The following is a 144179-nucleotide window of genomic DNA, read 5'->3' as shown; positions in this document are numbered from 1 at the left end:
ATCATGCTAGCTATCTTACGATCATGCAAAGCAATATGACAATGATGCTCAAGTCATGTATATGATGATGATGGAAGTTGCATGGAAATATATCTCATAATTGCTATGGAAATGCCATGATAGGTAGGTATGGTGGCTGTTTTGAGGAGAAGGTATATTGTGGGTTTATGGTACCGGCGAAAGTTGCGCGATACTAGAGAGGCTAGCAATGGTGGAAGGGTGAGAGTGCGTATAATCCATGGACTCAACATTACTCATAAAGAACTCACATACTTACTGCAAAAGTTTATTAGCCCTCGAAGCAAAGTACTACTACGCATGCCCCTAGGGGGATAGATTGGTAGAAAAAGACCATCGCTCGTCCCCGACCGCCACTCATAAGGAATACAATCAATAAATACCTCATGCTCCGATTTCGTTACATAACGGTTCACCATACGTGCATGCTACGGGAATCACAAACCTCAACACAAGTATTTCTACTAATCCATAACTACCCACTAGCATGACTCTAATATCACCATCTTTATATCGCAAAACTATTGCAAGGAATCAAACATATCATATTCAGTGATCTACAAGTTTTATGTAGGATTTTATGACTAACCATGTGAATGACCAATTCCTGTCATCTCTCTAAATAGATATAAGTGAAGCAAGAGAGTTTAATTCTTTCTACAAAAGATATGCCCATGCTCTACCAAATATAAGTGAAGCAAAAGAGCATTCTACAAATGGCGGTTGTCTATGTAAAGAAAAATAGGCAATCCAAACTTCAAATGATATAAGTGAAGCACATGAAGCATTCTATGAAGCCATACTCAAAAGATATAAGTGAAGTGCAAAGAGCATTCTATAAATCAACCAAGGACTATCTCATACCAGCATGGTGCATAAAATAAAAATGAAAACTAAATGCAAAAGATGCTCCAAGATTGCACATATCGCATGAATGAAACGAATACGAAAACATACCGATACTTGTTGAATAAAGAGGGGATGCCTTCCGGGGCATCCCCAAGCTTAGACGCTTGAGTCTCCTTGAATATTTACTTGGGGTGCCTCGGGCATCCCCAAGCTTGAGCTCTTGCCTCTCTTCCTTCTTCTCACATCGAGACCTTCTTGATCATCGAACACTTCATCCACACAAAACTTCAACAGAAAACTCGGTAAGATCCGTTAGTATAATAAAGCAAATCACTACTCTAAGTACTATTGAAAACCAATTCATATTTTGTTTTTGCATTGTTTCTACTGTCGTATAACTTTTTCATGGCTTAATCCACTAATATAAATCGATAGTTTCATCAAAACAAGCAAACTATGCATCAAAAACAGAATCTGTCTAAAACAGAACAGTCTGTAATAATCTGAACATTTACCATACTTCTAATACTTTTAAAATTCTGCCAAAATTAGGAAAAATAAACAATTTGTATATAAAGACAGTGAAAAAAGAATCAGAACCATTTGACGTTCCAACTAAAAATGTAAAATCGCACACTACAGCCAAAGTTTCTGTCCTACACCGTACAAACCATCAAGCAAATGTAAACATCCTAAAGGCAAACCTTGGCACATTATTTTTATAATACAATGGAATTGTACAAGTGGATAATTATTTTTGTTGAAAAGTTTCTGTAATCAAGATTCACAAAGTTTCAGTGAGCATGAACAAAGTTCAAGGAGCTCTCCCATTTCAACAATGCTTGTCTTTCTCACTTTCACTTTCCTTTTTGAAAAAGTTTTGGGTTCCCCTCTTTATTTTTGTTGTTTTTAAACTATATGAAAGCACTCAACAGAAATAAATGACTCTCTAAAACTTCCAGGTTGTCTCCCTGGCAGCGCTTTCTTTAAAGCCATTAAGCTAGGCATATAGTGCTCAAGTAGTGAATCCACCTGGATCCCAAGGTATATCAAAGCCAATTTTAATTAACAATGATTTATAATTTAGTAGTGAGCACAAAGTAACATATATCATGCAACAACGAAGTCTAACTCTCTTCCTATGCATCGGCATGTCATAAAAGAACAATTCATGCACACAAAGTAAAGGCCAATGCATAGTATAAATAGTTTCTTGCAATTTTATCATATTGGAAACATAGAGAGGTGGAGATATAGTTCCTATCTCATAATAATTGCAAGTAGGAGCAGCAAGCACATGCATATTATATTCATCAAAATAATCATGTGTAATAGTAAAACACAACCCATCAATATAATCCTTAATAAGTGCAAACTTCTCCGATATATTGTAGTTGGGATAATTCAAAAAGATAATAGGACTATCATGCGTGGGTGCAATAGCAGCAATTTCATGTTTAACATAAGGAACTATAGCAAGTTCATATCCATAAGCATAATTCATATTGGCATCTTGGCCACAAGCATAGCAAGCATCATCAAAAAGGGATATTTCAAGAGAATCAACGGGATCATAATAGTCATCATAGCAATCATCCATCGGTAAGCACGAAGGGAAATTAAACAATGTATGAGTTGAAGAGTTACTCTCATTAGAAGGTGGGCACGGGTGATCAATCCGCTCTTCCTCCTTTTGTTCTTCACTCTCCTCCTCATCTTTTTCATCCAATGAGCTCACAGTTTCATCAACTTCTTCTTCCATAGATTCCTGCAAAATATTAGTCTCTTCTTGGACAGCGGAGACTTTCTCAATAAGTGCATTAATATCGGAATTGTATTCATAATTCTCATAGCAATATTTAAGGATAGCTAAATTTTCAGGTCTATAAACCGAATCATCAAAATCTTCAAACTCTTTAAACATAGATTCAATTTCATAAGCACCCATAAAAGCAACAAATTCTTCTATTTGTTCCACATCATAGTAATCATATATACCATTGGCATAAGAAGCTAAGGTTTTATTATCATTAAATTCACATGAAAAGGGAAGGTGTGGAGCCTTCACCTTAGAGCAACAAGTATAATCATATCTCAAGAATAGTTGCCTAGCATACCAATTCAATATATGAATTTGATCCCATAATAGTTTCCCTTTTTGTGTCAAGCGGTAATCCCTAAAGTATTCACGTTGATCCAACGTTACTCCCACTACATAATTGAATGGGGTTTTCTTAGGATTATTAAAGTAGTACATAATATCTTTCACATAACTAGCATTGAGGGTTTTAGGAGGTTCCCCATCTCCATGAGAAGAAAGTACACCTAATTTTTTTTGTATTTCGTGTTCCATATCCATAACTAAAGATAAAGAAAAACTAAGAACAGCAAATAAAAATTACTTAGTAATAAAGCAAACAAGCACACACGAGAATATTCACCCCATGCTATTGCTCCCCGGCAACGGCACCAGAAAAAGGTCTTGATAACCCACAAGTATAGGGGATCGCAACAGTTTTCGATAAGTAAGAGTGTCGAACCCAAAGAGGAGCTAAAGGTAGAACAAATATTCCCTCAAGTTCTATCGACCACCGATACAACTCTACGCACGCTTGATGTTCGCTTTACCTAGAACAACTATGAAACTAGAGGTACTTTGTAGGTGTTGTTGGATAGGTTTGCAAGATAATAAAGAGCAAGTAAATAAAAGGTACGGGCTGTTGTAAGTAAATAAGCAATAAAGTAAATATAGCGAGTGTGGAAAAGTGGTGGTAGGAGTTGTGAAATTGCCCCTAAGCAATTGACTACTTTACTAGACCGATAGCAAGTATTATGTGGGAGAGGCCACCGCTAGCATGTCATCCCCGACTTGGAATTCTATGCACTTATGATTGGAACTATTAGCAAGCATCCGCAACTACTAATGTTCATTAAGTTAAAACCCAACCATAGCATTAAGATATATTGGTCCCCCTTCAATACCGTATGCATCAATTTCTATGCTAGGTTGAAGCTTCTGTCACTGTTGCCCTCCAATACATAGTCCTATCAACATACAACTAACCCTATGGTGTGATCCACGCGCGCGCTCATATGATGGGCACCAAAGGACAGCAACATAAACACAAGCAAATTAAATCAATCATAGCAATTCATCAACCACCGATAGGACAACGAAAATCTACTCAGACATCATAGGATGGCAACACATCATTGGATAATAATATGAAGCATAAAGCACCATGTTCAAGTAGAGGGTACTGCGGGTTGCGGGAGAGTGGACCGCTGTAGATAGAGGGGGGAAGGTGATGGAGATGTTGGTGAAGATGGCGGAGGTGTTGGTGTAGATCGCGGTGATGATGATGATGGCCACGGCAGCGTTCCGGCGCCACCGGAAGAGAAGGGGAGAGGGGGGCCCTTCATCTTCTTCTTCCTTGACCTCCTCCCTAGACGGGAGAAGGGTTTCCCCTCTGGCCCTTGGCCTCCATGGCATGGGAGGGGCGAGAGCCCCTCCGAGATTGGATTTGTCTCTCTGTCTCTCTCTGTTTCTACGTTCTCAGATTCTTCCCTTTCACCGTTTCTTACATTCCCGGAGATCCGTGCTACGTCTTGAACTTGCGTTGGTTTTCCCCGAAGAGGAAGGGATGATGTAGCAGAGTAGCGTAAGTATTTCCCTAAGTTTTTGAGAACCAAGGTATCAATCCAGTAGGAGCCCATGCTCAAGTCCCTCGTACCTGCACAAAGCGATAGCTACTCGCAACCAACGCGATTAGGGGTTGTCAATCCCTTCATGGTCACCTCCGAGAGTGAGATCTGATAGATATAATATTTTTGGTATTTTTGGTATAAAGATGCAAAGTAAAAAGTAAAAGCAAAATAAAGAGCAAAGCAAGATTAAAGTGATGGAGATTGATATGATGAGAATAGACCTGGGGGCCATAGGTTTCACTAGTGGCTTCTCTCAAGAGCATAAGTATTCTACGGTGGGTGAACAAATTACTGTTGAGCAATTGACAGAATTGAGCATAGTTATGAGAATATCTAGGCATGATTATGTATATAGGCATCACGTCCGTGACAAGTAGATCGAAACGATTCTGCATCTACTACTATTACTCCACTCATCGACCGCTATCCAGCATGCATCCAGAGTATTAAGTTAAAAACAGAGTAACACCTTAAGCAAGATGACATGATGTAGAGAGATAAATTCATGCAATATGAAATAAACCCCATCTTGTTATCCTCAATGGCAACGATACAATACGTGCCTTGCTGCCCCTTCTGTCACTGGGTAAGGACACCGCAAGATCGAACCCAAAGCTAAGCACTTCTCCCATGGCAAGAACTACCAATCTAGTTGGCCAAACCAAACGGATAATTCGAAGAGACTTGCAAAGATAACCAATCATACATAAAAGAATTCAGAGAAGATTCAAATATTATTCATAGATAGACTTGATCATAAACCCACAATTCATCGGTCTCAACAAACACACCGCAAAATGAAGATTACATCGAATAGATCTCCACAAGAGAGGGGGATAACTTTGTATTGAGATTCAAAGAGAGAGAAGAAGCCATCTAGCTACTAACTATGGACCCGAAGGTCTGAGGTAAACTACTCACACTTCATCGGAGGGGCTAGGATGATGTAGAAGCCCTCCGTGATGACAACCCTCTTCCGGCGGAGCTGTGGAACATGTCCCAAGATGGGATCTCGTGGAAACAGAAATTTGCGGCGGTGGAATTAGGTTTTTGGCTCCTTTTCTGATCGTTTGGGGGTACGTGTGTATATATAGGAGGAAGAAGTACGTCGGAGGAGCAACGAGGGACCCACGAGGCAGGGGGCGCGCCCTAGGGGGGCGCCCCCCACCCTCGTGACCGCCTCTTTTGTTCCTTGGAGCAGGGTCCAAGTCTCCTGGATCACGTTTGGTGAGAAAATCACGTTCCCGAATATTTTATTCCGTTTGGACTCTGTTTGATATTCCGTTTATCCGAAACACTGAAATAGGCAAAAAACATCAATTCTGGGCTGGGCCTCCGGTTAATAGGTTAGTCCCAAAAAAATATAAAAGTGGAAAATAAATCCCAATATAGTCCAAAACAGTAGATAATATAGCATGGAGCAATCAAAAATTATAGATACGTTGGAGACATATCAGGCATCCCCAAGCTTAATTCCCGCTTGTCCTCGAGTAGGTAAATGATAAAAAGAGATTTTTTTTATGGGGAGTGCTACTTGGCATAATTTCAATGCAAATCTTCTTAATTGTGGTATGAATATTCAGATTAGAAAGATTCAAGACAAAAGTTTAGATTGACATAAAAATAATAATACTTCAAGCATACTAACAAAGCAATTATATCTTCTCAAAATAACATGGCCAAAGAAAGTTATCCCTACAAAATTATATAGTCTGTCTATGCTCCATCTTCACCACACAAAATATTTAAATCATGCACAACCCCGATGACAAGCCAAGCAATTTTTTCATACTCTAGCTTTTTCAAAACATTTTCAATCTTCATGCAATACATGAGCGTGAGCCGTGGATATAGCACTATAGGTGGAATAGAATGGTGGTTGTGGAGAAGACAAAAAGGAGGGGAAGATAGTCTCACATCAACTAGGCATATCAACGGGCTATGGTGATGCCCATCAATAGATATCAATGTGAGTGAGTAGGGATTGCCATGCAACGGATGCACTAGAGCTATAAATGTATGAAAGCTCAACAAAAGAAACTAGTGGGTGTGCATCCAACTTGCTTGCTCACGAAGACCTAGGGCAATTTGAGGAAGCCCATTATTGGAATATACAAGCCAAGTTCTATAATGAAAAATTCCCACTAGTATATGAAAGTGACAACATATGAGACTCTCTATATGAAGAACATGGTGCTACTTTGAAGCACAATATATGAGACTCGCTATATCATGGTGCTACATTGAAGCACAAGTGCGGAAAAAGGATAGTAGCATTACCCCTTTTTATTTATTTTCTTTTTTTGGGCCTTTTTTTGGCCTTTCTATTTTTTTTATTTTTTTATTATTTGGGACAATGCTCTATTGAATGATGACACTACTAGGAAAAGGGCTATAGATAATATGGACACTAATGGCGCACCACACATGTGGTGCGCCACTACTATATACTAATGGCGCACCATGTGTTGGTGCACCATTAGTGTCCAAATACTAATGGCGCACCACATCCACGATGCGCCACTAGTAAAAAAATTATTTTTTTATTTTTTTTCAAAAATACTAATGGCGCATCAGGGGATAGTGCGCCATTACTAGTTTTAACTAGTAATGGCGCACCAGTAAGAGATGCGCCATTGCTATCTATACGTATGGCGCACCCCTACCAGTGTGCCATTGCTATCACCCCTTATCCCCTCCCTCTCTTCACGTTCTCTCCCCTCACCTTCCTCCTGACACACCCACCCACCTCCCCCGACTTCGATTTAGATCGGGAAGCCCCGGCCGCCCGCCTCTTCCTCTCCCTCCTGACCACGGCGAGCCCCCTTCCCCCTCCCTCACACCAGATCCAGGGCATGGAGCCATGGTGAGCTCCATCCCCAACCCTCCTCACTGGATCCAGGGGAGAGCTGGTGACCACGTCCTCCGGCGACGGCGTTGCTCCGGGGTGTGGAGGCCGCCAAGTTGCAGGAGGAGGAGCTCCCTGCCACCCCAAGGCCCCAGATCCAGCCGCCACGGCCATAGCTGTTGTCGGGCTGCGGCAACCAGTATAGGAACGCCACCTTCTCCACCACGAAGCACGCCTCCTTCCACCTCTCGCCGCTGCGTCCAACCTAAATCCGGCAGCAGCACGGGATCCCCTCCAAATCTGAGGAGCATCTGACGCACGCGTGAGTGCCTTGTCTTCTTCCTCCTCCTCTACTGCTGCTTCTTCTTCTTCTTCCCCTGATCTGATGCGTTCGTGCGTGCGTGTGGTTGTGTGCAGGAAATGCAGTTGAAGGAAGGGGGCGGGCCATGGAGAAGCTGCTCCGACACTGACCATGTAGATTGGTCTCACACGGCCAGGCCCGCCAGAGGAGCCTCTCCAGCGATGGGGCTCCGACAAGGAAGGATTCCTTCCGCCTGCAACTATACAGCTAGGCCACATGAACTGCAAGTAAAACTGCACGGTCGAACCTAATAATTTGATTAAAACTGCAGTAGCAGCAGCAGCATAAAGCAATCCCTTCTCTATCTTTAGTTTATATTGTATGAGGTGTACTAATGAACAAGTTTTGTTCACCCACTCATTCTTGCTTCAGCTTCACCACTTTTGTTGGTGGTGCATAATCACAACCACCACCAGCAGACCCAGCAGACACTTGTTGGACCTACCCTCAAACTAGTTCCACAAATATGCCTCACTGTACCAACCTTGTACAACAGTGCCAAATTAGTTCAGTCATGCCAATTTTAGTATCATACTGAAGACACTGATTTCTATATGATTTAGCCAATCGAAATTCACATTAGATTGTGCCTGTCTCGCTGAAGCTATCAGTCTGAAAAACAGTTTACTGAAGTGCAGTTGATCGGCTTCAATTAGGACTTAGGACTTGATAATAAGTTCAGCCAATCTGCTTCATCAGTTACGAATGGTTTCATTAGATAATAATGAGTAAGTGAAGAAGTTGAATGGAAATAGTCGATATTTGCATTGTGGTTGTTGGATTAATCAGCCTATGTAGTATGTACAGATGCTTAGAAGGTGATCTGAAGTTTAGTTGGTTGTCGAAGAAGAATAAATTCATAAATCAAATGTGCAAAATTAGTCGAGTCATCTCAGTTTCAGGTTCATAGAGAAGATACTGATTTCTATATATGATTTAGCCAATTGAAATTCACACTGCACTGTGCCTGTCTCACTGAAGTTGTTAGTTACTTGGTCTGAAAAACTGTGTACTGAAATTGTTGGTCTGAAAACACTTTACTAAAACTGCAGCGAATCTGCTTCAGTTAGGACTTAGGATTTGAGAATGTCCTGAACCTCATAGAATCTGACACTAGCAAGTCTTCATTGGCATGCAAGTAGTACTTTTACATTGTCATGACAGGAACAATTAATTTGACATGTATCATTGGTACTGCTAAAACATTTCGTTCATGTTTCAACAAATTTGGTGAAGACCACTTCATATGTATTTTGCATATATGAATTATCTCCTGTTGCTTTCTAAGATGTTAGTTCTTTCAGTTCTAGCCCTCCTATCTTTAATTCCTGGCTGCTGGACTACCTGCAGGACAACGAGTTCATCTACGGCAGCTATCGCTGTGAGCAGTCCGTCCACGACACGCTCCGCAGCGTCTTCGCCGGGAACAACGAGATCCTCAACGTCTGGAAGTAAGTCACCGGCCATCTGTTTCCTGATGAATTTTCTTTCTAGCTCAATGTGATCAGATTTGACTAGTACGTTCAGATTTACTCTTGTTTTCTTTTCAAATAGTACTAGTAGTCTATATTCCAGCTGTGCGACAACCTATAGCCACTTGAACCGATGAGAATTCTTCAAGCCTACCTATAGCCACTTGAACAAATGTCTATCTCAGATCTGCTCATCTAAAAAATCCAAGTGGAGTAGTATACTGGTAGTACGGTATAATAATATTATCAAAAGGTAAATGCCCTGATTATTTAGCTTTGTCAGATAAATACTCGTCGAAAGTGGGCTCCTATCAAAATTCATTTCCATTATAATCTTACTCATACAATATTCACACCATGTAATTATGGAAATATATGCTCATATGTAGTTCTGCATAAAAATTGACAGTATTGACATGTTATAAATAGTTTGTTTGTGTTTCTATTTATTTTGTTACATTTTGTAGGGATAAAGTGAAGAAAAAGAAGAAAAGATTACTAGAAGATTAGTTTTAGGATTTTCTTTTATTTCCTTGCAATTTTACTTTTATTGGAAACTTGTAAAGACATTGTAATATTCTTACTATAATAAAAATTATGATTCTGTTTCATTTTTTGTTTTAAAATTATTTTTCCTTATAGGTTGTTTTCTGTAAATTTAGATTTTTTTGTTTTCCAAATACATTACTAGTGGCGCATTTAAGCCCTTATTAGTGGCGCACCTTCCTTTATTACTAGTGGCGCACCTATAAGGTTATTAGTGGCGCACCTAGAGGGAATACCAGTGGAGCACCGAATGGTATACTAATGGCGCACCACATGGTGCGCCATTAGTATCTGGTATACTAATGGCGCCTGTGGTGCGCCATTAGTATATAATACTAGTGGCGTGGTACTAGTGACGCACCAGTAATGCGCCATTAGTAGGCAAAACTGGTGCGCCACTAGTAGGCCTTTTCCTAGTAGTGTGATCATCACACTTTTATTTATTTACAACTCAATGATTACAACTTGATTCTAAAACAAAGTATGACTCTATATGGATGCCTCAGGTGGTGTACCGGGATATGCAATGAATCAAGAGTGACAAGTATGAAGAAATTATGAATGGTGGCTTTGCCACAAATACTATGCCAACTACATGATCATGCTAAGCAATATGACAATGATGAATGTGTCATGATGAACTAGATGGTGGAAAGTTGCATGGCAATATATCTCGGAATGGCTATGGAAATGCCATAATAGGTAGGTATGGTGGCTGTTTTGAGGAAGGTATATGGTAGGTGTATGATACGGGCGAAAGGTGCACGGTATTAGAGAGGCTAGCAAAGGTGGAAGGGTGAGAGTGCGTATAATCCATGGACTCAACATTAGTCATAAAGAACTCATATACTTATTGCAAAAATCTAGAAGTTATCAAAGCAAAGTATTACGCGCATGCTCCTAGGGGGATAGATTGGTAGGAAAAGACCATCGCTCGTCCCCGACCGCCACTCATAAGGAAGACAATCAACAAATAAATCATGCTCCGACTTTGTTACATAACGGTTCACCATACGTGCATGCTACGGGAATCACAAACCTTAACACAAGTATTCTTTAAATTCACAACAACTCAACTAGCATGACTTTAATATTATCACCTCCATATCTCAAAACAATTATCATGCTTCAATCTTTTCTTAGTATTCAACACACTCAAAAGAAGATTTCACAAATCTTGAATACCAAGCATATTATTATTAAGCAAATTACCATGCTATTAAGAGACTCTCAAAATAATTTAAGTGAAGCATGAGAGATCAATAGTTTCTTTAAAACAAATCCTCCACCGTGCTCTAAAAGATCTAAGTGAAGCACATAGAGCAAAATTATAACACTCAAAAGATATAAGTGAAGCACATAGAGCAAAACTACTACGCTCCAAAGATATAAGTGAAGCACATAGAGCAAAATTATCTAGCTCAAAAGATATAAATGAAGCACATAGAGTATTCTATCAAATTTTAATTCATGTATGGCTCTCTCAAAAGGTGTGTACAGCAAGGATGATTGTGGCATACTTAGACACAAAGACACAAATAATAAAAGACGCTCCAAGCAAAACACATATCATGTTGGTGAATAAAAATATAGCTCCAAGTAAATTACCGATGGAAGTGGACGAAAGAGGGGATGCTTTCCGGGGCATCCCCAAGCTTTGAATTTTTGGTGTCCTTGGATTATCTTGGTGGTGCCATGGGAATACCCAAGCATAGGCTCTTGCCACTCCTTGTTCCATGATCCATCAAAAGAATTCACCCAAAACTTGAAAACTTCACAACACAAAACTCGAAATAGAAAACTCATGAGCTCCGTTAGCTAAAGAAAACAAAAGACCACTTCAAGGTACTGTAATGAACTCATTCTTTATTTACATTGGTGTTAAACCTACTGTATTCCAACTTCTCTATGGATTATAAACTATTTTACTAGCCATAGATTCATCAAAATAAACAAACAACACACGAAAAACAGAATCTGTCAAAAACAGAACAGTCTGTAGTAATCTGTAGCTAGCGCAAGATTTGGAACCCCAAAAATTTTAAAATAAATTTCTGGACGTGAGGAATTTATCTATTAATAATATGAAAAAATAATTAACTAAATAGCACTCTTCAAATAAAAATGACAGCAGTTCTCGTGAGCGCTAAAGTTTCTGTTTTTTACAGCAAGTTCAATAAGACTTTCCCCAAGTCTTCCCAGCGGTTCTACTTGGCACAAACACTAATTAAACACAAAAAACACAACCAAAACAGAGGCTAAATAATTTATTTATTACTAAACAGGAGCAATAAGCAAGGAATAAAAATAAAATTGGGTTGCCTCCCAATAAGCGCTATCGTTTAACGCCCCTAGCTAGGCATAAAAGCGAGGATAGATCTAGGTATTGCCATCTTTGGTAGGCAATCCATAAGTGGCTCTCATGATAGTTTCATATGGTAATCTTATTTTCTTTCTTGGAAAGTGTTCCATGCCCTTTTTTAATGGAAATTGAAATCTAATATTCCCTTCCTTCATATCAATAATCGCACCAACCGTTCTAAGGAAAGGTCTACCAAGAATAATAGGGCAAGAGGATTGCAATCTATATAAAGAACAATGAAATCTACGGGCGCATAATTCCTATTTGCAACAATAAGAACATCATTAATCCTTCCCATAGGTTTCTTAATAGTGGAATCCGCAAGATGAAAGTTTAGAGAGCAATCATCAAAATTACGGAAGTCTAGTAAATCACACAAAGTTTTGGGAATAGTAGAGACACTAGCACCCAAATCACACAAATCATAGAACTCATGATCTTTAATTTTAATTTTAATAGTTGGTTCCCACTCATCATAGAGTTTTCTAGGGATAGAAACTTCTAACTCAAGTTTTTCTTCATAAGATTGCATCAAGGCATCAACAATATGTTCGGTGAAGGCTTTATTTTGACTAAAAGCATGTGGAGAATTTAGCACGGATTGCAACAAGGAAATACAATCAATTAAAGAGCAACTTTCATAATTAAATTCCTTGAAATCCAATATAGTGGGTTTAGCAACATCTAGATTTTTATTTGTTTCAATCCCTCTTTCATCAATTACAGCTAGATCTAAATACTCCGAATTTTTAGAACGCCTTCTAGGTAAAGGAAGATCATATTCAGTTTCATCAAAATTCATATTGCAAAATAAAGATTTAATAGGGGACACATCAATAAATTTTAGATCTTCATCTTGATTTTCATAGGTATTCGGTTTAGCGGCCATCTTATTAACTAAGGTGGCTTGCAAATCCAAAATTTCAGCAGTCATTTTTTCTAGACGAGCAATTTGGGATCTTATACCATCAAATTCTTTAGACATATCATCTAGCTCTTTATTCATATAACTCATAAAACTTTTTTGTTCCTTAAGCTCGTTTCTAAAGAAATTATTATGCTCAAATTGCAAAACCATAAATTTCCTGACGTTGGTTTCGATCTCCTCTAACCTTTTAAGGTGAGGATCACCAAATCTCGGTTGAGCCATTGCGACAAACAAGGAATCTAACACACGAGCAAACAAAAAGCAAGCAGGCAAAAAGAGGCAAATAGAGAGGGAGGATAGAGAGAGAGGGCGAATAAAATGGCAAGGGTGAATTGGGGGGAGAGGAAAACGAGAGGCAAATGGTAAATAATGTAATGCAAGAGATAGGGATTGTGATGGGTACTTGGTATGTTGACTTTTTGCATAGACTCCCCGACAACGGCGCCAGAAATCCTTCTTGCTACGTCTTGAGCTTGCATTGGTTTTCCCCAAAGAGGAAGGGATGATGTAGCAGAGTAGCGTAAGTATTTCCCTCAGTTTTTGAGAACCAAGGTATCAATCCAGTAGGAGCCCACGCTCAAGTCCCTCGTACCTGCACAAAGCGATAGCTACTCGCAACCAACGCGATTAGGGGTTGTCAATCCCTTCATGGTCACTTACGAGAGTGAGATCTGATAGATATAATATTTTGGTATTTTTGGCATAAAGATGCAAAGTAAAAAAGTAAAAGCAAAATAAAGAGCAAAGCAATATTAAAGTGATGGAGATTGATATGATGAGAATTGACCCAGGGGCTATAGGTTTCACTAGTGGCTTCTCTCAAGAGCATAAGTATTCTACGGTGGGTGAACAAATTACTGTTGAGCAATTGACAGAATTGAGCATAGTTATGACAATATCTAGGCATGATCATGTATATAGGCATCACGTCCGTGATAAGTAGATCGAAACGATGCTGCATCTACTACTATTACTCCACTCATCGACCGCTATCCAGCATGCATCTAGAGTATTAAGTTAAAAACAGAGTAACACCTTAAGCAAGATGACATGATGTAGAGAGATAAATTCATGCAATATGAAATAAACCCCATCTTGTTATCCTCAATGGCAACGATACAATACGTGCCTTGCTGCCCCTTCTGTCAATGGGTAAGGACACCGCAAGATCGAACCCAAAGCTAAGCACTTCTCCCATGGCAAGAACTACCAATCTAGTTGGCCAAACCAAACGGATAATTCGAAGAGACTTGCAAAGATAACCAATCATACATAAAAGAATTCAGAGAAGATTCAAATATTATTCATAGATAGACTTGATCATAAACCCACAATTCATCGGTCTCAACAAACACACCACAAAAAGAAGATTACATCGAATAGATCTCCACAAGAGAGGGGGAGAACTTTGTATTGAGATTCAAAGAGAGAGAAGAAGCCATCTAGCTACTAACTATGGACCCGAATGTCTGAGGTAAACTACTCACACTTCATTGGAGGGGCTAGGATGATGTAGAAGCCCTCCGTGATGACGACCCTATTCCGACGGAGCTCCGGAACAGGCCCCAAGATGGGATCTCGTGGATACAGAAAGTTGCGGTGGTGGAATTAGGTTTTTGGCTCCTGTTCTGATCGTTTGGGGGTACGTGTGTATATATAGGAGGAAGAAGTACGTCGACGGAGCAACGAGGGGCCCACGAGGCAAGGGGCGCGCCCTGGGGGGTCCCACCCTCGTGACCACCTCTTTTGTTCCTTGGAGCAGGGTCCAAGTCTCCTGGATCACGTTCAGTGAGAAAATCACGTTCCCGTAGATTTTATTCCGTTTGGACTCCGTTTGATATTCCGTTTATCCGAAACACTGAAATAGGCAAAAAAAACAACAATTCTAGGTTGGGCATCCGGTTAATAGGTTAGTCCCAAAAACAATATAAAAGTGGAAAATAAAGCCCAATATAGTCCAAAACAGTAGATAATATAGCATGGAGCAATCAAAAATTATAGATACGTTGGAGACGTATCAATCCGTAACTCCAATTGGGCTGAAATTTTAACACGATCTCTATCCGGATATTAGCTTTCTTGCGGCGAAAGAAGGGCACCAACCGCCTTACGGGGTGGCCACGAGGGTCAGGGGCGCGCCCCCTGCCTCGTGGCCCCCTCGGGCACCGTCTCGCGTGGATTTTTCTTCCCAAAAAAATCTCCATCAGTTTTTATCCCGTTTGGACTCCGTTTGATATGGATATTCTGTGAAACAAAAAAACATGCAACGAACAGGAACTGGCACTGGGCACTGGATCAATATGTTAGTCCCAAAAATAGTATAAAAAGTTGCCAAAAGTATATGAAAGTTCTTGAATATTGGCATGGAACAATAAAAAATTATAGATACGACGGAGACGTATCAAGGACCAGAGGGGAAACCCTTCTCCCATCTAGGGGGAAGGTCAAGGAAGAATAAGAAGAAGGGGGGCTCTCTCCCTCTCCCCCGGTGGCGTCGGAACACTGGTAGGGCCATAATCGTGACCGCGATCTACACAAACAACTTCACCACTGTCATCAGCAAGTCTCTCCCCCTCTATGCAGTGGTGTAACACCTCTTCTCCCCACTGTAATCTCTACTTGAACATGGTGCTCAGCGCTATATATTATTTCTCGTGACAAAAAGCTCTCTACTAAAACTAACTTAGTTGTGTCTTTATCTAAACAGCCCCTATCTTTTATTTACGTGCTCTTTATTATATTGCAAACTTATATTACAACACCTACAAAGTACTTCTAGTTTCATACTTGTTCTAGGGAAAGCGAACGTTAAGCGTGCGTAGAGTTATATCGGTGGTCGATAGAACTTGAGGGAATATTTGTTCTACCTTTAGCTCCTCATTGGGTTAAACACTCTTATCGAAATAGGCCACAACTGATCCCCTATACTTGTGGGTTATCAAGACCTTTTTCTGGCGCCGTTGCTGGGGAGCAATAACGTGGGGTGAATATTCTCGTGTGTGCTTGTTTGCTTTATCACTAAGTAGATTTTATTTGCTCTTCTAAGTTTTTATTTATCTTTAGTTATGGATATGGAGCATGAAATACCAAAAAAATAGGTGTCCTTGCTACTCATGGAGATGGGGAACCTCCTAAAACACTCGATCCTCATTATGTGAAATATATTATGCACTATTTTAATAATCCTGAGAAAACCCCATTCAATTATATAATGGGAGACACGTTGGATCAACGTGAATACTTTAGGGATTATTGCTTGACTCAAAAAGGGAAACTCTTATGGGATCAAATTCATATATTGCATTGGTATGCTCGGCAACTTTGCTTGAGATATGATTATACTTGTTGCTCTAGGATGAAGACTCCAAACCTTCCCTTTTCATGCAAATTTAATGATAATGAAACCATAGCTTCTAATGCTAATGGTATATATGATTACTATGACGTGGAACGAATAGAAGAATTCATTGCTTTTAAGGGTGCTTATGAAATTGAATCTTTGTTTGAAAAGTATGAAGCTTTTGATGATGATGTTTATAGGCCTGAAATTTTTGCTATACTTAAATATTGCTACGAGAACTATGAATACAATGCCTATATATATGTGTGTTTATTGAGAAAGTCTCTGCTATCCAAGAAGAATCTGGGAACGCAGAAAGAGAGAGAGAGACAGAGAGAAAAATCCAATCTCGGAGGGGCTTTCGCCCCTCCGACGCCATGGAGGCCAAGGACCACAGGGGAAACACTTCTCCCATCTAGGGAGGAGGTCAAGGAAGAAGAAGACGAAGGGGCCCCCTCTCACCTTCTCTTCCGGTGGTGCCGGAACGCTGCCGTTGCCATCATCATCACTGAAATCTTCACCAACAACTTCACCGCCATCATCACCAACTCTTCCCCCCTCTATGCAGCGGTGTAACCTCTCTCTTACCCGCTGTAATCTCTACTTAAACATGGTGCTCAACGCTATATATTATTTCCCAATGATCTATGGCTATCCTATGATGTTTGAGTAGACCCGTTTTGTCCTATGGGTTATTTGATGATCAAGATTGGTTTGAGTTGCATGTTTTATTATTGGTGTTTTCCTATGGTGCTCTCCGTGTGGCGCAAGCGTGAGGGATCCCCGCTATAGGGTGTTGTAATACGTTCATGATTCGCTTATAGTGGGTTGCGTGAGTGATCGAAACACAAACCCAAGTAAGGGGGTTGTTGCGTATGGGATAAAGAGGACTTGATGCTTTAATGCTATGGTTGGGTTTTACCTTAATGATCTTTAGTAGTTGTGGATGCTTGCTAGAGTTCCAATCATAAGTGCATATGATCCAAGTAGAGAAAGTATGTTAGCTTATGCCTCTCCCTCAAATAAAATTGCAATAATGATTACTGGTCTAGTTATCGATTGCCTAGGGACAAATAACATTCTCGTAACAAAAAGATCTTTACTAAAACTAATTTAGTTGTATCTTTATCTAAACATCCCCTACTTTTTATTTACTTGCTCTTTATTATCTTGCAAACCTATCCAAAAACACCTACAAAGTACTTCTAGTTTCATACTTGTTCTAGGTAAACGAACGTCAAGCGTGCGTAGAGTTGTATCGGTGGTCGATAGAACTTGAGGGAATATTTGTTCTGCCTTTAGCTCCTCGTTGGATTCGACACTCTTACTTATTGAAAGAGGCTACAATTGGTCCCCTATACTTGTGGGTTATCAAGACCTTTTTCTGACGCCGTTGCTGGGGAGCCATAGCGTGGGGTGAATATTCTCGTGTGTGCTTGTTTGCTTTATCACTAAGTATTTTTTATTTGCTGTTCTAATTTGTTCTCTATCTTTAGTTATGGATATGGAACACGAAATGCCAAAAAAATTAGGTGTACTTGCTGCTCATGGAGATGAGGAACCTCCTAAAACCCTGGATGCTCGTTATGTGAAGGATATTATGTACTACTTTGATAATCCTGAGAAAACCCCATTCAATTATGTAATGGGAGACACATTGGATCAACGTGAATACTTTAGGGATTATCGCTTGACTCAAAAAGGGAATCTATTATGGGATCAAATTTATATGTTGAAATGGTATGCTAGGCAACTATGCTTGAGATATGATTATACTTGTTGCTCTAGGTTGAAGGCTCCACACCTTCCCTTTTCATGCAAATTTAATGATAATTAAACCTTAGCTTCTAATGCTAATGGTATATATGATTACTATGATGTGGAACGAACAGAAGAATTAGTTGCTTTTAAGGGTGCTTATGAAATTGAATCTTTGTTTGAAAAGTATGAAGCTTTTGATGATGACGTTTATAGGCCTAAATTTTTTGCTATACTTAAATATTGCTATGAGAACTATGAATACAATGCCGATATAGATGTGTTTATTGAGAAAGTCTCCGCTATCCAAGAAGAGACTAATATTTTGTAGGAGTCTATGGAAGAAGAAATTGATGAAACCGTGAGCTCATTGGATGCAAAAGATGATGAGCAGAGTGAAGAACAAAGGGAGGAAGAGCAGATTAGCTACCCGTACCCACCTTCTAATGAGAGTAACCATCCAAATCATACATTGTTTAATGTCCCTTCTTTCTTACCAAAGGATGAATGCTATGATAATTGATATGATCCCGTTGATTCATTTGAAATACCCCTATTTGATGAACTTGATAATTTCTATGCTTGTGGAAAAGATGCCAATATGGATTATGCTTATGGAGATGAACTTGCTATAGTTCCTTATGTTAAGAATGAAATTGTTGCTATTGCACACACACATGATAGTCCTATTATCCTTTTGAATTCTCCAAACTACACTATATCGGAGAAGTTTGTTCTTATTAAGGATTTTATTGATGGGTTGCCTTTTACCGTTGCACATGATAATTTTGAGGAATGTTATATGCATGTGTTTTCTGCTCCTACTTGCAATTATTATGAGAGAGGAACTACATCTCCACCTCTCTATGTTTCCAACACGATAAAATTGCAAGAAATTGATTATACTATGCATTGGCCTTTACTTGATGTGCATGAATTGTTCTTGTATGACATGCCGATGCATAGGAAGAGAGGTATACTTCGTCATTGCATGATATATGTTGCTTTGTGCTCATTACTAAATGCCAAATCATTGTTATTTAAAATTGGCTTTGATATACCTTGGGATCCGGGTGGATTCATTACTTGAGCACTTTATGCCTAGCTTAATGGCTTTAAAGAAAGCACTGCCATGGAGACAACCTGGAAGTTTTAGAGAGTCAATTATTTCTATTGAGTGCTTTTAAATAGTTTAAAAACAAAAAAATAAAGAGGGTAACCTAAAACCTTTTAAAAAAGAAAAGTGAAAGTGAAAAGACGAGCATTAGTAAAGTGGGAGCTAGCCTTGAAGTCTGTTCATGCCCATGGAAACTTTGTGAACCTTGATTACAGAAACTTTTCAACAAAAATAATTATCCCCTTGTACAAATTCATTGTATTATAAAAATAATGTGCCACGATTTGCCTTTAGGATGATTAGATTGCTTGTTTGGTATGTGTGATGTAAAAACAGGAACTTTGGCTGTAGTGCATGATTTTACATCTTTTACTCAAAAGTCAAATGCTTCTGAAACTTTTTGCACAATACTTATATACAAATTGTCTATTTTTTCCTAATTGTTTCAGAATTTTTGGAGTTATAGAAGTATGGTTGATGTTCAGATTACTACAGATTATCTTTTTTAAGACGGATTCTTTTTTTGATGCATAGTTTTGCTAGTTTTGATGAAACTATCAATTTTATCAGTGGTATAAGCCATAGAGAAGTTATAATACAATAGATAAAATGCAAAAATGAAATATGAATGATTTTTGAAATAATAATTGAAGTGGTGATTTGGTTATTATACTAGCGGATCCCATGAGGGATTTGTTAAGTTTCGTGTGATTGAAGTTTTCAAGTTTTGGGTGAGATCACGATGGATGAAGGAATAAGGATTGGCAAAAGCCTAAGCATGTGGATGCCCGAGGCACCCCAAGGTCATATTCAAGGACTCCCAAGCAACTAAGCTTGGGGATGCCCCGGAAGGCATCCCCTCTTTCTTCTAACGATCATCGGTAATTTTACTTGGAGCTATATTTTTATTCGTCACATGATATACGTAAATCTTGGAGCATCTTGTGCTTTTTATTTTTCTTTTAATAATGCACCATGCTGGTATGAGATAGTCCTTGGTTTATTTATGGAATTCTCTTTGTACTTCACTTATATCTTTTGAGTATGGCTTTATAGAATTCTTCATGTGCTTCACTTATATCAGTTTGGATTGCCTGTTTCCCTACACATAGAAAACCGCCATTTGTGGAATGCTCTTTTGATTCACTTATATTTGTTAGAACATAGGAAATATCTTTTGTATAAAGAATTTAACTCGCATGCTTCACTTATATCTATTTAGAGAGTCAACAAGAATTGGTCATTCACATGGTTAGTCATAAAATCCTACATAAAACTTGTAGATCACTGAATATGATATGTTTGATTCCTTGCAATAGTTTTGTGATATAAAGATGGCGATATTAGAGTCATGTTAGTTAGTAATTGTGGATTGGTAGAAATACTTGTGTTGAGGTTTGTGATTCCCGAAGCATGCACGTATTATGAACTGTTATGTGATGAAGTCGGAGCATGATTTATTTTATGATTGTCTTCCATATGAGTGGCGGTCGGGGACGAGCGATGGTCTTTTCCTACCAATCTACCCCCCTAGGAGCATGTGCGTAGTACATTGTTTTTATAGCTAATAAATTTTTGAAATAAATATGTGGTATCTTTATGACAAATGTTGAGTCCATGGATTATACGCACTCTCACCCTTCCATCACTGCTAGCCTCTTTGGTACCGCGCATTGCCCTTTCTCACATCAAGAGTTGGTGCAAACTTCACGAGTGCATCCAAACCCCGTGATACGATACGCTCTATCACACATAAGCCTCCTTATATCTTCCTGAAAACAACCACCATACCTACCTATCATGGCATTTCCATAGCCATTTCGAGATATATTGCCATGCAACTTCCATCATCATCATATACATGACTTGAGTGTTCATTGTCATATCGCTTTGCATGATCGTAAGATAGCTAGCATGATATTTCCATGGCCTTGTCTGTTTTTTGATACCTTTTCTATGCTAGACATTGCACATCATGGTACACTGCCAGAGGCATTCATACAGAGTCATATTTTGTTCTAGATATCAAGTTGTAATATTGAGTTGTAAGTAAATAAAAGTGTGATGATCATCATTATTAGAGCATTGCCCCAATGAGGAAAGGGTGATGGAGACTATGATTCCCCCACAGGTCGGGATGCGACTCTGGATGAAAAACAAAAATAAAAATAAAAAAGAGGCCAAAAAAGAGAGGGCCAAAAAAACAAAAAAATGAGAGAAAAAGAGAGAAGGGGCAATGCTACTATGATTTTACCACACTTATGCTTCAAAGTAGCACCATGTTCTTCATAAAGAGAGTCTCTTGAGTTATCACTTTCATATACTAGTAGGAATTTTCATTATAGAACTTGGCTTGTATATTCCGATGATGGGCTTCATCAAATGCTCGAGGTATCCATGAGCAAGCAAGTTGGATGCACACCCACTTAGTTTTCAGTTTGAGCTTTCATACACTTATAACTCTAGTGCATCCATTGCATGGCAATCCCTACTCACTTGCATCGATATCGATTGATGGGCATCTCCATAGCCCGTTGATTAGTCGCGTTAATGTGAGACTTTCTTCCTTTTTGTCTTCTCCACACAACCTCCACAATAATATTCTATTCCACCTATAGTTCTATATCCATGGCTCACGCTCATGTATTGCGTGAAAGTTGAAAAGGGTTGAGAACATTAAAAGAATGAAACAATTGCTTGGCTTGTCATCGAGGTTGTGCATGATGAAATACTTTGTGTGATGAAGATGGAGCATAGCCAGAATATATGATTTTGTAGGGATGACTTTCTTTGGCCATGTTATTTTGAGAAAGACATGATTGCTTTATTAGTATGCTTGAAGTATTATTGTCTTAATGTAAAATGATAGACTATTGCTTTGAATCACTCCTGTCTTAATATTCATGCCATGATTAGATTACGTGATCAAGATTATGCAATGTAGCATTCCACATCAAAAATTATCCTTTTTATCATTTACCTACTAGAGGACGAGCAGGAATTAAGCTTGGGGATGCTGATACGTCTTCGTCATTTCTATAATTTTTTGTTGTTCCATGCCAATATTATACAACTTCCATATACTTTTAGCAACTTTTTATACTAGTTTTGGGACTAACATATTGATCCAGTGCCCAGTGCCAGTTCCTGTTTGTTGCATGTTTTTTGTTTCGTAGAAAATCCATATTAGACGGAGTCCAAATGGGATAAAAACTTATAGAGATTATTTTTGGGATATTTGTTATTTTTGGGAAAAAGAATCAACGCGAGACGATGCCTGAGGGGCCCACAAGGACGGAGGGCGCGCCTTAGGGGGTAGGGCGCGCCCCTTGACCTTCTGGCTAGTCTGTAAGGAGGTTGATGCCCTTCTTTCTCCGCAAGAAAGCTAATATCCGGATAAAAATCGTGTTAAAATTTCAGTCCAATCGGAGTTACGGATATCCAGGAATTTAAGAAACGGTGAAAGGGCAATATCTGGGAGCGCCAGAACAGAAGGAAACACACAGAGAGAGAGAGAGAGAGAGAGAGAGAGAGATCCAATCTTAGAGGGGCTCCCACCCCTCTGCCGCCATGGAGGCCAAGGACCAGAGGGGAAACCTGTCTCCCATCTAGGGGGAAGGTCAAGGAAGAATAAGAAGAAGGGGGGCTCTCTCCCTCTCCCCCGGTGGCGTCGGAACACTGGTAGGGCCATAATCGTGACCATGATCTACACCAACAACTTCACCACTGTCATCAGCAACTCTCTCCCCCTCTATGAAGTGGTGTAACACCTCTTCTCCCCACTGTAATCTCTACTTGAACATGGTGCTCAGCGCTATATATTATTTCCCAATGATGTATGGCTATCCTATGACATTTGAGTAGATTAGTTTTTTCCTATGGGTTAATTGATGATCATGATTGGTTTGAGTTGCATGTTTTATTATTGGTGTTGTCCTATGGTGCACTCCGTGTCGCGCAAGCGTGAGGGATCCCTGTTGTAGGGTTTGCAATATGTTCATGGTTTTCTTATTGTCTGCGTTGCATGAGTGATAGAAACACAAACACAGATAAGTGGGTTGTGTCGTATGGGAATAAAGAGGACTTGATACTTTAGTGCTATGGTTGGGTTTTACCATAATGATCTTTAGTAGTCACAAATGCTTGCTAGAGTTCCAAACATTAGTGCATATGATCCAAGAAGAGAAAGTATTTTAGGTTATGCCTCTCCCTCATATAAAATTGCAATAATGATTACCGGTCTAGTTATCGATTGCCTAGCTAGGGACAAATAACTTTCTCGTGACAAAAATCTCTCTACTAAAACTAACTTAGTTGTGTCTTTATCTAAACAGCCCCAATCTTTTATTTACATTCTCTTTATTATCTTGCAAACTTATCCTACAACACCTACAAAGTACATCTAGTTTCATACTTGTTCTAGGTAAAGCGAATGTTAATCGTGCGTAGAGTTGTATTGGTGGTCGATAGAACTTGAGGGAATATTTGTTCTACCTTTAGCTCCTCGTTGGGTTTGACACTCTTACTTATCGAAAGAGGCTACAACTGATCCCCTATGCTTGTGGGTTATCACTATGGAAGCTGGCCCTCATCGGGTAACGTGACAAACCCTGGGAATTTTTGCCGGCAAAGCACACCAAGGACAGTGTTGAGCGTGCGGACATCCAGAGCGTGGTTCCAACCCCTGCAGTATGACAAGGCCAACACATTATATATATTTGAAGAAACGTGAAGGCAAAAGGTACAAAAAGAGTAAATGCACTTACCTCTCCCCATTAGGGAAAATCAACCACCTCTGCTCGTAGGTCGCCGGCACAAGCGGGAGCCATGTACAACCACGCTGGTAGATGGTGGCCCCCTCAACCACCTCGCCCTCGCTATCATCTGGATCCCCGCCACCATCGGCATGGCCACTCGGCCCCTCAGGCGGATCCGGCCAGGTACCCCATCCACACGTCTCCTAGGACATACTCTGGTTCGGAGTCTCGTGGGCCAAAGGCCCGTCGACCCGAGGCTCATGGACCGGAGTCTGCGTAGCGTCCTCCTCAGAAGTGTCCACCCTACCAGGACTATGCTCGGGTGAATCAGCTGGGGGTGGCGGCGAGGAAGGTGCATGATCCTGCCTACCTCTCCCGCGACCATATCCTCCCTGACCTCCTCTCTTCTTCTCTCCCCGACCTCCTCTCCCTGTGGGCAATGACGCCGACGAAGAAGCGCCCACCGATGTCTGCATACTGTCGAGCAACGCTCTCTGGAGAGACTGGGTGGAATGTAAGTACCCCTCCCATCACGCGATGACGAAGAAGGAGCCCCGGAGCGGTCCGGACCCGCGCAGACCATCTTTCAACACCTGCCATGACAAAGAGTAAACGAAATTAGTACAACATAAAAAAAAATTAATACCGAGATGAATAATAATATGTATATAACTTAAGTGTATCATCATCAAGTACAACATAAAAAAATTGAATACCTAACATGAACTAACAATATATATATGTATATAATAGAAATTGAATAATTGATATGAACTAATAATCTTGATCGTCTATACATGCTCTGGGATCAATAAATGCATCATCATCACTATCATGAATGACGTCCTCATCGGGTTCTGTGGCATCAACATGTGGAAGGCCACCTTTATGTAATCGGTCAAGCATTGACAGGTCATCCGCAACAGTAACCTCTTCTTGTTCCGGCTCAGGGGTTAAGTCGGATTCACTGTCGCTGTCTACTTCAATGTTCTGGGGTGAAGCAGAGCGGTTCTTGAAACATTTTTTGGAAAGACGTGATCTTGGAAGAATTCTCTTTCATATGTGTCTGGGTTAATGTGAGTTTCATAATCCTCTTCATTGAGGGGATGTGGTCTAACATGTGGCGGCACTTCATAAACGACATCCCAACCATTCAGATTTGGATCAATTTGGCAGGCCCACGGTACATAGAAAACTTGGGTCGCCTGTTGAGCCGTAATATAGACACCAGGAACATCTAAATGGGTTCTTTGTTCGATTTCGACTAGCACTATATGTTCATGAGTCCTTCTGGTCTCCTTCAGCTGAAACCAATAACATTTGAAGACTACGACGTTCGGTGGATTTTCACCATAGAATAGAAGTTCATAAATTTCTTCGACTATCCCATAATACTCGGTACCTCCTTCGCTGATAGCAGAGACACAAAAATTTGTAGAGTTTCGGTCGGCCATAGATAGCTCTTTGCCGAAGGTACTAGAGGATACCCGTTGATGTCGTATTTGTCAAATGAACGGACCTTATAGTCAAAACCATTAGCGACTTGTCTCAATTTGGCGTCCATAGACTCTGAATTAGCCTACAAGTTTAATACGAAATGATTGTTGCATTACCCGCAAATTAGATGAAGAAATGAGAATGGTCTAATGGAAATTACCATTTGTTTGAACCAAGAGATGAAACCGGGAAAGCCACCTCCATGCTTTGCCAGAAGCTCATACTCTTCAATGGATTCCTTTTGGATCACCGCTCCATCCGAGAATTTGGCAACGCATCGACTGTATCAAATATCCAGGAATAAGAGTAGTTCAAAGGAATTAGAAGTTGCGAAATAATGTATCGAGAACTTACTCGATGTACGACCGCACTTCTGTTAGGTAGTCTAAGATATACAAAGAAATGGTTTGTCGTTCTTTGACATCCAGCGATATTGGTTTTGAAGCACCGAATGGTGCGAGATTCCCTTTGAATAGGATGAGGTTCGATCCACCTTTTTGAGGGTCAGCAACATTGTACCAAGGCTTCAGATTATGCAAATGACGATTTTTGGCTTAGTAGTGTGCTGTCTCAAAGTTTGCCGCCTCCTCGGTAATGAATGCCTCGGCAATCGATGCTTCAATTCTATGTTTATTTTTAAAATTTGCTCGAAGGGTCTTTTGTATCCTCTCAGTTGAGTAGCACCAACGATTTTGCACGCCCCCCCAATCTTGCCTCGGTCGGGAGATGCAAAATCAAATGCTGCATTGGATTAAAGAAGCCCGATGGAAAGATCTTCTTTAACTTGCAGATCAACTCGGGCGCCAAATCTTCCATTTCTTCTAGCACACCAGGCAATAGTTCTTTCGCACAAAGAACATGGAAGAAATAGCTCAGCTCTGCCAGTACTAGCCATTCATCCTCAAGGATAAAGCCATGCAACATCACCGGCTTTACTCGCTCAAGCCATATGTGCCAATCATGACTCTTGAGACCAAATATTTTCAAATTTTCAAGACTCGCTCCCCTCTTTAGATTTGCTGCATATGCATCGGGGAACATCAGCTGCATTTTCACCCACAAGATAATTTCCCTCATAGCTGGCCTTCCAAGATTGAACCATGCCTTTGGCTTCGTCCACTTCTGCATTCCTTTCGGTTCTTGCATGTTTGTAATGGTCTACCACATAGCGCCTCCTGGTCGACTCTAGCCTTAGTATTATCCATTGAATTCCCCTCTATGCCGAACAATGTACCAAAAAGGGCCTCGGCGATATTATTTTTAGTGTGCATCATGTCAATGTTGTGTGAGCAAAGGAGGTCTTTGAAATAAGGCAGATCCCACAAGCATGTCTTGTGAGTCCAGGCGTGTTCCGAATTATACACCTTGAAATACCCTGGACGCTCTGGATCTGGCTCGAGAGCATTTAACTGATCCAGGTTCTCTTGGCCTGTCAACGCATGTGGTGTAGAGTGTTTGACAACTCTACCTTTGATGAAGTTCTTCTTGTTTTTCCTGAACTTATGGCGAGGATGCAGGAACTGTCTATGCAAGTCGAAGCAAGAAAACTTGCGACCCACCTGCAGCCAACGAAACTGAAGAGCTGCATTGCATGTGGGGCACGAGAACCCTTCCACATGCACACACTAGCCAACGAATAGCGCATACGCCGGCAAGTCATGCATTGAGTACATGTACCACACAAATTATGAAGTTCTGTTGCTAGCTGCGTCGTATGTCTTGAACCCATTACCCCAAGCTTCTTGCAATTCATCCTTAAGCGGCTGCATGTACACATTCATATCCTTCCCCGGATAGTTGGGCCCTGGAATTATCAACATCAAGAAAATGTTCTTTCTTTGCATAATCTGTCCAGGGGGATTGAGTGGAATGACAAATATAGGCGAACAACTGTATTGGGTTGCCGTCAGACCAAACACATTGAACCCATCCGTGTTCATGGCGAGTCGAGGATGCCTTGGATCTACCACTTTTTGCTCATATAATGCATTGATGTGCTTCCACGCAGAACCATATGAAGTGTTTACCATCATCAGATTCCTATCTGCATCTAGTTCAGTTCTTTTTCCCATTTTGTGCCATGTCATCTGTCTGGCCATCTCTTCGACCATGAAAAGATGCTGAAGTCTTAGTATGATTGGCATGTACCAAAGAACGTTAACGGGGATTTTGGTCTGCGTCTTCTCACCCATACCGTTGTCTACCACAACATACCTGGAAGACATGCAAATGGGACAATAGTTCAAGTCCGCATACTCAAGCAAAAATTAAGGCACATCCTTTCTCACAGGCATGTATCTTCTATAGGGCATCTTAAGTGCACGGAGGATTTTGTCTGACTGGTACAGGTTTGCAGGCATTACATGGCCGTTGGGTAGAAAGCATCCAAATACTATCATTATCGTGTGGTAGCATTCGATGCCCAAGTTGAATTGAGCCTTAAGAGCCATTACTTGTGAGATGGCATCCAGCTGACAAAGCTCAGTGTGCTCGTGGAGAAGACGTTTTGAAGACTCCAATATTTCATTGAAGGTGTCGTGGAATTGTCACTGCAGATGTCCTAGAGCAAGGACTTGGTCGTAGGGCCATCGCACTAGGAAGCTTAAAGGGGTTAATCAGGACAAAGGACATGAGAGGGTTTTATACTAGTTCGGCCCCTTACGATGAAGGTAAAAGCCTATGTCTAGTTGGGATTGGTATTGCTGGGGTTTCGATCACCAAGAGGCTCAACTCGCCGGCTTGGTTATCGACTTGTTGTTTCTTGCCCTAAGCCGCCACCGGGTCGTCCCCTTATATACATGGGTTGACGCCTGGTGGCCTACAGAGTCTCGGCCGGCTCATAATCGTGTCCGGCTCATAATCGTGTCCAGCTCAGTGGCTTCCTTTACATGCCTTTCTTTACAAGTCTTTCCTTACATACGGCGGTTTACAATATCGGGCCTTAAGCCGCCTCCAGGCCCTTGGGCCTTCTATAAGGTTTAATAACCTATCGTCTTGAATGTTTACTGGGCTTCTTTCGTAACCCGCCATTGGGGCTGACCCGGCCCCTCCTGGGTGGGTCATGACTGATAGTAATATCCCCAACATTAGGCCCCAGGTTGACTTTGAATTTCATTCTTTGTCAATCTTCAATACTTATACAAAAATCCATCTTCTTATCTTCGTTAAATTTTTCGTAACCCGCCGTGACGTCCTCTCTTGAAAACGCAAAGAACTTTCATGACGTCATCTCCCTACGGATCTTTTATCTTTAATGCTTCCCGATAATCGAGGCGTCTGTGTAGCTAGATAACCATTATTCGGCTCTCCTCGATTTTCGCGCCCGTCTGTTCACATCTTTCCTTATAAATAGGCACCCTCGGCCTTCTCATTCTCCTCTCTCGCTCCATCTTCTTCCTCTCGCGCACCCCCTGCTGCTCGAGCTTCGCCGCCGCCGCGCTTCACCTCCGTCTTCGTCGACGTTGGCCGCCGCATCAACCTGAACTGATCCAGAGAACAGCGGCGATCTCCGCAGAAGACCTGTGTCTGTAAGTTCTCTTCTTTTCACTTCTCAGATCCGCACTTAGGGTTTCCAGTTTCTTCCGTGTCCGTCCGAGTTCATCGCAGTCCCTCGTAGTTTTTCCACTGCAGGCCTCTTCTTGATCCATATATATATATATATATATATATATATATATATATATATATATATATATATATATATATATATATATATATATATATCCTCGTGCGGTAGTGTTCTTGTGCCTTTTCTTGATCCACAAATTCCTTTCTCTATTTCAAAGGCTGCATTAGAACTTACATAGTCTTCTGCGCTGAACTTTTTTAGGTCTAGAATTTTTTTCATTTTGAATAGCCATTTGATCTGGAATAATACCAAAAAATTTAAGAAACTTGTTTGTCTCAACACTTAGCTGAAATTGCCTTCTTCAAATATCTGTAGTCATGGCGGCTTATCATGTCGGCTTAATTTTTTTTATATGTCATTAGCCCTTAACTAAGCCGCCATTACTTGTTTGCATCTTCATCACTTAACGGTCAATCTCACCATTAAACTGAACTGGCATATTGCTTTTCTTTTCAGTTCTTCTTTGCCCATCATGCCGTCCAAAGCACCAACCATCTGTAACTGGGTTCCCTCAACCGTAACTGAGGAACGTTTGAAAGAGTTCTTCACCATAGGATTTCTGCCAGCGAAAACTGTCATGTTTTACCATGCCCCTGACTCGGAAGAAGAATGGCCCAACCCAAGAGACGGCGAAGTGATCATTTTCACTGACCGTATGAACCGCGGCTTCTCACCGCCCAGCTCAAAGTTCTTCAGAGAGGTCCTCCACTTTTTCAAGATCCATCCTCAAGATATCGGGCCTAATTCCATACTAACATCTGTAACTTCCAAGTACTCTGAAGTATAGCTTCAACAAGAGCCGACTGTGGAATTGTTTAGAGAATACTTTTATCTTAACTGGCAGAACGAGTGCACCAACGGCCTTAGCTTAGAGCTTGGAGGCATATCAATTCAGCGCCGGTAGGGTGCCGTCTTCCCCCTCATTGTCTTACCAAGTCATCCAAAGGACTGGAACCAGACTTGGTTCTACCGCCAGGACACTTCACCAGCAAACGAGAAGCCACCGTCGGGTTATCGCCCCGATCATCTTGACTCCAAGTTCGCGCTTCCTGATAAGCTTACTGTCACTGAACGCAAGAGGCTGATACCATCCATCAAAAGGATCAATGCTTTGTTGGGGAACAGCTTAACTGGAGTTGATCTGACCCGCTGCTGGATCTCATGGCGGGTCATCCCTTTGAGCCGCCGGTCAAAGCTGATGTATGAGTATGGTGGAGGCCTGGATGACTCTCTTCGTCACAGCCTCGTTCAATTGACAGAAGAAGATATTGTCTCAATGTCAACTCTTCTGGTGAACGAGAAATACGAAGATTGCAGTGTCCTAGGGTTAAACCCCTTCTGCCAGCTTAACCCGGTGCCAGAAGTAAGGATATTGTTATTTCTCTCCTTTGTATTTTCCCAGCCGTATTGTTTTAATACTTGCCTGACTCTTTATCTTGTTTTTACCTGTCTGCAGGCCAACTCTAACTTCTAGAAAGTTAAGTATGACCATGAGGCTGCCAAGAAAGCGAAAGCCGCCGCCATAAATGCCAAGAAAACAACCCGGAGGTCGAAAAAGAAGAAAAAGAGCATTGCTGAAGATTTGATGAAGCTTGATGATACATCTGATTCAGAGGTAGCCCTTGATTCTCTTGGCCAAATTTTTAAAAATCTTATTGACACTGATCATTACCAGGATGACACTGGGGCCAGTCGGGCTATGGAAGCAGAGGTAACTATCATTTCCTCCGACTCAGAGCCCTTGCCAAGAAAAAAATTCGACGAGTGATCCGTAAAGTAAGGTTTTCTAACCCTTTAGCTCACTTGGATCCCACCTTTCGTTTGAAAAAGCAGCAACATGAAAGCCGCCGTCAGGCTCAGACTGAAGATGAGCCGGCTGTCATTCTTCAACAAACTCCTCAGAAGCGCCCAAATGAGGTTCACTTCTTTCTGTATTTAACTCTGTTTAATGGATCATTTCCCCTGCCTTACTTTTAACTTTGTTTTATCTTTTCAGGAGGTGTCTCGCTCTTCTGGCGACTCATCGCAGACGCAATTTCCGGCCTTCAAGACTGCCCCTGGGTAAAAAATCCTCCTTTTTCCGGTTTGTTCAAATTGTATCTTTATACTGACAATCCTGCAACATTTCTCTTAGTGGCCAAGCTAAATCCAAGAAGTCAAAGGAAGCTAAACTGGCATAAGACCCGCCGATGCTTGCATCTGACCCAGCCAGGCCATCTTCTCCATTAACCAACGCTCCAGAAGACCCGCCTGTTGATGCAGAAGCAAATCCTCCTGAGCCGTCATTTGATGAGACCACTTTAAACCTTGCCGCAACTGGACCATCAAGCTCAGCCAACCCGCCATCACCGTCTGCCCAAGACGTTTAGATCACCGGGAGCCGTTTTATTGAGCCGGGGAATCCAACTGTGCTAGCTCGGTGTACTGCGAAACAAGAGGCATTGGAGAGGCAAAAAGTGCGCTTTGACGTTGCCAATTATGACCATTTAAATGCCAACGATATTTTATCTGGCTATCTCAGCCACGTGCACTCCAGTCGCGACTCTGAGATCGAAATGGTCAAACAGTTGCAGCTGAAATATAAGGTATGTTCTTCCGGAATGATCATTCCTTCAGCCCCCAAGTCTTCATATTATGAGACAACCGGAATGATCTGTAGACTTTAGCATATAGGCCAAGACATTTACCTTTGTTTTTCTTGAGTTCAATAAAATAGAACAAAACTTCAACTGTAGTCCCCAAGGGCCGGTTCTTTTTGATCATAAATGAGCCAGTACCTTAAATTGTTTTGCACTGTATTCAAAGAACTTAATATTCCGGCTTAACCTTGAGAAACTTGCTGAACTGCATACATTAGCCCCCAAGTGCCAAGTGTTGTTACTTTGTAAGTTACTTGGGACTTAAAGTATGTATTTAGAGTCATAAAAATTTGATTTGGCATACATTATCCCCCAAGTGTCAAGTGGTTTTTTGTAAAGTACTTGAGACTTGAATCTTGATTTTTGAAATGAAGCAAAATCTTGACTCATCTGAATGTTTTGTAGAATGCCTTATCTGAATTGAACTCGCAATTGACTGATGCGAAGACCCGGCTAGCGAGTCAGGAGGCAGAAATCAAGTCTTCTAACTCCAAACTGCAAATAAGTCTCTCTAAGACGGAAAATTTAAAGACCAGCTTCACTACCAAGAAGAAAACCTGGGAAGAGGAAAAACGCTTCTGACCCAACGCGCTGAGAAGGCCGAAACATCCCTTGAAGAGATTTCAACAGAGTTGAACGGTTTAAAGGGTCGGGTGTCTCAAATGGTGGTTGCCATCTTTGGTAAGCCGTCCGACTTTAATTTTGTGTGCTTTTTGCTGATCCGGAGTATAAGCCGCTAGCTGACTTTGTGTATAAAATATGTGCAGGCCCACGAAGCAAAAATCTGAGCCAAGATCCTTAGATTAAACTGACGACAGTGTATACTTTGGTAGAACAACTGTATATTGGCGCACAGCGGGCACTTGCTGTCATCTTTCCTGCCAATCAAGGACCCAACCGGCTCAGCGACGTCCTGAAGAAACTATCAATCATGCCTGCCAGATTTCAAGAAGTGAAATGCTCCTGTGCGCGAGCCGGGGCTTTGACTGCCCTGAGCCACTCCAACGCTTGGTTGCCAGACCTAGACCCGACGGACGTGGCCAGAGGCTATCCCATCGTGAAGGAAGACGGATCTCCCTTTGAGCAGGATGACTTCATGGCTTGCGTGCGCGGAGTCCGGCCTCAGGCAACTACCCTTGGAGATGATACCAATATTGACAAATATCAGCCGGGTTTTGATGCCGAAAATAAGAAGATGGCGACTCCCTCGTACAAGGTGACGGACTTGATCCCGCCTATAAGAGAAAATACATTTGCCCCAGAAGTTGACCCGGCAGGCCTGATCGATGATGAAGCAGAATTCGTCGCCGTCAATGGTTTTGACTGGTCAAAACCCAACTTCCAGCAGAGGGCGGTGACCCGGCGAGGGAGGAATAATAACCATCTTCATTGGTTTATAAAAAGTCGTGTAATAGGTTAGCTATGAAAACATTGAATGCCTTGCTTATGTCATCGTGCATAAAACACTGTATGTGACTCCGTGTTTCCTGATGGCAATATATGCATTATATTTGATGATTGTTTCTGCAACACTTTAAATCTGTTCCCTGTAGAGACAAGAAAAGACTGGCTTGGCGGCTTAGAACCGAACGGGTTAAAGCACCCGGCTTATATCCAATATGTTTATCATAATAGAAAACAGAAAGCAGATATGAATAAAGGACAAGGGCTGAAACTAACTCTTTAGTTAATGCAGCAGGCAATTATATATAAATAATAGCCACACTTGTACCTTTGATCCTTAGACCACTGGCTTGAGTAACCCGGGTAATGATGCCGATAACTCAATCTTTCTGAGAAATCAATACCTTTGAATACTTCAATGATCGTCATACCTTGGTAGCCATGTTGTCAAATAAACAAACCGACGAAGAAGATCATGCTAATTATTTGCAACAAGAAACTCAAAGGCAAATAAAAGTTTAACAAGTATGATTTAACCTTATATTTAAAGGTTGGTGGCTTCTGATTCGAATACGATCAGTAAACCAGACCAAAGGGGTTAAGCTAAGGTTTGAATACGACCATATAGCACCCAGTGGCTGTGGCGTTGCGCCAATCAAGAGGGTATCGACAGCTATGGTCTCTTTGGTTCGAATATGACCTATATTTGAACAGGAAGCCCCCAAATGACCTTGAGAGGTTTTTAACGACCCTGATTCGAATACGATCCAAGTCGGACCCAAAAGGGGTTAAGCTATGATTCAGATACGATGAAGAAGCCCCCTAGTGAGTTTGGCCTTGAGCTGATCAAGAGGATTACGATAGCTATGTTCTCTTTGGGTCGAATACGACCTATGTTTGAACAGGAAGCCCCCAAGTGACCGTGATAATTGCAGCTAGATTCGAATACGATCATAAGCCGGACCAAAAAAGGTTAGACTTGATTCAAATATGATCAGCTCCTTAATAGTCATTTGAGAATAAGAAATAAGAAAGATGCATAATCTTTGAAAAGAAAATAGATCGATGGTCTTACTTTATTACTTATCATGGTATATACAATGTTAAAGTATGTACATGATGAGAGCTGGTAGCTCAGGTGTAGTATGGCCGAAGTTGAGCAATGTTCCATGCCCGGCGGGTCTACTCCTCCAACTTACGTGAATCTTTGTGTTCTCGAATGTCAATGAGGTAATACGACCTTTTGTTTAAGTTCCTGCTGACCACAAAGGGTCCTTCCCAAGGTGGGGATAGCTTGTGCGCATCTGACAGATCTTGGATGAGCCGGAGCACCAGGTCGCCTTCTTGAAAAGTCTTGGATTTGACCCGGCGGCTGTGATAACAGCGCAGGTCCTGTTGATAAATTGCGGACCGGGCCGCTGCTAAGTCTCTTTCTTCATCCAACAAGTCAAGTGCATCCTGTCTGGCTTGTTCATTGTTAGCTTCAACATAAGCCTCCACATGGGGCGAGTCATGACGGATGTCACTAGGCAACACTGCTTCTGCTCCATAAACCATGAAGAAAGGTGTGTAACCTGTAGACCTGTTAGGTGTGGTGTTGATACTCCACAACACCGAGGGTAATTCCTCTACCCAACAACCCGGCGTTCGCTGTAAGGGAACCATAAGCCGGGGTTTGAGACCTTTCAAAATTTCCTAATTGGCTCTCTCAGCTTGACCATTGGATTGAGGATGAGCTACAGAAGAAACATCGAGCCGGATGTGCTCACGTTGACAAAACTCCTCCATAGCCCCTTGGGACAGATTAGTGCCGTTGCCAATGATAATGCTGTGTGGAAAAGCAAAACGGAAGATCACCTTTTTCATGAACTGAACCGCCATGGCCGCGTCACACTTACTCACTTGCTCCACCTCAACCCACTTAGTGAATTTATCAACTGCCACCAAGAGATGTGTCTTTTTATCCTTAGACCTTTTGAAAGGTCCCACCATGTCAAGCCCCCAGACCGCAAACGGCCAAGTTATTGGAATCATCCGGAGCTCTTGAGCCGGCACATGCGCTCGTCGTGCAAACTTTTGACATCCATCACATTTGCTGACCAGATCCTCTGCATCAGCGTGAGCCATCAACCAGTAAAAACCGTGACGAAAAGCCTTGGCCACCAGAGATTTTGACCCGGCGTGATGACCACAATCGCCTTCATGGATCTCACAAAGTATTTCTTGACCTTCTTCGGGGGAAACACATCGCTGAAACGCTCCGGAGACACTGCGATGGTATAATTCTCCATCCGAAATCGTCATTGACTTAGACCGCCGGGTTATCTGTTGAGCCCGGGTCTCATCCGCTGGCAACTCTCCTCGGGTCATGTAAGCCAAGAACGGCACTGTCCAATCTGGGATGACATGAAGAGCCGCCACCAACTGCGCCTCCGGGTCAGGAACAGCTAAATCTTCTTCTGTGGGCAACTTGACAGACGGGTTATGCAAAACATCCAAAAAGGTGTTAGGTGGTACCGGCTTACGCTGAGACCCCAACCGGCTTAAAGCATCAGCCGCTTCATTCTTTCGACGGTCAATGTGCTCCCGTGATGCTGCGATGATACAACTCTCCGTTAGAAATCGTCATTGACTTGGACCGCTGGGTTATCTGTCGGGCCAGGGTCTTGTCCTCTGGCAACTCGCCCCGGGTCATGTAAGCCAGGAACGGTATTGTCCAATCTGGAATGACATGAATAGCCGCCACTAACTGTGCCTCCGGGTCAGGAATGGCCAAATCTTCCTCTGTAGGCAACTTAACCGACGGGTTATATAAAACATCCAAAAAGGTGTTAGGTGGTACCGGCTTACGCTGAGATCCCAACCGTCTTAAGGCATCGGCAGCTTCATTCTTTCTGCGGTCAATGTGTTCCACTTGATAACCTTTAAAATGCCCTGCAACAGCATCAACCTCCTGGTGATAAGCCGCCATGAGAGGGTCCTTGGAATCCCACTTGCCTGATACCTGTTGAGCCACTAGATATGAGTCGCCAAGACATCTGACCTGGCTCAAACTCATGTCTTTTGCCACTCGAAGACCATGGAGTAAGGCTTCATACTCTGCTGCGTTGTTAGTGCAAGGAAACATCAACCGTAACACATAACAAAATTTGTCACCTCGCGGAGAGGTTAACACAACTCCAGCCCCCGAGCCTTCCAACTGTTTGGACCCATCAAAATGAATAGTCCAATACGTGTTGTCTTGTTTCTCTTCTGGCATCTGCATCTCTGTCCAGTCATTAATGAAGTCAACCAGTGCTTCAGATTTGATCGCGGTACGTGGCACATACTTCAACCCATGAGACCCAAGCTCAATTTCCCACTTGGCGACTCGCCCAGTGGCTTCTCTGTTTTGAATGATGTCTCCCAAAGGAGCAGAGCTAACCACAGTGATTGGATGTCCCTGAAAATAATGCTTAAGCTTCCGGCTTGCCATGAACACCCCATATACGAGCTTCTGCCAATGTGGATATCGTTGCTTGGATTCAATTAGCACCTCACTGACGTAGTAAACCGGCCGTTGAACCGGATGCCCTTGCCCGCCTCCTTGCGCTCCACCACAATAGCCACACTAACAGCTCATGAGTTGGCAGCCACGTATAACAGCAGCGGCTCTTTCTCAATTGGAGCAGCCAAGACCGGTGGCTCAGAAGGCCTTTGCAGATTCCTCCATCTCATCATTCGAATCCCGAGCATCATCAAAGTCTTGCACCATGTCTTCCATCCCAGTACCATGCCCGTCGGTGCGACGACGAACCACCTTGGCTCTAGCATGTTGGGCAGACTCACCATGAAATGTCCACACTGTATAACCGGGCGTAAAACCACTCCTCTGCAGGTGTTTGCCCATTTCATCCTCTGTCCTCTTGTGCTAATTGTTGCACGGGACACAGGGGCACCAGGTTTTCCTCTGGCCATTTGCAAATGCGACTCTCAGAAACCCCTTGGTTTTTGTTATTCATTCATTGGTCATGTCTTTCTGACTAGCGTGACCTGTGTACATCCACGCACGATCACTCATCTTGCCTAGATACTAGAAACACAAGAAATATATACATAAACACTATTCTGATAACGGGATTAGAATAATATTCTGATCACAACCTGAACTGCCTGAGTAACGTGCCTGAACTTCCCTCTATACGAACCCGACCTTCGGGCTATCTTCGCAACCGTGTCTCCCCGCGGGATTTATTCTGGTTAGTTGTGTTCTATGTGATGTAAGTGTAATCTACAAACGGTTTTAGCAACTAAATGCCCGTTTTAAATAGGAATCTCGCTCATTGGCGGATTTGCTCTCGGGTCGTGATGAAACATGCCTCTGTTGCAATTTTAGTGCCTGTGTTGTTCGACCTAAACTTCCCGTAGTGCTAGGTTGAACTTCCGCAAACATTGCCCAAATGGGTCTTGATATATACCATTGGAAAGCTATGGAAACCAGTATCATGACCCAAGTTGAATTTTTGGCAAAATGTAAGCGGTTTAAGAGCAGTTCTGAAAACCGTTTTTTCTTCATACAAAAAACGTGAATCGTATTTTCAATCGCATTTCTAAATCGTTTATCGGAATGAGGCAAACAATATGGTGTTCGTAAGCTGTTGTAAGTCCGCTCCTTCCACATGTTGAAAGTTTTCTCCAATTCCTTATACTTAAAGTGTAATTTGAAAAATCGTAAAATTTCGCAAACCGAACAACCGAGTTCGTATTTTCGATGTCATTTCTAAACGGCTAACCCAATTGAGGAAAATGATATGGCGTTGGAAGCTTATGAAGATGCGCTAATTTCTCTTGTTGAATGTTTTTTTCTAATTTTGAACGGTTTAAAAGTAATTTAGAAAACGGTACAAGTTCCACCGAGTTCGTATTTTCGAGCTAATTTTTTAACTTTACGTCCGAATGCAGCAAATGATATGGCGTTGGAAATCTTGAGAAAATGCGAAACTTTTTGGTACATATTATTTCTCCCAGTTAATTATGGTTTTATGTCAATTTTGAAAATGGCTAAAAATGTATTTTCACTGTAATTGTTACAACTTTTATCGGAATGGGGCAAATAATATACCGTTGAAAATCTACGGAAAATTTTTCATGTTGATGGTTTTCTCTCATTCCTAGCCGTTTTCAAGTAATTTTGAAAACGGCAGGATCATTCGTTCTGCCTTTATCGTGAAACATATTCTTCTAAAATGCACCGCGTAAAGAACTTGAACTTCTCGGCATGTTTACTTGAACTTCACTCTATTTTTCACGTGCTTTTTTTGCTCGTAGCTCTCCATCCACTCACTGGAACACTCACCGAAATTGAGCAAGTGATATACCAGTGGAAAGCTGCTATAAACACGCAACTTTCCCGTGTTGATCGGTTTTTCATACTAGCAACGATTTTTAAAAGTTTTTCATCTAAAAATTCATTCACTATAGTAGTTGAACTTCCTACTGTTTTCACCTTGAACTTCTGTGATGTTTTTTCATTTGTAATTTTCTAATCCATTCGTTAGTGTTACACAAATGATATTCCTTTTGTACAAACCACTCACACGATAAATTTTTTAACTTTCTCCGACGGAGGACTTGAACTTATAAAAATAAAATTTTTAGTCTTTGCCTTTTTGTTATTTTTAATGCATAATGCACACCGTGTAGTACGTGAACTTCTGGCAGTTATCAATCTGAACTTCTCTCAGTTACATGAAAATATCTGAGTTTTTTATGAATATTAATCTGCATTTCTTAATCCTTTTTATGAAATTTTGAAGCGCTCTATTATTAAAAGTTGAACTTCTTGTTATTTAATTTTTTAACTTCTTTTTTCCATTCTTTAATAATGAGTAAAATCTGAGTTTTACTATAATCATCGAACTTCTCCATGTTTTTAAATTGGACTTCCTGGTTTTATTTGTTTTACTAACGTAAAAATCTTACTTTTTGATAGACATCAAGCCGCTTCGTTTTTAAATTTTAACTTCTATGTTTATTTTAAGAGAGAAAATTTTGTTATAAAACTATTTGAGATGCATTTTTAATGACCTTCTTTGGGTTTGTACCAAGCATTGAACCAGTTGTGCCGCATCAATGACATTAAAACTCAGATTTTACTGACGATTTTAAAAGTTTTCATCTGAAATTCATTCATTATAGTAGTTGAACTTCCTGTAGCTTTCACGTTGAACTTCGGTGACATATTGTCGTTTGCAATTTTCTCATCCATTCGTCAGTGTTACACAAATGATATTCCTTTCGTACAAACCTCTCCCACAATAATTTTTTGAACTTTCTCTGACCGAGACCTTGAACTTATAACAACAAAAAATTTGGACCTTGCCTTTTAATTCATTTTTCTCATATTAAACACAAACCATGTAGTACATGAACTTTTTCCATTTTTATAATTTGAATTTTGTATTTCCTTTTTGAAATCAAATTGTCCAAAATAATAATTGAACTTCCTTGTGGATTGAGAGAATTATTTTAAAATGCAAAAAAAATCCTTTTGTGTTTTTGAACATGGAAATACAAGGTGAACCTCTTTCGCAAGTATTTTTGAACTTCCCCAGACAGAGCTTTTTTCAACAAACCTTTTATGTTTTTATTTTTCTATACTTTTATTATCACCTGAAATGCATTCCTCGCAGTACTTGAACTTCTCTGTTATTTTAATTTTAACTTCTCAGTTTTATTCTTTAATAACGAGGAAAATCTGAGTTTTTTCTATAATCATCGAACTTCTCCATCTTTTTAATATGGACTTCCTGGTTTTTTTTCTTAATCCTTTTTATGAAATTTTGAAGTGCTCTATTTTTAAAAGTTGAACTTCTTGTTATTTAATTTTTGAACTTCTTATTTCCATTCTTTAATAACGAGTAAAATCTGAGTTTTACTATAATCATCGAACTTCTCCATGTTTTTAAATTGGACTTCCTGGTTTTATTTGTTTTACTAACGGAAAAAATCTTACTTTTTGATAGACATCAAGCCGCTTCGTTTTTAAATTTTAACTTCTATGTTAATTTTAAGAGAGAAATTTTTTGTTATAAAACTGTTTGAGATGCTTTTTTTAATGACCTTCTTTGGGTTTGTACCAAGCATTGAACTAGTTGCGCCGCACCAATGACATTAAAACTCAGATTTTACTGACGATTTTAAAAGTTTTTCATCTGAAATTCATTCAGTATAATAGTTTAACTTCATGTAGCTTTCACATTGAACTTCGGCGACGTATTGTCGTTTGCAATTTTGTCATCCATTCGTCAGTGTCACACAAATGATATTCCTTTCGTACAAACCTCTCCCACAATAATTTTTTTAACTTTCTCCGACCGAGGCCTTGAACTTATAATAACAAAAATTTTGGACCTTGCCTTTTAATTCATTTTCTCATATTAAACACATACCATGTAGTACATGAACTTTTTCCATTTTTATAATTTGAATTTTGTATTTCCTTTTTAAAATCAAATTGCTCCAAAATAATAATTGAACTTCCTTGTGGATTGAGAGAATTATTTTAAAATGCAAAAAACAATTTCCTTTTTGTGTTTTTGAACATGGAAATACAAGGTGAACCTCTTTCGCAAGAATTTTTGAACTTCCCTGGATAGAGCTTTTTTCAACAAACCTTTTATGTTTTTATTTTTCTATACTTTTATTATCACCGGAAATGCATTCCTCGCAGTACTTGAACTTCTCTGTTATTTTAATTTGAACTTCTCAGTTTTATTCTTTAGTAATGAGGAAAATCGAGTTTTTTGAACTTCTCTGTTTTAAAATTTTGAAATTCTTGGTTTCATTTTTTAATAATGTGAAAAAACCGAATTTTTTACAGACATCGAACTTCGCCATTTTTAAAATTTGAACTTCTTAGTTTTATTGCTTTGTAACGGGGGAAATGCTTTTTTATATAAACAATGATACTGCGTTGTGATTTTAATTTGAACTTCTAGTTTTTATAGAATGGGGAAATCAGTTTTTATACAATCTTTTTGAATTGCTCCTCTTTTTAATTTAAACTTCTCTGATTTTTTTACAAACGGGGAAAATCTGTTATAAAGGTTTTTGAACTACATTTTTTTTACTTCTTGCTCAAATTTTTTGAACTTCCAAATTTGTCTTTTAGATATTAGAAACTTCATTTTTAAACGTTGACCTGCTTCGGTTTTAAATTTGAACTTCTTATAGAATTTTGTCGCGGCATTTTATCCATATTTTGCTTCTCGGTGAAATGGCCTAGGTGGTCCCTTTTTTCATTTGCTCATTTTTCTTCTGTACATGGTGCACGTGAACTTCAAAAATTTTGAAACATGAACTTTACGTGCTATTAATGTTTTTTCATGAAACTCCATAGTTTTTATTTTTTTAATTCCATGATTTTTTGTTTACATTTTTTCGGTTTGAACTTCGATGTCCGTTATACCTGAACTTTCGAAATCACACTTTTTTACACACGTTTTTCCTTGAATCCAACATGTGCAAAAACAATAGGAAAATTTGGGTCAATTCTCATAAGCAATAGGACAAACATTTTAGAGGGAACCCATAATAGTTTTTTTGTTCTATTTAGTGTACGAAACCCTCATGATGTGCATTTTAGAAGTTTCAACTTAAAGAAATTTATTTTGATTTTTTTGACTGGATTGAATGAAGATAGCAACAGTAAACATTCCCCTGCCTAGGCTTTTCCACTCTGGAACGAGTTTCAAGGTCCGATTTTATTCTTAAAAGAATATATAGCTTTCCCGTGAAAATAATATCAAGTAATGAAATCTTTCAAGTTTCAACAAAGCTCAAACGGCCAATTGAGTGGCAAAATACCCCAATGCTCGCCTCCCCACCGACGGCGATGCGGCGACGCCCCCCCAACTCCGTCGTCCGCTAATTTGTCTTTTCTATATGTCACTAATGCTAGTGAGAATCTTTTAAGCCGATTGACTCCACTGGTTATACACTAGTTACATAACGCAAAAAAAATAACTGGTACAACCATCAACAAATGTGCTAAGCAAACATCAGCAGCTGTTTGTTCAGAATTAAAGAAAGAAAACATGAGTAACAACTAACTGAGACTCTTCGTGTATTTCCCCTCTGAACCTGCAAGTGGTCTGGTTGATGCGATTCGTTTGATAGCAAGGTGATTCAGACAAAAATAAAGTCAAGCTGCCTGGTGCATGGTCATTTATCTGATAGAACTAAGCCCCTCTTTTTATCATCCTGCTGGAAGGGAGCTTTTAATGCATGAATATAGAGTGAGCATCCCTGGCAATGAATCGAAGCCAGAGATTACTTTGATAATGCAGAATGAATCGAAGCTGAGCGTTTGCTTAAGTGTTGTCTTCTAGTCTCTACTTTTTATTTTGTACTGAAGATACCTGACAATGTAGTGTAGCTACGGGGAAACTACCTGTAAATTCCATCCATCAGTTTTTTGGTGCAGACTGAAGAATCTACAAACATATTGGCATGTGGAGTCCCTATATGTTTATGACTGGTGCTTATCTTTTGTGGGGAATTGAAAACCGAATACACCTCCTAGATGCTTATGGCAGACTGAAGAGTGTAACACTGCGAATGGTGGTGTGGAGAGGAATGTTACGCTCCAAATGCTCCTCCCGCATACCACTTCGCCGACCCCCCACGTCCTCCTGCGGACCCGACGCCGGTGAGTCGCCGCAACCCTAGCGAGCCTCGCACTCGGCCAGATCTTTTCTGCATCGAGCTGTTGGATTCCTGAATTAGCCAAAATCACTATTCCAAGATGAGCACACACACACATATTCTTTTATTTGGCTTCAGCTTTACTCAAGAACGCACCGAGCCACTGTCTTTGTTTATTTTCGGCCATCGTTTTTATTTCTGCGCACTTCGTCTCCAGTGTGAGAACTGACGGATAATTGTCAACAACAAGAGTAGCTCCCACTGATTCATCAACAGCAATGAGAGCGGTACTGGGTTGCTTCTTGCTTCCCCGCGATGTGATGTGCACAAACGGAGGAGTAAAGCTTCAAACATAATACTGGCGTACGTCCCCATCCTCGTTCCTCGTCATTTGGATGCCTTCTCGGCTAGCTGATCAGTTGGTCAATGATCCACTATCGGCGGCCATGGAAACAACAATTTGGAGAAAATACACGTAGGAAGGTCACATCTTAGCCTAGGGCAGGTCGTCGCTCAGGCCTAGGCATGTCACCGAGCTTGCTGTGGGAGACCCACGGCCAGCAGCTGGATGGACTGCTCGAGTGCGAGGCCTTGGACTGCTCACTTGAGATGGGTTGTTGGGACGCCAGCGTGGGCATGGCAGAGGTAAAACAGGGAGGATGCACGGGTGGGGCAGAGCCTAGAGGTCGCGTCCATAGCGGTTTGCGGCCTTCCTCATCCACGACGAGCACCTGGATGACCCCGATCCAGATCCTAGATGGGGAAGAACCAGGGGAGGACCTGTGCAGCATGGGGATGGTGGAGCAGCGCCGGCCGGTGATGGTCAGGAGGCCTGGCGGGGCAGCCGTGCGCCGTGGGGCAGGGCAGCGGCGCGCTGGGAGGAGGGAAGGCGGAGCGCCGAGGGCGGGGCGGCGGCGCGCTAGGAGGCCGGCAGGTGCACCGTGGGGCGGGGTGGTGGTGGCGGTGCGATCCAAGAAGGGCGACTGCAGTGGCGACGCGATTTGGGAGGGGTGGAGGCGGCGACTCAGTTCAGGAGGGCAGACGGGGATCGAGGGGGAGGGGATCGTGGGCTCTGTTCCGGAGAGGCGGCCGGGGATTGAGGGAGAGGGGATCGTGGGCGCGGTTTGGGGAGTTCGGGAAAATCTGGTCGGGGCCTATATAGGGCCCCGTGATCCAAATAGTTATTCTAATTTTAGGATTAGAATAGTGTTGTCCTAGAATTATATATATATATATATATAATTCAACATGTATATATTCACCAATTAATCTATTTTGTCAATTTTATTACGTCCATGCAACCTACACTCTAATAGGTAAAGATAGGTTGTAATCCCACCTGAGTATGTGTAGATTGGGTTCGTTTTCCCATCCTCTACTCCGGATCCGATGCAAAATTTCGGCAGCACCTCCCCGTTGTTCTCCTGATACACATCTTTGCAATAAAAATGGACGATGTGTACCCACAAAACAACAGGGAGGCACTGACGAAATTTATGTGTCGGATCCGAAGCAGAGCATATGGGAAAACGAACCTAATCTACACATACTCGGGTTGTCCATGGATAACGTTGGACAATTCGAAAGAATCACAGTTATAAATATGCAAATGCATGCATATTTATAATTGTAACCCTTTCGAATAGGGGACGCATACTGGTCATGCATACTGATGATTGAAGACACCTATAGCTAGCAAGTTTCATCGGCATGAAGACTAGAGCAGAGCAAATAATGAAGGGGGAGGAGGAGATGTCATTTGTGCTCACCCACGAAAGCAGGGGCGGAGCTCGTTGAACACCAGACCCTCGCAACGACGAAACAACTAAACATTTAAATTCAAAGATAGAGTAATATAGCATTATTGTTTTTTCCGTCAACCTAACTAAATATTTGCAACAGTATGCCACCAAAATATATGTCATTCAGGGTTTTGTCGCTTTTGAGGCACCCCTAACCTATATAGATGTCATTTAGGCTTTCGTCGATGCCAAGACACCTCGTAACCCGCTCGTCCCTGGGCGCCCTCAGGTATGGCGACGCACAGTCGACAAGTCAGCACTCGGACCGAGGGATTCTCGGCCTGGGCGACGGCGCCGGGACTGGTGGGACCCACTGTGTAACACCCACGATGCAGCTATATCTCCCACGTGTCGGAGCACGACTTAGAGGCATAATTGCATAGTAGGCATGTCGCAAGAGGGGTAATCTTTACACATCCCATGTACTGAATAAGAAAGAGATAAAGACTTGTCTTACAATTGCCACTTCACACAATACATAAATATGGCATTACATCATCCAAAATTCAATCAAGTTCCGACTACGGAACCAAAATAAAGACAACCCCAAATGCATAGATCCCCGATCGCCCCAACTGGGCTCCTCTACTGATCATCCGGAAAGGAAACGTAGTAACGTCTTGAATCCTCGTTGAAATCCCACTTGAGTTCGGTCACGTCCCCTGCACTGGCATCGTCGGCACCTGCATTTGGTTTTGGAAGTAATCTGTGAGTCACGGGGACTCAGCAATCTCACACCCTCGCGATCAAGACTATTTAAGCTTATGGGTAGGAAAGGGTAGTGAGGTGGAGCTGCGGCAAGCTCTAGCATATATGTGGCTAACTTACGCAAATGAGAGCGAGAAGAGAAGCAAAGCACGGTCGAGAAGCTATAATGATCAAGAAGTGATCCTGAAACTACTTACGTTTCAAGCAAAACACGAGACCGTGTTCTCTTCTCGGACTCCGCCGAAAAGAGACCATCACGGCTACACACATGGTTGATTCATTTTAATTAAGTTAAGTGTCAGGTTTTCTACAACCGGATATTAACAAATTCCCATCTGCCCATAACCACGGGCACGGATTTCGAAAGTTCAAAACCTTGCAGGGGTGTCCCAACTTAGCCCATCACAAGCTGTCACGGTCAATGAAGGATATTCCTTCTCCCAGGACGACCCGATTAGACTCGGAATCCCGGTTACAAGACATTTCGACAATGGTATAACAAGACCAGCAAGACCACCCGTTGTGCCGACAAATCCCGATAGGAGCTGCACATACCTCGTTCTCAGGGCACACCGGATAAGCTAAGCATACGGGAGCCAACGTAACCCAAGTTGCCAAGGGACGGCCCCGCACGGTGCTCTAGTTTGGACCAACACTCCGAGGAGCACTGGCCCGGGGGTTTAAAATAAAGATGACCCTTGAGTCCGCGGAACCCAAGGGAAAAAGGCTTAGGTGGCAAATGGTAAAACCAAGGTCAGGCCTTGCTGGAGGAGTTTTATTCAAGGCAAACTGTCAAGGGGTTCCCGTTATAACCCAACTGCGTAAGGAACGCAAAATCATGGAACAAAACACCAGTATGACGGAAACTAGGGCGGCAAGAGTGGAACAAAACACCAGGAATAAGGCCGAGCCTTGCACCCTTTACCAAGTATATAGGTGCATTAAAGTAAACAAGATATAATAATGATATCCCAACGGTAATCATGTTCCAACAAGGAACAAACTCCACCTTCACCTGCAACTAGCAACACTATAAGAGGGGCTAAGCAAAGTGGTAACATAGCCAAACAACGGTTTGCTAGGAAAGCTGGGTTAGAGGCTTGTCATGGCAATATGGGAGGCATGATATAGCAAGTGGTAGGTATCACGGCATAGCAATAGAGCGAGAACAACTAGCAAGCAAAGATAGAAGTGATTTCGAGGGTATGGTCATCTTGCCTGCAAAGTTCTCGGAGTTGACGTAAGCTTGATCCTCGTAAGCGTACTCAACGGGTTCCTCGATCACGAACTTTTCTCCCGGCTCTACCCAAGGCAAGAACACAAGCAAAGGAAACCACAATCAACCGGGTGCAATGCGCAAGCAAAATGATGCAAAACATGGCATGATATATGGGATGTGATATGCAATGCATATGCGAGCTCTGGAAGGAAAATATTGAACCAGGCCTCAACTTGGCAAACCAAGAGTGCCGCTGGAAAGATGAGTTGATTTCGGTCGAAATCGATATAAAGATCGCCGGAAACGGATGCACGGTTTGCAAATGGCAAACAAAAAAATAATGGCATAATTCTGCGATAAACATCACGATGCCATCTAGAATGCAACAAGAAACTAAGCTACTGCACTCCAACATAACAACAAAGCACATGGTAGTGATCTACTCAAGATTCTTGACAAGAGATGAACACTGAGCTATTGCTAAATCACACAATAGCAGGTTCAAACAAGCATGGAAAAAGTGCAAAAGATATCAGCATCACAAACTTAGTGAAAATACTAACATGTCAGGAATTAACATCAGGAAGCAATGTTTAGAGCAAGATATCAATATGCTACAGGAACAGAACGTAGAAAAACAAGGCATGTCATGAATCTACTCAAAGAATATAACAAAAGTACCTTACTGACCATAAGCCAAAAGGGCACAGAAAATATGATGGCACCCATGTAAACATAGCAACTTCTGTTAAAAGATTCAGACTTAGCAGAAAACTGGACATGGCAAAAAACAGAGTTATGAAGGCCTCTTTGCAAGCTCGATGCACTCAACACAAGGCATTGAATGATAAACTAAGCATACTACCAGCAATAAGACATGATCATGAAGCCAAGCAAAGCAATAACAAGTTCATAGCATGCATGGATCAACTACAACAACCTTGGCAAAATTGATTAACACGTAAACAGTCTGCCAGGAACATTTTAAAGCAAAAGTAGAGCAAGATTGAGTCATGCTAGGGCACTCCATAAATGCAAACAGGGGCATGTATGCATAGAGCACAACCATATGTCCAAATCATCCTTACTAAACATACTCAAAAGAAGCATGGATCTCACTGTAGCAACATGAATACATGGCATAAAAATAACAGCAGGGAAATGACTTAGTGAAAATCTAAGTCCCTGAAATCAGCAATATTACGAGAGCTACTTGGCATGCATGTGCTAGTCACCACATTGATCACAAAAAAACATGGCATGCACCCCTGTAACTGTAAATATGGCATGGCATAGCCCAAAACACATGTAGAGCTCATGCCCATATGCAGCACACAATAATCATGGAAAAAATGACAAATGCTCAAGATCTGTTAAGAATCAGCACCTAACATTTTATAGCACTCTTGCATCAACAATTTGGGAATCAAGATGGACTCAAACAAGCATGGCACAATGGAACAAAATAAAGACCACATCTTGATGAACATTTTGATATATTGCACGCCCAAAACGGATCTACGGGCACAGAGTTATGACGCAATGAACATGGGCTGAAAATGCAATATAAAATGACTTAGAGGAAATTCGAAGTCAACCCTAGGGTTCTACCGATCCAGATTTGGCGCGCGGAAGCCGAGGTTCGTCGGGAAAGTCGCCGGAGTTGGTGGCCGGAGACGGCGGAGCAGCGGATCCGGCCGGAGTGGAAGGAGGGGTTTCGCTAGCGAGGTGGTCGACTGGAGTAGTGGGGCGGCGACCGGCGACTGCGGCATCGAGGAAGGGGATCCTACGTGGATGCCGAGGTGGCGGGCTACCGGCGAGGGCGTGGAGCAGCGGCCGGCGAGGAAGTGCGGCGGCGGTGCGGGCGGCTAAAGGTGCGGGGCGGCACGCGGCGGGAGGAGAGGCGGCGGCGGAGACGACCGGGCCTCGGGGGCCGACGGCGGGCCGGCGGCGCTGGGGCGGCTCGGGCCATGTGGCGCTCTCTGAGTGGCTCGGGTCAGCGGCGCGTTTTGTCCGGCGTCACCCAGACGTGTCCGGCGGCGCGGAGGGGGATTCTAGGGTTTTGGACTGCGGGATTTCGGAGGGGAGCACCTATTTATAGGTAGAGGGAGCTAGGAGAGTCCAAATGAGGTGCAGTTTTCGGCCACGCAATCATTATCGAACGGACGAGAGGATGGAGGAGGTTTGGATGGGTTTTGGGCCACTTTGGAGGAGTGTTGGGCTGCAATCACACACGAGGCCTTTACGGTTCCCCGGTTAACCGCTGGAGTATCAAACGGACTACAAATGGCACGAAACTTGACAGGCGGTCTACCGGTGGTGTACCAAGGCCGCTTGGCAAATCTCAGTCCATTCCGAGAACGTTTAGCACCCGCTCATGAAAAGAGACAAAAGGGGGACGCCAGAGGACAGAGGAATGTCGGATCGCAAAACGGACAACGGGGAAAAAGCTCGGATGCATGAGATGAACACGTATGCAAAAGAGATGCACATGATGACATGATATGCAATGCATGAGATGGACAAAATGCAAAACGAGGACAAAACCCAACCACGAGGGAATATCATAACTTAGAGCCGAAAATGGCAAGAGTTGGAGTACAAATATGGTAATTTATATACAGGGTGTTACAACACTCCACAACTACAAAAGGATCTCGTCCCGAGATCTAGGACTGAAAGAACTCCGGATATTCGGAATGGAGGTGGTCCTCGCATTCCCAGGTGGCTTCCCGGTCGGAATGGTGTGACCACTTCTGTTGGGGATATTACTATCAGCTGAGACCCGCCTAGGAGGGGCCGGGTCAGCCTTAATGGCGGGTTACATAAGAAGCCCAATATACAGTCAAGATGATAGTTTATTAGTGTATATAGAAATCCCAAAGGCCTCGGGCCGGCTTAAGGCCCATTATTGTAAACCGCCATATGGGCGGAAAGACTTGTAAAGAAAGGCATGTAGAGGAAGTAACCGAGCCGGACACAATTATGAGACTCTGTAAGCCACCAGGCGTCAACCCGTGTATATAAGGGGATGACCCGGTGGCGGTTCAGGGGAGAAACAACCAAGTCGATCACCAAGCCGGTGAGTTGAGCCTCTTGGAGATCGAAACCTCAGCAATACCAATCCCAACTAGACGTAGGCTTTTACCTTCATCGTAAGGGGCCGAACTAGTATAAAACCCTCTCTCGTGTCCTTTGTCCCGATTAACCCCTTTAAGCTTCCTAGTGCGATGGCCCTACGACTAAGTCCTTGCTCTAGAACATCTGTCGTGACAACTCCACGACAGTTGGCGCCTACCGTGGGGCCAGGCAACGGTGGATTTGAGTTCTTGAAGGGCAACTTCAAAGGGCTCAAGGGATACGCTGTGGGCTGGATGACCAAGAGTCGTTGCGGCAAGATCTACATTGACGACGAAGGCTGGGGCCCTGAGGCCGGCTCAATTGAGTACGGGTACCGGGTCCCCTTCAGCGGAATTCACGTCTTCATCGGCCGGATCGGCGAGTCAGGCCCTGAGCCGGATGTCCACACCGACCTCATCGAAACGGCTCAGCGCGCTGGGTCCGCCCGTGTTCAATCTGTCGTGAAGCATGCCTTCGTAGGCTGCATCCATGGCGGTGAATACTCCGAAGGATCGATGGAAGGCGGGGAGACGTCCATCTGCTCTGATACTGCATCATCAACAGGTGAGATGGACTCATTGTACCAACTGCAAGACGGCATGCTAGGGGGTTGTTCCGATGGCAGCAGTATTCCGAACCCCCTTGAGCCGCCCAATTGGGCCGGAGTCTTCATGGCAGGGACACAGCCCGGGCAGAACTCCACCACAGCGACAGCGGTGGCCACCGGGTCGGCAGCTGCCGGGTCAGGAGACCCCGTGCGGCCCCCGTCTCAGGTTCTCATGGACCTCATGGATAACTGACGACTATGTTAACCACTATGGTAGAGCCGGCGGATAAAGCCCACCATGACACGGAAGTGGCATGCGTGCGGGAGGAGATGGTGCAAGCTAAGGAAAATCTAGCCGCGGAGGAAACCCGGATGGCAGCAGAACGAGCAGCTTTGGATCCTCATGCTCAGCAGCTTCAAGCAGAAACCTTCCGGCACTCGGTGGATCTTAATGCATCAAACGAGGTCATGAGGAGGAGGTGTCAGAAAACTCAGTCGTGTCTACCTCTAACGCTGGATCCGAGGAATCTGTTCCATACACCCGGAGCTGGAGGGAGCAACCCGCCAGAGGTAAACCGGGTCACGACGCCCGGTGCACCAGTTCAGCCACGCACCATGGAGCCGCCGCGCATGAATACAGCTCCTCCTCGTTATATAGCAGCGCCCCCGGGTCACTTCTCCAACCCCATGGAGAACCTCATTGAGGCGTCGGCTCGTTTGGCAGCTCTCCCAATGGAAGGTGACTCGCCAGCAGCAATTGAAACCCGGAGGGTAAGAGAACTACTTCAGACAGCTTTGCCCCAGCAGGATGCATACTCCTACAGTCGAGACATGATTCATTCAACTCCTCGCCCAAGCCAGAGCCCGAGTTACAGTAGGCACATGGAATCTGCAGATATGTCAAGTAATGCTCAACGCCACAACCGGCCATATAGGCATGGGCCGGTGCGGGCTGGAGCCCTTAATTTGGCGGATCAGGAGAGGATTCGTCAAGAGGCGGAACGGGCGGCTCAGATAGCAGCAGAGCAGGCGGCTCACCAAACCTTTCCGGCTTATCCAGCAACCTCGGTTGAGGCAGGAGTGGTTACGAGAACCGGAGGCGTACCTTGCCTGGTCCCAGCCATACGCAATGAGCGGTTGCCCAAGGATTTCAAGGGACCTCGTAAGGTACCTAACTACACGGCTGACTTACAGTCGGGGGCTTGGATTGAGAGTTATGAGATGGCTATGGAGTTGTTGGAGGTTAGTGATGCTGCAATGGCCAAGTACTTTACCATGATGTTGGATGGAACGGCTCGGACCTGGTTGAAAGGATTACCACCCAATTCCATCGGCTCATGGGCAGAGTTGAAGGCACGTTTCATCCAGAACTTTAAAGACACGTGTAAGCAGCCAATGTCAATTGTGGACTGATGTCTACTACACAACCTTCTTCTTGTAGACGTTGTTGGGCCTCCAAGGGCAGAGGTTTGTAGGATAGTAGCAAATTTCCCTCAAGTGGATGACCTAAGGTTTATCAATCTGTAGGAGGCGTAGGATGAAGATGGTCTCTCTCAAGCAACCCTGCAACAAAATAACAAAGAGTCTCTTGTGTCTCCAACACACCCAATACAATGGTAAATTGTATAGGTGCACTAGTTCGGTGAAGAGATGGTGAAACAAGTGGTATATGGATAGTGTATAAAGGTATTTATAATCTGAAATAATAAAAACAGCAAGGTAACAAGTGATAAAAGTGAGCGTAAACGGTATTGCAATGTGTGGAAACAAGGCCTAGGGTTCATACTTTCACTAGTGTAAGTCCTCTCAACAATACTAACATAATTGGATCATAAAACTATCCCTCAACATGCAACAAAGAGTCACTCCAAAGTCACTAATAGCGGAGAACGAACGAAGAGATTATGGTAGGGTACGAAACCACCTCAAAGTTATTCTTTCCAATCAATCCATTGGCTATTCCTATAAGTGTCACAAACAGCCCTAGAGTTCGTACTAGAATAACACCTTAAGACACAAATCAATCAAAACCCTACTGTCACCTAGATACTCCAATGTCACCTCAAGTATCCGTGGGCATGATTATACGATATGGATCACACAATCTCAGATTCATCTATTCAACCAACACAAAGGACCTCAAAGAGTGCCCCAAAGTTCCTACCGGAGAATCAAGACGAAAACGTGTGCCAACCCCTATGCATAGGTTCATGGGCGGAACCCGCAAGTTGGTCACCAAAACATACATCAAGTGGCACGCGGTATCCCATTGTCACCACAGATATCCACGGCAAGACATGCATCAACTGTTCTCAAATCTTTAAAGACTCAATCTGATAAGATTACTTCAAAGGGGAAACTCAATTCATTACAAGAGAGAAGAGGGGGGAAGAAACATCATAGGATCCAAATATAATAGCAAAGCTCGTGATACATCAAGATCGTATCATCTCAAGAACACGAGAGAGAGAGAGATCAAACACATAGCTACTGGTACATACCCTCATCCCCGAGGGAGAACTACTCCCTCCTCATCATGGAGAGCACTGGGATGATGAAGATGGCCATCGGAGAAGGATTGCGAACGGGTCTAGATTGGTTTTCGGTGGCTACGGAGGCTTCTGGCAGCGGAACTCCCGATCTATTGTGTGTTCTCGAAGTTTTAGGGTACATGGAGTTATATAGGCAGAAGAAGCACGTCAGGGGAGCCACGGGGGCCCCACGAGGCAGGGGGGCGCGCCCTAGGGGGGTGGGCGCGCCCCCACCCTCGTGGGCAGCTCCCGTATCTTTTGACGTGGGGTCCAAGTCCATCAGATGTGTTTCCTTCCAAAAATAACTTCTCCAGTTGATTTCGTTCCATTTCGACTCCGTCTGATATTCCTTTTCTTCAAAACACTGAAATAGGCATAAAATAGCAAATCTGGGTTGGGCCTCCGGTTAATAGGTTAGTCCCAAAAATAATATAAAAGTGGATAATAAAGCCCAATATTGCCCAAAACAGTAGATAATATAGCATGGAGCAATCAAAAATTATAGATACGTTGGAGACGTATCATGGACCTGACCAATTGCAAGCAAGAGGATGGAGAATCTACAACCCATTGGGTGCGCCGGGTCAAGGAGATAATACATTCGTTTAATAAAATGGACGCCGGCTCAGCAGTTTTCATGTTGGAGAAAAATTGCCGTTTTGAACCTCTGAAGCAGAAGTTGGGGCGGCTTAAACGTGACTGTAATGACATGGGAACGTTGATGGCGTCTCTTGTCAAGTATTCCGATTCTGATACCACCAAAGACCCGGCGTCTAATGAAGAAAAGGCAACGAAGGGAAAGAAGAACGACAATGGCAAGGGTCACCAGCATAACCCGGCAAATCAAGGAGGTAATAAGCGTAAGGCTGATGAGTTTGTTGCTAATACTAATGCGCAGGGTGGTAATCAGTGGCACAAGGGCAGACAGCCCACTCGATCGGGCGGGTCAGGCCCCACCCTTGAGCAGTTGTTGAATGAACCTTGTCCAAGACACGGCACCCGGGAGAAGCCAGCTACCCACTTGTGGAAGGATTGCACGATCATGAAGGCGTTTAAAAATTCAAACACATTTGATGGGGGTCACGAGCCGGGTGGCGGCTCAAGCGGCTTTCAGGGCCCGGGCGCCGGTTCAAGCGGAGGAGATTTTCATGGTCATCCTGGTCACCAGGGAGGATATAATCAGCAACATGGCCAAGGGAATCAACAGCAGCAACAATCCGGCTACCAGAGCAACCCGAAGCAGTTGAGTAGTGGACAATATCATGTCTTTACTACCAGTTTATGTAAGAGAGACCAGAAACTCCACAAGAGGGTCGTCAATGCCGTTGAGCCGGCAGTTCCACGTTATTTACGTTGGTCGGAGCAGCCCATTGTGTGGAGCAGAGAGGATCACCCACCCCGGGTTGATAATCTGGGTCACTTGGCATTAGTAGTGGCACCTCAGGTTGGTGGGTACAAGTTTACTAAGGTACTCATGGATGGAGGCAGCAGCATCAACATCCTTTACTATGAGACGTTTCGTCGGATGGGATTGACGGACAAAAATCTTAAAGAATCCAACACTGTTTTTCATGGTGTGGTGCCTGGTAAGTCGGCATACCCAGTTGGTAAGATCGAGCTGGAAGTAGCCTTTGGAGATGAATATGTCTCCAGAGCAGAAAAATTAACCTTTGAAGTGGTTAAAATCAAAAGCCCATATCATGCTCTGTTTGGGCGGCCGGCTTATGCCAAGTTCATGGCTCGGCTGTGTTACGTATATTTGCAGCTCAAAATGCCGGGTCACAAGGGCACCATTACAGTCCATGGGAGCCGGAAGATAGCCTTGGAATGTGAAGAAGGTGATGCTGACTATGCTGAATCTGTTTGTGCAACAGAGGAGTTGAAATTCTACAAGGATCACGTTGACCCGGCGGACATGACGTCATTAAAGAAACCAACAAAAGAGCATGAGACAGAGTTAAAGTTCAAATTAGCTAATGACACTAAGGTGGTTGACTTTGTGCCTGGCGATTCATCCAAGCAGTTCGTCATCAGCGCAAACTTGGATCCGAAATAGGAAAGCGCGTTCATCGAGTTCATCCGTGAGAACCGGGACATCTTTGCATGGAAACCTTTAGACATGCCGGGTGTCCCGAGGGAACTCGCTGAGCACACGCTTAATATCGATCCAAAGTTCAAACCTGTCAGACAGTTTCTTCGGCGGTTCAATGAAGAAAGGTGCAAGGCCATTGGAGAAGAGGTGGCCCGGCTCTTGGCGGCCGGGTTCATTGTGGAGGTTTTTCGTCCAGAATGGTTAGCTAAACCGGTGCTCGTGCTCAAAAAGAATGGCACCTGGTGTATGTGTGTGGATTACACAGATTTAAACAAGGCATGTCCGGCTGATCCTTTTGCTCTTCCCCGTATTGATCAGATCATTGATGCTACGGCGGGTTGCGCACGATTGAGTTTCTTAGATGCTTACTCCAGGTATCATCAGATTAAGATGGCAGTCAAGGATCAAGAGAAAACAACGTTTATAACACCTTTTGGGGCTTTCTGCTATGTTTCTATGCCTTTTGGGCTCAAGAGTGCTCAGGCGACTTACCAACGGTGTGTGCAGAATTGTCTTCATGATCAAATTGGGCGCAATGTTCATGCCTATGTGGATGATATAGTAGTGAAGTCCAGGGAAGAGGAAACCTTGGTCACAGACCTGAAAGAGACTCTTGATAATCTTCGGGTTTACAAGATGATGCTTAACCCGGCCAAGTGTGTATTTGGAGTGCCAGCCGGCAAGCTCTTGGGCTTTCTGGTTGTGAGTCTTGCGCTCGGTTTCTTCAAGAATAGCAACGGGATGCTGATGATAAGACATGTCTTCTTGAAGTTCAATCTCTTCGAACTTGATGGTGCGGTCAGGAGTCTTAAAACACATGCGAAGCTATGACACGTGAAACACATCGTGCACATTTGCAAAGTTGGACGAAAGCTCAAGTTGATAGGCGAGGTCGCCTCTTTTGCCAATGATCTTGAAAGGACCCACGTATCTAGGGGCAAGCTTCCCTTTGATACCGAAGCGACGAGTACCTTTCATTGGAGAGACGCGGAGGTAGACATGGTCTCCGATCTCGAAAGCCAAGTCATGATGCTTGCTATCATAGTAACTCTTCTGACGCGATTGCGCTGCTTTGAGATTTTCACGGATGACTTTGCACATTTCTTCAGCTTCTGTGATTAAGTCATTTCCAAGAAGTTGGCATTCACCAGTCTCTGACCAGTTAAGAGGAGTACGACACTTTCTTCCATAGAGAATCTCGAATGGGGCCTTGCCCGAACTCACTTGGAAGCTGTTGTTGTAGGAGACCTCGGCATATGGAAGACAATCTTCCCACTTCATACCGAAAGAAATGACACAAGCCCTGAGCATATCTTCAAGAATTTGATTTACTCGCTCGACTTGTCCACTAGTTTGGGGATGAAAGGCTGTGCTGAAACGAATGTTGGTGCCCATGGCCTTCTGAAAAGAATCCCAGAACTTAGAAGTAAAGATGCTTCCACGATCTGAAGATATCAATTGCGGAATGCCATGCAAGGAGACAATCCTGGAGGTATATAGCTTTGCCAACTGAGCTGCTGTGATAGATTCTTTGATAGGAAGAAAATGAGCCACTTTAGTGAGCTTGTCGATGACAACAAAGATAGAATCATTTCCATGCTTGGACTTGGGATAACCAGTTACGAAGTCCATCTCAATATGGTTAAACTTCCATTCTGGAATGGCAAGAGGTTGGAGGAGACCAGCTGGTCGTTGGTGTTCTACTTTCACTCTTCTGTAGAGATCACATTCATTTACGAACTGAGCAATTTATCGCTTCATTCGAGTCCACCAATACGACTGCTTGAGGTCATGGTACATCTTTGTACTTCCAGGATGAATAGATAGGAGTGAATTGTGAGCCTCGTTCATAATGACTTTACGTAGATCACCCTTAGGAACCACAGTTTGATCCTCGAAGAATATAGTATCTTTGTCATCAAGGCGATAGCACTTGTACGTGGGTTCGCTCTTGGCAATCCCATTCTTGACCTTCTTCACCATGGCATCAAGAAGTTGTGCCTCACGAATTTAATCTTCCAAAGTAGGAGAGACTTGGAGGTTGGCAAGAAATCCTTGAGGAACAACTTGGAGATTAAGTTTGCGGAAAGCTTCACAAAGATCCGGTTGGAAGGGCTTGAGAATCAAACTATTGGAGTAAGCCTTCTTGCTCAACGCATCTGCAATGACATTGGCCTTGCCTGGATTATACTCTTGAATCATTTCAACCCAACGACTCTGCCTGAGGTTGAGGTTGGGTTGGGTGAAGATGTACTTGAGGCTCTTATGATCAGTGAAAATGTCCACTTTCCTTCCCAACAAGAGATGTCTCCATGTTAAAAGAGCATGGACAACTGCCGCCAACTAGAGATCATGAGTGGGGTAGTTCTTTTCATTGGGCTTCAACTGGCGAGAGGTATAGGCCACAACTTTCTTCTCTTGCATTAACACAGCACCGAGACCTTGCAGGGAAGCATCACAGAAAACCTCGAATGGTTTGGATTTATTAGGATGAGTCAGAACTGGAGTTGTGACTAACTTATCTTTCAGGGTGTTGAAAGCCACGCCACATTCAGGCGTCCAGACATACTTCACATGCTTCTGGAGGAGGTTGGAAAGAGGCTTTGCGGTCTTAGAGAAATTCTCAACGAATCTTCGACAATAGCTTGCAAGCCCAGGGAAACCGCGGAGCTGCTTGACATTCTGAGGCGGTTCCCAATTCACAATTGCAGACACCTTCTCAGGATTAACAGCTATGCCCTTGGCTGAGATGATATGCCCAAGGTAGAGAACCTCATCGAGCCAAAACTCGCACTTTGAAAACTTCGCATAGAATTGATGTTCTCTGAGTTTGTCCAGCACCAATCTCAAGTGCTTGGCATGATCCTCTTTGTTCTTGGAAAAGACCAAAATATCATCGAGATACACCAAGACGAAATCATTTGTGTAAGGGTTGAAGATGAAGTTCATCATGCGAGAGAATGTTGGAGGAGCATTGACAAGGCCAAAAGACATGACAGTATATTCATAAGAACCATATCTTGTTCTGAATGCTGTCTTGGGGATATCTTGTTCACGAATGCGAATCTGATGATAACCCGTACGGAGGTCAAGCTTGGAGAATACTTGAGCACCTTTGAGTTGTTTGAAAAGCTCATTGATGTTGGGAAGTGGGTACTTTTTCTTTATGGTCTTCTTGTTCAATGGACAGTAGTCGACGCAGAGTTGGTCCGTGCCATCTTTCTTCTTGACAAAAAGAACACCACAACCCCATGGAGAAGAACTCGGTCGGATCAGACCCATACGCTCTTGTTCATCAAGTTGTTTCTTCAGCTCCTTCAACTCTTCTGGTCCAAGCTTGTAAGGACGTTTGCAAACATGTTCCGTGCAAGGCTCAAGATCAATGATGAATTCAACTGGCCGGTGAGGAGGCATTCCTGGAAGCTCTTCTGGAAAGACGTCTTGATATTCACAAATGACTGGAATCTGAGAGATGGCATTCAACTCGCCCCTCTCATTGAGAGAAAACAGTTGAATGGTATCATCACGAGCGGCATAGATGATCACATCCTCAAATGAGTGTGTCAATTGAATCTGCCTAGCAGCACAATCAAGCTGAGCCTTGTGCTTAGAAAGCCAGTCCATGCCGAGAATTAGATCAATATCCGAGTCACCAAGGACCATTGGAGAAGACAGAAATCTATAATCACCCATCTCGATAGAAACATTTGGGATCATCGTGGTAGCCCTCATAGACTTGGCCGGAGAAACCACTCCCGTGGGTTTACTCAACATTTCCGAAACGAATTCATGCTTTGAAACAAATGATCTTGACATGAAACAATGCGATGCACCAGTATCAAAAAGGACTTTTGCAGTTGTAGAGTTAACTGGAAAGTTACCCATGATCACTTCTGAAGAGTCCTCTGCCTGAGATGTGTTCATCATGTTGACCTTTGCAAACCTGGGATTATGCTTGACCACTGCATTGCTGGAAGATCTCACAGGAGGAGGAGGCGGAAGGCGCCTCTGGTTGAAGCATTTGTTTGCATAGTGCCCTTTCTGCTGACACTTGTTGCATGTAACCTCTGAGAGCGGACGGTGATACGGAGCACTTAACCTTGGAGCATGAGACGAAGCTTTGTTTTGATAGCCTGGGTTGGGTGGGTGGGAAGATCCATTGCCACCTTTACTCTTCTGCTGATAAGGCTGACGGAACGCAGGAGAAGGAGGCAACCAGAACTTTTGCTGCTTAGCTGCCACTTGAGTTGAATAAGAAGAAGGAGTTGCATCCCTGAGTCTCTTCTTAGATGCATCACACTTGAGCTGAGCATCCTCTTGCTTTAGTGCCATGTTGTAGAATTCATCATACTTGGTCGGCTCAAAAAGCACAAGAGCTAATTGCAGATCTTCTCTGAGGCCACCTCTGAATTGATAAATCATGCTCTTCTCATCAGTGACGTCTTGTTTGGTGAAGCGAGCGAGCCTCTGGAACAGGATGTTGTATTGGTAAACAGACATACTGCCTTGCTTCAGATTGCGGAACTCCTCACGCTTACTCTCAGCAACACTTTGAGGAATGTGGTGAGCTTTGAAGTCTCGGCGGAAATCATCCTAGGTAATCACACGACCTCCTCTGGAATCTTTGTATTGTTGATACCACTCAGCAGCTTGGTCTTTGAGTTGGAACGAAGCAAACTTGACAAAGTCCTCAGGCCCGACGTTGCTACACTCAAAATGTTTGTAGATATCCACGAGCCAATCGTCAGTGTCTGTGGCCTCGACACAGTTACTGAAGGACTTCGGCTGGTTTGCGAGGAACTGGTTGAGGGTAGCAAACTGAGCTTGATTGTTGCCTTGGCCTTTATTTCCTTGGTTGCGCTCTTGCAAGAGTTGCAAAAGCATCTGCGTGTTGGCGTTGGTGGCGGCCATGACAGCTTGCCATGCCTCCGGAGGTGGAGGTGGTGGCGGAGGTTCTGGATTCTGACGCATTGGAGGAGCCGTCCTGAAGAGGTTGACATCCGTTAGCATCTTGACAGACATATATTCAAGCTGAATCAATCGATTGAAATTGCAACATATAGCCTTAACATTCGAACAAGAATGAACGAATGAATTCCAAAGTAAATCATCACACTTCCATAAATTGAGAAGCCACTTAGATAGAGATAGGTGAATAAAGCAACAAGGTACGGATATGAACAAATAATTGGTAAGGATTACCCAATCACAAACCAAATATCTGCGGAAAGAAATACTAGAGCTACATGAATTCCCACCTATGAAACTCCCAAAACTTTCTAGTTATGCAATCAGGTGTTGGGGATACAGGGGAAGCATAATATCTTACCCAAAACTAGCAAATCCTACATCCAGCTGTATCCATCCTTCAACACATAACCAAGAAATCTTCGGAAATCATTTACCTCAACCATCGAAAAACATCCGTTATACGAGTTATGGCAATACTCCCGAACTCCCGCCCCAGTACTGGGTGGCGTCGAGGTTATCTCACCAACAACTGCATAAAGGAGATTTTCGATGTCGGCGAAACTCAGGTATTCCAGAACTGCAACGATAAAATTGTGACGACAACACCTCGGAGCTCAACTCCCCGGGACACTGCCACAACCCCTAAATGTCAGGAGGCACCAAGAACAATGTTCTCGTCACAAAACCATCAGAACGATTCCAAGATACCCGTGTGATCCTAATTTTTTTAGTGAAATTTGAGAAGAGAAGAGTCAAAACTCTACGTTAGGAGGCCTCACCAGAGCGACGAAGGGACTGAGGAGTAAAAAGAATCCTACTGTCCGATATATATATATATAATCCTATAAGACTCAAAACATTTTTCTAGACTCAACAATGCCAGTGATTCAATCAAGCAGGGGGCTCCTAAGTCGGGGAAGGCTCTGATTACCAACTTGTAACACCCACAATGCGGCTATATCTCCCACGTATCGGAGCACGACTTAGAGGCATAACCGCATAGTAGGCATGTCGCAAGAGGGGTAATCTTTACACATCCCATGTACTGAATAAGAAAGAGATAAAGACTTGGCTTACAATCGCCACTTCACACAATACATAAATATAGCATTACATCATCCAAAATCCAATCAAGGTCCAACTACGGAACCAAAATAAAGACAACCCCAAATGCATAGATCCCCGATCGCCCCAACTGGGCTCCTCTACTGATCATCCGGAAAGGAAACATAGTAACGTCCTGAATCCTCATCGAACTCCCACTTGAGTTCGGTCGCGCCCCCTGCACTGGCATCGTCGGCACCTGCATCTGGTTTTGGAAGTAATCTGTGAGTCACGGGGACTCAGCAATTTCACACCCTCGCGGTCAAGACTATTTAAGTTTATGGGTAGGAAAGGGTAGTGACGTGGAGCTGCGGCAAGCTCTAGCATATATGTGGCTAACTTACGCAAATGAGAGCGAGAAGAGAAGCAAAGCATGGTCGAGAAGCTATAGTGATCAAGGAATGATCCTGAAACTACTTATGTTTCAAGCACAACACGAGACCATGTTCTCTTCCCAGACTCCACCGAAAAGAGACCATCACGGCTACACACGCGCTTGATTCATTTTAATTAAGTTAAGTGTCAAGTTTTCTACAACCGGATATTAACAAATTCCCATCTGCCCATAACCACGGGCACGGATTTCGAAAGTTCAAAACCTTGCAGGGGTGTCCCAACTTAGCCCATCACAAGCTGTCACGGTCAATGAAGGATATTCCTTCTCCCAGGAGGACCCGATCAGACTCGGAATCCCGGTTACAAGACATTTCGACAATGGTATAACAAGACCAGCAAGACCACCCGTTGTGCCGACAAATCCCGATAGGAGCTGCACATACCTCATTCTCAGGGCACACCGGATAAGCTAAGCATACGGGAGCCAACGTAACCCAAGTTGCCAAGGGACGGCCCCGCACGGTGCTCTAGTTTGGACCAACACTCCGAGGAGCACTGGCCCGGGGGTTTAAAATAAAGATGACCCTTGAGTCCGCGGAACCCAAGGGAAAAAGGCTTAGGTGGCAAATGGTAAAACCAAGGTCAGGCCTTGCTGGAGGAGTTTTATTCAAGGCGAACTATCAAGGGGTTCCCATTATAACCCAACCGCGTAAGGAACGCAAAATCAAGGAACATAACACCGGTATGACGGAAACTAGGGCGGCAAGAGTGGAACAAAACACTAGGCATAAGGCCGAGCCTTCCACCCTTTACCAACGGTAATCATGTTCCAACAAGGAACAAACTCCACCTTCACCTGCAACTAGCAACGCTATAAGAGGGGCTGAGCAAAGCGGTAACGTAGCCAAACAACGGTTTGCTAGGTAAGGTGGGTTAGAGGCTTGGCATGGCAATATGGGAGGCATGATATAGAAAGTGGTAGGTATCGCGGCATAGCAATATAGCGAACAGCTAGCAAGCAAAGATAGAAGTGATTTCGAGGGTATGGTCATCTTGCGTGCAAAGTTCTCCGAGTTGACATAAGCTTGATCCTTGTAAGCGTACTCAACGGGTTCCTCGATCACAAACTCGTCTCCCAGCTCTACCCAAGGCAAGAACACAAGTAAAGGAAACCACAATCAACCACGGTGCAATGCGCAAGCAACATGATGCAAAACATGGCATGATATGCGGAATGTGATATGCAATGCATATGCGAGCTCCAGAAGGAAAAGATTGAACCAGGCCTCAACTTGGCAAACCAAGAGTGCCTCTGGAAAGATGAGTTGATTTCGGTCGAAATCGATATAAAGATTGCCAGAAACGGATGCACGGTTTGCAAATGGCAAGCAAAACAATAATGGCACAATTCTGCGATAAACAGCACCATCCCATCTAGAATGCAACAAGAAACTAAGCTACTGCACTCCATAACAACAAAGCACATGGCAGTGATATACTCAAGATGCTTGACAAAAGATGAACACTGAGCTACGACTAAATCATACAATAGCAGGTTCAAACAAGCATGGCAAAAGTGCAAAAGATATCAGCATCACAAGAGATGTTTAGAGCAAGCTATCAACATGCTACAGGAACAGAACATAGCAAAACAAGGCATGGCATGAATCTACTCAAAGCATATAACAAAATAACCTTACTGACCATAAGCCAAAAGGACACAGAAAATATGATGGCACCCATGTAAACATAGCAACTTCCGTTAACAGATTCAGACTTAGCAGAAAACTGGACATGGCAAAAAACAGAGTTAGGAAGGCCTCTTTGCAAGCTCGATGCACTCAACACAAGGCATTGCATGATAAACTAAGCATACTACCAGCAATAAGACATGATCATGAAGCCAAGCAAAGCAATAACAAGTTCATAGCATGCATGGATCAACTACAACAACCTTGGCAAAATTGATTAACACGTAAACAGTATGTCAGGAACATTTTATAGCAAAAGTAGAGCAAGAATGAGTCATGCTACGGCACTCCATAATGCAAAAAGGGGCATGTATGGATAGAGCACAACCATATGTCCAAATCATCCTTACTGAACATACTCAAAAAAGCATGGATCTCACTGTAGCAACATGAATACATGACAGAAAAATAACAGCAGGGAAATGACTTAGTGAAAATCTAAGTCCTTGAAATCGGCAATATTACGAGAGCTACTTGGCATGCATGTTCTAGTCACCACATTGATCACAAAAAAACATGGCATACACCCCTGTAAATATGGCATGGCATAGCCCAAAACACATGTAGAGCTCATGCCCATATGCAGCACACAATAATCATGGAAAAAATGACAAATGCTCAAGATCTGTTAAGAATCAGCACCTAACATTTTATAGCGCTCTTGCATCAACAATTTGGGCATCAAGATGGACTCAAACAAGCATGGCAAATGGAAAAAAATAAAGAACACATCCTGATGAACATTTTGATATATTGCACGCCCAAAACGGAGCTACGGGCACAGAGTTATGATGCAATGAATATGGGTTGAAAATGCAATATAAAATGACTTAAAGGAAATTCAAAGTCAACCCTAGGGTTCTCCCGATCCAGATCTGGCACGCGGAAGCCGAGGTTCATCGGGAAAGTCGCCGGAGTTGGTGGCGGGAGACGGCGGAGCAGTGGATCCGGCCGGAGTGGAAGGAGGGGTTTCGCCGGTGAGGTGGTCGACTGGAGTAGCGGGGCGGCGACCGGTGACTGCGGCATCGAGGCGGGGGCTCCCGCGTGGACGCCGAGGTGGCGGGCTGCTGGCGAGGGCGTGGAGCGGCGGCCGGCAAGGAAGTGCGGCGGCGGCGCGAGCGGCGAAATGCACGGGGCGGCGCGCGGCGGGAGGAGAGGCGGCGGCGAGGACGACCGGGCCTTGGGGGCCCGCGGCGGGCCGGCGGCGCTGGGGCGGTTGGGCCACATGGCGCTCTCTGAGTGGCTCGGGGCGGCGGCGCGTTTTGTCTGGCGTCGCCCGGACGTGTCCGGCGGCGCGGAGGGGGATTCTAGGGTTTTGGACTGCGGGATTTCGGAGGGGAGCACCTATTTATAGTTAGAGGGAGCTAGGAGAGTCCAAATGAGGTGCGGTTTTCGGCCACACGATCGTGATCGAACGACCGAGAGTATGGAGGGGGTTTGGATGGGTTTTGGGCCACTTTGGAGGAGTGTTGGGCTGCAATCACACACGAGGCCTTTACGGTTCCCCGGTTAACCGTTGGAGTATCAAACGGACTCCAAATGGCACGAAACTTGACAGGCGGTCTACCGGTGGTATACCAGGGCCGCTTGGCAAATCACAGTCCATTCCGAGAATGTTTAGCACCCGCTCATGAAAAGATACAAAAGGGGGACGCCGGAGGACATAGGAATGTCGGATCGCAAAACGGGGAAAAAGCTCGGATGCATGAGACGAACACGTATGCAAAAGACATGCACATGATGACATGATATGCAATGCATGATATGGACGAAATGCAAAACGGAGACAAATCCCAACCACGAGGGAATATCATAACTTAGAGCCGAAAATGGCAAGAGTTGAAGTACAAATATGGTAATTTACATCCGGGGTGTTACACACTGGCTCCACCATCTATCCCCTCGGCGACCAGCGATCCTCGACCCTCGACCCCTCAGTGACCGGCGATCCTTGACCCTCGTTCCTGACCCTCGACCCTAGTTTTGGCGACCGGCGATCATCGACCCAATTCCGTCGGCGCCAACGCACCCGTCGACCTGGTTCTCGATCCTCGTTCCGGTTCTTCTTCTTCTTCTTTTCTTCTTCTTCTTCCTCTTCTTCTTCTTCTTCTTCTTCCTCCTCCTCCTCCTCTTTTTTTCATCTTTCTTCTTAACCTAAACTAAATCTAAAATAAACTAAATCTAAACCTAAACCTGAAAAAAAAGAAAAACACCTAAACTAAATCTAAAAAACAAAAAGAAGGAGAAGAGCTCACCTTGGGAGGGGCGGCCGGTGGAGGAGGGGCGGTGGAGGAGGCGCCCGGTGCAGGAGAGCCGCCGCAGGGGGGGAGGCAAGGCGGCCGTGGCAGGCGGCAGGCGGCCTGGGCAGGTAGCGGGCCGGGCGGCTGGGGGTCTGGGGCAGCGGTGGGGGTCGAGAGAGAGAGAGAGAGAGAGAGAGAGAGAGAGAGAGAGAGAGGCCGCATGGGGGTTGGCCGTTAGCCGTTAGGTAGTAACCTCTTTGCCGTCTGTTAGCAAAAGACGGCAAAGAGGGGGGGTGGGTGGGCCGTTACAGTGATGGCAAATAGAATCTTTGCCATCAACCAGTTCTTTGCCGTCTGTTTTTTGAAAGCAGGTGGCAAAGACCTCCTTTGCCGTCAGCTAGCAGACGGCAAAGAAATGATTGATGGCAAAACCTTCTATTCCAGTAGTGAGAGGACGAAGTCTTGACTTTTTGAAGAAAAAAACAGACATCATTATCAGGGCATTAAGTCTTTGTCCACAACACCATGATACATCTAATAAAACAATAATTAAACACACTCCTGTCCATTTATTAAGCGTAGGATCTAAATCTACGCAGGATCGACATGCAGTAGTCCAGAGATCGATCGATGGCATGATCATGTAGCAACTTAGACTTAATTAGGCACACGCACGATACGTGACAGAGCATGCATGCATGCACACATATGCATACACAGATAGCTATACGACGATGGAGATCGATGAACGTGAACGCACGGTGTCGATTGCACGAACCATCGTCTTTTGCATGCATGCGTGGTCTTGATTGGAGCTAATTGGCACCGCCGCCGCCGCCAGCAACGCTCAGGCCGAAGTGCAGCCGAGGAAGATGAGCCCACTGCAAACATGCACGCAAACCCACACAAATTAATGTCATATCTGATACTTAGGTGAAAATTCTCTGGAACCTAGGTGGTTATCTATTGGTTGTGAGATGGGTTATAAAATAGCATTCACACGATGCATGCATATAGAAATAGTATATAGGAGTACTAATTAGCTACTAGACATAAATGCAATGCGCCCTAAACCTTGTCTATGTGGAAACGCACGCAAATTTAACTGTGCCTTCTAAACTATGACGGAGGAAGTAGTGTAAATTAAGCGCTAGTATTAAAAAAATTGTACAATTAAGCCAGATCAAATTATTAAATGAAATTAAACATGAAAAATCAGCAGTGAGGGTTCACCAACAGATCCTACTGTATTGGTTAAACAAACAGAATGTCAAGCATCAAGTTGTGCACAAATAGTGTACGGCTAAATGCTAAAGAACTAACAAAAACATGAAGATCATGGACCAGATCATTACCTTCAAGATCAAAACGAACCACCTATCATATACTAGCTTCATGTGGAAACTGCATATTCGACAACATAATAAACAAAGAAAGGAATGTCGGCCGACCCCTATTGCAAAGCAAACCACTAGATCTCATTGGTGAGTCTCGACGAAGTCCACAATCGATGTTGCCCATCCAAAGACCATGCCAAATTTGGACATATATACTCGTGCACTAAACTGTTACTCGTTGCCAACGAAGAGGTGAGGTCCAAAACTCAAAAACAACGCCTCCAAAGTCGTGGCCTCAACCGGCAAAGCCAACCCATGGGGGGTTTTGTTCACCCGGGGAAGGAACCTGATTGGAGAATACAATGCCATAATCTCACATGACACCTCCATGAAGGTGAGTGGCCGCATGTGTGCACCATCATTGCTAAATCACCGTGTCAAGTTTTGTCCCAAAGTTGACACTAGACCATGTTCATTTATTTTCACGAATACACAAAAGATTTGCGTATCTTTTTCACTGATAGAGAGTATGCAAGAATAACAACTAAGACTTCCCATGGAGCGCGTATACAACCTATTGGCGTGCACATGGGTGGGTTTGAGCAGCCTAAGAGGCCACTCAAGCTACAACCTACGGCTATGTCTCAGGTAGGATGACATCCAGGCCGCTGGCCTTAGCATGCCCAACGGCGAGCCTCATCGTGTCTAGTCCGAGTCATGTTAGAGACAAAGGGATGTCCCATGTTGTAGATGCAACCGCTCCGAGCCTTCCAAATCCACCATGCAGTCAGAATGACCAAGGTTGAGAGGCCGTTGCGTTGGCTAGTGGGCGATGCATCGAAGGCCGAGGCCCACTAGTCAATGAAGTCCCCACCGGCGTCGAGCGGCCAGGTGCATGAACGACACCACGAGAGCATATCATGCCACACTTCGCGACAAAATAGGCAATCAACAAGCAGGTGAATCACTGTCTCAAGGTCACAGAGCACACAACACGGGACGTGTGGAAGGCCATGTCCCAACAACCGCCCATTAGCGAGCGCTAGCCAGAGAAGAGTTTTATTGGTGCGGGGCCTAGGTGTATCAGTCGAGCTCCCAGCGATGTTGACTCGTGGCCCCAAGGAACATCTCCTCATAGTAGGAACGCGCTATGCATTGGGGCACCACTTTCAGGAAAGACCATCATGCTCCGTCGTTAGCACGAATTTGTACAATCGCCGCCACAATTCAACGTACTCGATGAGAACGGAGGGTCCATGACCGCCGTGGATATCACGGATCCAAGCTCGCATGTGAAGGCCCTTCAGCGACCATACAACACTTGTGATGTTGACATGACACCAACGCGAGGACGGCGGGAGCGGCCTCAAAGATGGATTTCCCGTCAAGCCAATGATCCTTCCAAAACAGGCGGTCTCACCAGTTCCAACATGCCAAGTGGTCGAAGCGCGGAAGATGGTGCATACATCCACCGAGTGATTGCTCGGGAGGCACGGCCAAGGTCTGGTCGGGTCGGTCTTTTGGAGCCTTGGCCAACGGGTGCGGTGTGATGCCCATGTGATGAAAGTCATGGATGGCAAGCCCTCTGAGGCGGAGAGGACGACACACATGCTGCTCATTGACGTAGCAGTAGCCGTCACTAGCGTCTTTGCATGCATGCCAAAGGAAGACGCGGCGAATGCAATCCACTTTATGCAATAGTCGAAACACATAAACATAACAGAGAACCTTTGAACATTGCGGTGCATGTCGGATGTGGCTTCTTGGTTGGAACGCCTAGATCAACGAAACTTTCTCCCTAGACGTTAGGCAGTGGGCTGAAACGACTTTGGGTGGTTTTAGATTAGAGTAACTGTGGTTGTACTTTCTGGAGTGTTTTTTTTCTTGTGTCGCTGTTCTTTGGACAATTTGTATTGGTCGTTTGTATTTTCTGAATAATTTATGGTAGTTTGCGGGCCTACCTCGGCCTGCACTTGCATCGGCATAGGAGCAAACCTGGCCGCGGGGCTATTCATGATAACGTTACCTCAGTCCATTGAGAAATGGCAACGTATTTAAGTGTTTATATACTCAAGTTTATGTACCGATGGTGATGCGCGCACATGAATAATACAAATGTACTATAAATTATTTTTTTGCGAAATAAATGTACTATAATTAAGAGCGCACATGAATAATACAAATGTACTATAATTTTTTTTGCGAAATAAATGTACTATAATTAAGAGTACTTACGTTTTTTGCAGCAGTATTGAATGCCTCTCGGTGGCTAATCTCAGGATTGCTTGACTTTATCCTTTGTATCTCTTCCCTGTCAATCGAAGCGAGCTTAAATATGTATAATATGACTCCTGCATGTCTCCGCTTCTTAAACAATCATTCAGGGTCTCGTATGTATACATGAAATTTTGAGACCAGAAAATGCAATAGCTTAAAAACATAAATTAATTAACTACCCATCAACCTTGACAAATACTTCTGATTCACGCTGCACGTAGTTTCTTTTTGCAGGACACCATACACGTAGTTTTTTAGGGGATTAGTGAAGCAAACTAAAGCTACCTCATTAAATTCTAGTTTCATTTTAATTTGGATTTTTTTGCTCCCAGTGGGCTACACCTCTATGCCATTTATTGCCTCCTCTGAGTGTTAAATACATCTGTTTGAGTGACAATTAATATGAGACGAAAGGATTATCTTCGAGTTGTGCTTTGAGGTTACACATTTCATATGTGTCTACACTATGCAACATTGTACTAGCCGTGATGAACCAATTCGTATATAACTTGAACTAATCCATATGAGTGCATATTAATTAGGTGTGAAAATCAATTAAACATAAAATAATAGTAAAATCTAGACCATATTGTTCATGTTTTAGACATGACAGTACTCTAAACTTGAATTTATTAAGACATAAAATGAGGATATGCTGCAATAAAGATGGTAAAAATATGCAAATATCAAAGCACGAAGTAACTTTAGTTCTAGGTGTGATATATCCCGGTGGGGACAGCAATATATTCCCCATATACACGTAAAGGGTTATCGAGCAAGTTGTTTTATTGTATGAGGAACCGCATTTGTGAATAGATATAAAACTTTAGTTATAGTCTAACCATCTAAAAGCTTGCTTAAATTACGGAATTCATAACACAGACCAGTTTAATCCACGAAATATTTCAGGTTAAACAAACCAAATAACAATGAAAGACAGTAATATGTAAGCGGTTGTTTCTGTCGCGTTTCCAAAGATAAAGTTGAAATTATTTTGTCCTAGCAATACCTCCAGGAAATCTTATTTAAGTGTCACCCGCAAAAAAAAGGAAATCTTATTTAAGTGATCAGTGCTTGATCTGACCCTGTTCACATGAATTAAGAAGAACTAATTTATTGCACTAGAAAAGGTATTATATTGTCTATATGAACAGAAAGATGCAGAATTCAATAGTTTTTGTTGAGGGAGATACTCCCTTCCATAGTACCATCTGGGTTTAGAGGCCTATTATTAATGTTGCCTTTTGCCAGACCATTTTAAATTTCACTAAGCCTATAAATAAGAGTACTTACGTTTTTTGCAGCAGTACTGAATGCCTCTCGGTGGCTAATCTCAGGATTGCTTGACTTTATCCTTTGTATCTCTTCCCTGTCAATCGAAGCGAGCTTAAATATGTATAATATGACTCCTGCATGTCTCCGCTTCTTAAACAATCATTCAGGGTCTCGTATGTATATATACATGAAATTTTGAGACCAGAAAATGCAATAGCTTAAAAACATAAATTAATTAACTACCCATCAACCTTGACAAATACTTCTGATTCACGCTGCACGTAGTTTCTTTTTGCAGGACACCATACACGTAGTTTTTTAGGGGATTAGTGAAGCAAACTAAAGCTACCTCATTAAATTCTAGTTTCATTTTAATTTGGATTTTTTTGCTCCCAGTGGGCTACACCTCTATGCCATTTATTGCCTCCTCTGAGTGTTAAATACATCTGTTTGAGTGACAATTAATATGAGACGAAAGGATTATCTTCCAGTTGTGCTTTGAGGTTACACATTTCATATGTGTCTACACTATGCAACATTGTACGTACTAGCCGTGATGAACCAATTCGTATTTAACTTGAACTAATCCATATGAGTGCATATTAATTAGATGTGAAAATCAATTAAACATAAAATAATAGTAAAATCTAGACCATATTGTTCATGTTTTAGACATGACAGTACTCTAAACTTGAATTTATTAAGACATAAAATGAGGATATGCTGCAATAAAGATGGTAAAAATATGCAAATATCAAAGCACGAAGTAACTTTAGTTCTAGGTGTGATATATCCCGGTGGGGACAGCAATATATTCCCCATATACACGTAAAGGGTTATCGAGCAAGTTGTTTTATTGTATGAGGAACCGCATTTGTGAATAGATATAAAACTTTAGTTATAGTCTAACCATCTAAAAGCTTGCTTAAATTACGGAATTCATAACACAGACCAGTTTAATCCACGAAATATTTCAGGTTAAACAAACCAAATAACAATGAAAGACAGTAATATGTAAGCGGTTGTTTCTGTCGCGTTTCCAAAGATAAAGTTGAAATTGTTTTGTCCTAGCAATACCTCCAGGAAATCTTATTTAAGTGTCACCCGCAAAAAAAAGAAATCTTATTTAAGTGATCAGTGCTTGATCTGACCCTGTTCACATGAATTAAGAAGAACTAATTTATTGCACTAGAAAAGGTATTATATTGTCTATATGAACAGAAAGATGCAGAATTCAATAGTTTTTGTTGAGGGAGATACTCCCTTCCATAGTACCATCTGGGTTTAGAGGCCTATTATTAATGTTGCCTTTTGCCAGACCATTTTAAATTTCACTAAGCCTATAAAAAAACCAATCAATGTCTAGATCTATCATGAATATGTATTAAAATTCATTTACTAGGTACTTTATATACTGATATTTTTCCTATAAAATTAGTCAAACTTAAACTAAATTAAGATAAGATCAAAGGCCTTGTAAACATGAATGGAGGGAGCAGTCACTAACAAATCCTAATAACCAAACAAAACAAACAAAAACATATCTCTGCAATAATTTGTGCAATACGTGCTTACAAAATCTGTCTTCCAAACAAACATAACAGAAACACATGTCATTAAGAATATACCTAGTGATGCAAAAACAATATCATAGAATACTTTTTATGGTTACAATGCAAGATAAGCCTAATCCTAGCTTGTTGTAACCCGGCCCAAAAATCTGGTGTTCAAACTTTCTTGCAAAACTCATTAACAAGACCACATAATAGTTAGTTCCATAATCATTTTATCATGTTTGAACTGTCCATCAATATTGTTGCTAGCTAATTAGCTAATGGAGCGATCGACCTATTCAATCTAGATTAGTTTGCACAGGTTTATACCAAACTTGGTTTGTAGCAACAATATTATGTAAGCGATCAACATATATATGGCCTGAAATCTCACTTGATGAATCTGTTGTACGCAGATGGAACATGTTGTCTCTTCTCCGGCGCCGGAGACAAAAAAAGAGATTACATGAGGTACTTGTAAAATAAAAATAAATTAATCAGTAATGTAATTAAACTGGTCATACTTCTATATGCAATACACACAGAACAGCGAGAGGGAAAAGGTAATGTGGAAATACGTTGGAATCAAGGTTAACTTCGACTATTTTGAGCATATGCCGTCATGGTATATTTGCAAAGTAGCTAGAGCATTTTCAACCAAAATGTGCATATTTGACCCTCAATATGTCCGCCAGAAGGAACCGGTGACCCCTCATTTGTCTATCATTGCAACCACACCCCTCATCTGCAAACCCTCATTTCCATATACTACTCCATGAAACATTCATTTCACCACGTACTAATCACATCAAAGAAACAAGCTACATTCGGAAAAGCAAAGTACCCTAATCTACTCATCGTCATAGGAGATGTAGATCGATGAGCCCCTTTCCATAGCCACCGGCCTCATGGTCATTGGCGCCGGTGTGAAATTCCAGTGCCTCCTCCACGTCCGCGAGTAGCCTCTCATGCCTCACGTCAGCGAGGTGGATATGCCAGCAGTTCACCTCCACCTCCCGCTCGGAATGGAGCGACTCCAAGATGGCCTGGTTTTTGGCCATGAGACGGCGGTTGGCGACGAGCACTGTGAAGGCGGCAGCGCCTGCTTGCTCTGCCACCAACTGCGCCTCCGCAGAGAGGTGCACCACCTCAGCCTCTGCGGCTTGGGTGAGGTGGAACTCAGCCTCCGCCTGCTTCCTGCACAATCCGCCAGGCTCAACCTCTAGGCCCCGTACTTCCTCCTTTGTCGCCTCCTCCTATGGAACCTCCATGCCCAGTCCTGGCACATTCTCCTCCCCCGCAAGGTGAGGGACACCACATATCTCGGCGGCGCACATCTCCCACATGACCTCCACCAGCACTCGAGCATGAGAATTGTGTAATGTGTGATGTTCTACCCGACCATGGTAGACGGCAAGGTCGAAGTGGATGGGATGGAAAGGACGCAATGGGGGCAGCTAAGTTTTACCCTCACCATCCGGCTTAAATAGCCGGATTTGGCCCCTCGAACGGTGCACCAGAGCGGCGCCATGATGTGTCCTTGCCGAATTGGTGACCTGGTCAGCGGTTCTCGTGTGGGTCCTGCCTGTCAGTCCCACGTGGTGGACGTGTCCGTGCGTCCCCATATCCGCCCCACATATGGGCTGGATATGAGGGGTGTCGGACAGCTTGGACGTATGTGTTGAGTTTTGGGGCTCCGGTTGGGTTATGTTTTTTGATCTGAAAGTGTTCGGGCTGTCTGCCTGGATGTTTAGGGGAAAGTAGGGGTTCCGGTCGTAAATGCTCTTAGTAGGTAACGTGTGTGGTTTTTAAATCAAAGTGTTTATGTGGTTTGTGCATAAACAAGTTATTTTAACTAAGGATAATTTGGCGAAACGCAATTGGACAGGATCTACAAGATGTAGCTTTTATGACCAACACGAATCTATCAAACACCTCTTTCTTGATTGCCCTGCAAAAAATTTGTGGCGTTCGGTTCACATAGCATTTAACATTGCTTCTCCGAATTCTATCACCGCGCTATTTGGGACGTGGCTAGATGGGATAAATCTCAAAACAGCGAGACATATTCGTGTTATGTGCTTTATTATGGGCAGTTTGGAACTGTAGAAATGATTTGTTCTTTAACAGAACAACAAATATTTATTTTTTGCAGGTCATCTTCTGGGCCACTACATTGCTCCGTATGTTGTCGCTACTCACTCCGACGGAGGCTAGGAAGCGTTTGGCTACTGGATCTACCCGATGGGAGATGGTAGCACGGACTATTTTCAACCGGTTTGGATGGCGGTCATGTAATATGATAGGCTTGTAGTGCTCCTATTTCAGTTTACCGGTCGGTTGTGGCTCTTATTCTTCTGTTTAGCTCTTGATGAGCCTTATCTGTTCTTTGAGCATGACATAATGATTTTACTGGAACCTTTGTTTTTTAATAATATTGGCCGTATGCATCGTTCTGATGCAGAGGCTGGGGCAAACCCCCTTTTCAAAAAAAAATATGAAACAAAAATAGTAAAATGATATGCAGTTCGTTAATAACAACAATTCAAGAAATGCGACAAAATAATAAACATGAAAATAAACAACATACGGTGTATCGGTGACACTTGCTGCTGATTGTTCACCATCGGATACATGGGCATTGCCCGCTGATTCCTTGCAGCAGAGTCGTAACTCCCAGAATTATTCAATACAACTCTGTTCTGCACCTAAATAAACAAATATGCATGTAACCATTAGTTGTAAATATTGGTCAAACTATATTTATGAGATGTACCCTTATTTATTTTCTCAAAAAACACTACCACAATATATATGAGATTAAATCAGTAGACAATGTTGTTGTCAACCTGTTTATTCATCATAGATTATGTACGAAGTTAAAATGTAATCATCAGCAGGCTATCCATAGAAGGATAGATGTCCGGAGAAAAAGAAATTGTACATCGGTCAGTCCACGTTCAAGGCGTAATATGTATTTTGAGATTTAGTTTGACCATCAGATGGAGCAGTAATATATGAGTTTTTTTAAAGAAGGAAAAAGATTTGCCATTTCATTGATTAAGAAAGGAGTTATCGAACAAGGGCCACAAGGCGGCAAAATAAAATGTCTAGTCTCGCGGCATTACAACACTCATGTGCTTTGCACCCGCCACTGCCCAAAGAGACACCTCTTCTTTGATCTTACAGATTAGAACCATAGAAGGGATGGGCGTGTTTCAGAAGACCCTAGCGTTACGCTCTGTCCATATCTCCCATGAGATAAGCATCATCAAGGAGGCTAGAGCCTTAGGGGAGCCAAGGCGAATCTGAAGGTTGCCATTCCATCAGTCTTTCACCGAAGTCCTCGTCTGCCATATCGCAGTAGAAATGTGGTGCATGCCAAGCCATGTAAGAATATGGTTCCAAATGCGGATGGTGAAGCGGCATTGGAAGAGGAGGTGGGCTGCCGACTCCTGGCATTGCTTACAAAGTGGGCAGAGGCCACAGTTTGGCCATCCGCGACGTATGAGACGATCCGATGTCCAAATCCTGTTTTGAAGGACTAGCCAAGCAAAGAACTTGCACCGAGGGGTGGCCCAAACCCTCCATACATAGTGAATGAGACCGAACGATGTGAGACCCTCAAATTGTGCCATGTAAGAAGACGAAGAAGAGTACACCCCATCCTTGGTGAACTTCCAGGTGATGGAATCTTCTATGTCACCATTCAGAGAGGTCATGGATATCTTCTCCCAGAGGTCGGCAAACTGTTGGACGTGTGCAAATGATAGGCCATTGGAGGTGTCAATGAGGGAGATCCAGTTGTTGTTGGTGAGGGCTTGCTGGACAGAGGAATTCTTCTTGCGGGAGATGGCAAAAATGTACGGTGCTAAGTCACGGGGGTAGAGACCATGCAACCAAGGGGAGTGCCAGAATCTGGCCGTGCGCCCATTTCCCACTATAACCATTGTAGCAGCTGCAAAAAATTTGTGGTCGTCCTCGGTGCATGGAGACCCCATGCCAACCCAGGGCTTGCTTTTGTCCACCCACTCGAACCATAGCCATCAAAGTCAGAGGGCCTTAGCGAATTTGTTCAAATTAAGCACACCCAAGCCACCAAACTGTTTAGGCTTGCAGACGAGGTCCCAATTGATCGTGCATGACCCTCCTGAGACTTTGTTGGTACCCGCCCAAAGGTAAGCACGCCGAAGTCGGTCAATTACGTTAAGGATCTCCACGGGGATGTCGAGAGACGTGAGATGATAAATTGCAATGGCCGTGAGGACCGCCTTTACAAGCACCACACGCCCAACAGTAGCGACGTGTCTTCCCTGCCAAGGTGGGAGCTTGCATGCGACCTTGTCCACAAGGTGTTGAAGATGAATGCTCTTGAGGTGCTTGACCGATAGCGGAAGGCCAAGGTACCGCATCGGGAACGCCGTGCGCATCGCCGGGAAGGCCTCGAGAATGTCATCCAAATTTATGTTGTCGCAGCGAATAGGAGCCACCAAACTTTTGGTTCAGTTAGTATGCAGGCTGGTCACCTCTCCAAAAGCAGCCAAGGAGGAAGCAAGAAATTGTACGTCACCCCTGGTGGGTTTGACAAAGATGGCAACATCGTCTGCATACAAGGACGTCCTGATGGTCGGAGCACTTACGCAAATGGGTTGAAGATATCCTTGTGCAGTGGCCTTGTTGAGGAGGTGGTGCAGGGGGTCGATTGCCAGGACAAAGAGCAACGGGGATAATGGATCTCCCTACCGGAGGCCACAACCGTGCTTCATCGGATCACCCACCACCCCATTGATAAGAACCCTCGAGGTGGCAGTGGAGAGGAGTGCCGAAACCCAATAGCGAAATATGGACAGGAACCCTAGGTGCCTCAAGAGGTCCATAAGGAAGTCCCATCTAACTGAGTCAAAAGCCTTCTTGATGTCAAGCTTGAACAGCAGGGTGGGTGTACGATTTCTGTGAAGTTTCCTCACCAAGTTTCTGACATACATGAAATTATCGTGAATGCTTCGCTTCTTTATGAAGGCACTTTGCGCACTAGAGACAAGGTTGTCCATATGGGGAGCTAGGCGCGTGGCCAACACCTTTGTTAGGATCTTCACAATGGCGTGAATGAGGCTAATGGGGCGAAAGTCCGAGATGCATTCCGCTCCATCTTTCTTTGGTATGAGAGCAATGTTGGCCGAGTTGAGCCAATGAAGGTTGGATGTGTGCAAGTTTGAGAAGTGGTTCACAGCAATCATAATGTCATCCTTGATAATCTCCCAACACTCTTTGAAGAAAGCTCCAGAGAAGCCATCGGGCCCTGGCGCTTTGTCACGGGGAAGGTCAAAAACCGCCTTCCTAACCTCCTCCTCCGTAAAGGCCGCCCCAAGATCTGAAAGGTCACTTGCAGGCACCGTAATGTTGTCCCAGTTGATGTCTTGATGGCGTGTCGAGCCACGCTTGGAGACCTCGGCAAAGTGGTTTTGGATGACTGACTTTTTGTGATCATGGTCAACTACCTAGCCGTTGTTGTGCTTCAGACGGTGAATGAAGTTCTTTCTTCTTTTGTGATTGACCCGCAGGTGAAAGAAATGAGTGTTGGCATCACCCTCTTTGAGGCTGGTGATTCTTGAATTATGTCTCTTTCGAGCACGCTCCATCACAGCCAGGGCAATAATCTTTCTTTTGACCCTCCTACGAATATCACGCTCCTCCACACTGAGAGGCATGAGCTCTTGTGCCACATCTAGGCGGAGAATGACCTCTAGAGCCATGATCAGCTGCACCTTTGAGTGTGCAAAAATCGTCCTGCTCCATTTCCTTAGAGCTTGGCTAGTTTTCTTGAGCTTGTGAAACATGATCTGATAGGGGTCAGAGTGGTTCACCCTTTGGTTCCAAGCGCCTTGAACGATCTCCTTGAATCTGGGCATTTTAGTCAAGAATTTCTCAAAGCGGAAACACTTTGACTTAGGTGGTCCTTGGACATTTGCGAGAAGGAGAGGGCAATGGTCAGAGAGGGATGAAGAGAGGGCATGAAGTAGATGACTGCCAAAGTCGATGTCCCAATCTTCATTGCAGAAAAACGAATCGAGTTTGCATAAGGTTGGATCACTTTGCTCATTACTCCAAGTGTATTTCCTGTTTTGTAGGTGTATTTCTTTCAGCTCACAGGTATTGAGGGTGTTACGGAAGCGAGTCATGCGGCTCCAATTACTGTTAGCACGGTTCTTGTCTCTTGCGCGGTAAATCTAATTAAAGTCACCGGCTAGCAGCCATCTAGTACCAGGAGTAGGCTTCTCAGAGATCAGCTCTTGGAAGAAAATGTCTTTGAGGTTGCTACGAGTTGGCCCATAGACGGTTGTTAACTTGAAGGAATTGTCGGTACGGATAATGGTGAATGTAGCAGAGAGGAAGAAAGTTCCAGTGCTAATCTCCTTAACCTCGACGAGGTCTTCGTCCCACAGAAGCAGGATGCCACCACGAGTACCAATAGCAGGTCGTTGTGCGAAGCCTTTGAGCCTCTGACCTCCAAGAGAGGAAGCCATGAAGGGGTCGACCTGCTTGAGTTCGGTCTCCTGTAGACATAGTAGATGGCAAGGCGTAGCAGCGACGGTCTCTCATATAGTTGCACGGCGGTTGGGACAGTTTAAGCCACGAACATTCCAGTTCAGAATACTCAGGTCTTGATCATGCATATTGAAACCTGGGATACATCGGCTATGGAGTAACAAGAAGTGACACAACAAGTAAGAGCTGCCTTGGACGTTTAGGACAGACTGCATTGAGCATCTTTAGGTAGCAGAAGTTGTGATAATAAAAGAGCATCATCAGGTAACAGCAGAAGCTACAAAAACTACAGAACTCACACACATTCGCCTTGACAGGGCAACAAGGGGCAGCTATCTTCATCGACAGTAGGAAACATACATACACCCACACAGACAGAAAGCAATAGTTGGCCTTAGTTAACATGAAGACTAAGCTACATCTTCAATGACGAAAGCAGTCCAGTCATGCGGCCTCACCGGCCGCCTCTCCATTCGCAGACTGCAGCTCTGCTCCAGCCTCACCTCCATGCTCCACCAGTGCGTCCTCGATGGCCTTCGCAAGGTCACAGTCAAGGTTGAAGAGGAATCGAAGGGCCTCCACTGTGATGTCCGGGAGTTGCCCATTGAACATGGCAACAAATTTCCCGATGGCTTCTTCAGTAACTTCTTGTCCTTCATTGATGATGCCCATGCGTTGATAGAGAAGCCTCTCAGCCATCTGCGCCACCAGCAAAGCTCTCTTCTTTTCTTGAAGCCGAGGGCTGCGTCGGCTGAGGTTGAAGCCCGACACACCCGTGAGTGTCTTCCTCCTTGTCTTGGGTAGCCTCGGTGGTGTAGAGTTCGGTGTAGGCAGCAGGGGCGGAGCATAGGTGACAAACAGTGGGGACTTCACTAGAGGTTCATCAGAGCTAGTCACAACAGGACTAATTGGTGGGCTTGACATCGGAATGAAAATCGGAGTTTTCGGCTCCGCCTCCAGGTCAGCAGGCGAGGCATGGGAGGTTGAGGCAGCCAACATCAGTGGTGGTGGAGCAGCGCTGCAAAGATGCACAAGAGGAGTCGATGGGTGCAACTCGATGATGTCTTGCATCGTTGTGCGAGGGGAGGCCTCCTGATACGGCATGGCAGGGCACACCACGGCCGGCTTCATCTGGGCACCAAAACAAGGGCAGATCCAGCTCAACCAGGAGGCGTTGCCAGGCGAGAAGGACACTTGCACCACGTCACAAGAGGTGGGCATAGGCTTGGCTGGAGGTGAGAGACCACGGCTGTCCTCGCAGATGGGGCTGGCCGCTCCACCTGAGTGCGCCGAGCGCGTGCCGCGGTTGTCAGCCCGACGGCGGGCGCGCCTGATACGTCTCCCACGTATCTATAATTTTTGATTGCTCCATGCTATATTATCTACTGTTTTGGACATTATTGGGCTTTATTATCCACTTTTATATTATTTTTGGGACTAACCTATTAATCGGAGGCCCAACCCAGAATTGATGTTTTTTGCCTGTTTTATGGTTTCGAAGAAAAGGAATATCAAATGGAGTCCAAACGGAATGAAACCTTCGGGGACGTGATAGGGGGCGCGCCCACCCCCACCAGGCGCGCCCTCCACCCTCGCGGCCCCCCTGTTGCTCCACCAACGTAGTCCTTCCTCCTATATATACCTACGTACCCCCAAACGATCAGATACAGAGCCAAAAACCTAATTCCACCGCCGCAACATTTTGTATCCACGAGATCCCATCTTGGGGCCTGTTCTGGAGCTCTGCCGAAGGGGGCATCGATCACGGAGGGCTTCTACATCAACACCATAGCCTCTCCGATGAAGTGTGAGTAGTTTACCTCAGACCTACGGGTCCATAGTTATTAGCTAGATGGCTTCTTCTCTCTTTTTGGATCTGAATACAATGTTCTCCCCCTCTCTTGTGGAGAACTATTCGATGTAATCTTCTTTTTGCGGTGTGTTTGTTGAGACCGATGAATTGTGCGTTTATGATCAAGTCTATCTATGAATAATATTTGAATCTTCTTTGAATTCTTTTATGTATGATTGGTTATCTTTGCAAGTCTCCTCGAATTACCAGTTTGGTTTGGCCTACTAGATTGATCTTTCTTGCAATGGGAGAAGTGCTTAGCTTTGGGTTCAATCTTGCAGTGTCCTTTCCCAGTGACAATAGGGGCAGCAAGGCACGTATTGTATTGTTGCCATCGAGGATAACAAGATGGGGTTTTCTTCATATTGCATGAGTCTATCCCTCTACATCATGTCATCTTGCTTAAGGCGTTACTCTGTTTTTTACTTAATACTCTAGATGCATGCTAGATAGCGGTCGATGAGTGGAGTAATAGTAGTAGATGCAGGCAGGAGTCGGTCTACTTGTCTCGGACGTGATGCTTATATACATGATCATACCTAGATATTCTCATAACTATGCTCAATTCTGTCAATTGCTCAACAGTAATTTGTTCACCCACCATAGAATACTTATGCTCTCGAGAGAAGCCACTAGTGAAACCTATGGCCCCCGGGTCTATCTTTATCATATTGATCTCCCACTACTTAGTTATTTCCATTGCTATTTACTTTGCCTTTATTTTACTTTGCATCTTCTATCATAAAAATACCAGAAATATTATCTTATCATATCTATCAGATCTCACTCTCGTAAGTGGCCTTATAGGGATTGACGACCCCTATTTGCGTTGGTTGCGAGGATTTATTTGTATTGTGCAGGTACGAGGGACTCGCGCGTAGCCTCCTACTGGATTGATACCTTGGTTCTCAAAAACTTAGGGAAATACTTACACTACTTTGCTGCATCATCCCTTCCTCTTCGGGGAAAACCAACGCAGTGCTCAAGAGGTAGCAAGAAGGATTTCTGGCGCCGTTGTCGGGGAGGTCTACGCAAAAGTCAACATACCAAGTACCCATCACATACCCTTATCTTCCGCATTACATTATTTGCCATTTGCCTCTCGTTTTCCTCCCCCCCACTTCACCCTTATCGTTTTATTCGCCCTCTCTCTCTATCCTCCCTCTCTATTTGCCTCTTTTTGCTCACTTGCTTTTTGTTTGCTTGTGTGTTAGTTTGTTTGCTTGTCGTTATGGCTAGTCCCTTATCTTCTCCATTATCTCCTGAGAATGAAATTCTAAATTTTAAGCAAAGGGAGGGAGAAAATCTAAAAGATGCTTGCTATAGAATTTGCAATGCTCAAAATAGATCTACTAGGAAGAAATCTACTTCCGTTCTCCTTCGCAATTTTTATGTAGGCATTACTCCTTGGCACCGTTATGTTCTTGATACTATTACCGGAGGGAACTTTTTGGGTAGCCATACTTTTGATTCTTATAATGCTATGTTAGATTTATTTGGCTCACCCCCTCTCTTGGTTAATGGAACTATATTAACTTTGGAGCATGTAATGCAAAGGCTTGAAATTATTGAAAATAAGGTTGCTACCGTAGAGTTAATTGAAAATTTGGATAAAAAGATCCACAGCTGAATCTCTCAATATGGATCTAAAGTAGGAGTTACTTTGAAACATATTAAAGAAAATGAACCCATAGTTAATGAGAAAATAAATCACGATTCCGTTAGGATCGATAAACTTGAGAATATTATTACCAACTTGGGAACCGCTTTTTCTTCCATAAATAATACTCAAAGTCCTTCCACTAAAGTTGCCAAGCTTATGTATGTTCCTAAAAATAAGGGTGAATCCTCTAGTAAGGATGCGGATCTCAAATCTATAAGTATTCATCCCAATCTTTTTGCTATCATTAAGGAACCATTTGTTACAAATGAATTTTTAGATCTTATGCCTAAAAGTTTGATAATTAATAAAGAAATTCCTAAATATGGTAGATTCCTAATTGAAGAATTGCCTACCAAAGATGGCAATACCTAGATCTATTCTTGCTTTTTATGCCTAGCTAGGGGCGTTAAACGATAGCGCTTGTTGGGAGGCAACCCAATTTTATTTTTATTCCTTGCTTTTTGCTCCTGTTTAGTAATAAATAATTTATCTAGCCTCTGTTTTTGTTGTGTTTTTTGTGTTTAATTAGTGTTTATGCCAAGTAGAACCGTTGGGAAGACTTGGGGAAAGTCTTGTTGAACTTGCTGTAAAAAACAGAAACTTTAGCGCTCACGAGAACTACTGAAATTTTTATTTGGAAAGTGATATTTAGTTAATTATTTTTTCAGATGATTAATAGATAAATTACTCACGTCCAAAAATTTATTTTAGAATTTTTGGCGTTCCAGATCTTGCGCTAGCTACAGATTACTACAGACTGTTCTGTTTTTGACAGATTCTGTTTTTCGTGTGTTGTTTGCTTATTTTGATGAATCTATGGCTAGTAAAATAGTTTATAAACCATAGATAAGTTGGAATACAGTAGGTATAACACCAATATAAATAAAGAATGAGTTCATTACCTTACCTTGAAGTGTTCTTTTATTTTCTTTCGCTAACGGAACTCACGAGATTTTCTACTTTAAGTTTTGTGTTGTCAAGTTTTCAAATTTTGGGTAAAGATTTGATGGATTATGGAACCAGGAGTGGAAAGAGCCTAATCTTGGGGATGCCCATGGCACCCCCAAGATAATCTAAGGACACCTAAAATCGAAAGCTTGGGGATGCCCCGGAAGGCATCCCCTCTTTCGTCTACTTCTATCGATAACTTTACTTGGAGCTATATTTTTATTCGCCACATGATATGTGTTTTGCTTGGAGCGTCTTGTATTATTTGAGTCTTTGCTTGTTAGTTTACCACAATCATCCTTGCTGTACACACCTTTTGAGAGAGCCATACATGATTTGGAATTTGTTAGAATACTCTATGTGCTTCGCTTATATCTTTTGAGTTATATAATTTTGCTCTAGTACTTCACTTATATCTTTTAGAGCACGGTGGTGGATTTGTTTTATAGAAACTATTGATCTCTCATGCTTCACTTATATTATTTTGAGAGTCTTTATAGCATGGTAATTTGCTTTAAATCCTAATATGCTAGGTATTCAAGAATATAAAAAATTCTCTTATGAGTGTGTTGAATACTATGAGAAGTTTGATGCTTGATAATTGTTTTGAGATATAAAGATGGTGATATTAAAGTTATGCTAGTTGAGTAGTTGTGAATTTGAGAAATACTTGTGTTGAAGCTTGTGATTCCCGTAGCATGCACGTATGGTGAACCGTTATGTGATGAAGTCCGGGCATGGTTTATTTTTTGATTGTCTTCCTTATGAGTGGCGGTCAGGGATGAGCGATGGTCTTTTCCTACCAATCTATCCCCCTAGGAGCATGCGCGTAATACTTTGCTTTGATAACTTGTAGATTTTTGCAATAAGTATATGAGTTCTTTATGACTAATGTTGAGTCCATGGATTATACACACTTTTCTCACCCTTTCACCTTTGCTAGCCTCTCTAATACCGCGCACCTTTCGCCGGTATCATACACCCACCATATACCTTCCTCAAAACAGCCACCATACCTACCTATTATGGCATTTCCATAGCCATTCTGAGATATATTGCCATGCAACTTTCCACCGTTCCGTTTATCATGACACACTCCATCATTGTCATATTGCTTAGCATGATCATGTAGTTGACATCGTATTTGTGGCAAAGCCACCATTCATAATTCTTTCATACGTGTCACTCATGCATCATTGCATATCCCGGTACACCGCCAGAGGCATTCATATAGAGTCATGTTTTGTTCTAAGTATCGAGTTGTAATTATTGAGTTGTAAGAAAAATAAAAGTGTGAGGATCATCATTATTAGAGCATTGTCCCAGTGAGGAAAGGATGATGGAGACTATGATTCCCTCACAAGTCGGGATGAGACTCCGGACGAAAAATAAAAAAAAGAGAAATAAAAGAGGCCATAAAAAAGAAAAAAAAGAGAAAAGGCCCAAATAAAAAAAGAAAAAAATGAGAGAAAAAGAGAGAAGGGACAATGTTACTATCCTTTTACCACACTTGTGCTTCAAAGTAGCACCATGATCTTCATAGTAGAGAGTCTCTCATGTTGTCACTTTCATATAATAGTGGGAATCTTTCATTATAGAACTTGGCTTGTATATTCCAATGATGGGCTTCCTCAAAATGCCCTAGGTCTTCATAAGAAAGCAAGTTGGATGCACACCCACTTAGTTTCTTTTTGAGCTTTCATATATTTATAGCTCTAGTGCATCCGTTGCATGGCAATCCCTACTCACTCACATTGATATCTATTGATGGGCATCTCCATAGCCCGTTGATATGCCTAGTTGATGTGAGACTATCTTCTCCCTTTTTGTCTTCTCCACAACCACTACTCTATTCCACCTATAGTGCTATATCCATGGCTCACGCTCATGTATTGCGTGAAGATTGAAAAAGTTTTGAGAATGTCAAAAGTATGAAACAATTGCTTGGCTTGACATCGGGGTTGTGCATGATTTAAATATTTTGTGTGGTGAAGATAGAGCATAGCCAGACTATATGATTTTGTAGGGATAACTTTCTTTAGCCATATTATTTTGAGAAGACATAATTGCTTTGTTAGTATGCTTCAAGTATTATTATTTTTATGTCAATATGAACTTTTGTCTTGAATCTTTCGGATCTGAATATTCATACCACAATTAAGAAGAATTACATTAAAATTATGCCAAGTAGCACTCCGCATCAAAAATTCTGTTTTTATCATTTACCTACTCGAGGAAGAGCAGGAATTAAGCTTGGGGATGCTTGATACGTCTCCAACGTATCTATAATTTTTGATTGCTCCATGCTATATTATCTACTGTTTTGGACATTATTGGGCTTTATTATCCACTTCTATATTATTTTTGGGACTAACCTATTAACCAGAGGCCCAACCCAGAATTGCTGTTTTTTTGCCTGTTTTAGGGTTTCGAAGAAAAGGAATATCAAACGGAGTCCAAACGGAATGAAACCTTCGGGAGCGTGATTTTCTCAATGAACAAGAACCGGGAGACTTGGACCGTACGTCAAGAAAGGAAACAGGAGGCCACGAGGTAGGGGGCGCACCCACCCCCACCAAGCGTGCCCTCCACCCTCGTGGGCCCCCTGTTGCTCCACCGACGTACTCCTTCCTCATATATATACCTACATACCCCCAAACAATTAGATACGGAGCCAAAAACCTAATTCCACCGCCACAACTTTCTGTATCCACGAGATCCCATCTTGGGGCCTGTTCCGGAGCTCCGCCGGAGGGGGCATCAATCACGAAGGGCTTCTACATCAACACCATAGCCTCTCCGATGAAGTGTGAGTAGTTTAGCTCAGACCTACGGGTCCATAGTTATTAGCTAGATGGCTTCTTCTCTCTTTTTGGATCTCAATACATTGTCCCCCCTCTCTTGTGGAGAACTATTTGATGTAATCTTCTTTTTGCGGTGTATTTGTTGAGACCGATGAATTGTGGGTTTATGATCAAGTCTATCTATGAATAATATTTGAATCTTCTCTGAATTCTTTTATGTATGATTGGTTATCTTTGCAAGTCTCTTCGAATTATCATTTTGGTTTGGCCTACTAGATTGATCTTTCTTGCAATGGGAGAAGTGCTTAGCTTTGGGTTCAATCTTGCGGTGTCCTTTCCCAGTGATAGTAGGGGCAGCAAGGCACGTATTGTATTGTTGCCATCGAGGATAACAAGATGGGGTTTTCTTCATATTGCATGAGTCTATCCCTCTACATTATGTCATCTTGCTTAAGGCGTTACTCTGTTTTTAACTTAATACTCTAGATGCATGCTGGATAGCGGTCGATGAGTGGAGTAATAGTAGTAGATGCAGGCAGGAGTCGGTCTACTTGTCTCGGACGTGATGCCTATATACATGATCATACCTAGATATTCTCATAACTATGCTCAATTCTGTCAATTGCTCAACAGTAATTTGTTCACCCACCGTAGAATACTTATGCTCTCGAGAGAAGCCACTAGTGAAACCTATGGCCCCCGGGTCTATCTTTATCATATTGATCTCCTACTACTTAGTTATTTCCTTTGCTATTAACTTTGCCTTTATTTTACTTTGTATCTTTTATCATAAAAATACCAAAAATATTATCTTATCATATCTATCAGATCTCACTCTCGTAAGTGGCCTTATAGGGATTGACAACCCCTATTTGCGTTGGTTGTGAGGATTTATTTGTTTTGTGCAGGTGCGAGGGACTCGCGCGTAGCCTCCTACTGGACTGATACCTTGGTTCTCAAAAACTGAGGGAAAATACTTACGCTACTTTGCTGCATCATCCCTTCCTCTTCGGGGAAAACCAACGCAGTGCTCAAGAGGTAGCAACTCCTGCCCGAAGCCGGGATGACAACGCCATCAGGAAGGCACTAGACCTGCTTCCAGTCGATCTTGCATGCGTCGGCGGCTTCGGTGCACCTCCGTCGTCCATCCCGGCCGGCCGGTCGTCGCGGCGGCCTCCCCGGTCTTTGCGGTGGCCGTCCCGGGAGACATGGCGGCCCTCGTCCTCGCGGCGTTCCGGAGCGCGTGAGTGGCTGCGGAAGAAGCGATCTCGCCAGGAGGAGGAGCGATCCTCGCGGCTCCGGTGTCCACGGTCATCATCGTCATCGCGGCGGTCGCGGTCTTGGTCGTCTTCCCTTCTTCGCCCAGCAACCTCCAGGTGGTCGTGCATTCTTGATTCGCCGTCGATCACACCGTAGTGCCAGGTGAACGGGTGTGAGGAGCGAGGGCGACGTGGGATGACGCCACTGGCATCGGGGGTGAAGTCTTCCACCGTTTCAAGGTGCACCAAGACGCGCCGCTTGAGGCTGCGTCGGCCTATCACAGCGCTCGGGCCTTTGCTGTAGCCCGCCGCTTGTTTGCCAGTGATCGTGAGCCGAAGAACCTTGGGGATGGCCGAGGGATTTGCAGACCACACCCACAAGTTGAATGAGGATGAATCTTCTCTCTTCACGGTGGCCACATCGAAGTAGTGAAGGAAAGTATTAGGTCCGAGCACCTGCTCTGCGACCTCATCGCACTAGGCGTTGAGAGGCAAGTTCTCAATGCAGAGGTGCACGTGGTAGTACGCCTCCACCGAGTCGGCATTTTCTTCGGGCCTCCAGTTGGTGGCATGGATGTTGAGACCGTTGCGGCTGAATCGGCCTGGAGACGCCGTGACTTGGTCACGATGGTGCGGATGCGTGAAGAGCACGAAGAAATCTTCTGGGAAGTGAGGGACCACCTTGATGTAGTTGCGGTCGATGAAGAACTCGCTGGCGATGGCGTCCCTGATCTCCGCGCCACTAACTCGCAGACGGTTGCCTCCAAGCCACACAAAGGCGCCTAGGGTGGCAAGGGAAGCAGCAGCATCCTCCATGGCCTGCGTGGAGGTGATGACGACATGCCCCTCCTCCGGGCGCAGGCTCGGGTCTCCGACTCGTGGTGGCATAGCTGCAGCAACAGCCGGGCGCGGAGACGCAGTTGCAGCTGGAACTGACCGCGGCGTTGCCACGGCAGCTGTAGATGGCAAGGGACCGCTTGGTGGGGATGGCTTGGAGGGTGGCGAGGCAGGGCAGTCACGAGCGCGGTGTCCGCAACGTCGACGGGCTCGACATCTGAGAGGGTTCCGACAGGCAGCTTTGCATTGGCCTTTGTCCAGGCAGCGATGGCAGATGCGGTGGCGATGCTTGACAAAATCTTTGCGCTTCGGAGGGGAATAAGAGGACGCTGCCCTCCTCTGTCTTGAATTTTGGTAGCTGGGGAGCGCCCTCCACCAGTACGCCGACTTTACTATGTGCAATCCCTCTTCATAGCTCGCTCCGGGGGAAGCGGCAGGCTCGGGGCTCGAGCGACGGGACGTCCGCGCCGCACGCCGGCAGGTCTTGAAGGCGCCTGCAGAAGCCGTCTTAAGGTAGGGGCTGTGCGTGCCATGAATGGGGGGGGGTAGTGGAGTTGAGTCCAGCACTTCCACATTAATGGCAAAGCTGACCGAGCGAGGTAGCCCTACACAAGCGCCAGCCACGGGGGCCTCGAGCTGGGAGTCGACGGCGAACGAGGAGCCCGAGTCGACCGCCACCCAGGCCGGCGATTCCAGATCTGGCGAGTCAGCCACCGGTCGTGGCGAAGTGGGGGTTGCTGAGACACCCAGGAGCTTCTGCGGGTAGGGGAAACCAGGGGGGACGAGCGGTGATGGTGGGGAGCACGCCTGTGCTTGGATCTAGACGGAAGCTGCTGCGGCGGGGGTGGCTGTGGGCGCCGGAGCGACGCGTCGTAGGAGCATGGGCGTGGTGCGCAGCATATATATGCCATGAAATCATACTGTTAGAATCTTCTTTCAAATATAAACTCATCACTATACTTTTTGTGGCACACATCTTATATATTGTTGGTCTAACTGATGGCGATAGTAAATCTCGAAATACATACTAGGCCTTATAAACCCGGGTGAAGTAGTCATCTAGGGCAAAAGAAACAATTAAGCGTCCTATTAGATATTTATATAACCTAGTAAACACACATATACATAGTGCCACAATAACTCTTGCTGTTATATTTGTGGATCCACAATTTATTAGAACCGTTTGCATTCTAGACCTGGTGTTCTTGAGCCGTGCTTGCTTGGTGGAAAGGTCCAAGATCCATGGAGAGAACCATCGTGCAATGCCCACATCTAACATTCACAATGTTGTAGTAACAATTGTTTGGCACGTTGACCTGCAAATATGTTTGTATACGTTAACTGCTAATAATTAAACCTGTGTACATGTGTTTTATTATTAAAGGTACTGATGCATAGAACTGTAGTATTTTGGAGTATGAATTATATCACGTGTATTTGTTTTGCAATAAATAATGTACAGGATAAACGTGGCACTGTTGAACTATTATTGTAAGTATAGTAGCTAAATGGAGTATCTTGAATAGTTATCTGTATATGGTAGTCATTCATAAATCATGTATGATAGATCCAAATGAACAGAAACAAGTCACAGGCTAGATTAAATGCTTGCTATCTTGCACCGGCGCTAGCTTGCAAATGGTTCAAGTACAGTCAACAAAACATGCTAGCTATGTGCAACAGTGCTTAGACTTCATAGATACACACAGGCATGCGCGCGGAGAGAGGGAGAGAGAGATATGTACAAAATCATGCGTGCTCTAAAAAGTAGAGTTGTAAGAGCTATATGGGGTCAATGCAAACGGTCAATGTGTGGTGCCCACTAGGTAGAGAGTTATAGTAGCTAGGAATGCATGGTAAAGTTGCACCATGTCTCATATCTATATCGTACCCTGATGTATGATGAGAAAGTATTAGAATAAATCTGAGGCGCACCGTCGATCTACCGAGGACCAAGCAATCACATCAGTATGACACCGAGATTTGTTAACGAGATTCACCATCATGGCTACATCCCTGGGGCATGACTACGGGCGCTCCTCCTATGACACCATCATAATACCGTACACCGGCCACCCAGGCGCCGGCACACGCCGCTGGCTCCCCCTTGCACGCCTGTGCTATTATGTTGGCATATTTTACATCGTGTGTCTACCCCCGCTATATATGAGAGGCCTAGGATACAAGTGTCCTATTAGGACACAACTCCTACCCTGTCTACACACGTCCAAATCTAAGTCCAATTGTAACATACCTTGTACAATAATATTCGACACAATTCTAACAAACTCCACCTTGGCGGATATTCTTCACCACCTTGGGTTCATCCATGCGTCGAACCTCCATGTACGCTGAACTTGAGATACGCCATGAGCTCCCCTGCTACTCCCAGACTCCATGTGACTCCACCTGCAACTGTAGTCTCTTCTCGTCTTCTTCACAGTCAATACTCGAGCAAAAATTAAGTTTCTCATTACTCTACTTTGTGCTCCCAACTTCCGGAGTTTCCGTTCAACGCCATCACAAACCGACCATTGTCTGCATGAAAGTGAACAACTCAGGTATTGGATGCCACATATAAGAGTTACGTGAACTCAACATCACCGCTCTTCCTTGACCGCCTTTTTGAAACTTGAAGGAATTTCACCATTGCCCTGTGTCACCCTGAGTCAAATTCACAGTTGTCTCATCTTTTTTTCCCGGTTAGTCTTTGACATGTCCCACAGCCATAGCACTCTGCCTCCTTCTGTCTTGTCATCCGCACTTTGCCATGTGCACCGAGCACCACAGAATATACGGGCGTGTACTCTCTTAGCTTTTGACAATTTCAGACTCTCTGGCACTTTCTCAGATTCTCCATGGTTAACTCCTATCCATCTTCCGACACTGATAGACCAGTCACCAACTTGAATCCGGTACTCATCAACACTGCTTCAGCACCCCTTGCACAATTTGTCTGACCACATGTCTGACCACCAGTGCCTTGGCCTGTCGCTGTGTCCCGTGCTTACCGCACGCCTCGCCGCTATCACCGCGTCGAGTCTCTGCTGTCCTGGTCGAGTCTCCTAAGGTCGCGAACCCACGCCACTCAACCCGCACAGCAGAGAATCATCGATCATCACCGACCGATGTCGAGTACCACGCCTTCATCAGACCATTGGGCCCCAGTCTGATCCGTGTGTCTCTCGCTATCCCACTGAAATAGGCTTCGACTCTTCATGCATTTACGCCGTAGCCCCTCCATCTGCATAGAGTGAAGTCTTTCGCTAGACTCTAGCTCCACCTTCAACATGACTCCATGGTAGATGATCAGTCCACCCTCACGCCCAGTTGACTTCAAGCTCCTTGTGTACACCACCTTGAATAAACCCTGCATCATAGTCTCGTCGAAGCCGCACAAGCCCTCAGGCCTGCACCACGTATTTCCACGCCCTAGAAGTCGGCCACCATCAGCATCATGCTCCTATGTCGTTGTCGCCGAAATCACCACCGTCTTCTGCTTTGACCAACATTCACGTCAGTCCATCAGACAATCCCATCCGACCCAGCCGAAATTATCTGACTACGGTCATGCTCCACCCTGCGTCGTGTTCGCCTTGCACGTCTGTGCATTGCCTTGACGCCCTGTGTATGCATGATCCTCTTTGTGCAATGCATTCCAGGCTCCCAAATCATCTTTGACGAATTCCCATCCATCACATAATACTTCCATCTTAACTGGCTTAAATTTCTGCAATGACTTCAAGCATCCCTATTGCACCAATAAATCCCGCATCCTTATCTGCCATATCTTGAAGCTTTCGGTCCCGACAAACTTCTGCGCTTCAAATGTAGCGACCAGACCTCAAACGGTCCAATCTCTGTGCTCCGATGTCATCCCTGGATCAGTAATGCTGACACCACACAGTACTTGAAGGATTTATAGCAGAGTAGCAATCACACACTTATTACATCGAGTGTCTCCAAAGATAACTTATTACAATAATCATGGCTTAAGGCCATCTAATAACGATAACAGCGGAAGGCTTGGAAGATAAGTGAGTCCATCAACTCCAACGGCATCACTGAGTATAGAACCACGACCTAAAACTCCTTAATCGTCGTCTGAAAAGTCTGCAACATTAAAGTTGCAGCCCGAAAACGGGTCAGCACATGGAATATGCTGGCAATGTAACACATAGAGAATAATGTAATGAAACAACTATACTATATGCATATTTGGCTGGTGGAAAGCTCTATGGTTACCGTTTTGCGTAAAGCCAATTTTTCCCTACTGCAAAGGAATAAATTTATTTAACTATTATGGTGGTTGTTAAACATTGAGAATGGTTGACAGCATTCTCAATCCCAATTAAACATCATCATTAAACAAACCCAACAAAATTAATCTTTAGAGTAACATGTTGAGATTCACATGACAATCCAGGTACTAGATACTCAAGATGTCCATAACCGGGGACACGGTTAACCATGATTAGTTTATACACTCTGCAGAGGTTTGCGCACTTTTCCCCACAAGACTCGATCGCCTCCGTTTGGTTTCTCGCACTACACGGTGTTTGAGAAACGGATGACCGAGACATAGTCTTTCAGAAGCGCTAGCACCTTACGATGGGTAGACCGTACCACCTACATCCCCTACATCTGCTAGTCTACCATTTAAGAGTTCGCACGACTTAGTCAACTATGCTAGAGCCCATAATAGCTTGTGGCTGCACACGGAAGTTTCTAGCATGAAAAATCTCATGATCCCTTTGAGCCTGGGTGGCGGTCCAAAAGAAAACAGGCAATCCTGGAATACCCAGGTGCCTCAATCCTCCCAGATGTGTGTTTAGGTTGCCACCTTAAGTAAACCATTAATTAACAAAGCTCACATCTGTCATGGATACACTCACCCAATCCACGTCTACTAGCATAGCATAGCAATAATAAGCAAACGTAGAAGTAACTTCCAAAGGTTTGATAATTAGACAGGTAATAGGTACTACCTCAACTACTTCCCAAACCCACAATTTAATTAGATCCTAATCATGCAGTGTGTAAGGAATGATCTAATAAAACTGGGTAGTAGGAGGTATGGTCAAAGTGTTACTTGCCTTGCTGATGATTCGGGAAACCTAGCGATTCGAAGTAACAGGCGGCGCACTCCGGGTACTCTATCGCAAACAAACAAGCATACAATAAGTACTCAGCTAATGCACAGGTAAAACTTGATTAAGAGATCTAACCAGAAAGTTCAACTTAAGAATTCCGATTGGCAAAAAGGAATCGAATCGAACGAAGCAACGAAAGACAAGCGACAAAAGAAACAGGCTTCGTTTACTATTCTGGACGTAGGGCAATTTTTACAGTGGCAAAAACTTGTTTAAGTTGGTTAAACGGAAAGAGGGTTTCGAGATGAACTCCAGGCACTTGAATCGCCTGATTCCGATAAACGAGCGAAAAGATAAACTAAAACGAAAATCGGATCAGAAATCGCGATCAGAAAATCGCGGATTTAATCCGAGAAAAAGAAAAACGACGAACAGTCTAACGAACGAATGTTCGTTAACTGAATCTAAATGAAGAACGCGTTCATTAAAACGAACGAACGAGCGAACACTCGCTAATTAGCATAAACCGGGAAAAAACTGATCTAAAGAAAAATGAAACAAAAACAAAAAACCGACGAAAACTGAAAGTTTTTTTCCGGAAAACCGGCGGCTGGATCGAGGTAAACCTCGGGCGGCAGGACGACGGCGGCGGCTCCAGCGAGGTGGCGGCGGGGGGGGGGGGGTCCGGCGGGGCGGCGGCGGCGGCGTCGGGCGCGGGTGGCGGCGGCGGGGTCCGGCGGGGCGGCGGCGGCGGCGTCGGGCGCGGGTGGCGGCGGCGGGGTCCGGCGGGGCGGCGGCGGGCGGCGGCATCGGCGGCGGCGGGCGGCGTCTAGGGTTTCGGCCCGAGGTGGGCCGGTGGCTTATAAAGGCTGGGTCCGGGGGAGTCCGGGCCTAGCACGACCCGTAGGTCGGTTCGGACGTTTTTTTTAAAAAACTTACGCTCGGAAAAAAAACAAAAGGACTACTAAACGGACTCCAAAAATCCTGAAATAAATTTTCCCCGGCTTCAAAAATGAAGCCACACAGGATGAAAAATTATTTGGGGCCTAAATGCAATTTTGAAAAACGCACATTTTTCCTAAATTCAAATAAAATAGCAAATAAAATCATATAAAATCTTATTTGATTTTTTTATTAAATCCTCAATATTTCTTTATTTTGGGAAAGTCATTTTATTCCCTCTCTCATATTTTTGTAATAGAAATAATTGAAGATAAAATAAATAAAATCAAATGATCCTATTTTCAAAATTTGAGACAACTCAAATATGAAAATAACGAAATCCCCAACTCTCTCCGAGGGTCCTTGAGTTGCGGAAAATTTCTAGGATCAACCAAAATGCAATAAATATGATATGCAATGATGATCTAGTGTATAACATTCCAAATTGAAAATTTGGGATGTTACAAACCTAACCCCCTTAAGATGAATCTCGCCCTCGAGATTCGGGTTGGCTAGAAAATAGGTGAGGGTGGTCCTTCATCAAATCTTCCTCTCGTTCCCAGGTGGCTTCATCCTCCGTGTGGTGGCTCCACTGAACCTTGCAAAACTTGATAACCTTACTGTGGGTGACTCGACTGGCGTACTCTAGAATCTTAACTGGTTTCTCCTCATAGGTCAAATCACTGTCCAACTGAATTGCTTCCAGTGGTACCGTATCTGTCAGCGGTATGTCGGCCATCTCTGCGTGGCACTTCTTCAACTGGGATACATGGAACACGTTGTGAACTCCTGACAATCCTTCGGGCAATTCCAACTTATAGGCAACTTCTCCCATATGCTCCAAAACTTGGTATGGGCCTACAAAACGTGGTGCTAACTTTCCCTTAACTCCAAAGCGCTTAACTCCTCGAAGTGGTGATACTCGAAGATAGACTCGGTCTCCGACTTCGTAAACTGTCTCCTTGCGTTTAGAATCTGCATAACTCTTCTGCCTGGATTGAGCTACCTTCAGCCTGTCACGAATTAATTTCACTTTCTGTTCAGATTCCTTTATCAGATCCGGTCCAAACAACTGGCGATCTCCAACTTCATCCCAGGACAATGGGGTCCTGCACCTCCTTCCGTACAAGGCTTCGAAAGGGGCCATCTTCAACTGGATTGATAGCTGTTGTTGTAAGAGAACTCTGCATATGGCAAATTCTCATCCCAACTAGATCCATAATCTAGCGCACAAGCTCTTAGCATATCCTCCAAAATCTGATTTACTCTCTCGGTCTGTCCATCTGTCTGTGGGTGGAAAGCTGTGCTAAACTCTAGTCTAGTTCCCAAAGTCTCATGCAACTGATTCCAGAACTTTGAGGTAAACTGGGTTCCTCTATCCGATACAATGCTCCTTGGAACTCCATGCAGACATACGATCCTAGTCATGTATATCTTTGCCAACTTTGCACTGGTATAGGTAGTCTTCACTGGAATGAAATGAGCTACCTTTGTCAAACGATCGACTACAACCCATATCGAGTCATAGCTTGAACGTGTTCTGGGCAATCCTGTGATGAAATCCATGCCTAGCTTATCCCACTTCCATTCGGGTATCGGCAATGGTTGTAGCAATCCTGCTGGCTTCTGATGCTCTGCCTTCACTCTCTGACATACATCACAAACTGCTACATACTTAGCAATATCCTTCTTCATTCCGGTCCACCAGAAAATATCCTTCAAATCCAAATACATCTTGGTATTTCCTGGGTGAATCGAGTATGGTGAATCATGGGCCTCTTGTAAAATTAACTTCCTGATCTCCGGATCATTTGGTACATAGACACGGTCTTCAAACCATAAGGTATCGTGCTCATCCTCAGGAAATCCCTTAGCTTTTCCTTTGTTCATTTTCTCCTTAATGGAAGCAATTTCCTTGTCAGTCCTTTGAGCTTCTCTGATCTTATCCATTAAAGTAGACTGAATCTCCAATGCTGCTACATAGCCTCTTGGAACTATTTCCAAACATAGCTCTCGAAGATTTTCGGCTAACTCCCCTGGTAAATCTCCCGTCATTAGGGTGTTGACATGGCTCTTACGGCTTAATGCGTCAGCTACTATGTTAGCCTTTCCGGGGTGATAATGCAATTTCACATCATAATCCTTGATGAGCTCCAACCATCTCCTTTGTATGAGGTTCAACTCCTTCTATGTGAAAATAGACTTCAAACTCTTGTGATCCGTGTACACCTCGCAATGGTTTCCAATCAGAAAATGTCTCCAAGTCTTCAATGCACGCACTACGGCTGCTAACTCCAAATCATGCATGGAATAATTCAACTCATGAGGCTTAAGCTGTCGTGAGGCATATGAAACAACTCTGCCTTCCTGCATAAGCACTGCTCCAAGTCCTCGTCGTGAAGCGTCGCAATACACCTCATAATCCTTGGTCTGGTCCGGTAAAATCAACACGGGTGAGGTAACCAAACGTTTCTTCAAATCCTGAAAACTAGCCTCACATTCCTCCGTCCATATGAACTTGGTATCCTTCTTAAACAACTCCGTCATAGGCTTCGCAATTTTTGAGAAATTCTCAATAAACCCCCGGTAGTATCCTGTGAGTCTAAGAAAACTCCGGATCTCTCCCACGGTGGTTGGTGCTTCCCACTTGGTCACGGTATCAACATTACTGGGATCTACTGCTATACCTTCTCCAGATATAACGTGTCCGAGAAATCCTTTGCAGGCATCCTATATGGTCTCTTTGATATTGGCCCTGTGCCTGGCAAAAGCTCAATCAAAAACTCAATATCTCTATCCGGTGGCATGCCTGGCAACTCTTCTGGAACTACTTCAGGGAAATCCTTCACTACTGGTACTTCCTCCTGCACTACTCCGGTTAAACAATTTACTTGAGTCCTTTTAGGCACATGTCGGGATACATACTTGATCCTTCTCCCTTCTGGAGTGGTAAGCAAAATTGACTTACTAGTGCAATCATGTTTCCTCCATACATCGACAGCCAATCCATACCCAGAATTACATCCAAACCTTGTGAATCCAAAATCCGAGGGAAACACATGCCTACCTATACTCAATGGCACTTGAAAACATCCCTTACTAGCCATATACTCCGCCCCTGGTGAGCTTACTAACATAGGTGTTCTAAGAACTTTGGTGGGCAGGTTATGCTTATCCGCAAATCCCCTTGATATGTATGAATGCGATGCACCAGTATCGAAAAGAACGAGTGCAGTAAATGACTTAACCAAAAACTTACCGATTACTGCATCCGGCTGCTCTTCAACCTCCTCCACGTTAACGTGGTTCACCTGTCCCCTATTGAAAGGGTTCGGCTTCTTCCTAGAGCTTCCATTGCCATTGCCATTCTCAGATTCAGGACATTCATTGGCATAATGTCCAGTCTTCTGGCACTTAAAGCAAATGACTTGGCTCAGGTCTCTTTTGGCTGGGGTTGATGGGTTGGTACGATTCTGGCCGTTGCTTCCTCCATTCCCATTACCATTCTTGGGGCCATTATGATTGTGCGAGCTACCTCCTCCATGGGTATGATGAAAATGTCCTCCCGGTCTAGGGGTAAAACGTGGCTTCTGCTGAGCTCCTGAATTGTACTTCCCTTGTCCATACTTCCTCTTGCGATTCTCAATCTGCTGCTGCTTCCCTTCAATCATAAGAGCACGATCTACCAACTCCTGGTAGTTGTTGAATGTTGCTACCATCAACTGCATGCTCAACTCATCATTCAGTCCTTCCAGAAACTTCTCCTACTTAGCTGCATCCGTAGCAACGTCATCTGGGGCATAACGTTCTAGATTACTGAAGTCCTCCACATACTGGCCAACTGTCTGTCCTCCTTGGCACAAGTTGCTAAACTCACGCTTCTTCATGGCCATAGCTCCTGCCGAAACATGGGCAGTACGGAAAGCCTGCTGGAACTGGTCCCATGTGACAGTGTCAATAGAGAAATGGCTGTGAAATTCTCCCACCAGGATGCTGCGGGTCCGTCAAGCTGATGTGTGGCAAACTTCACCTTTTCTGCATCTATGCATCCGGCTGTGGACAACTCCCTTGCTGTCTTGCGGAGCCAATCATCTGCTACTATAGGCTCGGTGCTACTGGAAAACACCGACGGGTTCAGCCTAAGAAAACGGGCTAAGTGGTCAACATGTGGTGGTGGTGGTGGTGGTGGGTTGTTGTTGTTGTTGTTGTTGTTGTTGTTCCCCTGATTCTGATTCTGGACTAGCAACTGCATCAACGTGTTCTGCTACTGGATCAACTAAGTGAGCTCCGGTGGGAAGGTAAATCCGGAGTCACGTCTCGGAGGCATCTGAGGGTTTAGAAAAGATTAGATTTAAGAATAGAGAGGGGTCTAGAGATAAAACACTACCCATATGCACGTGAGGCAAAAGCAAACAATTCACTTCGTTCAATCAAACAAGGGCATACAATCGATCTAACTATCGCAAAAGTGCTTGGACTAATATATTTACATGGTGGACTACTACTACTGATGGGGTGGTATACTAGAAATATTCTTCGGTTGTAGACTCCATGATATCTGCTCCAGCTTCATCAACATAGTCATCATCGCTATCATCTGGTTCTGAGTCGGTGTCGTCGATGATGATGTAGTCTTCCGAGCGAATCTCCTTGGGTTCTTCATCTTCTTCTACTGGTGTAGGGCCTCCCATAAATATTCTGATCTTCATTGTTAGGTCGGCATTCTTATCCACTAATACTTCGATTTCCTCTTCATAATCTTCACGTGTAGCCTTGAGTTCTTCCTCTAGTTCCTTGATTCTTGTGCTTGCCTTCTGCAGATCTATCATATCTGCGCACATCTGGTTCTCCTGACGTCGGATGTGCTGGTTTAACTCTTGGATAAAAGCTGCAATTGATCTATCCTTTCTGGTGCTGATCATCCCCCAGTGCTCGTCTTGGCGCCCACAAATCTGGTAGATAGTATCCTTGAGATCACTGCAGTAAACTTCTCCAATGCGTCCCATGGCGATGTGAGGTGCCATGCTATTTCCTAGACTCCAGGTTGGTGCATCAAAGGAAAACTCTATGGGCCCAGTGACTGGCATGAACGTCCTTCCTGGAACTTGAACTTGAATCATCCAGCGCTCCTCTTCAGGTAAAGTGGCGTTGTAGGTTCCGGTGAAGCTTGGTACACCTATGTTCAGATATCTGGTGACTTCCTTCAAGTGACGTCCAAAGGGTGTATCTTCATCCGGTTGCGTGAACTTGTTCCTTGCATCTGCCATCCTAAAAGAGTAGAAAAGATGAGGAGTCAGAATGAGAAGAGTGAGTAGTGATCTAGGGCTTTAGCTTAGCGGTCGTGTCCTACAGTCAGTGTGTGCTCTGATACCATCTTGTAGCGACCAGACCTCAAACGGTCCAATCTCTGTGCTCCGGTGTCATCCCTGGATCAGTAATGCTGACACCACACAGTACTTGAAGGATTTATAACAGAGTAGCAATCACACACTTATTACATCATGTGTCTCAAAAGAGAACTTATTACAATAAATATGGCTTAAGGCCATCTAATAACGATAACAGCGGAAGGCTTGGAAGATAAGTGAGTCCATCAACTCCAACAGCATCACTGAGTACAGAACCATGACCTAAAGGCACCTTACTCGTCGTCTGAAAAGTCTGCAACATGAATGTTGCAGCCCGAAACGGGTCAGCACATGGAATATGCTGGCAATGTAACACATAGAGAGCAATGAAGATATAGACTATGCTACATGCATATTTGGTTGGTGGAAAGCTCTATGGTTACAATTTTGTGTAAAGACAATTTTTCCCTACTGCAAAGGAATACATTTTATTTAACTATCATGGTGGTGGTTAAATATTGAGAGTGTAGACACCCTCTCAATCCCAATTAAACATCATCATTAAAACCCAACAAAATTGATTAGAGTAACATGATGAGATTCACATGATAATCCAAGTACCAGATACTCTAATCGGGGACACGACTAACCATGATTAGTTTATACACTCTGTAGAGGTTTGCGCACTTTTCGCCACAAGACTCGATCTCCTCCGTTGGGATTCTCACACTATATGGTGTCTGAGAAATGGATGACCGAGACATAGTCTTTCAGACGCGCTAGCACCTTACGATCGGGTAGAGCGTTACACCTACTTTCCCCTACATCTGCTAGTCTACCACTGTAAGAGTTCGCACAACTTAATCAACTATGCTAGAGCCCATAGTAGCTTGTGGCTACACACGAAAGTTTTTAGTATGAATAATCTCATGATCCCTTTGAGCCTCGGTGGTGGTCCAAAAGAAAAACAGGCAATCGCTGGAATACGCAGGTGCCTCAATCCACCCAGATGTGTGTTTAAGTTGCCACCTTAGATAAACCATTAATTTAACAATCTCACATCTATCATGGATACACTCACCCAATCCACGCCTACTAGCATAGCATGGCATAATAAGCAAACATAGAAGTAACTCCCAAAGGTTTGATAATAAACAGGTAATAGGTACTACCTCATCTACTTCCCAAACCTACAATTTAATTAGATCCTAATCATGCAATGTGTGAGGATTGATCTAATGCAATAAAAATGGGTAATATGAAGTATGATCAAAGTGTTACTTGCTTTGCTGATGATCCACAAAACCTAGCGATTCGAAGTAGCAAGCGGCGCACTCCGGATACTCTATCGCAAACAAAGAAGCATTCAATAATTACTCAACTAATGCATAGGTAAAACTCAAATAAGAGATCTAACCAGAAAGTTCAACTTAAGAACTCCGGTTGGCAAAAGAATCAAATCGAACAAAGCAACGAAAGACAAACGGCAAAAGAAACAGGCTTCATTTACTATTCTGGATGTAGGTAAAATTTTACAGAGGAAAAAACTTGTTTGAGTTGGTTAAACGAAAAGAGGGTTTCAAGATGAAACTCCAGGCGCTTGAATCGCCTGATTCCGATAAATGAGCGAAAAGTTATACTAGAACGAAAATCAGATCAGAAATCGCGATCAGAAAAATCACGGAATAAATCCGAGAAAAAGAAAAACGACGAACAGATTAATGAACGAACGTTCGTTATCTGGATCTAAACAAAGAACGCGTTCGTTAAAACGAACGAACGAGCGAACGCTTGCTAATTAACCTAAACTGGAAAAAACTGACCTATAAAAAAACGAAACTAAAAAAAACCCGAAAATAAACCGATGAAAACCAACGGTTTTCTATAAAAACCGGCGGCGGCGGCGGAGTCGACCTCGTCGGCGGCGGGCTCCGGCGGCGGCGGCAGGCGGCGGCGGCACGGGCGGCTTAGGGTTAGGGTTGGGGCGGCGGCGACATTTGGCTGGCTCGGCCCGGGTGGCGTGCTATATAAAGGCCTCGGCCAGGGAGTCCTGGCCGGACACGGCCCGTAGGTCAGTTCGGACTTTTTTTTGTTTTTTAAATAATTACGCTCAAAAAAAACAAAAGAAATACTAAAGGGACTTAAAAAATCGTGAAATAAATTTTCCCTAGCTTCTAAAATCAAGACGCACAGGATGAACATTTATTTGGGGCCTAAATGAAATTTTGAAAAACCCGCATTTTTCCTAAATTCAAATAAAATATCAAATAAAACCAAAATAAAATCTTATTTGATTTTTTATTAAATCCTCAATATTTCTTTATGTTGGGAAAGTCATTTTATTCCCTTCCTCATATTTTTATAATAGAAATAATTAAAGATAAAATAAATAAAATCAAATGATCTTATTTTCAAAATTTGAGAAAACTCAAATATGAAAATAACGAAATCCCCAACTCTCCCCGAGGGTCCTTGAGTTGCGTGAAATTTCTAGGATCAACCAAAATGCAATAAAATATGATATGCAAATATGATCTATTGTATAACATTCCAAATTGAAAATTTGGGATGTTACACGCACGCCCCCCTCGCCTACCAGGCATTAATCGCCGGCACCGATTCTCACGCCACTGCCTGAGCTTCTGCGCCCTTGATCGCCCAGCGGACGCCGCCCGCTCGGCTACCCGACATTAATCGCCGGGACCTGTGATACATCTCCGTCGTATCTATAATTTTCGATTGTTCCATGCCAATATTCTACAACTTTCATATACTTTTGGCAACTCTTTATACTATTTTTGGGACTAACATATTGATCCAGTGCCCAGTGCCAGTTCCTATTTGTTGCATGTTTTTTGTTTCGCATAATATCCATATCAAACGGAGTCCAAACGGGATAAAAACTGACGGAGATTTTTTTTGGAATATATGTGATTTTTGGGAAGAAAAGTCCATGCGAGACGATGCCCGAGGGGGCCACGAGGCAGGGGGCTCGCCCCAGGGGGGCAGGCGCGCCCCTGACCCTCGTGGCCACCCCGTAAGGCGGTTGATGCCCTTATTTCGCTGCAAGAAATCTAATATCCGGATAGAGATCATGTTAAAATTTCAGCCCAATCGGAATTACGGATCTCCGGAATATAAGAAACGGTGAAAGGGAAGAATCTGAGAACGAGGAAATAGAGAGAGACAGAGAGACATATCCAATCTCGGAGGGGCTCTCGCCCCTCCCATGCCATGGAGACCAAGGACCAGAGGGAAAACCCTTCTCCCATCTAGGGAGGAGGTCAAGGAAGAAGAATAAGGAGGGGGCCCTCTCCCCCTCGCTTTCGGTGGCACCGGAGTGCCACCGGGGGCCATCATCATCACCGCAATCTTCACCAACAACTTCACCGCCATCATCACCAACTCTTTCCCCCTCTATGTAGTGGTGTAACCTCTATTTTACCTGCTGTAATCTCTACTTAAACATGGTGCTCAACGCTATATATTATTTCCCAATGATGTATGGCTATCCTATGATGTTTGAGTAGATCTGTTTTGTCCTATGGGTTAATTGATGATCGTGATTGGTTTGAGTTGCATGTTTTATTATTGGTGCCGTCCTATGATGCTCTCCGTGTCACGCAAGCGTGAGGGATTCCCGCTGTAGGGTTTTCAATATGTTCATGATTTGCTTATGGTGGGTGGCGTGAGTAACAGAAGCACAGACCCGAGTAAGTAGGTTGTTTGCGTATGGGATAAAGAGGACTTGATACTTTAATGCTATGGTTGGATTTAACCTTCATGATCTTTAGTAGTTGCGGATGCTTGCTAGAGTTCCAATCATAAGTGCATATGATCCAAGTAGAGAAAATATGTTAGCTTATGCCTCTCCCTCAAATAAAATTGCAATAATGATTACCGGTCTAGTTATCGTTTCTCTAGGGACAAATAACTTTCTCGTAACAAAAAGCTCTTTACTAAAACTAACTTAGTTGTTTCTTTATCTAAATAGCCCCTACTTTTTATTTACGTGCACTTTATTATCTTGCAAACCTATTCAAAAACTCCTACAAGTACTTCTAGTTTCATATTTGTTCTAGGTAAAGCGAACGTCAAGCATGCGTAGAGTTGTATCGGTGGTCGATAGAACTTGAGGGAATATTTGTTCTACCTTTAGCTCCTCGTTGGGTTCGACACTCTTACTTATCGAAATAGGCTACAATCGATCCCCTATACTTGTGGGTTATCAATACCTTTTTCTGGCGTCGTTGCCGGGGAGCCATAGCGTGGGGTGAATATTCTCGTGTGTGCTTGTTTGCTTTATCACTAAGTAATTTTTATTTAGTGTTCTTAGTTGTTTTCTATCTTTAGTTATGGGTAGGAAACGCAAAATACCAAAAAAATTAGTTGTACCTACTGAACTAATGGTTGAAGATCCACTCAAAATATATCACACTCCTGAAGCTTATTACTTGGATCATCTTCGATCCCTATGTGCTCGTGCTAAAACCCCAACTAGCTTAGTTGAGGGCAAATCTTTAGATGAGCAAGCTTTTTATGTGCGACACCGCATATCTAAAAAAGGGAAACATTTACTGGATCAAATTCATCGTTTGCAATGCTATGCTTGAAATTTATGCGAAACATATGATTATACCTGTTGTTCTGAAGACCCAAAGAAAATACCTTCCCTACCAATGTTTCTATAGTGATAATGGAATTGTATCTTGTTATGCTAAGGGTGTTTATAATTACTATGATGTTCAACAAATTGAAGAAATTGCTTTTAAGGGTGCTTATGAAATTGCTTCATTGATTGAAAAGTATGATGCTACTCTTTACAAGTCTGAAAATATTGCCATACTTGAATATTGTTATGAGAATTATGCTTCTAATGCCTATGTTAAACCATATATCGAGGTCTCCTCCGCTGTCCAAGAAGAGACTAATATTTTGCAGGAGTCTATGGAAGAAGAAATTGTTGAAACTGTGAGCTCATTGGATGAAAAAGATGATGAGGAGAGCGAAGAACAAAAGGAGGAAGAGCGGATTAGCTACGAGTGCCCACCTTCTAATGAGAGTAACTCTTCAACTCATACATTGTTTAATTTCCCTTTGTGCTTACCGAAGGATGATTGCTATGATGACTGTTATGATCCCTTTTTGATGATGCTTGCTATGCTTGTGGCCAAGATGCCAATATGAATTATGCTTATGGAGATGAACTTGCTATAGTTTCTTATGTTAAACATGAAATTGTTGCTATTGCACCCACGCATGATAGTCCTATTATCTTTTTGAATTCTCCGAACTACACTATATCGGAGAAGTTTACCCTTATTAAGGATTATATTGATGGGTTGCGTTTTACTATTACACATGATGATTTTGATAGATATAATATGCATGTGCTTGCTGCCCCTACTTGCAATTATTATGAGAGAGGAACTATATCTCCACCTCTCTATGTTTCCAACATGGTAAAATTGCAAGAAACTATTTACACTATGCATTGGCCTTTACTATGTGTGCATGAATTGTTCTTTTATGACATGCCGATGCATAGGAAGAGAGTTAGACTTCGTCATTACATGGTATACGTTGCTTTGTGCTCACTACTAAATTACAAATCATTGTTAATTAAAATTGGCTTTGATATACCTTGGGATCCGGGTGGATTCATTACTTGAGCACTATATGCCTAGCTTAATGGCTTTAAAGAAAGCGCTGCCAGGGAGACAGCCCGAAAGTTTTAGAGAGTCATTTATTTCTGTTGAGTGCTTTCATATAGTTTGAAAACAACAAAAATAAAGAGGGGAACCCAAAACTTTTTCAAAAAGGAAAGTGAAAGTGAGAGAGATAAGCATTGTTGAAGTGGGAGCTAGCCTTGAACTTTGTTCATGCTCACCGAAACTTTTTGAATCTTGATTACAGAAACTTTTGAACAAAAATAATTATCCACTTGTACAATTCCATTGTATTATAAAAACAATGTGCCAAGGTTTGCCTTTAGGATGTTTACTTTGCTTGTTGGTTTGTACGGTGCAGGACATAAACTTTGGCTGTAGTGCGTGATTTTACATTTGTTACTGGAACGTCAAATGGTTCAGATTCTTTTACAATGTCTTTCTATACAAATTTTTTATTTTTCCTATGTCTGGTAGAATTTTTCAAGTATCAGAAGTATGGTGAATGTTCAGATTGCTACAGACTATTCTGTTTTTGACAGATTCTATTTTTGATGCATAGTTTGCTTGTTTTGATGAAACTATCAATTTATATCAGTAGATTAAGCCATGGAAAATTTATATTACAGTAGACACAATAAAAAATATGAATTGTTTTGCAACAGTACTTAGATTAGTGATTTGCTTTATTATAGTAACATATCTTACCGAGTTTTCTATTGAAGTTTTGTGTGGGTGAAGTGTTCGATGATCGAGAAGGTCTCGATGTGAGGAGAAGAAGAAGAGGCAAGAGCTCAAGCTTGGGGATGCCCTAGGCACCCCAAGTAAATATTCAAGGAGACTCAAGCGTCTAAGCTTGGGGATGCCCCGAAAGGCATCCCCTCTTTCTTCAACAAGAATCGGTATGTTTTCACATTCGTTTCATTCATGTGATATGTGCAATCTTGGAGCATCTTTTGCATTTAGTTTTCACTTTTCTTTTATGCACCATGCTGGTATGAGATATTCCTTGGTTGATTTATAGAATGCTCATTGCACTTCACTTATATCTTTTGAGTATGGCTTTATAGAATGCTTCATGTGCTTCGCTTATATCATTTGAAGTTTGGATTGCCAGTTTCTCTTCACATAGAAAACCGCCATTTGTAGAATGCTCTTTTGCTTCACTTATATTTGTTAGAGCATGGGCATATCTTTTGTAGACAGAATTAAACTCTCTTGCTTCACTTATATATATTTAGAGAGATGACAGGAATTGGTCATTCACATGGTTAGTCATAAAATCCTACATCAAACTTACAGATCACTGAATATGATATGTTTGATTCCTTGCAATAGTTTTGCGATATAAAGATGATGATATTAGAGTCATGCTAGTGGGTAGTTGTGGATTGTAGAAATACTTGTGTTGAAGTTTGTGATTCCTGTAGCATGCATGTATGGTGAACCGTTATGTGATGAAGTCGGAGCATGATTTATTTATCGATTGTCTTCCTTATGAGTGGCGGTCGGGGACGAGCGATGGTCTTCTCCTGCCAATCTATCCCCCTAGGAGCATGTGCGTAGTAATTTGTTTCGATGACTAATAGATTTTTTCAATAAGTATGTGAGTTCTTTATGACTAATGTTGAGTCCATGGATTATACGCACTTTCACCCTTCCACCATTGCTAGCCTTTCTAGTATCGCGCAACTTTCGCCGGTACCATAAACCCACCATATACCTTCCTCAAAACAGTCACCATACCTACCTATCATGGCATTTCCATAGCCATTCCAAGATATATTGCCATGCAACTTCCATCATCATCATATACATGACTTGAGCATTCATTGTCATATTGCTTTGCATGATCGTAAGATAGCTAGCATGATGTTTTCATGGCTTGTCCGTTTTTTGATGTCATTGCTACGCTAGATCATTGCACATCCCGGTACACCGCTGGAGGCATTCATATAGAGTCATATCTTTGTTCTAGTATAGAGTTGTAATATTGAGTTGTAAGTAAATAGAAGTGTGATGATCATTATTATTAGAGCATTGCCCCAGTGAGGAAAGGATGATGGAGACTATGATTCCCCCACAAGTCGGGATGAGACTCCAGACTTTAATAATAAATAAAAGAGGCCAAAGAAGCCTAAATAAAAAAAGAGGCCGAAGAAGCACACCAAAAAAACAAAAAAAACAAAAAAATGAGAGAAAAAGAGAGAAGGGGAAATGTTACTATCCTTTTACCACACTTGTGCTTCGAAGTAGCACCATGTTCTTCATATAGAGAGTCTCTTGAGTTATCACTTTCATATACTAGTGGGAATTTTCATTATAGAACTTGGCTTGTATATTCCGATGATGGGCTTCCTCAAATGCCCGAGGTCTTCATGAGCAAGCAAGTTGGATGCACACCCACTTAGTTTCCAGTTTGAGCTTTCATACACTTATATCTCTTAGTGCATCCGTTGCATGGCAATCACTACTCCTCACATTGACATCAATTGATGGGCATCTCCATAGCCCGTTGATTAGCCGCGTCGATGTGAGACTTTCTTCCTTTTTGTCTTCTCCACACAACCTCCATCATCATATTCTATTCCACCTATAGTGCTATGTCCATGGCTCACACTCATGTATTGCGTGAAAGTTGAAAAAGTTTGAGAACGTCAAAAGTATGAAACAATCGCTTGGTGATAACCCACAAGTATAGGGGATCAATTGTAGGCTCTTTCGATAAGTAAGAGTGTCGAACCCAACGAGGAGCTAAAGGCAGAACAAATATTCCCTCAAGTTCTATCGACCACCGATACAACTCTACGCACGCTTGATGTTCGCTTTACCTAGAAAAAGTATGAAACTAGAAGTACTTTGTAGGTGTTTTTTGATAGGTTTGCAAGATAATAAAGAGCAAGTAAATAAAAAGTAGGGGTTGTTTAGATAAATACACAACTAAATTAGTTTTAGTAAAGAGTTTTTCTTATGAGAAAGTTATTTGTCCCTAGGCAATCAATAACTAGACCGGTAATCATTATTGCAATTTTATTTTAGGGAGAGGCATAAGCTAACATACGTTCTCTACTTGGATCATATGCACTTATGATTGGAACTCTAGCAAGCATCCGCAACTACTAAAGATCATTAAGGTAAATCCCAACCATAGCATTAAAGCATCAAGTCCTCTTTATCCCATACGCAACAACCCCCTTACTCGGGTTTGTGTTTCAGTCACTCACGCAACCCACTATAAGCGAATCATGAACGTATTGCAACACCCTACAGTGGGGATCCCTCACGCTTGCGCGACACGGAGAACACCATAGTACATCACCAATAATAAAACATGCAACTCAAACCTACCTTGATCATCAAATAACCCGTAGGACAAAACAGATCTACTCAAACATCATAGGATAGCCATACATCATTGGGAGCATTGAGCACCATGTTTAAGTAGAGATTACAGCGGGTAAGAGAGAGGTTACACCTCTGCATAGAGGGGGGAAGAGTTGGTGATGATGGCGGTGAAGTTGTTGGTGAATATTGCGGTGATGATGATGGCCACGACAGCGTTCCGGCGCCACCGGAAGAGAAGGGGAGAGGGGGCCCCTTCGTCTTCTTCTTTCTTGACCTCCTCCCTAGATGGGAGAAGGGTTTCTCCTCTGGTCCTTGTCCTCCATGGCGTGGGATGGGTGAGAGCCTCTCCGAGATTGGATCTGTCTCTCTGTCTTTCTATCTCTCTCTCTCTCTCTCTTTCTGCGTTCCCAGATTCTACCCTTTCACCATTTCTTATATTCCCGGAGATCGGTAACTTCGATTGGGCTGAAATTTTAGTACTATCTCTATCCGGATATTAGCTTTCTTGCGGCGAAAGAAGGGCATCAACCGCATTACGGGGTGGCCACGAGGGCCCAGGGCGCGCCCCCCTGCCTCGTGGCCCCCTCGGGCATCGTCTCGCGTGGATTTTTCTTCCCAAAAATCATATATATGCAAAAAAATCTCCATTAGTTTGTATCCCGTTTGGACTCCGTTTGATATGGATATTCTGCGAAACAAAAAACATGCAACAAACAGGAACTGTCACTAGGCACTGGATCAATATGTTAGTCCCAAAAAAGTATAAAAAGTTTCCAAAAGTATTGAAAGTTGTAGAATATTGGCATGGAACAATAAAAAATTATAGATACAATGGAGACGTATCAGCATCCCCAAGCTTGATTCCTGCTCGTCCTCGAGTAGGTATGTAACACCCACGATGCGGCTATATCTCCCACGTGTCGGAGCACAACTTAGAGGCATAACCGCATTGTAGGCATGTCGCAAGAGGAGTAACCTTTACACATCCCATCTACTGAACAAGAAAGAGGTACAAAGTTGGCTTACAATCGCCACTTCACACAATACATAAATATAGCATTACATCATCCAAAATACAATCAAGGTCCGACTACGGAACCAAAATAAAGACAACCCCAAATGCGATAGATCCCCGATCGCCCCAACTGGGCTCCACTACTAATCGTCTGGAAAAGAAACGTAGTAACGTCCTGAGTCCTCATCGAACTCCCTTTTGAGTTCAGTCGTATCTCCTGGAATGGCATCATCGGCACCTGCATCAGGTTTTGGAAGTAATCTGTGAGTCACGGGGACTCAGCAATCTCACACCCTCGCGATCAAGACTATTTAAGCTTATGGGTAGGGAAAGGTAGTGAGGTGGAGCTGCAGCAAGCACTAGCATATATGGTGGCTAACTTACGCAAATGAGAGCGAGAAGAGAAGGCAAAGCACGGTCGAGAAGCTACAAAGATCAAGAAGTGATCCTAAAACTACTTACGTTCAAGCATAACACGAGACCGTGTTCTCTTCCCGGACTCCGCCGAAAAGAGATCATCACGGTTACACACGCTGTTGATTCATTTTAATTAAGTTAAGTTTCAAGTACTCTACAACCGGATATTAACAAATTCCCATCTGCCCATAACCGCGAGCACGGCTTTCGAAAGTTCAAATCCCTGCAGGGGTGTCCCAACTTAGCCCATCAAAAGCTCTCACGGTCAACGAAGGATATTCCTTCTCCCAGGACGACCCGATCAGACTCGGAATCCCGGTTACAAGACATCTCGACAATGGTAAAACAAGACCAGCAAAGCCGCCCGAATGTGCTGACAAATCCTGATAGGAGCTGCACATATCTTGTTCTCAGGGCACACCGGATGAGCGCTTCGTACAACTAAAACCAAACCTCGAGTTTCCCCGAGGGGGCGCTGCAAAGGACTCTAGTTTGGACCAACACTCAGAGGAGTACTGGCCCGGGGGTTTAAAATAAAGATGACCCTTGAGTCCCCGGAACCCAAGGGAAAAAGGCTTAGGTGGAAAATGGTAAAACCAAGGTTGGGCCTTGCTGGAGGAGTTTAATTCAAGGAGAACTATCAAGGGGTTCCCATTATAACCCAACCGCGTAAGGAACGCGAAATCAAGGAACATAACATCGGTATGACAGAAACTAGGGTGACAAGAGTGGAACAAAACAGTAGGCATAAGGCCGAGACTTCCACCCTTTACCAAGTATATAGGTGCATTAAAGTAAACAAGATATAATAATGATATCCGAACAATAAACATGTTCCAACAAGGAACAAACTCCAATCTTCACCTGCAACTAGCAACGCTATAAGAGGGGCTGAGCAAAGCGGTAACATAGCCAAACAACGGTTTGCTAGGACAAGGTGGGTTAGAGGTTTGACATTGCAATATGGGAGGCATGAAATAGCAAGTGGTAGTTATCGAGGCATAGGCATAGCAATAGAGCGAGCAACTAGCAAGCAAAGATAGAATTGATTTCGAGGGTATGGTCATCTTGCCTGCAAAGTTCTCCGAGTTGACGTAAGCTTGATCCTCGTAAGCGTACTCAATGGGTTCCTCGATCACGTACTCGTCTCCCGGCTCTACCCAAAGCAAGAACACAAGCAAAGGGAACCACAATCAACCACGGTGCAATGCGCAAGAAACATGATGCAAAACATGGCATGATATGCGGGATGTAAAATGCAATGCATATGCGTGATCCGGAAGGAAAAGATTGAACCAGGCCTCAACTTGGCAAACCAAGAGTGCCGCTGGAAAGATGAGTTGATTTCGGTCGAAATCGATATAAATATCACTCTTGCAACAGAATTTTAGGCATCATGATGGACTCAAACAAGCATGGTGCAATGGAATGAAATGAAGAGGACACCCTAACGAACAATTTGATATCTCTCACGCGCAAAACGGAGCTACGGATGATGAGATATGGTGCGATGAACATGCCTAGAAAATATTAGAAACTAGGGACTTAGAGAAAAACGAGAGTCAACCCTAGGGTTACACTGATCCAGATCCAGCGCGCACGGTTCCGGAGGTTGGACAGGGTCTCGCCGGATAAGATGGGGACGGCGGCCGGAGTGAGGGGAGGGGTCGCCGGAGTCGGAGGGAGTCGGGGCGGCCCCGGATCCGGTTGCCGGAGCACCTGCGACGGCGGGGCGGCGAGGTGAAGGCGGCGGCCAGTGCGGGTGGCGTGGAGGCGAGGCGGCGAGGCGGAGGCGGCGGCCGGCGCCGGCGGCGAGCGGGGCAGCGCTCTTAGGCGAGGGAGGCACTGGGCGGCGCGATGGGCTCGGGGGCCCCGAAGCGGGTCTCGACGGGCTGGCGGTGGTGGGCAGTGGCGGAGGGCCACGTGTCGCGCTGTGATTGGTCGGGCGCGGCGGCGGACGCGTCCGGCCAGATCCGGACGTGTCCGGCGGCGCGAGGAGAGGGAGAGCTAGGGTTTCGTCCCCGAATTTCGGAGGGGGATGCCAATTTATAGATTCTGGGAGCTAGGAGAGTCCAAATGAGGTTCGGTTTTCAGCCACGCGATCGTGATCGAACGACCGAGAGGATGGAGGGGGTTTGGATGGGTTTTGGACCACTTTGGAAGGGTGTTGGGCTGCAACAGACACGAGGCCTTTACGGTTCATCAGTTAACCGTTGGAGTATCAAACGAACTCCAAATGGCACGAAACTTGACAGGCGGTCTACTTGTAGTGAACCAAGGCCGCTTGGCATGTCTCGGTCCAATCCGAGAACTTTTAACACTCACACACGAAAAGAGGCAAAAAGGGGACGTCGGAGGACGTAGGAGTGCTGGAATCCAAAACGGACAACGGGGAAAATGCTCGGATGCATGAGACGAACACATATGCAAATGCGATGCACATGATGACTTGATATGAGATGCATGACATGGAAAAAAGCAAAACGGGGACAGAACCCAACCACGAGGGAATATCATAACTTAGTGCTAAAAATGGCAAGAGTTGGAATACAAATATGGCAAGTTACATACGGGGCGTTACAACACTCCACCACTACGAAAGGATCTCGTCCCGAGATCTAGGACTGGAAAAACTCCGGATATTCAGAACAGAGGTGGTCCTCACGTTCCCAGGTGGCTTCACGGTCGGAATGATGTGACCACTTCACTTTTAGGAATTTGATAGACTTGTTGCGAGTCTTACGCTCAGTTTCTTTGAGAATAGCAACGGGATGCTCATGATAAGATAAGTCTTCTTGGAGATCAATCTCTTCGAAGTTGATGGTGCGGTCAGGGGTCTTGAAACACTTGCGAAGCTGAGACACGTGAAACATGTCATGCACGTTTGCAAATTTGGACAGAAGCTCAAGTTGATAGGCGAGATTGCCTCTTTTGCCAATGATCTTGAAAGGACCCACGTATCTAGGGGCAAGCTTCCCTTTGATACCGAAGCGACAAGTACCTTTCGTTGGAGAGACGCGGAGGTAGACATGGTCTCCGATCTCGAAAGCCAAGTCACGATGATTTCTATCATAGTAACTCTTCTAGCGCGATTGCGCGGCTTTGAGATTTTCACGAATGACTTTGCACATTTTTTCAGCCTCTGTGATCAAGTCATTGCCAAGAAGTTGGCGTTCACCAGTCTCTGATCAGTTAAGAGGAGTACGACACTTTCTGCCATAGAGAATCTCGAATGGGGCCTTGCCCGAACTCGCTTGGAAGCTGTTGTTGTAGGAGAACTCGGCATATGGAAGACAATCTTCCCACTTCATACCGAAAGAAATGACACAAGCCCTGAGCATATCTTCAAGAATTTGATTTACTCGCTCGACTTGTCCACTAGTTTGAGGATGAAAAGCTGTGCTGAAGAGAATGTTGGTGCCCATGGCCTTCTGGAAGGAATCCCAGAACTTAGAGGTAAAGATGCTTCCACGATCTGAAGATATCAACTGCGGAATGCCGTGCAGAGAGATAATCCTAGAGGTATATAGCTCTACCAACTGAGCTGCTATGATAGATTCTTTGATAGGAAGAAAATGAGCCACTTTAGTGAGCTTGTCGATGACAACGAAGATAGCATCATTGCCACGCTTGGAATTGGGAAATCCAGTCACGAAGTCCATCTCAATATGGTCAAACTTCCATTCTGGAATGACAAGAGGTTGGAGGAGACCAGCTGGCCGTTGGTGTTCTGCTTTCTCTCTTCTGCAGACATCACATTCATTCACGAACTGAGCAATCTCGCGCTTTATTCGAGTCCACCAATACGACTGCTTGAGGTCATGGTACATCTTTGTACTTCCAGGATGAATAGATAGGAGTGAATTGTGAGCCTCGTTCATAATGACTTTACGAAGGTCACCTTTAGGAACAACAATTTGATCCTCGAAGAAAAGAGTATCTTTGTCATCAAGGCGATATCACTTGTACTTGGGTTGGCTCTTGGCAATACCAATCTTCACCTTCTTCACCCTTGCATCAAGAAGTTGAGCCTCACGAATCTGATCTTCTAAAGTAGGAGAGACTTGGAGGTTGGCAAGGAATCCTTGAGGAACAACTTGGATATTAAGTTTGCGGAAAGCTTCACAAAGGTCCGGTTGGAAGGGCTTGAGAATCAAACTGTTGCAGTAAGCCCTCCTGCTCAAAGCGTCAGCAATGACATTGGCCTTTCTAGGAGTATATTTAATACTCGGATTATACTCTTGAATCATTTCGACCCAACGAGTCTGCCTCAGGTTGAGGTTGGGCTGAGTGAAGATGTACTTGAGACTCTTATGATCAGTGAAGATGTCCACTTTTCTTCCCAACAAGAGATGTCCCCATGTTAAAAGAGCATGAACAACTGCCGCCAACTCGAGGTCATGAGGGGGTAGTTCTTTTCGTTGGGCTTCAACTGGTGAGAGGTATAGGCCACAACTTTCTTCTCTTGCATTAACACAGCACCGAGACCTTGCAGGGAAGCATCACAGAAAACCTCAAATGGTTTGGATTCATTAGGAGGAGTCGGAACTGGAGCTATGACTAAATTCTCTTTGAGGGCGTTTAAAGCAATGTCACATTCAGGCGTCCAGACATACTTCACATGCTTCTGGAGGAGGTTGGAAAGAGGCTTCGCGATCTTAGAGAGATTATCAACGAATCTTCGACAATAGCTTGCGAGCCCAAGAAAGCTGCAGAGCTGCTTCACATTCTATGGCGGTTCCCAATTCACAATTGTAGACACCTTCTCAGGATTAACATCTATGCCCTTGGCGGAGATGATATACCCAAGGTAGAGAACCTCATCGAGCCAAAACTCGCACTGTGTAAACTTCGCGTAGAACTGATGTTCTCTGAGTTTGTCCAGCACCAATCTCAAATGCTTGGCATGATCCTCCTTGTTCTTGGAAAAAACCAAAATGTCATCGAGATAGACCAAGACAAAGTCATTTGTGTAGGGGTTGAAGATGAAGTTCATCATGCGAGAGAACGTTGGAGGAGCGTTGACAAGGCTGAAAGACATGACAATGCATTCATAGGAACCATAGCTTGTTCTGAATGCTGTCTTGGGGATGTCTTGTTCACGAATACGAATCTGATGATAGCCCATACGGAGGTCAAGCTTGGAGAATACTTGAGCACCTTTGAGTTGTTCTAAAAGCTCATTGATGTTGGGAAGTGGGTACTTGTTCTTTATGGTCTTCTTGTTCAATGGACGGTAGTCGACACAAAGTCGATCTGTGCCATCCATCTTCTTGACAAAAAGAACACCACAACCCCAAGGAGAAGAACTTGGTCAGATGAGACCCATACGCTCTTGTATATCGAGTTGTTTCTTCAGCTCCTTCAACTCTTCTGGTCCAAGCTTGTAAGGACGTTTGCAAACAGGTTCCGTGCCAGGCTCAAGATCGATGACGAATTCAACTGGCCGGTGAGGAGGCATTCCTGGAAGCTCTTCTGGAAAGATGTCTTGATATTCACAAACGACTGGAATCTGAGAGATGGCATTCAACTCGCCCTTCTCATTGAGAGAAAACAGTCAAATGGTATCATCACGAGTGGCAAAGACGATCACATCCTCAGACGAGTGTGTCAATTGAATCTGCCTGGCAGCACAATCAAGTTGAGCCTTGTGCTTAGAAAGCCAGTCCATTCCGAGAATAAGATCAATATCTAAGTCACCAAGAACAATAGGAGAAGCTAGAAATTTGTAGTCGCCCATCTCGATAGAAACATCCGGGACGCAGATATTAGCTGACATTTGCTTGCCCGGGGACACAGTTGATAATGTTCTTGGCAAATGTTGATAATCACACTCATACTTTGATGCAAAAGGTTTAGAAATGAAACAATGCGATGCACCAGTATCAAAAAGAACTTTTGCCGGAATAGAGTTAACTGGAAGGTTACCCATGATCACTTCTAACAAGTCCTCTGCCTGAGCTGCGTTCATCATGTTAACCTTGACATGCTTGGGATTATGCTTGACCACTGCATTGCTGGCAGATCTCACAGGAGGAGGAGGCGGAAGACGCCTCTGGTTGAAGCATTTGTTTGCATAGTGACCCTTCTGCTGACACTTGTTGCACGTAATCTCTGAGAGCGGCCGGTGATACGGAGCACTTGACCTTGGAGCATGAGACGAAGTTTTGTTCTGAAAGCCTGGGTTGGGTGGGAAGATCCATTACCACCTTTGCTCTTCTGCTGATAAGGCTAACGGAATGGAGGAGGAGGAGGCAACCAGTACTTTTGCTGCTTAGCTGCCACTTGAGTTGAAGAAGAAGAAGGAGTTGCATCCCTGACTCTCTTCTTAGAAGCATCGCACTTGAGCTGAGCGGCCTCTTGCTTTAATGCCATATTGTAGAACTCATCATACTTTTTCGGCTCAAACAACACGAGGGCTAGTTGTAGATCTTCTCTGAGGCCACCTCTGAACTGATAAATCATGCTCTTCTCGTCAGGGACGTCTTGCTTGGCGAAACGAGCGAGCCTCTGGAACAGGATGTTGTATTGGTAAACAGACAAGCTGCCTTGCTTCAGATTACGGAACTCCTCACGCTTACTCTCAACAACACTCTGAGGAATGTGGTGAGCTTTGAAGTCTTGGCGGAAATCATCCCAGGTAATCACACGACCTCCTCTGGAATCTTTGTATTGTTGATACCACTCAGTAGCTTGGTCTTTGAGTTGGAACGAAGCAAACTTGACAAAGTCCTCAGGCCTGACGTTGCTACACTCAAAATGTTTGCAGATATCCACAAGCCAATCGTCAGCGTCTGTGGCCTCGACACAGTTACTGAAAGACTTCGGCTGGTTTGCGAGGAACTGGTTGAGGGTAGCAAACTGAGTTTGATTTTTGCCATGGCCTTGATTTCCTTGGTTGTGCTCTTGCAAGAGTTGCATAATCAACTACGTGTTGGCGTTGGTAGTAGCCATCACAGCTTGCCATGCCTCCGGAGGTGGAGGTGGTTCCGGATTCTACCGTGTTGGAGGAGCCATCCTGAAGAGGGTGACATACGTTAGCATCTTGAAAGACATATATTCAAGCTGAATCAATGGATCGAAATTGCAACATATAGCCTTAACATTCGAACAAGAATGAACGAATGAATTCCAAAGTAAATGATCACACTTCCATAAATTGAGAAGCCACTTAGATAGAGATAGATGAATAAAACAACAAGGTACGGATATGAACAAATAATTGGTAAGGATTACCCAATCACAAACCAAATATTTGCGGAAGAAATACTAGAGCTACATGAATTCCCACCTATGAAACTCCCCAAATTTTACGGTTATGCAATCAGGTGTTGGGGATACAGGGGAAGCATAATATCTCACCCAAAACTAGCAAATACTACATCCAGCTGTATCCATCCTTCAACACATAACCAAGAAACCTTCGGAAATCATTTACCTCAACCTTCGAAAAGCATCCATTATACGAGTTATGGCAATACTCCCAAACTCCCGCCCCAGTACTGGGTGGTGTTGAGGTTATCTCACCAACAACTGAATAAAAGAGATTTTCGATGTCGGCGAACTCAGGTATTCCAAAACTGTAATGATAAAATTGTGACGACAAAACCTTGGATCTCAACTCCCCGGGACACTGCCACAACCCCTAAATGTCAGGAGGCACCAAGAACAATGTTCTCGTCACAAAACCATCGAAACGATTCCAAGATACCCGCGTGATCCTAATTTTTTTTTCGTGAAATTTGAGAAGAGAAGAGTCAAAACTCTACGTCATGATGCCTCACCAGAGCGATGAAGGGACTGAGGAGTAAAAAGAATCCTACTCTCCGATATATATAATCCTAAAAGACTCAAAACATTTTTCTAGACTCAACAACACCAGCGATTCGATCAAGCAGGGGGCTCCTAAGTCGGGGAAGGCTCTGATTACCAACTTGTAACACCCACGATGCGGCTATATCTCCCACGTGTCGGAGCACGACTTAGAGGCATAACCGCATTGTAGGCATGTTGCAAGAGGGGTAATCTTTACACATCCCATGTACTGAATAAGAAAGAGGTACAGAGTTGGCTTACAATCACCACTTCACACAATACATAAATATAGCATTACATCATCCATAATACAATCAAGGTCCGACTACGGAACCAAAATAAAGACAACCCCAAATGCGATAGATCCCCGATCGCCCCAACTAGGATCCACTACTGATCGTTTGGAAAAGAAACGCAATAACGTCCTTAGTCCTCATCGAACTCCCATTTGAGTTCAGTCGCATCTCCTGGAATGGCATCATCGGCACGTGCATCTGGTTTTGGAAGTAATCTGTGAGTTACGGGGACTCAGCACTCTCACAGCCTCGCGATCAAGACTATTTAAGCTTATGGGTAGGGAAAGGTAGTGAGGTGGAGCTGCCGCAAGCACTAGCATATATGGTGGCTAACTTATGCAAATGAGAGCGAGAAGCTACAAAGATCAAGAAGTGATCCTAAAACTACTTACGTTCAAGCATAACACGAGACCGTGTTCTCTTCCCGGACTCCGCCGAAAAGAGACCATCAAGGTTACACACGCTGTTGATTCATTTTAATTAAGTTAAGTTTCAAGTACTCTACAACCGGATATTAACAAATTCCCATCTGCCCATAACCGCGGGCACGGCTTTCGAAAGTTCAAATCCCTGCAGGGGTGTCCCAACTTAGCCCATCAAAAGCTCTCACGGTCAACGAAGGATATTCCTTCTCCCAGGACGACCCGATCAGACTCGGAATCCCGGTTACAAGACATCTCGACAATGGTAAAACAAGACCAGCAAAGCCGCCCGAATGTGCTGACAAATCCTGATAGGAGCTGCACATATCTTGTTCTCAGGGCACACCGGATGAGCGCTTCGTACAACTAAAACCAAACCTCGAGTTTCCCCGAGGGGGCGCTGCAAAGGACTCTAGTTTGGACCAACACTCAGAGGAGTACTGGCCCGGGGGTTTAAAATAAAGATGACCCTTGAGTCCCCGGAACCCAAGGGAAAAAGGCTTAGGTGGAAAATGGTAAAACCAAGGTTGGGCCTTGCTGGAGGAGTTTAATTCAAGGAGAACTATCAAGGGGTTCCCATTATAACCCAACCGTGTAAGGAATGCGAAATCAAGGAACATAACATCGGTATGACAGAAACTAGGGTGACAAGAGTGGAACAAAACAGTAGGCATAAGGCCGAGACTTCCACCCTTTACCAAGTATATAGGTGCATTAAAGTAAACAAGATATAATAATGATATCCGAACAATAAACATGTTCCAACAAGGAACAAACTCCAATCTTCACCTGCAACTAGCAACGCTATAAGAGGGGCTGAGCAAAGCGGTAACATAGCCAAACAACGGTTTGCTAGGACAAGGTGGGTTAGAGGTTTGACATTGCAATATGGGAGGCATGAAATAGCAAGTGGTAGTTATCGAGGCATAGGCATAGCAATAGAGCGAGCAACTAGCAAGCAAAGATAGAATTGATTTCGAGGGTATGGTCATCTTGCCTGCAAAGTTCTCCGAGTTGACGTAAGCTTGATCCTCGTAAGCGCACTCAACAAGTTCCTCGATCACGTACTCCTCTCTCGGCTCCCCAAAGCAAGAACACAAGCAAAGGGAACCACAATCAACCACGGTGCAATGCGCAAGCAACATGATGCAAAACATGGCATGATATGCGGGATGTAAAATGCAATGCATATGCGTGCTCCAGAAGGAAAATTGAACCAGGCCTCAACTTAGCAAACCAAGAGCGCCGCTGGAAAGATGAGTTGATTTCGGTCGAAATCGATATAAAGATCACCGGAATCGGATGCACGGTTTGCAAATGGCAAGCAAAACAATAATGGCACCATTCTGCGATTAACAGCACGATGCCATCTAAAATGCAACAAGAAGCTAAGCTACTGCACTCTAACATAACAACAAAGCACATGGCAGTGATCCACTCAAGATGCTTGATAAAAAATGAACACTGAGCTACGGCTAAATCACACAATAGCAGGTTCAAACAAGCTTGGCAAAAGTGCAAAAGATAACAGGTTCACTGACTTAGTGAAAATAACAACATGCCAGGAATTAACATCAGGAAGCAATGTTTAGAGCAAGATAACAATAAGAACATATCATGGCAAAGCAAGGCATGGCATGAAACTGCGCAAAGCATATAACAAAAGTCCCTTACTGACCATAAGCCAAAAAGGATCAGAAAACATGATGGCACCCATGTAAACATAGCAAGTTTCGTTAACAGATTCAGACTTAGCAAAAAACTGGACATGGCAAAAATAGAGTTACGTACGCATGTTTGCGAGCTCGATGCACTCACCACAAGGCATTCCATGACAAACTAAGTATACACACAACAAGAAGACATGATCAAGTAGCTAACCATGGCAAGAACCATCTCATAGCATGCATGGATCAACTACAACAACCTTGGCAAAATTGATTAACACGTAAACAATCTGCTAGGAACATTTTATAGCAAAAGTAGAGCAAGATTGAGTCATGCTAGGGTACTCCATAATTGCAAATAAAGATATGAATGGATAGAACATAACAATATCTCAAAATCATCCTTACTGAACATGCTCAAAAGAGGCATGGATCGCGCTGTAGCAACATGAATACATGGCACAAAAATAACATCAGGGAAAAGACTTAGAAGAATTCTAAGTCCCTGAAATCAGCAACATCACGAGGGCTACTTTGCATGCTTGTGCTAGTCACCACATTGATCACAAAAATACATGGCATACACCCCTGTAAAAATGGCATGGCATAGCCCAAAACACATGTAGGGCTCAAGTTCAAAGGAGGCACACAATAATCATGGCAAAAATGACAAATGCTCATAATTTGTTAAGAAACAGAAACTAACATTCTAAAACACTCTTGCAACAGCATTTTAGTCATCAAGATGGACTCAAACAAGCATGGTGCAATGGAATGAAATGAAAGGACATCCTAACGAACAATTCGATATCTCACACGCGCAAAACGGAGCTACGAATGATGAGATATGGTGCGATGAACATGCCTAGAAAATATTAGACACTAGGGACTTAGAGAAAAACGAGAGTCAACCCTAGGGTTACACCGATCCATATCCAGCGCGCACGGTTCCCGAGGTTGGCCGGGGTCTCGCCGGAGACGATGGGGACGGCGACCGGAGTGAGGGGAGGGGTCCCGGAGTCGGAGGGAGTCGGGGCAGCCCCGGATCCAGTCGCCGGAGCACCTGCGACGGCGGGGCGGCGAGGTGGGCGCCGGGCGGCGGCGAGCGGGGCAGCGCTCTCGGGCAAGGGAGGCGCGGGGCGGCGAGATGGGCTCGGGGGGTGGGCAGCGGCGGAGGGCCACGTGTCGCACTGTGATTGGTCGGGCGCGGCGGCAGGCGCGGCCGGCCAGATCCGGACGTGTCCGACGGCGCGAGGAGAGGGGGAGCTAGGGTTTCGTCCGTGAATTTCAGAGGGGAAGGCCTATTTATAGATTCTGGGAGCTAGGAGAGTCCAAATGAGGTGCGGTTTTCGGCCACGCGATCGTGATCTAACGGCCAAGAGGATGGAGGGGGTTTGGATGGGTTTTGGGCCACTTTGGAAGGGTGTTGGGCTGCAACACACCCGAGGCCTTTACGGTTCCTTGGTTAACCGTTGGAGTATCAAACGAACTCCAAATGGCACGAAACTTGACAGGCGGTCTACCGGTAGTGAACCAAGGCCGCTTGGCAATTCTCGGTCCAATACAAGAACGTTTAACACTCACACACGAAAAGAGGCTAAAAGGGGACACTAGAGGACGTAGGAGTGCCGGAATGCAAAATGGACAACGGGGAAAATGCTCAGATGCATGAGACGAACATGTATGCAAATGCGATGCACATGATGACATGATATGAGATGCATGACATGGACAAAAGCAAAACAAAGACAAAACCCAACCACGAGGGAATATCATAACTTAGTGCCAAAAATGGCAAGAGTTGGAATACAAATATGGCAAGTTACATACGGGGCGTTACAAGGTAAATGATAAAAAAGATAATTTTTGATGTGGAATGCTACCTAGCATAATCTTGATCAGATATCTAATCATGGCATGAATATTAAGATATGAGTGATTCAAAGCAATAGTCTATCATTTGACATAAAAACAATAATACTTCAAGCCCACTAATAAAGGAATCATGTTTTTTTCAAAATAACAAGGCCAAAGAAAGTTATCCCTACAAAATCATATAGTCTGGCTATCCTCCATCTTCACCACACAAAATATTCACATCATGCACAACCCCGATGACAAGCCGAGCAATTGGTTCATACTTTTTAACGCGCTTTAGCATTTTCAACCCTCACGCAATACATGAGCGTGAGCCATGGATATAGCACTATAGGTGGAATAGAATATGATGGTGGAGGTTGTGAGGAGAAGACAAAAAGGGAGAAAGTCTCACATCGACGCGGCTAATCAACGGGCCATGGAGATGCCCATCAATTGATGTCAATGTGAGGAGTAGGGATTGCCATGCAACGGATGCAGTAGAGCTATAAGTATATGAAAGCTCAAACTGAAACTAAGTGGGTGTGCATCCAACTTGCTTGCTCATGAAGACCTAGGGCATTTGAGGAAGCCCATCGTTGGAATATACAAGCCAAGTTCTATAATTAAAATTCCCACTAGTATATGAACGTGATAACTCAAGAGACTCTATATATGAAGAACATGGTGCTACTTTGAAGCACAAGTGTGATAAAAGGATAGTAGCATTGCCCCTTCTCTCTTTTTCTCTCTTTTTTGTTGTTTTTTGGCCTTCTCTTTTTTGGGGCCTTTCTCTTTCTTTCTTTTTTGTCCGAAGTCGCATCCCGACTTGTGGGGGAATCATAGTCTCCATCATCCTTTCCTCACTGGGGTAATGTTGTAATAATGATGATCATCACACTTTTATTTGCTTACAACTCAATATTACAACTCGATATCTAGAACAAAGGTATGACTCTATATGAATGCCTCCGGCGGTGTACTGGGATGTGCAATGATCTAGAGTAGCAATGACATCATGCTAGCTATCTTACGATCATGCAAAGCAATATGACAATAAATGCTCAAGTCATGTATATGATGATGATGGAATTTGCATGGCAATATATCTCGGAATGGCAATGGAAATGCCATGATAGGTAGGTATGGTGGCTGTTTTGAGGAAGATATAAGGAGGTTTATGTGTGAAGACCGTATCATATCACGGGGTTTGGATGCACCGGAGAAGTTTCCACCAACTCTCGAGGTGAGAAAGGGCAATGCACGGTACCGAAGAGGCTAGCAATGATGGGAGGGTGAGAGTGTGTATAATCCATGGACTCAACATTAGTCATAAAGAACTCACATACTTATTGCAAAAGTTTATTAGCCCTCGAAGCAAAGTACTACTACGCATGCCCCTAGGGGGATAGATTGGTAGGAAAAGACCATCGCTCATCCCCGACTGCCACTCATAAGGAAGACAATCAATAAATACCTCATGCTCCGACTTCGTTACATGACGGTTCACCATACGTGCATGCTACAGGAATCACAGACCTCAACACAAGTATTTCTACTAATCCACAACTACCCACTAGCATGACTCTAATATCACTATCTTTATATCGCAAAACTATTGCAAGGAATCAAACATATCATATTTAGTGATCTACAATTTTTATGTAGGATTTTATGACTAACCATGTGAATGACCAGGTTCTGTCATCTCTCTAAATAGATATAAGTGAAGCAAGAGAGTTTAATTCTTTCTACAAAATATATGCCCATGCTCTAACAAATATAAGTGAAGCAAAAGACCATTCTACAAATGGTGGTTTTCTATGTAAAGAGAAACAGGCAATCCAAACTTCAAATGATATAAGTGAAGCACATGAAGCATTCTATAAAGCCATACTCAAAAGATATAAGTGAAGTGCAATGAGCATTCTATAAATAAACCAAGGACTATCTCATACCAGCATGGTGCATAAAAGAAAAATGAAAACTAAATGCAAAAGACGCACCAAGATTGCACATATCACATGAACGAAACGAATCCGAAAACATACCGATACTTGTTGAAGAAAGAGGGGATGCCTTCCGGGGCATCCCCAAGCTTAGACGCTTGAGTATCGTTGAATATTTACTTGGGGTACCTTGGGCATCCGCAAGATTGAGCTCTTGCCTCTCTACCTTCTTCTCACATCGAGACCTTCTCGATCATCGAACACTTCATCCACACAAAACTTCAATAGAGAACTCGGTAAGATCCGTTAGTATAATAAAGCAAATCACTACTCTAAGTACTGTTACAAACCAATTCATATTTTGTTTTGGCATTGTGTCTACTTTAGTATAACTTTTTCATGTCTTAATCCACTGATATAAATCGATAGTTTCATCAAAACGAGCAAACTATTCATCAAAAACAGAATCTGTCTAAAACAGAACAGTCTATAATAATCTGAACATTGACCATACTTATGCTACTTGAAAAATTCTGCCAAATTTAGTAAAAATAAAAAAAATTCATAGAAATACAGTGCAAAAGGAATCAGAACCGTTTGACGTTCCAGTAAAAAATGTAAAATCGCGCACTACAGCCAAAGTTTCTGTCCTGCACCATACAAACCAACAAGCATTGTAAACATCCTAAAGGCAAACCTTGGCACATTATTTTTATAATACAAAGGAATTGTACAAGGGGATAATTATTTTTTGAAAAGTTTTTGTAATTAAATTCACAAAGTTTCCATGGGCATGAACAAAGTTCAAGGCTAGCTCCCACTTCAACAATGCTCGTCTTTCTCACTTTCGCTTTCCTTTTTGTAAAAGTTTTGGGTTCCCCTCTTTATTTTTGTTTTTTTTCAACTATATAAAAGCACTCAACAGAAGTAAATGACTCTCTAAAACTTCTGGGTTGTCTCCCTGGTATCACTTTCTTTAAATCCATTAAGCTACACATGTAGTGCTCAAGTAGTGAATCCACCCGGATCCCAAGGTATATCAAAGACAATTTTAATTAACAATGATTTGTAATTTAGTAGTGAGCACAAAGTAACATATATCATGCAACAATGAAGTCTAACTCTCTTCGTATGCATCAGCATGTCATAAAAGAACAATTCATGCACACAAATAAATGTCAATGCATAGTATAAACAGTTTCTTGCAATTTTATCGTATTGGATACATAGAGAGGTGGAGATATATTTCCTCTCTCATAATAATTGCAAGTAGGAGCAGCAAGCACATGCATATTATATCTATCAAAATTATCATGTGTAGTAGTAAAAGGCAACCCATCAATATAATCCTTAATAAGCACAAACTTCTCCGATATAGTGTATTTTGGAGAATTCAAAAATATAATAGGACTATCATGTGTGGGTGCAATAGCAACAATTTCATGTTTAACATAAGGAACTATAGCAAGTTCATCTCCATAAGCATAAGTCATATTGGCATCTTGGCCACAAGCATAGCAAGCATCATCAAAAAGGGATAGTTCAAAAGAATCAACGGGATCATAACAATCATCATAGCAATCATCCTTCGGTAAGCACGAAGGGAAATTAAACAATGTATGAGTTAAAGAGTTACCATCATTAGAAGGTGGGAACGGGTGATCAATCCGCTCTTCCTCCTTTTGTTCTTCGCTCTCCTCCTCATCTTTTTCATCCAATGAGCTCACAATTTCATCATTTTCTTATTCCATAGATTCCTGCAAAATATTAGTCTCTTCTGGGACATCGGAGACTTTCTCAATAAATGCATCAATATCGGAATTGTATTCATAATTCTCATAACAATATTTAAGGATAGCTAAATTTTCAGGTCTGTAGACAGCATCATAAAGATTTTCATATTCTTTGAACATAGATTCAATTTCATAAGCACCCATAAAAGCAACAAATTCTTCTATTTGTTCCACATCATAATAGTCATATATAACTCTAGCATAAGAAGCCAATGTTTCATTATCATTAAATTTGCATAAAAAGGGAAAGTGTGGAGCCTTCATCCCGGAGCAACAAGTACAATCATATCTCAAGCATAGTTGCCTAGCATACCATTTCAACATATAAATTTGATACCATAATAGTTTCCCTTTTTGAGTCAAGCGATAATCCCTAAAGTATTCACGTTGATTCAACGTTTCTCCCATTACATAATATCCGTCACATAACGAGCATCGAGGGTTTTAGGAGGTTCCTCATCTCCATGAGCAGCAAGTACACCTAATTTTTTGGTATTTCGTGTTCCATATCCATAAATAAAGATAGAGAACAACTTAGAACAGCAAATAAAAATTACTTAGTGATAAAGCAAACAAGCACACACGAGAATATTCACCCCACGCTATGGCTCCCCGGCGACGGTGCAAGAAAAAGGTCTTGATAACCCACAAGTATAGGTATCAATTGTAGCCTCTTTCGATAAGTAAGAGTGTCGAACCCAACAAGGAGCTAAAGGCAGAACAAATATTCCCTCAAGTTCTATCGACCACGGATACAACTCTACGCACGCTTGATGTTCGCTTTACCTAGAACAAGTATGAAACTAGAAGTACTTTGTAGGTGTTTTTGGATAGGTTTGCAAGATAATAAAGAGCAAGTAAATAAAAAGCAGGGGCTGTTTAGATAAAGATACAACTAAATTAGTTTTAGTAAAGAGCTTTTTGTTTCGAGAAAGTTATTTGTCCCTAGGCAATCGATAACTAGACTGGTAATCATTATTGCAATTTTATTTGAGGGAGAGGCATAAGTTAACATACTTTCTCTACTTGGATCATATCCACTTATGATTGGAACTCTAGCAAGCATCGGCAACTACTAAAGATCATTAAGGTAAAACCCAACCATAGCATTAAAGCATCGAGTCCTCTTTATCCCATACGCAACAACCCCCTTACTCGGGTTTGTGTTTCAGTCACTCACGCAACCCACTATAAGCGAATCATGAACGTATTGCAACACCCTACAGCGGGGATCCCTCATGCTTGCGTGACACAGAGAGCACCATAAGACAGCACCAATAATAAAACATGCAACTCAAACTAATCTTGATCATCAAATAACCCATAGGACAAAACGGATCTACTCAAACATCATAGGATAACCATACATCATTGGGAAATAATATATAGCGTTGAGCACCATGTTTAAGTAGATATTACAGCGGGTACGAGAGAGGTTACACCGCTGCATAGAGGGGGGAAGAGTTGGTGATGATGGCGGTGAAGTTGTTGGTGAAGATTGCGGTGATGATGATGGCCACGGCAGCGTTCCGGCACCACTAGAAGAGAAGGGGAGAGGGGGGCCCTTCGTCTTCTTCTTCCTTGACCTCCTCCCTAGATGGGATAAGGGTTTCCCCTCTGGTCCTTGGCCTCCATGGCGTGGGAGGGGCGAGAGCCCCTCCGAGATTGGATATGTTTCTCTGTCTCTCTCTCACTCTTTCCGCGTTCCCAGATTCACCCTTTCACTGTTTCTTATATTCCCGGAGATCCGTAACTCCGATTGGGATGAAATTTTAACATGATCTCTATCCGGATATTAGCTTTCTTACGGTGAAATAAGGGCATCAACCTCCTTACGGGGTGGCACGAGGGCCCAGGGCGCGCCCCCCTGCCTTGTGGCCCCCTCGGGCATCGTCTCGCGTGGATTTTTCTTCCCAAAAATCATATATATTCCAAAAAAAATCTCCGTCAGTTGTTATCCCGTTTGGAGTCCGTTTGATACGCATATTCCGTGAAACAAAAAACATGCAACAAACAGGAACTGGCACTGGGCACTGGATCAATATGTTAGTCCCAAAATAGTATAGAAAGTTGCCAAAAGTATATGAAAGTTGTAGAATATTGGCATGGAACAATAAAAAATTGTAGATACGACAGAGACGTATCACTTGGCTTGTCATCGGGGTTGTGCATGATGTGAATATTTTGTGTGGTGAAGATGGAGCATAGCCAGACTATATGCTTTTGTAGGGAAAACTTTCTTTGTCCATGATATTTTGAAAATACATGATTGCTTTATTAGTAGGCTTGAAGTATTATTTTTTTATGTCAAATGATAGACTATTGCTTTGAATCACTCGTATCTTAATATTCATGCCATGATTAGATATGTGATCAAGATTATGCTAGGTAGCATTCCACATAAAAAATTATCTTTTTTATCATTTACCTACTGGAGGACGAGCAGGAATTAAGCTTGGGGATGTTGATACGTCTCCGTCGTATCTATAATTTTTGAGTGTTCCATGCCAATATTCTACAACTTTCATATACATTTGACAACTTTTTATACTATTTTTGGGACTAACATATTGATCCAGTGCCCAGTGCCAGTTCCTGTTTGTTGCATGTTTTTTGTTTCGTAGAATATCCATATTAAACGGAGTGCAAACGGGATAAAAAACTACGGAGATTTTTTTGGAATATATGTGATTTTTGGGAAGAAAAATCCACACGAGACGACGCCCGAGGGGGCCACGAGGCAGGGGGCGCGCCCCAGGGGGGCAGGCGTGCCCCTGACCCTCGTGGCCACCCCGTAAGGTGGATGATGCCCTTCTTTCTCTGCACGAAAGCTAATATCCGGATAGACATCGTGTTAAAATTTCAGCCCAATCGGAGTTACGGATTTCCGGGAATATAAGAAACGGTGAAAGGGAAGAATCTGAGAACGCAGAAACAGAGAGAGACAGAGAGATAGATCCGATCTCAGAGAGGCTCTCGCCCCTCCCATCCCATGGAAACCAAGGACCAGAGGGTAAACCCTTCTCCCATCTAGGGAGGAGGTCAAGGAAGAAGAAGAAGGAGGGGGCCCTCTCCCCCTCGCTTCCGGTGGCACCGGAGTGCCACCGGGGCCATCATCATCACCGCAATCTTCACCAACAACTTCACCGCCATCATCACCAACTATTCGCCCCTCTATGTAGCGGTGTAACATCTCTTTTACCTGCTGTAATCTCTACTTAAACATGGTGCTCAACGCTATATATTATTTCCCAATGATGTATGGCTATCCCATGATGTTTGAGTAGATCCGTTTTGTCCTATGGGTTAATTGATGATAGTGATTGGTTTGAGTTGCATGTTTTATTATTGGTGCTGTCCTATGGTGCTCTCCGTGTCGCGCAAGCGTGCGGGATTCCCGCTGTAGGGTTTGCAATATGTTCATGATTTGCTTATGGTGGGTGGCGTGAGTGACAGAAGCACAGACCCGAGTAAGTAGGTTGTTTGCGTATGGGATAAATAGGACTTGATACTTTAATGCTATGGTTGGGTTTACCTTAATGATCTTTAGTAGTTGCAGATGCTTGCTAGAGTTCCAATCATAAGTGCATATGATCCAAGTAGAGAAAGTATGTAATCTTATGCCTCTCCCTCAAATAAAATTGCAATGATGAGTACCGGTCTAGTTATCGTTTGCCTAGGGACAAATAACTTCCTCGTAACAAAAAGCTCTTTACTAAAACTAACTTAGTTGTGTCTTTATCTAAACAGCCCCTACCTTTTATGTATGTGCACTTTATTATCTTGCAAACCTATCCAAAAACACCTACAAAGTACTTCTAGTTTCATACTTGCTCTAGGTAAAGCAAACGTCAAGCATGCTTTGAGTTGTATCGGTGGTCGATAGAACCTGAGGGAATATTTGTTCTACCTTTAGCTCCTCGTTGGGTTCGACACTCTTACTTATCGAAAGAGGCTACAATTGATCCCCTATACTTTTGGGTTATCAACCTGCCCTCCGGACGCCCTATAAAAGGCGCGTCGCCCCGCCGTCGCTCGCGCACCGCTCTCGCCTCCCCTCTCCTTCTCCCCCTGTCGCCGGTGTTGCCCTCGCGCGCCCTTCCTCTCCCTCTCGTCGGCGATTGCGCGCCCAAACCTGACGCTCGAGGAGGCGGAGGAGCTCGCCCACTTTGTCATCCCCGCCGCACCCGACGTCAGCCTGCCGGCGAGGTGGCGCCTGAGCATCGACGGCGTGCCGGTGGCGCCGGTGCCTGAGGTCGGCACCCACCTCTTCGCCCAAACCATCGACCTCTATTGGGTGTGGCTGTCGCCAGAGGAGTTGGAGGACCCGCGCTACGCCCCCAACAACCCTAGGTGGGCGGACTGGCTCGCTGACGACCACGAGCGCCGCCTCCACGCCTTCGCCGGCCCGCACCCGCCTGCCAAGCACAACCGCGCGCAGCGAGACAAGCTCTGGGACGGGCACACCTTCGAGGATGTCGTCGCGCCGTATCGTGCTGGCGGTCGCCGGCGCCGTGTCCGCCCCGCCGGGGTACAACTACGAGTTGTTCCGCCGCGGCGAGGTGCACTCCACCAGCGTCCGCCTCGACTTCGGCGCGATGCGCACCCGCCCGCCCCGCGGTGGCCCAGGCGGTGACCGTGGCGCTGTTCGCCTTGGCCCCGATGATCGCCGCACCGTGGGCAGGAACAACACCGGGTACAGCCGTGCCCCTCTGCCCGAGCCAGAGCAGCAGCCAGAGCTGGCATTGGTGGCGTAGTACAAGCGCCTGGCAGCGGAGGCCAGCGGCACGGAGGATATGCCGGGCTACCTAACGGTGGTCCGGTAGTCGGAGAACATGCTGCAGCCGCCCCCGCTCCTCGAGGAGTACATGCAGCTCTCCCCGGTCGTCGTCCACCCGAAGGACCCGCCGGACTTCCCCGGGTAGCACGCCGCGGTCGAGGACTCGATGGCTGTGCCGCGCGTGCCCGCGGTGCCCATGGTGCCCCTCGACGACAGCAGCAGTAACGACAGCGACGACGGCGACGGGCTCTATGACGAGGCAGACTTCAGCGGCGTCGAGGACGAGTAGTTTAGTTTAGGTTACTTTCGAAATGTCGTTTAGTAATGATCAATTATTTTTGTAATGTTGTTTAGTTAAGTCTAATTTCTAGTAGTATGTAAAATATTTATGAAAACTATAATGAAATATCGAGTGTTTGAATGGATGGTTTTAAAATATCGAGTGTTTGAATTAATAGTGTTATTTGAACTTGTTTCATTGTACAAAAATATTGTAAAAAAATAAAAAACAGAAAAGAGTTAGACTTTAAATGTAAAAAAACTACGAAAATTAGGAAAGGAAATAAAAAACAAAAAAAAGGGAAAATAAATAATATTTGCAAAAAAGTAAATATATATATTTTTTAAAATAGTTCTATTGTAAAAAATGAAAAATCACAAAAGAATTAAACTTGAATTGAAAATAACTATGAAAAATATAAAAGTAAATAAAAAATGAAGCAATAAAAAAATTACATAATATTAGCAAAACAAATTAAAAGAATTATTTTTGAAAAAAACGCCGGCCCGGAGCTGAGCGAGGCATAGTAAGTCAATCCCGGTCAAGCCGGCGGCGAAAGGGACTGCTTTTTCAGCCCCGCAAGGCCCACGAGCCCAAACACACGGCAAAGAGAAAGTAGGCGATCTATTTTTTTTCAGGAGTACATCGAGGTAGGGCGGAGTGTGCTACTTAAGCCGGTGCGGGCGCGCTCCGGTGGGCGAGGTGGGACTAAAGTTAGAGCTCACCTCTCGCGGTGCTGCGCGGATCGCCGAGGTGGGCCAATTTCGGTGGGCCGAGTGGGCCACTCGAAGGCGTGCGTGCGGGCAGTCAAGGGTGCAAGGGCGGTGGGACGGTGGAAGCGCACTTGTTTAGTCCCACCTCGACCGTCGAAGGACGCCCCGACCGGCTTAAATAGCCGGATTCATGCACCCTGGCAGATAAGATAGTTACTAAATAATTTGATTTGATTTTACACTGTACGGGCAGCTCTGCCGCAGCTGCCCGGGAAGTGTTACACTACCCGGGCAGCTGTGGCAGTGCTTCTAGGGCATTGTATACTCAAATCATATCATTAGTATCTATCTTATTTTTGATAGTTTACCACTCTACGCAAGTTTGTTTCACCTCACTTAAATTTCATCATTGATACCTATATTTTTTTAATATTTGTCACTCCTGATTTAAATCACATTATTAGTACCTATATTAATTTTGACCATTTGGTAGTCACCATAGGACCCGACGCAAAATTTCATCGTGTTCCGAGCACACACTCATGTCGCGTCACGTTCGAGTAGTGTGTTTCGGATTGAAAGCGGGGAAAAGCATAGAAAATTGTCGGAGGTTGGAAATACCCCAAAACTTGGCATGCTTGCTTGCCATGAGTGTAGAAACGTATGAAAACAAATTGTTCCATTTGAAGGATGTCAAAAAAAACATCAGTCGGGACGGGGCCTTCGCTCCTACCAGAACGGCGTGCGCTGAGGGAGGTCATTTTTTGACAATCTTCAGAACGACCCCAAATTTTGCGACAGGGTAGGAATGTCCACCGTAGGACTCCTCTTCAAATTTCATCTTGTTCGGAGCACACACTCATGTCGCGTCACGTCTGGGAGTGTGTTTCGGTTTCAGAGAACGAAAAATCTTAGAAAATTCTCGGAGGTTGGAATTGCCCTGAAACTTCACATGCTTGCTTGCCATGAGTGTAGAAACATATGAAAAAAATTGGGTCCATTTGAAGGATGTCAAAAAAAACCCTCCATCGGGACGGGGCCTTTGATCCTACCAGAACGACGTGCGCTGAGGGAGGTCCTTTTTTGACCATATTCAGAACGACCCCAAATTTTGCGACAGGGTAGGCATGGCCACCGTAGGACTCCTCGTCAAATTTCATCGTGTTTGGAGCACACACTGATGTCGCGTCATGTCCGGGGAGTGTGTTTCGGTTTCAGAGAATGGAAAATCTTAGAAAGTTCTCAGAGGTTGGAAATGCCCCGAAACATCACATGCTTGCTTGCCATGATTATAGAAATGTATGAAAAAATTGGGTCCATTTGAAGGATGTCAAAAAACCTCCGTCGGGACGGGGCCTTCGCTCCTACCAGAATGACGTGCGCTGAGAGAGGTTATTTTTTGGCCATCCTCAGAACGACTCTGAATTTTGAGATAGGGTAGGCATGGCCACCGTAGAACTCCTCGTCAAATTTCATCGTGTTCGAAGCACACCCTCATGTTGCGTCACGTTCGGGGACTGTGTTTCGGTTTGAGAGAACGGAAAATCATTGAAAATTCTCAGAGGTTGGAAATGCCACAAAACCTTCCATGCTTGCTTGCCATGAGTGTACAAACGTTTAAAAAAACTTTTGGGTCCATTTGAAGGATGTCAAAAAAAACCTTTCGTCGGGAGGTGCAAAAAAATCTTCAAGCGCGGGTAGTCATACCTTACAACACTGATACAAGTTATGATGTATCAGTCCACAACAATTGTGGAGTGACAAAGCAGAACCTGCATAAGCATAGTGAGGTATGGCCACCACGATTAAAGATTTGATGTCGTATATGGATGAAGCTATTTAAACACATGATTAGTCGTAAAAACTAGCAATGTGGGACTAAAAAATAGCACTGTGGGCGGTTGGCGCCCCTAGCGGTGCACACACGGCCGGCCGCCCCACCATGGCCCGTGCGCGCCGTGGGCCGCCCCTGTGCGCCTTTTATGGCCACTATAGGCTAACCTTTTTATAAAGAATTTTAGTACCACATTGATTGTGGAGACTCATATGTAGTGGTTTAAAAAGGCTGATAATATTTTAACTTTCAGTTGTTATTGCTTCATATTACATGTATACGGATCCAGATGGTGTAGGTGTTGCTCTGCTTGTTGATCTTTATCAACAAGCAAAGCAACACGTACATCATTCCTTCTGGGTAAGTATACCCATCCTATGATGCAATAATTTCTTATTATTTTTGTAAATATAAAAAATTGTGTCCGAAGAGCACTGTATTAGTAAATATTAAAAAAACACAAGAACAAAAAATTCTGTAGTGTGGACGGATTTACCTCAGAAGATTAATGTGAATTTTTGCTGTGACACTCCATGATTATGGAGTGCCAGAGTATCATTTGCATTATCCTACCGAGGAAAGACCGCCACATTAAAGGCAACACTGTACACAGAGGACAATATTTATATAGATGAATAAGCGTGTCTAGAAGCAATGTCGGACTAAACAATTAGCAGGTTGGGCGGTGGCCGCCGTGGATTTTTGCCTTCATGGGCCTTCACGCGTGCGCCGCAAACGGCGCTGGCCGCTGTGGATCACTTCGTAGCCCGGTCATTTGCGCCGCGCGTGCCGGCTGTGAAAAAAAATTAAATCGTTGCAGTTTTTGTGTATTTTCATGTAGAAATTCGTATAAAATGAATCTAATGTTGAAACACACCCAACTTTTGCATGCGCATGTGAGTGACCCCCACCGTCTCCCACGCCAAATTTCAACGGAATCGGAGTACGAACGGAAGTTGCGTCACGTCGGGAGACCTTTTGTCCGTATTTTCACGGAGAAAATGATAGTAAATGCATCGAGTGTCCAAACGCACCGAAATTTTGCATGCGTGCTTGTATGGCACACTGTAGTGTGTGAAAAAAATGGTGATGTAACATGACTTTGCGAAAGAGAACACCTAGTGGATGCCGTCCCCCCAAACCGATACCTGAGGTTTGTACTGCAACTACATGTCAACATGAACGCACCCAACTTTTGCATGCGCGTGTGAGTGACCCCCACCGTCTCCCACGCAAAATTTCAACGAAATCGGAGTACGAATGGAAGATGCGTCACGTCGGGAGACCTTTTCTCCGTATTTTCACGGAGAAAATGATAGTAAATGCATCGAATGTCCAAATGCACCGAAATTTTGCATGCGTGCTTGTGTGGCACACTGCAGTGTGTGAAAAAAATGGTGACGTTTTATGACTTTGCGAAAGGGAACACCTAGTGGATGCCCGTCCCCCCAAATCGATACCTAAGGATTGTACTGCAACTACATGTCAACATGGACGAAACGCACCCAACTTTTTCATGCGCGTGTGAGTGACCCCCACCGTCTCCCACGCCAAATTTCAACGGAATCGGAGTATGAACGGAACTTGCGTCATGTCGGGAGACCTTTTCTCTTTATTTTCTTGGAGAAAATGATAGTAAATGCATCGAGTGTCCAAACGCATCGAAATTTTACATGTGTGCTTGTGTGGCACACTGTAGCGTGTGAACAAAAAATGGTGACGTTTCATGACATTGCGAAAGGAAACACCTAGTGGATGCCCGACCCCCAAACCGATACCTGAAGTTTGTACTGCAACTACACGTCAACATGGATGAAACGCACCCAACTTTTGCATGCGCGTGTGAGTGACCCCCACCATCTTCCACGCCAAATTTCAACGGAATCGGAGTACAACTTAAGTTGGGTTATGTCGGGAGACCTTTTCTCCGTATTTTCACGGAGAAAATGATAGTAAATGCAACGAATATCGAAACGCACCAAAATTTTGCATGCGTGCTTGTGTGGCACACTGTAGCGTGTGAAAAATGGTGACGTTTCATGACTTCAAGAAAGGGAACACCTAGTGGATGCCCGTCCCCCCAAACCGATACCTAAGGTTTGTACTGCAAGTACATGTTAACATGAACGAAACGCACCCAAATTTTCCATGCACGTGTGAGTGACCCCCACCGTCTCCCACGCCAAATTTCAACGGAATCGGAGTACGAATGGAAGTTGAGTCATGTCGAGAGACCTTTTCTCCGTATATTCATGGAGAAAATGATAGTAAATGCATCGAATGTCCAAAAACACCGAAATTTTGCATGCGTGCTTGTGTGGCACACTGAAGTGTGTGGAAAAAATGGTGACGTTTCATGACTTTGCGTAAGGGAACACCTAGTGGATGCCCGTCCTCCCAAGTCGATACCTGAGGTTTGTACTGCAACTACATGTCAACATAGACGCAATGCACCCAACTTTTGCACGCGCGTGTGAGTGACCCCCAGTGTCTCCCGCACCAAATTTCGACGGAATCGAAGTACGAACGGAAGTTGCGTCACGTCGGGAGACCTTTTCTCCGTATTTTCATGAAGAAAATGATAGTAAATGCATCGAGAGTCCAAACGCACCAAAATTTTGCTTGTGTGCTTGTGGGGCGACCTATAGCGTGTGAAAAAATGGTGATGTTTCATGACTTTGCGAAAGGGAACACCTAGTGGATGTCCGTCCCCCCAAACCGATACCTGAGGTTTGTACTGCAACTACATGTCAACATGGAAGAAACACACCCAACTTTTGCACGTGCATGTGAGTGACCCCATCGTCTCCCATGCCAAATTTCAATGGAATCGGAGTACAAACTGAAGTTGCGTCAAGTCGGGAGACCTTTTCTCCATATTTTCACAGAGAAAATGGTAGTAAATGCATCGAGTGTCCAATCGCATCGAAATTTTGCATGCATGCTTGTGTGGCACACTGTAGCGTGTGAAATAAATGGTGACGTTTCATGACTTTGCGAAAGGGAACACCTAGTGGATGCCCGTCCACCCAAACCGATACATGAGGTTTGTACAACAACTACATGTCAACATGGATGAAACGCAACCAAATTTTGCATGCGTGTATGAGTGACCCCCACCGTCTCCCACGCCAAATTTAAATGGAATCGTAGTACGAACGGAAGTTGCATCCCGTGGGAGATCTTTTCTCCATATTTTCACGGAGAAAATGATAGTAGATGCATCGAGTTCCAAACAGACCGAAATTTTGCATGCGTGCTTGTGTGGCACACTGTAGCGTGTGAAAAAATGGTGACGTTTCATGACTTTGCGAAAGGGAACACCTAGTGGATGCCCGTCCGACAAACCGATAACTGAAGTTTATACTACAACTACATGTCAACATGGACGAAACGGACCCAACTTTTGCATGCGCGTGTGAGTGACCCCCACCGTCTCCCATGCCAAATTTCAATGGAGTCGGAGTACGAACGGAAGTTGCTTCACGTCGGGAGACCTTTTCTCCGTATTTTCATGGAGAAAATGATAGTAAATGCATCGAGTGTCCAAACGCACCGAAATTTTGCATGCGTGCTTGTGTGGCACACTGTAGCATGTGAAAAAATGGTGACGTTTCATGAATTTGCGAAAGGGAACACCTAGTGGATGCCTGTCCCCCCCAAACCTATACCCGAGGTTTGTATTGCAACTATATCTCAACATGGATGAAACGCACCCAACTTTTGCATGCGCGTGTGAGTGACCCCCACCGTCTCCCAAGCCAAATTTCAATGGAATTGGAGTACGAATGGAAGTTGCGTCACGTCGGGAGACCTTTTCTCCGTGTTTTCACGGAGCAAATGATAGTAAATGCATCGAGCGCCCAAACGCACAGAAATTTTGCATGCGTGCTTGTGTGGCACACTGTAGCGTGTCAAAAAAATGGTGACGTTTCATGACTTTGCGAAAGGGAACACCTAGTGGATGCCCGTCCGCCCAAACCGATACTTGAGGTTTGTACTTCAACTACAAGTCAACTTGGACGAAACGCACAAATTTAGCATGCGCGTGTGAGTGACCGCCACCGTCTCCCACGCCAAATATCAACGAAATCGGAGTACAAACGGAAGTTGCGTCATGCCGGGAGACCTTTTCTCCGTATTTTCACGGAGAAAATGATAGTAAATGCATTGAGTGTCCAAACGAACCGAAATTTTGCATGCGGGCTTCTGTGGCACACTGTAGCGTGTGAAAAAAAATGGTGACGTTTCATGACTTTGCGAAAGGTAACACCTAGTGGACGCCCGTTCCCCCAAACTGATACCTGAGGTTTGTACTGCAACTACATGTGAATTTGGACGAAATGCACCAAATTTTGCATGCGCATGTGAGTGACCCCCACCGTCTCCCATGCCAAATTTCAACGGAATCGGAGTACGAACTGAAGTTGCATCATGTCGGGAGACCTTTTCTACGTATTTTCACGGAGAAAATGGTAGTAAATGCATCGAGTGTCCAACCGCACCGAAATTTTGCATGCATGCTTGTGTGGCACACTGTAGCATGTGCAAAAATGGTGACGTTTCATGAATTTGCGAAAGAGAACACCTAGTGGATGCCCGTCCCGCCAAACCGATACCTGAGGTTTGTACTGCAACTACATGTCAACATGGATGAAACGCAACCAACTTTTGCATGCGCATGTGAGTGACCCTCACCGTCTCCCACATCAAATTTAAACGGAATCGGAGTACGAACGGAAGTTGCGTCACGTCGGGAGATATTTTCTCCATATTTTCCCGAAGAAAATGATAGTAGATGCATCGAGTTCCAAACGGACCGAAATTTTGAATGTGTGCTTGTGTGGCACACTGTGGCATGTGAAAAAAATGGTGACGTTTCATGACTTCGCGAAAGGGAACACCTCGTGGATGCCCGTCCCCCAAACCGAGACCTGAAGTTTGTACTGCAACTAGATGTCAACATGGACGAAACAGACCCAACTTTTGCATGCGCGTGTGAGTGACCCCCACCGTCTCCCACGCTAAATTTCAACGGAATCAGAGTATGAACGGAAGTTGCGTCACGTCGGGAGACCTTTTCTCCGTATTTTCATAGAGAAAATGATAGTAAATGCATTGAGTGTGCAAACGCACCGAAATTTTGCATGCGTGCTTCTGTGGTACACTGTAGCGTATGAAAAAATGGTGACGTTTCATGACTTTGTGAAAGGGAACACCTAGGGGATGCCCGTCCCCCCCACCAAACCGATACCTGAGGTTTGTACTGCAACTATATTTCAACATGGACGAAACACACCCAGCTTTTGCTTGCGCGTGTGAGTGACCCCCAGCGTCTTCCATGCCAAATTTCAATTGAATCGGAGTACGAACGGAAGTTGCGTCACGTCGGGAGACCTTTTCTCCGTATTTTCATGTAGAAAATGATATTAAATGCATCGAGTGTCCAAACACACCAAACTTTTGCATGCGTGCTTGTGTGGCACACTGTAGCGTGTGAAAAAATGGTGACGTTTCATGACTTTACGAAAGGGAACACCTAGTGGATGCCCGTCCCCTAGACCGATACCTGAGGTTTGTATAGCAATTACATGTCAACATGGACGAAACGCACCCAACTTTTGCATGCGCATGTGAGTGACCCCCACCGTCTCCCACGCCATATTTCAACGGGATCAGAGTACGAACGGAAGTTGTGTCATGTCAGGAGACCTTTTCTCCCTATTTTCATGAAGAAAATGATAGTAAATGCATCGAGTGTCCAAACGCACCAAAATTTTGCATGCGTGCTTGTATGGCACACTGTAGCGTGTGAAAAAAATGGTGATGTTTCATGACTTCGACAAAGGGAACACCTAGTGGATGCCCGTCCCCGCAAACAGATACCTGAGGTTTGTACTGTGACTACATGTCAACAAGGACGAAACACACCCAACCTTTGCATGCGCGTGTGAGTGACCCCCACCGTCTCCCACGCCAAATTTCAACGGAATCGGAGTACGAACGGAAGTTGCATCCCTTCGGGAGACCTTTTCTCCGTGTATTCATGGAGAAAATGATAGTAAATGCATCAAGTGTCCGAACGCACCGAAATTTTGCATGCGTGCTTTGTGTGGCACACTGTAGCGTGTCAAAAAAATGGTGGCGTTTCATGACTTTGCGAAAGGGAACACCTAGTGGATGCCCGTCCCCCAAACCGATACCCGAGGTTTGTACTGCAACTACATGTCAACATGGACGAAACGCACCCAACTTTTGCATGCACGTGTGAGTGACCTCCACCGTCTCCCACGCCAAATTTCAACGGAATCGGAGTACGAACGGAAGTTGAGTCATGTCGGGAGACGTTTTCTCTGTATTGTCATGGAGAAAATGATAGTAAATGCATCAAGTGTCCAAATGCACCGAAATTGTGCATGCGTGCTTGTGTGGCACACTGTAGCGTGTGAAAAAAATGGTGACGTTTCATGACTTTGCGAAAGGGAACACCAAGTGGATGCCCGTCCCCCCAAACCGATACCTGAGGTTTGTACTGCAACTACATGTCAACATGGACGAAACACACCAAACTTTTGCATGCGCATGTGATTGCCCCCACCGTCTCACACGCCAAATTTAAACGGAATCGGAGTAAGAATGGGAGTTGCGTCACGTCGGGAGACCTTTTCTCCATATTTTCATGGAGAAAATGATAGTATATGGATGGAGTGTCCAAATGCACCGAAATTTTGCATGTGTGCTCGTGTGGCATACTGTAGCGTGTGAAAAAATGGTGACGTTTCATGACTTTGCGAAAGGGAACACCTAGTGGATGCCCATCCCCCCAAACAGATACCTAAGTTTTGTACTTCAAGTACAAGTTAACATGAACGAAACACACCCAACTTTTGCATGCACGTGTGAGTGAGCCCCACCGTCTCCCACGCCTAATTTCAACGGAATCGGAGTACGAACGGAACTTGAGTCACATCGGGAGACCTTTTCTCCGCATTTTCATGGAGAAAATGATAGTAAATGCATCGAGTGTCCAAACGCACCGAAATTTTGCATGCGTGTTTGTGTGTGATACGTCTCCGTCGTATCTACTTTTCCAAACACTTTTGCCCTTGTTTTGGACTCTAACTTGCAAGATTTGAATGGAACTAACCCGGACTGATGCTGTTTTCAGCAGAATTACAATGGTGTTATTTATGTGCAGAAACAAACGTTGTCGGAATGACCTGAAACTTCACGGAGCAACTTTTTGGAAAATATAAAAAATACCTGCAAAAGATGAATGCCAGGGGCCACCACCTGTCCACGAGGGTGGGGGGCGCGCCCCCAACCTCGTGGGCCCCATGGTGCCTCTCCGACTCCAACTCCAACTCTATATATTGTGTTTCGGGGAGAAAAAAAACAAAGAGAAGAAATCATCGCGTTTTACGATATGGAGCCGCCGCCAAGCCCTAAAACCTCTCGGGAGGGCTGATCTGGAGTCCGTTCGGGGCTCCGGAGAGGGGAATCCGTCGCCATCGTCATCATCAACCATCCTCCATCACCAATTTCATGATGCTCACCGCCGTGCATGAGTAATTCCATCGTAGGCTTGCTGGACCGTGATGGGTTGGATGAAATTTATCATGTAATCGAGTTAGTTTTGTTAGGGTTTGATCCGTAGTATCCACTATGTTCTGAGATTAATGTTGCTATGACTTTCCTATGCTTAATGCTTGTCACTAGGGCCCGAGTGCCATGATTTCAGATCTGAACCTATTATGTTTTCATCAATATATGAGAGTTCTTGATCCTATCTTGCAAGTCTATAGTCACCTATTATGTGTTATGATCTGTTAACCCCGAAGTGACAATAATCGGGATACTTACCAGTGATGACCGTAGTTTGAGGAGTTCATGTATTCACCATATGTTAATGCTTTGTTCTGGTACTCTATTAAAAGGAGGCCTTAATATCCCTTAGTTTTCGTAAGGACCCCGCTGCCACGGGAGGGTAGGACAAAAGATGTCATGCAAGTTATTTTCCATAAGCACGTATGACTATATTTGGAATACATGCCTACATTACATTGATGAACTGGAGCTAGTTCTGTGTCACCCTAGGTTATGACTGTTACATGATGAACCGCATCCGGCAAAATTCTCTATCACCGATCCATTGCCTACGAGCTTTCCATATATTGTTCTTCGCTTATTTACTTTTCCATTGCTATTGCTATCATCACTACAAAATACCAAAAACATTACTTTTACAATTGTTACCTTTTGCTACCATGACCACTACTATCATACTACCTTGCTATCATACTACTATCAATAAATTTGGGTTGAATACTCTGCCCTCAAAAACTGTTGCGATCCCCTATACTTGTGGGTTATCAAGACTATTTTCTGACACCGTTGCCAGGGAGCATAGCTCTATTCTTTCAGTCACTTGGGATATATATCTGCTTATCATTATGAAAAACTTGAGAGATCCAAAAACCAAGATCTATCCCTCAACTACGAGGGGGGGGGGGGTAAGGAACTGCCATCTAGCTCTGCTCTAGATTCACCTTCTGTTTTTAGTAAGCATGCGACACTGATACGTCTCCAACGTATTATAATTTTTGATTGTTCCATGCTATTATATTATCAACTTTGGATGTTTATCGGCTTTGTTATACACTTTTATATTATTTTTGGGACTAACCTATTAACCCAGAGCCCAGTGCCAGTTTCTGCTTTTTCCTTGTTTTAGAGTATCGCAGAAAAGGAAAATCAAGCGGAGTCCAATTGACCTGAAACTTCACGAAACTTATTTTTGGAAGGAAAGCAAACCGGGAGACTTGGAGTCCACTTCAAGGGAGCTTTGAGGAAGCCACGAGGTAGGGGGGCGCGCCCTCCACCCTCGTGGGCCCCTCATGGCCCCCCTGACGTACTTCTTTCGCCTATATATATATATCAATATACCCTAAAACGATCGAAGAGCACAATAGATTGGGAGTTCCGCCGCCAGAAGCCTTCGTAGCCATCGAAAACCAATCTAGACCCGTTCCGGCACCCTGCCGGAGGGGGCAATCCCTCTCCGGTGGCCATCTTCATCATCCCGGTGCTCTCCATGACGAGGAGGGAGTAGTTCTCCCTCGGGGCTGAGGGTATGTACCAGTAGCTATGTGTTTGATCTCTCTCTCTCTCTCGTGTTCTTGATTTGGCACGATCTTGATGTATCGCGAGCTTTGCTATTATAGTTGGATCTTATGTTTCTCCTCCCCCTCTACTCTCTTGTAATGGATTGAGTTTCCCCTTTGAAGTTATCTTATCGGATTGAGTCTTTAAAGATTTGAGAACACTTGACGTATGTCTTGCTGTGCGTATCTGTGGTGACAATGGGATACCACGTGATTCACTTGATGTATGTTTTGGTGATCAACTTGCGGGTTCCGCCCATGAACCTATGCATAGGGGTTGGCACACGTTTTCGTCGTGATTCTCCGGTAGAAACTTCGGGGCGCTGTTTGAGGTCCTATGTGTTGGTCGAATAGATGAATCTGAGATTGTGTGATGCATATCGTATAATCATGCCGACGGATACTTGAGGTGACATTGGAGTATCTAGGTGACATTAGGGTTTTGGTTGATTTGTGTCTTAAGGTGTTATTCTAGTGTGAACTCTAGGGCTGTTTGTGACACTTATAGGAGTAGCCCAACGGGCTGATTGGAAAGAATAACTTTCAGGTGGTTTCGTACCCTACCATAATCTCTTCGTTTGTTCTCCGCTGTTAGTGACTTTGGAGTGACTTTTTGTTGCATGTTGAGGGATAGTTATGTGATCCAATTATGCTATTATTGTTGAGGGAACTTGCACTAACAAAAGTATGAACCCTAGGCCTTGTTTCAACTCATTGCAATACCATTTACACTCACTTTTATCATTCGTTACCTTGCTGTTTTTCTATTTTCAGATTACAAAAACCTTTATCTACCATCCATGTACCACTTGTATCACCATCTCTTCGCCGAACTAGTGCACCTATACAATTTACCATTGTATTGGGTGTGTTGGGGACACAAGAGACTCTTTGTTATTTGGTTGCATGGTTGCTTGAGGGAGACCATCTTCATCCTACGCCTCTTACAGATTGATAAACCTTAGTTCATCCACTTGAGGGAAATTTAATATTGTCCTACAAACCTCTGCACTTGGAGGCCCAACAACGTCTACAAGAAGAAGGTTGTGTAGTAGACATCAAGCTCTTTTCTGGCGCCGTTACCGGGGAGGTGAGTGCTTGAAGGTATATCTTTAGATCTTGCAATTGAATCTTTTTGTTTCTTGTTTTAGCGCTAGTTTAGTTTATAAAAGAAAACTAAAAAATGGAATTGAGTTTGTCTCATACGCTTCACCTTTTTAATATCTTTCGTAAGTATGATGGAAAGGAAAATTGTGCTCAAGTGCTAGAAGAAGAAATCTATAAAATGTTTGGCACTAAATATTTGAATGATGAACATGATTGCAATGTTGTTAGTACGAATGCTTTGAATATCCATGATACTAATGATGATTGCACTAGTGATGATGTCTCCTATAAACATGTCAATTTTTGTGGAGTACATTGGGTTTGTACGAACACACCAAATAGGGAAGATAGATATTGCAAGAGGCATAAGTATTTAGAAACTAAATGGTTGCAAGAAAGGCTAGATGATTGTGCTGAAAATTTATATTTTCTTAGCCGTACTTGTGAACTTTGCCGTGAGCATGATCATTTCAATACCCAATGCAAATTGTTTCATGATCGTATCGTGTCCAAAAATTGTGATGACTTGATTTCCCTTGCACATCATAATGAACTTAGTTTGCTCTTGGGTTATGAAGAAATGAAACGTATAACTAAGGATATTCCAAAATTTGCTCTTGATAGAGTTCTTCATTTTGATCTAGAGGAAATATATATGTATTGTGCGGTGAATTGTATTGAAAATCCTTATATTGCCAACTACATAAAGAAAAGAAAAGAAATACAAGATGAAGAGAATACTAATGAAAGGGAAGAGATTTCCCAATACCCTCCTATTATTTCTTATGGTGAATCAGGTAACGAGGAGGATCCTCCTATTAAACCAATCTCATTAATAAGGAGCTCCAAAAAGAGGATTGAACCCACACATGATGTGGTGAGGAAGAATAAAAGAAAAGGGAAGAGAGGTAAAAAGATATCTCTCCCGAATAATGGTGCTCCTATTACTATTGTGCCTCATGAAAATATAATTGTGGAAGAT

At 43.8% G+C, this 144179-nt stretch overlaps 1 protein-coding gene and 2 pseudogenes across 1 annotated transcript; all 3 read right to left on the bottom strand.

Annotated features, from left to right (window-relative positions):
- Window positions 1-66155: 66155 nt before the first annotated feature.
- LOC125536122 (protein YABBY 1-like) lies at window positions 66156-90037 on the bottom strand. Its single transcript, XM_087541427.1, has 6 exons — window positions 90032-90037; window positions 88888-89007; window positions 74373-74490; window positions 72177-72225; window positions 70248-70323; window positions 66156-66221 (listed from the first exon to the last, which is right to left on the bottom strand). The coding sequence occupies exons 1-6, from the start codon at window positions 90035-90037 to the stop codon at window positions 66156-66158; spliced, it is 435 nt and encodes a 144-aa protein (XP_087397553.1).
- Window positions 86627-87742, bottom strand: LOC147985141 (uncharacterized; annotated as a pseudogene).
- Window positions 90038-90211: 174 nt separating the features above from the next.
- LOC147985140 (uncharacterized) lies at window positions 90212-132121 on the bottom strand (annotated as a pseudogene).
- Window positions 132122-144179: the final 12058 nt, after the last annotated feature.

This window comes from Triticum urartu, chromosome 2A (genome assembly GCF_056163025.1).
Source record: "Triticum urartu cultivar PI428250 chromosome 2A, HENAU_Tu73, whole genome shotgun sequence".
Classification (NCBI taxonomy): Eukaryota; Viridiplantae; Streptophyta; class Magnoliopsida; order Poales; family Poaceae; genus Triticum; species Triticum urartu.
The sequence above is the reverse complement of the archived record's forward strand: the minus strand, read 5'-3'. Positions and strand labels throughout refer to the sequence as shown.

Bases quoted from the DNA above. Each gene is read 5' to 3' on its own strand.
- LOC125536122 (XM_087541427.1), bottom strand. The intron at 72,226-74,372 runs GTATGTTGTTTA...TTTTGTCTCCGG, and splicing joins GCAAGTGTCACCGATACACC to CGCCGGAGAAGAGACAACAT. The intron at 70,324-72,176 runs GTGAGATTTCAG...TTCGATTGACAG, and splicing joins GCGTACAACAGATTCATCAA to GGAAGAGATACAAAGGATAA.